This window comes from Meles meles, chromosome 14 (assembly GCF_922984935.1).
Source record: "Meles meles chromosome 14, mMelMel3.1 paternal haplotype, whole genome shotgun sequence".
Classification (NCBI taxonomy): Eukaryota; Metazoa; Chordata; class Mammalia; order Carnivora; family Mustelidae; genus Meles; species Meles meles.
In genome coordinates this window covers 33434981-33579159 of record NC_060079.1, presented here as the reverse complement: position 1 = coordinate 33579159, position 144179 = coordinate 33434981, and the positions used below count along the sequence as shown (strand labels likewise).

Here is a 144179-nt window from a genome sequence, read left to right as displayed (position 1 = left end):
AGCATTGACTACAGATTTAGACAGATTTGTTTCCACTACGAATTTGGAGGAAAACAAGTACTTTCTGAGGCCCAGTTTTCTACTCTTATAAAAATGGAAGCAGTAATAATGCCCACTCCACACCATTACTGTGATAATCAAGTGAGATAATGTTTGTAAAACACCTTGCCAAATAAGTGATGCTGAGGAAATAATCTTTTTGAAAGAGAGAGAATGTGGAGAAATGCAAATTGCTTGAGCTTAATAGTCAAATTGATCAAATCGAAATGCTGCTCTGAATTTTCAATTTAAAATAACTTTGACTATTCAGTCACAATGTACATTGCTCCTCCTCTCCAAAATATCTGCAAAAATGTTGCAAATGACACAACTTGAAATAGTGACTAACACTAAAATTATCAGTTTACCAGAGTCATTGGAATTTGATTAAGGAAAGCAAGAATTTTACTCATGTTTCCATCATAAAAGAAAGCTGGGAAAATACTTCTCCATCTCATACTCCCCCTTTGCTCAACACTCAGAAATCAAGGGTGGGTATCAATTGTAAAGCTGGACAGCTATCCTTCAATCTCTTTGGTATTTTATTGTATTGTGTGTGTCATGTTGTGTTGTGTTGTGTCCCATCACATCCCATATCATTGCCTCATGTCGTATCCTGCATAGTATAATATGGTAGTATATTATTTTGTACAAAGTGGCCAGAATAATAGTCTTGCCTCCACATGTCTTTATACATCATTCTGCTTTTGTCTTTTTGGTCTCCCAGAACTTGACAGAAGGGACAGTAGGAAGACAGAGTGGGGATAGACAGGGTGATGAGAGCATACTGCATTCTGGGAGGAATGGTACCCTTAAGCAAAATTCGGTTGGAACACCTTGTCAGTAGCATTTGGGAATTGTATTTTTTCATAAATCCCAATGTCATAGAACTAGATGATAACTAGCCATGTCTGTCCATAAAAAAGCATGCTAGAAAAATTCTTTCTTGATACCAAATATTGGAATAAGAGCTGTGAATTCCAGTCTCTCTTCCAGATGTACATCAGAAAAGTGAATTATTGGGGCGCCTGGGTGGCTCAGTGGGTTAAAGCCTCTGCCTTCAGCTCAGGTCATGATCCCAGGTCCTGGGATCGAGCCCTGCATCGAGCCCCACATCGGGCTCTCTGCTCAGCAGGGAGCCTGCTTCCTCCTCTCTTTCTGCCTGCTTCTCTGCCTACTTGTGATCTTTGTCTGTCAAATAAATAAATAAAATCTTTAAAAAAAATAAAAGTGAATTATTAAGCAAGTGGATATGAAGCGAGATCAAGGACAGTCTAAAATCTCAATGTTGTGTGTTAATAGAGTCATCCTTTTTAAATTACGAGTAAATGAGAAAAAAATATAATTTATCCCTATAGCATAAAATGCACCTCAAAATCATAGTGAAATCTAGGCATAGGAAATCTATAATACCATTCATAACTTTCACATGATATAATTATATGAGACCATAAGGAAAAAAGAGCAGCAAATCATAATAACAGATCAGGATAATAGTCTATACTACTAGGATGAGATGGGAAGACAGGATAATATGCAAGATAATTCTTCATTGGTAGAATTAAATCATGCATTGGAAGCAATCAAGGAACAGAAATATTACTAAATGAAATCAAAACTAGATACATTGGATATATTTGCAAAGTATTCTCAGAATACAGAGGAAAGGCACAAGAGTTACAATGATGAGAAAGATGTTGATAGAGGGAAGATATGCTGTATTAGATACTACTAAATTAATACCGACTTTGTTAGGCATGGTAATAACATTATAGCTACATGAGAAGATGCCATTATTATCATAAACTATCCCAAAGTACTTATGGTAAAAATACCATGTCTGCAACTTACTTCCAACTGACCAAGCCTATATATGCGCACACAAGTATGTGTATATATACACACATACACATTACCTAACCATCTTGACCTTGATCAATCTTGATCAATCTACTGATCTATTACCAATATGTGAAAGGCTTACAGGTGTTGTCTTATTCTATGCACTTTTTATAGGTTTTATAGTTTTTAAATTAAAATATGGAGGGAAATAATATGGTGTAAAAGCAGCTAATATTTCAGCAAAAATTAAACATGATTTGCATAATGAGAACAAATTTTGAATTATAATTTTTTTTAATTGCACAGATACAGAAGGGTAACCAAACACCTTGTAAATAATGAAACTTGGTTGAGCTCAGATTCTCCTAATGTGGCAATAAAGGCTAGATGATAGTGGAAATATCAACAAATATTTTATGGAAAATATTGCAACACATGATAGCTTCCATAGCCTAGTAAAAATGGTGAAACAAATGAAAGCCATTCACATGTGAAAAATTAAACACTTGTTCTTCTTGTGAAAAAGAGGAATTCAAACCAACTGGGAACGAAATCACAAGAAAGAGAAGGAATGACATAAAACCAAAAACTAGGAATGGTTTTAACTATTACATAAAACATTGTTATAACTGCCCATAAAATGCTGGATGGTATGGTTAAAAGAAATGTTTATAACAAAAATTATAACAAAAACTTAAATCCAAGTTTAGATTCTATTAAGAAAGACTGAAAATCTGAAGGAGAGAGGAAAAGTACATAAAAGTATAGAAGTCAGAAGGTGCCATTTTTCTTTGAGTTTGATAATCAATAAAATATCACTGAAGGGCTGTTATAGTAAATGATTGTGATAATGGTAAATATTGTTAAAATCTGAAAGTGCCTAGTCTCCAAATCAATACAGAGCATAAAAAGCAAAGGAAACACAATCCAAAGACAGAAGAACAAAGAGAAAATGCATGTGTTAAAAAAATGAAGGTGCAAGCCAAGATTATAGCGTGAGGACAAAGCATGACGTTGAAATGTTCTAGTGGAGAAGAGGGATAGATGGAACATGACAGTCTATGTAGCAGGATCCTCACATTCACAGAAGAGCAGCAGGTGACTCACAGCAGAGGAAGAGAAACGAAAAACATCACTGTCTGAATGGGAAGTGGAAACTGACTTTCTGAGACCCAGTACCCTAATGCAAACTGCACTTCTTTGGGTCTTGTTACCTTCATATTTCTCCATCGTTTTTGAAACATAAGTTCATCAGAGCCTAGAAGCTCTATCTTCTCTTATGTATACCAACTTAATAAAAGCTTCTCCTTTTATCTAGTCATTTATCTTCCAGTTCTCAGACGAGATTTCGTTCTTCTCATGCCTGAACATCTGCAAAGAGCAAGCATCAACTTCAAAGGGAGGAGTTTCTCCTGTAAAGGATGGGCAGTTCACTGAGAGTTAAGAGTGTGGCTGCTGGTGATCATTTTAAGCCAAGCTGCTTCCCAATTTCCTCTATTTATATATATTTTAAAAATACTATACCTCATGTTTTAACAAAGATAACACAGAAACAACCACTATCTAAGTAAGGAGAAAAGCATGCATATAGGAATTTTTAGATTTCTTAAAGATAATAATGGACCTGCTAAAAATGTCTGATTATGTTCCCTGTTCAAAATTACCCCATATATGTACCAAATTTTAACTCTCGGAATCAAATTAGACCCTAAAATTTTTGTTTAAAATCCCGTGTTTATCATTATTCACAGCTTGATATTATTCTATCATTAATATAGAATTTAGTGCAAATACATTTGTATTAAGATAAAAGGTTGGGGGGTGCCTGGGTGGCTCAGTCAGTTAAGCATCTACTTTTGGCTCAGGTCATTATCTCAGGGTTCTAGGATCCCTGCCCTGCTCAGTGGGGAGTCAGCTTCTCCTTCTCCCTCTGCCACTTCTGCCCTCACCCTTGTGCACACATGCATATGCTCTCTCTAATAAATAAATAATCTTTAAGAAAAAGATAAAAAAATGGCTTTTTTTGGTCTTATGGTAAATTGTTATTGAAAGTATTACAGATGCTTTTAAAACTATTTTATGATCTGAGGTTGGGACCTTGTAATAACCTAAACAGTCTGCTTCAAAACTTAAATAATACATTTTTCTACGTAAATAAAGATTTTTTTTTAAAGATTTTATTTATTTATTTGACAGACAGAGATCACAAGTAGGCAGAGAGGCAGACAGAGAGAGAGGAGGAAGCAGGCTCCCTGCATAGCAGAGAGCCTGATGTGGGGCTCGATCCCAGGACTCTGGGATCATGACCTGAGCTGAAGGCAGTGGCTTTAACCCACTGATCCACCCAGGCGCCCCGTAAATAAAGATCTTTAAAGTGATTTTATGCTTCATGTAATATGTAAATTGCTACTAAAGATGGAAATTTGCATCATACTCTAAAATTCCTAAGCCACAGGTACTGTATTTTTGAAAAAGAAAATAAAATCCAAATAAAGAATAAATGCACATATCCCCAAAATGATATGAAGCTAGTTGAAAAACCAAAATTCTAAATATTTGGAATCCTAAAGTTGGTCACCAACAATCAGTTCTATTCTGTGTATATGAAAACTCCTCACGATCTGATAATGGTGTCGTTTTTCCAAACTGTATCATCATAGTTTGGCCATAGTCTGATTACCTTGGAAGACCAAGTCAGCGCATACTTTTGCATGAATAATTCATACAACATACGGTAAAATCTCTCAAAATGCAGTCTTCTGCATGTTTGTGCCACTGTTCATCCAAACTCAGACTCTTCTTGAAAATACAGGCATTGTTTTCACTCAAACTTGTATGTGAAATCTGTCTATATAATTGTAACAACTGCAACAACATCATTGTTCAAATGCGTGATCTTGAGATGTACTATTATAGATTAATTCTTTTTTTTTTTTTAATTTTTTTTTTTATTTATTTTTTTTCCCCCTTTTATTAATTTTTTCAGCGTAACAGTATTCATTCTTTTTGCACAACACCCAGTGCTCCATGCAAAACGTGCCCTCCCCATCACCCACCACCTGTTCCCCCAACCTCCCACCCCTGACCCTTCAAAACCCTCAGGTTGTTTTTCAGAGTCCATAGTCTCTTATGGTTCGCCTCCCCTCCCCAATGTCCATAGCCCGCTCCCCCTCTCCCAATCCCACCTCCCCCCAGCAACCCCCAGTTTGTTTTGTGAGATTAAGAGTCATTTATGGTTTGTCTCCCTCCCAATCCCATCTTGTTTCATTTATTCTTCTCCTATCCCCCTACCCCCCCATGCTGCTTCTCCATGTCCTCATATCAGGGAGATCATATGATAGTTGTCTTTCTCCGATTGACTTATTTCACTAAGCATGATACGCTCTAGTTCCATCCACGTCGTCGCAAATGGCAAGATTTCATTTCTTTTGATGGCTGCATAGTATTCCATTGTGTATATATACCACATCTTCTTGATCCATTCATCTGTTGATGGACATCTAGGTTCTTTCCATAGTCTGGCTATTGTAGACATTGCTGCTATAAACATTCGGGTACACGTGCCCCTTCGGATCACTATGTTTGTATCTTTAGGGTAAATACCCAGTAGTGCAATTGCTGGGTCATAGGGTAGTTCTATTTTCAACATTTTGAGGAACCTCCATGCTGTTTTCCAGAGTGGTTGGACCAGCTTGCATTCCCACCAACAGTGGAGGAGGGTTCCCCTTTCTCCACATCCTCTCCAGCATCTGTCATTTCCTGACTTGTTAATTTTAGCCATTCTGACTGGTGTGAGGTGATATCTCATTGTGGTTTTGATTTGTATTTCCCTGATGCCGAGTGACGTGGAGCACTTTTTCATGTGTCTGTTGGCCATCTGGATGTCTTCTTTGCAGAAATGTCTGTTCATGTCCTCTGCCCATTTCTTGATTGGATTGTTTGTTCTTTGGATGTTGAGTTTGTTAAGTTCCTTATAGATTTTGGATACTAGCCCTTTATCTGATATGTCGTTTGCAAATATCTTCTCCCATTCTGTCAGCTGTCTTTTGGTTTTGTTAACTGTTTCCTTTGCTGTGCAAAAGCTTTTGATCTTGATGAAATCCCAATAGTTCATTTTTGCCCTTGCTTCCCTTGCCTTTGCCGTTGCTCCTAGGAAGATGTTGCTGCGGCTGAGGTCGAAGAGGTTGCTGCCTGCGTTCTCCTCAAGGATTTTGATGGATTCCTTTCTCACATTGAGGTCCTTCATCCATTTGGAGTCTATTTTCGTGTGTGGTGTAAGGAAGTGGTCCAATTTCATTTTTCTGCATGTGGCTGTCCAATTTTCCCAGCACCATTTATTGAAGAGGCTGTCTTTTTTCCATTGGACATTCTTTCCTGCTTTGTCGAAGATTAGTTGACCATAGAGTTGAGGGTCGATTTCTGGGCTCTCTATTCTGTTCCACTGGTCTATGTGTCTGTTTTTGTGCCAGTACCATGCTGTCTTGATGATGACAGCTTTGTAATAGAGCTTGAAGTCCGGAATTGTGATGCCACCAACTTTGGCTTTGTTCTTCAATATTCCTTTGGCTATTCGAGGTCTTTTCTGGTTCCATATAAATTTGAGGATTATTTGTTCCATTTCTTTGAAAAAAATGGATGGTATTTTGATAGGGATTGCATTAAATGTGTAGATTGCTTTAGGTAGCATAGACATTTTCACAATATTTATTCTTCCAATCCAGGAGCATGGAACATTTTTCCATTTTTTTGTGTCTTCCTCAATTTCTTTCATGAGTACTTTATAATTTTCTGTGTATAGATTCTTAGTCTCTTTGGTTAGGTTTATTCCTAGGTATCTTATAGTTTTGGGTACAATTGTGAATGGGATTGACTCCTTAATTTCTCTTTCTTCAGTCTTGTTGTTGGTGTACAGAAATGCAACTGATTTCTGTGCATTGATTTTATATCCTGACACTTTACTGAATTCCTGTACAAGTTCTAGCAGTTTTGGAGTGGAGTCTTTTGGGTTTTCCACATATAGTATCATATCATCTGCGAAGAGTGATAGTTTGACTTCTTCTTTACCAATTTGGATGCCTTTAATTTCTTTTTGTTGTCTGATTGCTGAGGCTAGGACTTCTAATAATATGTTGAATAGCAGTGGTGATAATGGACATCCCTGCCGTGTTCCTGACCTTAATGGAAAAGCTTTCAGTTTTTCTCCATTGAGAATGATATTTGCAGTGGGTTTTTCATAGATGGCTTTGATAATATTGAGGTATGTGCCCTCTATCCCTACACTTTGAAGAGTTTTGATCAGGAAGGGATGCTGTACTTTGTCAAATGCTTTTTCAGCATCTATTGAGAGTATCATATGGTTCTTGTTCTTTCTTTTATTAATGTGTTCTATCACATTGATTGATTTGCGGATGTTGAACCAACCCTGCAGCCCTGGAATAAATCCCACTTGATCGTGGTGAATAGATTAATTCTTCTTCAAGATTTTTATTTCAAGACATTTTTCCAGCATATTATTTTATGTGCAGCATTCATTTTTTGGTGCATTTATCTACCCTGCCTATTTTAATTAAATCATCATTGCACTCTGATGTTTTTGCTAATTTCGGATGATGGATCCACCACTGTTTGTTTATAAAGGCTGATTGGAAACAAGGCATTCATTATGTCGTGCCTGATAATTTGTTCACTTCATTATCACAGGGCACTTGCTGTAGTTGCATCTTTGTTATCATCAAGTTTTTATAAATACTGTGTTCTCTCTCAATTGATTTGCACCGGCAGCATAGTCTTTATGCTTGGAGTCACCAAATTCTTGTCATTTCTGCTCTCTTACAAAATGCTTGCCTAATATACAGAAAATTATGTTTTCAAGAAAACCTGCATCTCAGACATTTCTTTAATAGATCTTTGATCCACCGATACGCTATTTGGGTAAATTAACAAATAGGCTGCTATTCCCACAGTGTATTGCCTCCACTACTACAATCAGCTTCCCTAATGAATTGCTTTACATTGGTTGGCTTGTTGAGATCTAGTTATTTTGAAAACCTTCCCCATTCTCTACATCATCACAAATCCCACTGTGGAAAATAAATTCCTACACACGGCTCATGAACATTTAAAAAAGAGAGAAATGTTAATGTTAAAATAGATCTTTGAGTTGACTGTCATTTCAGAAAATGTACTGAAGAGGCAGGTAAAAGAAATAATTGAGCTGTGATTTTCTTCGTTCTCTCTTGCAGTTATACCATTGAAATTGATATCGATTCTTCTCAATGATACACGAGGGAAACAGTCAAAATCTGGAGAGTCTGCATAAGACATTGGAAAGTAATAACTTGCTTTTCCCTTTCAACCGTACACTTAGATCAAAGCTGGGTGTCGGGAAACATCCAGACATCTCCTAAATAAGCATCCTCACAAGAACTCAGGGTCTTTTGCGAGGTTAATGCTGTGTATTCTCAGCGGCGAGGATGGCACTGGAATCCTCGTGTCCATACAGTTATTTCACTTGATTCACATTCATTAGGAATTTGAAAGGTATCTGACTCAAAGACCTTGTCTCATTTTATTTGAGAAGAGGTTACTGCATCAACCAATTCTACACTGTCAAAGATGCATGAACTTGGCAATTCTAAGTTATCAGTCTGGGAGCACTGCAATCAGAATCACCGACATTATTATCCAAAATATTTACAGAGTATCAATTTGTGCAGGCACTTGTGCTGGGCATTGTACAAAATAAATCCCAGATGGTTTAATTTACTGATGATCGTAAGTTACCTAATAACTTCCTTGCTACTCATTAGGATAACTGAGACCCTATGCATACAGAGGGGCTTAAAACGCCAGGAAAAAACAGAAGGACTTATTTTCTACACTTTAGAAACTGCCAAAATTATAACTCCTCTTTTTAAAATTTTAAAAACAATTTAAATATTCCCGACATCCAAACAGGTTCTCATCACTCAAGTGTACAGAGATTAATATTTTGTAATGTTTCCTTCCGTTTGGTATTTTAAGAAGTAAATCAAACTTCACAAGTTAAGTGTCACTCTCATCCTTGGTCTCTCAAATTCTCGTTGGACATAATCATTTATCCACCATTAGTGTGTAAGATTTTCATGCATGCAGTATTTTTATAAATTTACCAAATGTACACCCATCTATAAACAACATAAATACTGTGTTTTAGATTTCTTTTTAACTGGTAGTATATTCTGCATATTATTTTGTTGTCTGTTTCCACCATGATAACTTTAGATCCAGTTCATTCTTTTACATGCTACACTGACTGAGTCACATTTTTATAGCTGACTCCCTTTTGAGGGACAGAGAAGTTGTTTTTACATTTTTGCTGTTAGAAACTATTATTGCAATGCCATTCTTGCATATATTTGGAGGAGTTTTTCTATGGAGAGAGCTAAAAGTGGAACTTTTGAATTTTATATAATACTGACCGCCATATCACCGCACTTCTTTACTCAAGCTCTCTGGATACAAATTCCTGTTTCCTCTTATCATTGTCAAATGTGGTGTTATTAGATTTTTTTTTAACTTTTGCCAATTTGGTGGGTATAAAACAGTATAGATGATTTATTTAATTTTCATTATTCTATTAGTGTGGCTAGACCTTTTATTGACCTTGATGCTTCCTTTCCAGTAAACTGTACTTTCATCTTCATCATCCATTTATTCACTGGGTCGTCATTTTTGTACTGATAGGGGTCCGCCATGTATTCCTTGCACCAGCCTCTTCCCATTTTATACCAAATGCAAATGTTTTCTTCCTGTCTGTTACGCATCCACGTTGTGATATCTTTTGTCATATAGATGATCTCTCCCATGTTATTTTGAAGATATGATTTTAAAAAGCGGGTATCCTTTTCCCCCCAGTGGCCTAAGAATGGTTCAGATTTTTTGTCACGCTTAGTATTGCCACCTGTGTCACACAAACAGTCCCCTTTTATATGTCAGTCCTTTCAGGTTTGCGTTCTGTTCTACTGCCTTATTCTTATCTGCCTAGACCAATATTAATTACTATTAATTAATTACTATGTCTTTATAGAGAAGTGTCCCATCTTACCGTTATTCTTTAATATTGTCTAGAGATTCATATGCAGTCTGTGTTAAGTCAAGCTTATGGTAAATCACGTCTGCACAAGGTATACCTCACACTAACAAAATCTAATGTTATGCCATTAAATTTTAAAATTTTCTCCATAACATTTGCCATATTTTTGTCACATTTTATCTCTACAATTATAGTTTTACCTGTTAGCATCAGAGCAATTTTACCTATATTTTCTAGCTGTTGTTTGTGCATAGGAACACCTGCTTTGGGAATGGTAATTTTGCAGTCGGCAAACTTGCTCAGGCTTTTTACTGGTTTGGATATCTTGTAGATTTTTTTATGTAGACAAGTATATCATCTACAAATAATTTGTGTAAGATCAGATTTATGTTTTTAATGTTTTGGAGAGCCTCCCGGCCCATATGGACATGGTTATTTTACTGTGGGAAGGTTTTCGGCTATGGATTCAGTGGCTTTGGTGGACAGAAATCTATTCAGATATTTTTGTTTCTATTTGATCCAATTTTGCTCAGCAATATATTTCTAAGATATTATCCATTTTTTTCTCAAGTGGTCAAGTTTAACACAAACTTATACTCTTATACAGAGTATTTGGGGAGTTATCTATAATTAGGTCTTCCACTTCCTTCCTTATATTTTGCTTCTTTTCACTCGTCTCTGCATTTTCTTGAACACCTTATCAGATGATGTGTTAATATGATCAGCTTTCCCAAAGATTCTCTTTATTATAACTATATTTTATTTCATTGGTCTTAACACCTTGTTTATCATAGCCCTTTACTGACTTTCCTTGGATTTATTTTGTTGTGCTTTTCATAACGGCTCATCAATTTTCAACTCTCATTTTCTAACTAAACATTTAAGGCTGAAAATCGCCCTCTAAGTGCAGTTTTAACCCTAACTTATGTCTGAATATGCAGTATTTTTCATTTGTATTCAACTCAAAGTATTTTCTGGCTTTCATTGCGATTCCTTATTTTATCCAAAAGCTATTTAGAAGTATGTTCTTAAACTTACCAAACATAAGATTTCTTCCTTTCTTTGCTTTCAATTAATGATCAAAGAACAGTCTTTATGTTTCTTGTTCTTGGCCAATTACCATGTTTCTCATTTCCTAGATCCTAACTAGTTCTCTCTTTGTCCGATATAGTTACTGTTAAGAGCATTGTCTTATATTTTCCTACTATGCTAGGAAACTGAAGAAATTTATTTCTCCTGCTCAATATTTGCCATTAGGATAAAGTCTAAAATGTTTGCCAGGTGCTGCATGGTCTTGCCACAACTTTCCTTCCCAGCTCAACCTCCGCCCTCTGGTTTGAGGTGCACACTGTAAACATTGCATCATTTCCATTTTTAAATCATACCATACTCTTCCCAGCCTCTAAAACTTTATTCCTTAAGTCTCCCCACCACTGTCATCTAGTTAAAGATCTTCATTTAGTGACCTCCAAGAAACTACATCTGAAGAAAGGGCCCTCAGTGGTACCACGTATTTCCTCCAGCATCGTATTTCAACACTGAGTTTTAGTTCACTTCTCTGTGTGTTCCTGCAAGGCTAGGATAAATTCCATCTTGGGCACTGTCGTCCCCCAGGATAAAATCCAATACTTAGGGGTTCTGCATGCACACTCACACACACACTCACACGCACACATATTCACACGCATGCGCACGCACACACACTGAATGAACTGAATTGCAACACTGGAATCAGCCGATAAACATGGGGACGCAGAAATCTAATTTCTCATTTTTTAAATAATTGTTATGTTTTTTGACAAAAAACAAAAGAACCTTTCTTGGAGGAGAAAAAAATCCTTTCTTGAAACGCAGGGTTTTAATTACAGTACAGCTTCTCTGGCATCATCAAGATGATAGCCACCAAATCCGGAAAGACATTTGAAAAGGGGTATTTTCTTCTCTGAAGCGGTACTTCTCCTGAGTACTGATGGATCTCTTTTACATTTTAAAGATTCTCACCTTTGCTGCTCATTAGAAAGAAAAAAAGAATTCTAAGACCAAAAATGTGTTTTCTGCATTATCTTGCAGGACTGAAAACTCTTTGCTGTTGGTAATTTTCTTAAATCTAATGGTCTCTTTTATGTATATATTAAAAATTGACAAACACCTTTCTGTACAGTGTTTCATCTCCATAATAGCCTGAGCCTTGAGAAAGGCTGGGCCCTAACAGTGTGCTATGAGAACACACAAAAAAAGACGACAAGAAATCTCACTGCTGACCTAGTGGGTCAGCTTACTGTACATCATCTTTCTTTTAATTCAGGAACTACTCAGATACTGTTTTCCATGTGTCTTATTTTGTGTCATTCTCAGTAATTTACTGCCATAATTTATAATCACATTAGAGCCCCACAGGTTAATTACAGAATCTTCTGTGTAAAAAATGGATTTCTCTTTCGTTCGGTTCAATAACATAGCCTTTATTTCGCTTAGCATTCTCTGAGTTTTCTACTATAGAACCGGTAAATGGACTGGCCCAGGGTGACCTAACTATAATTTTATAGGCCTATTTCTCAACTCTCCCCTAATTCTTTTCCAAACTGATGAAATTAGTTCTCATATCTTCTGTACTATATTACAGTTTCAGTGACCTTCTGTCATCTTGCTGTTGATGGGGGGGAAAAAAAGCCCAATATTTTGCATTCATAAAAATTTTCTAACCTTTTACATAAAGAACAAAGTTCCACAACACTGAATGGGTGGGAAAAGTGTACATTTTGTAATTGCCCCACTGGACATATACATACATGCATAATCACTGCTTTCCCATAAAGTTATAATTATATTCTTATTAAATGGAAACTGTCTATAAAAATATCTTCTTTATTAGTAGTAGATAAATATATTCTTATAATATTTGAAAATAAGTGCTTTAATGGCAACCCTTCCTTGGGGGAAAAAAAACACATGCTTTACTTAATATACGCACTTCTCATAGAGAGCTAGTTGTTGTAATATAAGTTGTGATAATGTGATTAAGGAATCATTTGCATAATGCAGGCCACTTTTCTTTATATTTTAATACGAACCTGAGATCAATATGGAAATTGAGATCACAAACTAGTATCTCTCAAGGAGTGAAAAAACCGAGTATAACTGAAATGACTTTTGAAAATTTATTTATATTTTATTATAACAACAGGTGATAATGTATTTTTAATCATTATAGCTTTGATGATAGGAAAATTGAGGCCATTACTCTTCCAATAAAGCTAGATGCAAATACTGGATTTGCTTAGTGATATTTAGGCTTTATAACTTTCTTGTACACTATAAAAAATAAAAGCAAATCCCTTTATTGTTAAAATTCTTCCAATGTAAAATAATGTTAATGTGAGCCTGAATCAAGAAATTAATCACTACCAGCCCCTTATTTTTTTTAACTGAATAAAGAAACGAGATTTTTTTTGGAAAGCAACTTTTGCATATTGTACTGGCTGTATGTGTGTTACAAGGCTTAGTGATTGGAAATACCAGCTCTGGAACTGACTGCCTGGGTTTTACATCCAAGCTTTGTTACATATAAGCTATGCAGTATTGGGCATGTTACGTGACCTTCCTCAGCTTCATAGTCACCTGTGAAACAGGGATAATAATAATCTATATCCCACAGAGTTGTTGTGGGTATTAAATGAGTTAAGTACTGAGTACAGTATCTTAGTGATTACCTCTATTACAAATTTTTAAATTGCATTTTTAATGTCATTTCTCACATCAAGAACATTTAACCGCCACTTACTTAATAATGACAGCATTTTAAACAAAATGTCACCACAAATTCTGATAAAATTTGAAATGAGTTCCTTATAATTTTTTTACCTGTTGTTTCTTTCCTACATTTCAACCTTCTTTTTTTAAAAGCAAATGGGTAACTTAATCTCTACTGATGCTACTGCAAAATACAATGTTAATAGAGAAGAGGGAATAAGTTACTATTAAAAATCTAGTTGTTGTGGACATCCTGCAGAATAGTGATGACTCTCCCCAAACCTCCCCTAAATTTGGTTCAGATGTTGACTGCCACACATGTACCAAGAAAGTTTGCAACATGAAACTTTCTGAGAAGAGCAGGGGAGCCTTCCCAAGCAGACCCAAAAATGTCTTGAGAAAGCAGAGAAAGGAGCCTAGGTTGGGGTTGTTGTGATTAGTGGGTGAAGTGAGGTGAGGATTCCCACATTTATTATCTAAACTTCCCACCAGTCTCTAAAGGAGGGAACTCCAGACTTTCTTATCAGTTTTCCTGAATATAGAGCAAAGGGGAAAGGGTGGTAGTAGAGTTTCAAACCCTCAGCAGTGAAATATCAAAAATGGAGTCTATCTATTACATCAATAACCGTAGATCCTAATTTTGCAGGGGGGAAAAAAACAATGAATAAAATTTACTCAATTTAATTCTTATGCTCTAATGTTCACAGATTATGTCCTCTACTGTATTAAAATCCAATCCATTTTTTAAAAATTTAGAACAAAGTTATATATGTGGCTAATGTAAGTTGGATATGTCAGGATTTATGGGATTCTCTGAGGTGTGCCATGTTTCTAACATGCTCTGCCATCTAAATAGGATTGAGAATCATTGAACCACGTAAACTATTAGGCAAATTCCTCCAAATTTATTTACTTAGTCATTTTCTTAAAATTAAAAATAAAACAAAAGTTGAGGAAATGACGAAAAGAGAATGGGGCTCAGTTCAATAAGAGTTGGAGATTTTAAAAAGCATTATCTTCATCGTTTTTCCTGAAATAACAAGTGTTAGGGACCAGTGTGGGCGCACTGAAGCCAGGCTAGAGAATCCTCTTTCTGTATTAAAATATGGGAAGAACCTATACTGGGTTAGAGTTCCACATCTTTATACAGTGGGTAAAATGGCTGGAGAAATCCAAGTGTTCATTCTATTCTGCTCTAGCACGACACAGGTTACAAAGAGATGGAAACTGGCACATTTCAGCATTCCTAGAGACTTTTATTGGTTAACAGGATGTTGCTAGACCATAATGGCAGTGCAGAAGGGGCCAGCCCCACAGACCAGAACACAAGGGAAACTGAAGGTTCTTGGTTTGCAATTTAACAGACATTTATGGAATGGATTCATACAAAATTAAGGCAATATTATAAAGGTTACCTGGTCTTCTATTTATTGGCATAATAGGGAGTTTCTCTAAGAGTTATAAAAAAGTTTGATATAATTCTATTTTGATATTTTAGAAGATTCTGTTTTCCAGCACTTTGCTTTTACTTTTTTTTTTTTTTGAGGAGTGTAGTAATGTAAAATAAAAAAAAAATTATATAGGAATAGTTTGTGAACAAAATTGGAGGCAGGCAAAAAAAAGAAAATTATGACTGATAGTCAAGCCTGAAAAAATTCTTTTCCTCTTTGCCAGTGGTTGGATCCAAGCTATCTGGTTATTCTAAAGGAGTATAATGTTATAATTACTTATGGTATCTATTTTGAATCCAAGAACTGCTAAGAAATGAACTTTATGTGCATGTCCTTCTGTTCTCCATTTGAGCCTGTTATCCTTGATGAACCAGAGGGATCAGACTTGCACTCTTGGAAAAGGAATGTTGGAGGATGCCCGAAGAAAAGGAACAGGAGATGGAATTGTCCTGAAAGCAATTTTGACCAGAGGATAAACCTTGGCATGAAGGAAAAATAAACTGCTGGAGATGCACGAAGAAGTCTATCTCAATTATCATGGAATGCCTATACATATGATTCAATAAATATCAGGGATAAAAGGAAGGAGTCTGGAGGGAAATCCAAAGCAACAGTGTACTTGAATGCAAGGCTTAACTTCTCTACCGTATGTTGGCCCATATGAAAAAGAAGAGTTTGAATAAGATTCTGTCCACATTCTAAAGCCAATATTTGTATTTTTGCTTGTATTTAGGGGATGATCTCACTGCTTATTTAGGGGATGATCACCTCTTTAATGCTATTTGTGCTATCATATCAGCCGGATGCTTCAGCAATATCTAGCATCTTGGAACCAATTCCAGGATTTTGAACTCAAAGACAAGAAGAATACCTAGCAACTAAACTATCTTCTTTCCTCTGATACGCTGTTTCTTTCCTATTGCATTCTGAACTGCATTTGAATTCCTGAATTGCTTCTCTGAAGCCCTGAATAGGTTGGTAGGTGATTAATGAGGTAGAAATATATTGGTTCCACCATCAAGACCATTTAGCACCATAAGGAAAGAAACTGGGGCTTAACAGTGGGGTCAAAAACCCAACATTTACATTTATTTATACTAGAGGAAAAGAGAACTGACTGTTGAGGGAAAAAGAGAAATTGAGTCAAAACAAGAATTCTGGAGAGGGAAGCAATTACCGAGACCCTGTACTTGAGGATGCCAACTTGTCAAGGGATAAAGAAAACCCACTGTGCCAAGTCAAAATGTCTTGCTGAATTTTTCTGAGCTCTGGTATAAAGATATTCTCAGAATTACAGGTGTGCCATAGTGGAAGGGGCTGGACAGAGGAAGATATTCTGGACACAAGGATCAAGTGTATTAATTAAAAGTAAAACAAGGAGATACCATTTGTAAAAGTGGTTTTTAAAAAAATAATACCACAGAATAGCCTGGGGTATAGATGACATAGAAGTTTAGTGTCCTGCTTATAAACTAGCTGCATGACATTTTGCAATAAACATTCAGTGATTTAAAAATGTACTTATTCCTTGAACCAGTAATTCTACTTCTAGGAAATTTTCTTGAGGAAATTATGATGAATAGCAAAAAAGATTTATCTACTAGAATGATCACCACAGCACTATTTATAATAGTGAAAAATTAGATACAACATAAATGCTAAATGATAAGTGATTGGTTCAATAAATTATGACACATAATTATGCACAATTTTGGCATATAATTCATTGCCACATCCATAAAATGGACTACTATGGAACAATTAAAAATCTTACTGGAGGAAATTACTGAATCATATAAAAATATTCCCAATATCAAATGAAATGAGTTATAATACAAAATAACCAGAATTATTTAATTTTTACCTATAAAAGTAATTCTCATACACACTTAAAATAGACACATATAAAATACAATTTTAAGCAATTACTTCTGGAAGGCTGGAGTACAGTTTTTTTCAATTTTTCTTCTCTAGGTGTTAGTGTATTCATATAATGCTACAATAAATATGTGAGTTTTATTAGCACAAAAGATTTTAATGAACATTATTAAAAAGTTACAGAAGAACAATACTGTATGATTCCACTTATATGAGGTATTTAAAACTGTCAGTCTCTTTAAGCAGAAAGGAGACATGGTCACCAAGGTCTGGTGTTGGGGGAGAAGCTGCTGTTCTACAGGTATTATCTTTTACTTATGCAAGACAAGTAAGTGCTCTAGATCTGCTATATAACATTATGCTTAACAATACTGTACACTTAAAATTTTGTTAAGAGTAATCTCATGTTATTTGTTCTTTTTTGTTTTTAAATATTTTTATTTATTTATTTGACAGAGAGAGAGATCACAAGTAGGCAGAGAGGCAGGCAGAGAGAGTAGGGGAAGCAGGGTCCCTGCTGAGCAGAGAGCCCGATGTGGGGCTCAACCCCAGGACCCTGAGATCATGACCTGAGCTAAAGGCAGAGGCTTAACCCACTGAGCCACCCAGGTGCCCTCATGTTACTTTTCCTTTCACATGTACATGTAAAATGTTACAGAGAGGATTTCTGTTTCTAGCAAAGGTATAGTAAGAGGAAACAGACTAATTCCCCTGCCTGCAACAACTACAAGTAAATACAAACAGGAAATACAACATGTAAAACAACAGTTTTCAAGATATGAGATATCAAGTATTAAAAAAACAGGGATTCCCGAGAGAAGGGAAACAAATGACCTGAACCATATGACTGTTCTGGATTGCTACAAGCAGGGAGTGTCTAGGCTATGGTCAGAGAGGCAAACCAGACAGAGCACAGCAGCATCCAGAGTTGAGGTACTGAAAACAAGGCGTCCAGAGTTCATAGGAGGAATACCGGAGAGGACAGAGCTGCAGAAGTCCTGAGATCTTGAGCATTCACAGCAACCCCTCAAAGTGTTCAGCCAAGTACTGCTCAGCCCATTCATGCAAAGACACTGCACAAGCCTGAGAAATAGCCATGCAAAAAGATTAGAGGAAATAATCCCTGGTGCCCACACAGGGAAGGAAAAAGTGCCAGTTCCCACAAGCAGAATAGAAAATGTCTGCTGAATTCATGAGGAATTAGAAAAAGTCCTCAGGAATGTTTTGCCACACTGATAGGGCAAGTTTCAGACAAGACTAAAGTTTATTCTTGTCCCTTCTAATAAAGCTTAAAAGCAAGACCCCAAAGGATCAAACTGCTTTCTAGCAACTTAAATATTTCTCAGAACAAAGCTGAAGAATATTTATAAAAATATGAAAATAGTAATCAACGAGGTAAAATTCACAATGTTAGGCACTTAATCAAACACTGGCAGGCATGCAAATATATAGGAAAAAATAACCAATAATGAAGTGAAAAATAAATTAATCAAATGGGCCCTAAAATGAAACTGATGATAGAATTATAACAATATTCCATGTGCTCAAGAAGCTAGAGAAGAAAATGTAAGCAGAGTCACGGCAAGTATAAATGGCAAGAGGTTAAAAACTACAGTATCTGGTATAAAAGATAATAATAACTTAGTAGGATTAACATCAGCCTAGACATAGCAATACACTCATTAATTTGAGAACACAGAACAAAATTATATAAAATACCAAGAGAACAAAGACTAAAAATAAAAATGAACAGAATATCACCAAGCCATAGGATAAATGCAAGCAACCTAATGTAAGTCTGATCAGGGTCCTCCAAAGAGGGTAGAAAAAAAGAAAAACAAAAATATTTGAAGAAAAAAGCACTTACATATTTTAAATTTGATGAAAAATATAAATCAGTATATGAAAGAAGTTCAACAAACGCCAAACACAAGAAACATGAAGAAAACTATATTAAGGCACATACAAATCAAGCTTATTAAAACCAGTGATAAAGAAAAAATCTTAAAAGCATCCATGGAAAAAAGACACACAACCTACCCTTTATAAAAATGTTAATACTATATTATGAAACTTATAACATGTATCACAGTACAACTTATTACAACAACAGCATAAAGGTCTGGAGGGAAAAAAATGGAAGTATATAGTTGAAAGTTTCTTAGAGTTGAAATGACATAAAATCACTTGTAGATAGACTATGATAAGTTAAAGAAATCACTAAAATTGCATGCACACACATACACACACCCATAAGAGACTCTTAACTTTAGGAAATAAACTGAAGGTTGATGGAGGAGAGGCGGTGTGAGAGGATAGGGTGACAGGGTGATAGGCATTAAGGAGGGCATTTGATGGAATGAGCACTGGGTGTTATATGCAAATGATGAATCACTGAACTCTACCTCCGAAACTAAGAATACACTCTTTGTTAATTAATTTAATTTAAATAAAGTAAATTTTTAAAAAAGCTATAGCTAATCAGGCAAAACCAGTGATTAATGACATCTTAAAGGTACTAGATTAATCTGAAAATAAACAAAAAAGAGGGAAAAGGGAACAAAGAACAGATGGGACAAGTAGAAAACAAATAATACAATAGACTTAAACTCAATCATACCAAAAATCACATGTTCTCACCACACACACACACATAAAGTCAGCTATGTAAGGTCACGGATCTGTTAATTAACTTGATTTTTATAGATATTTAACAATGTATATGTAGCTCAAATCATATTTTATACATTAAGTATAGACAGTCTTTATTTGTTAATTATATCTCAATAAAGCTGGAAAAAATTAAAAATCACATCTACATGCCAATGGTCTGAACACACCAACTGTAAAGCATGAAGTATCAAAATGTATGAAAGGGGAAGATCCAACTATATGCTGCGTTTCTGTTTATAAGAAAACATTTTTTATTTATTTTTTTAAATTTAATTTAATTTTTTTCAGTGTTCCAAAGTTCACTGTTTATGCACCACTCCCAGTGCTCCATGCAATACGTGGCCTCCCTATTACCCACCACCTGGTTCCTCCAACCTCCCACCCCCGCCCCTTCAAAACCCTCAGGTTGTTTTTCAGAGTCCATAGTCTCTTATGGTTCGCCTCCCCTTCCAATTTCCCTCAACTTCCTTCTCCTCTCCATCTCCCAATGTCCTCCACGTCATTTGTTATGCTCCACAAATAAGTGAAACCATATAGATCAAAAGCTTTTGCACAGCAAAGGAAACAGTTAACAAAACCAAAAGACAACTGACAAAATGGGAGAAGATATTTGCAAACGACATATCAGATAAAGGGCTAGTGTCCAAAATCTATAAGGAACTTAGCAAACTCAACACCCAAAGAACAAACAATCCAATCAAGAAATGGGCAGAGGACATGAACAGACATTTCTGCAAAGAAGACATCCAGATGGCCAACAGACACATGAAAAAGTGCTCCACGTCACTCGGCATCAGGGAAATACAAATCAAAACCACAATGAGATATCACCTCACACCAGTCAGAATGGCTAAAATTAACAAGTCAGGAAATGACAGATGCTGGCGAGGATGCGGAGAAAGGGGAACCCTCCTCCACTGTTGGTGGGAACACAAGCTGGTACAACCACTCTGGAAAACAGCATGGAGGTTCCTCAAAATGTTGAAAATAGAACTACCCTATGACCCAGCAATTGCACTACTGGGTATTTACCCTAAAGATACAAACATTTTTTTTTAAAGATTTTATTTATTTATTTGACATAGAGAGGGATCAAAAGTAGTAAGAGAGGCAGGCAGAGAGCTGGAGGGGGAAGCAGAGCCTGCTGAGCAGAGAGCCAGATGCAGGGCTTTATCCCAGGACCCTGAGATCATGACCTGAGTGGAAGGCAGAGGCTTAACCCACTGAGCCACCCAGGCACCCGAAGAAATCATATTTTTAAATATAAAGATAAATAATCTAAAAGTAAAAAGATGCAAAAAAGATATGATATGGTAAAAAAATTTTCTTTAAGTTGGTGGTACTATTTAACAACAGAGAAAGTTGATTTTAGTCAAAAGAATATTAACAAGGCTAAAGAAGTCAATTCTTCTAGACGACATAACCTTCTAAACATTAGTGATCGAATAACAGAGCTTCAAAACACATAAAATAAAAACTGATAAAATTCCAAGGGAAAATAGACAAATCTACTATTATAGTAAGAGATTTAAGTTGGTTTCTTTTTTTTTTTTAAAGATTTAATTTATTTATTTGACAGAGAGAGATCACAAGTAGATAGAGAGGCAGGCAGAGAGAGAGAGAGGGAAGCAGGCTCCCTGCTGAGCAGAGAGCCCGATGCGGGACTCGATCCCAGGACCCTGAGATCATGACCTGAGCCGAAGGCAGCGGCTTAACCCACTGAGCCACCCAGGCACCCCTGGTAAGAGATTTAAATAATATTGTCTCAATAATTAATAGAATAAATAAACAGGAAACCAATAAAGATATAGAAATCTTGAAAGGCTACAGACAATTTGCCCTAATTTACTGACATTAATAAAATACTCTACCCAATAAAACCATACCTTTTTTCAAGAGCACATAGAACATTTACCAAGGTAGAATATATTCAAAGTGATAAACAGATATTAATGAAGTTAAAATGATTTAACTCATATACAAGGCATATTCTCTGATCACAATGAAATTAAATTATTAATCCATAACAGAAAGACAACTTCAAATCCTCACAGATTTGGAAATTATATAACATTTTTAAATTACTATATATTAAAAAAGAAAAAAGTGAGAAAGTATTTTAAATTAAATGAAAATGACAAGAGAATGAATCAGAACTTTAGAGATGCAGCAGGGGTAGACAAATGGCTACAATAACTACAGAGTTATTTACAAAATTATATTAGCAAAGAAGCAGGTCTCAATTCAGAGATCTTATCTTCCATTCAAAAAATAGAAAAAAAAGTAAAGCAAATTAAATCTAACCCAAGCAGAAGAAAGAAAACATAAAAAAACAGAGCCAAAAATCAGTAAAATAGGGAAAAAATGATACCAGTAAAACCCAAAACTGGTTATCTCAGAGAATCAATAAAATTGAGAAAAATCTAGGGGCACCTGGGTGGCTCAGTGGGTTAAGCCGCTGCCTTCGGCTCAGGTCATGATCTCAGGGTCCTGGGATCAAGTCCCGCATGGGGCTCTCTGCTCAGCAGGGAGCCTGCTTCTCTCTCTCTCTCTCTCTCTCTCTCTCTCTCTGCCTGCCTCTCTGCCTACTTGTGATCTCTCTGTCAAATAAATAAATAAAATCTTTAAAAAAAAATTAAGAAAAATCTACTACACTGATCAGTAAAAAAAAAAAGAGAGAAAGCGTACAAATTAGTAATAGGAGAAATAAGAGAGGTGATATGACTACTTAGTCTCCAGATACTAAAAGGATAATCAGGGGTTATATGAACAACTTTAAGACAGTAAATTTCACAATGCTAGTGAAAACAACAAAAGTCTTTGAAAGACAAAAACAATTAAAGCTCAATGAAGAAGAAATAGATTATCTAAGCAGTCCTGCATCTACTTATATTAAATTTATAGTTTAAAACCTTTCCAAGAAGAAAACTCAAGACTAATTTCCCTCATAGATTTAAAAAAAAAAAAAAACTTACCCCAAATTTTCGCTAATTGACTTTTAAAATGTAAAAGGATCATAAGTAAGTGGGGGTTTATTCTAGGAATGCAGAATTATTTAGTATGTTCAAAAAGTACTATTGATTATCAACAAGGATGTAACAAGGAAAGGGTAATATTTTAAAAAAATTGTATTGGAAAAACTGAATATCTGTATAAAAAATAGAGAAAAACAACTCTGGCATCATATCTAAAAATTAACTTAAAATTGCTTATAGACCTAAATGTGAAACCTAAGACTATAAACCTTCAGAAGAAAACTTAGCATAAGATATGATAAGATGCAGTCACATTTCACTAGTAGGTATATAATAAAGTGAATTATACGCTCACTTAAAAACTTATTCATCAATATTCAAAACTTTGTAAGAGTCAAAAAATTGGAAATACCCCAAATTTCCATCAACAGGTGAATGGATACAAACATTGTGGGATGCATGTGTATTCCATATCACAGAAAACAACTCAGCAATAAGAAGGAAGGAACTAATGAAACAAATGATACACATAACAAACATGACAATCTCCCAAATAATTATACTCAACAGGGAGAAAAAGGCAAAACAAAAACAAAAACCCCACACATATTATATTATTCTATTTATATAAAATTCTAGAAACTGCAAACCAATCTGGAGTGATAGTAATCAGGCCAGTGACTACCTGGAGAAGGAATTTAGAAGTGGGATGGATGGATAGCAAAGGGGTACAAGGAAACTTTTGAGTTGGTTCATTCACTACCTTAATTATGGTGACTGTTGCATGGGTGTACACACATGCCAAAACTTTCAAAATGGTATACTTTTCTCTGTGTAAACTATTATATGTTAAATATACTTCAATAAGGCTGTTAAAAATGCCATTGGACACTAATTTCTCTTAAAATAATTGCATTATTCTGACCAGTCCAGAATCTTGTCAAATAGGACGTTTATTGAACACATATTTATTGAAGATTTTCTAAGTGCCAGGTAACAATTTGTTAATCCAAATAGGAAAAACCCCTTGCCTTCAGGTCACTCACAATGTACTATCAAGGTCAAATATAGATGCCTAATATATTGAGGTCAATTCTACAGAATAGGCCTGAAGGAATGGAGAGAGGAGGGAGAAAGGAAACATGGAGCCCGCCAGACAAGGCTTCCATGAAGAGGAGATGCTTGAGTATCATGATCACAGGTCAGGATGAATCTGCTAAAAAGAGAGGAACTATGCAAACCAAGGCACAGAATCATAAGCAAGCATAATGCAGTGAGAAAGTGACAGAGTGAAAGAGAGAGAGAAAGAGAGAGTTGAGAGAAAAGAAAGAGTCTGCAGAGACAGATCAGAAAGGCTTTTGAGGGGGTATAGCTCAGTGGTAGGAGCATTTGACTGCAGAAAGGCTTTTGTGTGCTGGCTAAGGAACTGCAATTCTATCCAGCTGGCTATCAGGAGCTAGTTAAGGATTTTAAGATATATTTGATATATCTATGATATATATATGATGATATATTATGACATTATCATTATATTGATTTTTTATTATCAAATTTGAATTTCAGAAAAATCACTTTGGAAGCAACGTGGAGAGCAGTTAGGAGGAAAATAAGACTAGACACAATTAGATCAGGTGGAGAACACTACTGCAGTCTCCACACGCAGTGGTGCCCGCTTCAACCAGAGAGAGCATGGAAGAGAGTTTGGATTCCATCAACATTGTGGAGGCAGAGTCTATAGCCATTCAGACACTCTTAGTGAAGGAAATGAAGGATGCTTGCTACAACCAGGCACCTGATGTGAGCATTCAGGTGAATGATGATGCCATTCACTTAAGTGAGGACAAATAACAGGTTCAGAAGGAAACGTTGAGTTTGATGCACCTTTGGGATATCTATATGGATGTATTTCAATAAGCAGGATTCTAGATAGATCTTAGAGCCCCTGGAACGCGGCAAAACTGATACATCACATTAGAAACTTTCATTCACTCCTACAGATGATATTCATATTCTATCAAAAGAAATAATAGTTACCATTTGCTGAGCACTTTTTCATACTAGTTACTGAGCTAAGCACCTCACACACATTATGCTATGTAACCCGCACAGAAAATCAATGTTAGTATTTTATACTTGTGCTATGTATGAGAAAAGTGAGGTCTGTCAATGTTATGCAATCTTCCCAGGAACACATTACGCGGCAGCTGGGTTTCAATAATGCAATGCTCTTAATGACTACAGAATGCCAGAACCCTATATTTTAAAGGTGTTCCGAAAAATGCAGAATGCAGCTGTGTCCCTAACTCACCCCATGGATTGCTTCCAAAGAGCCTTGGAGTAAAACTAATCCTAAGAAAAAGCCCCCTTGTCTGCAGAAAATAAAGGGAAACAAAGTAAGGAACAACCATAATATTAATCTAACATCTAAGTGGAGGTCCCCAGGAGGCAATCACTTGCTTCCAAGTTCCCTCATTATTCATGTTTTCCATTTTGTATTTTCAGATATGAATCCTAGACTGACTGGTTTAACATCTAGGTCCAGCTTTCTTTCCTGCGTTGAATTGTGGACTCATGGCAAGTAATGACTTAGCAGTTCAGCACTTTTACAAGAGAACGGACACATGAGCAACAGCCTTCCATCTGTCTCTTAGAGGGTGTATGATCTTAACCAAGTCATTTAATCTGAGAGTCACTGTTCTCATAATTTAACGGGAATAATACATCCAAGCTATCTACTTCAGCAGAATCTCCTTCTAAACTACGTATTAAAATACACTGAAAACTATAAAACACAAGTAGAACTGTTGATGAGTGCTCTAAGCTTTTGTTTGTTTCCTCCTCTATAGTGTCTCAGTGACCTTCTATGTATAGTTTTCAAGGACAAACACCAGACTCAAAATTATCTGGTGCAATTTATTCCCTAATTTTGCTTTTCCTTGAAAAGACTCTGAGAAATTGCCTGTACTTTACAAAACAAAGAAAACACTATTTTCTTTTGCCTACTAAATTGCATAGCTTCCATCTTTCAAAGTATTGTTCACAATCCAGTTATCAGTCTGTCTTCTCAGTTAAGTTTCTTGCATAAAAATGAATTTGATGCACCGCTCCATAAAACAAAAACACTGGTATATTTCTCTATATACTTCATTACTATTTTTGGTAATAAAATGTAATGTTAAGCTATTGAACTCTTATTGAGTTGGTTCACTGGACACTGGTTCATTAACAGCTCCATTTATTAGTGATGTAACTTTCTTTTTTTTTTTTTTTTTTTAAATAATTGGCTTTTCTTTTTTTTTTTTTTTTTTTTAAGATTTTATTTATTTATTTGACAGAGAGAGATCACAAGTAGGCAGAGAGGCAGGCAGAGAGAGAGGAGGAAGCAGGCTCCCCACGGAGCAGAGAGCCCGATGCGGGACTCGATCCCAGGACCCTGAGATCATGACCTGAGCCGAAGGCAGCGGCTTAATCCACTGAGCCACCCAGGCGCCCCAGTGATGTAACTTTCATCCAATGACATCACATCATCACTCCATTCCTTTGTCTGTAAAATGAAGTTAACAGTAACATTTGACTCATAAGGTGCTGAAGACTAAATAAAAGACATAAAAGATCAGGGGAGCCTGGGTGGCTCGGTGGGTTAAGGCCTCTGCCTTCGGCTCAGGTCATGATCCCGGGGTCCTGGGATGAGCCCTGCATCGGGCTCTCTGCTCAGCAGGGACCCTGCTTCCTCCTCTCTCTGCTTGCTTCTCTGCCTACTTGTGATCTCTGTCTGTCAAATAAATAAATAAAATCTTTTAAAAAAAGACATAAAAAATCATTATGACATCTGCCATAAATAAGAGCTCAACAAATAGGTAGTATTGTTCATTAATGTCATTGGTATACACTTTACATATGCATAGCAAAGTGCTAACTCCTCTGTCTTTTTAAATCTCTATTTTTTCTTGCTTCTCATATCTTCCTTATATCCCATAACCTCATTTCATCACTCAGTAATAATGTCTTCTTGTTGCCATGTCTAGTCAGTTAATAAATGAGTTTCCAGTCCCCTCCCCCCAAATATGGGAGCATTCTGTAACCAGATTATTCTTTACATGGAACTCACTAGCAATTACCTTTGGGTATCATACCTCCATTAATATAAGGATATCATGTCCATTTAGCCTTCTCAGCAATTCTGAGATAGCTGAGACTGATCTCTACTTCTTCATATTTTTAACTGATGTCCTTATGTTCCTTCGATCTGCATGACCAGATCATGCTTCCTTACGTTCCTCTAATTTGTTGCAGCAACAACATCCAATGTATATTTTAGAAGTTTCAGTAAATTTTATGGAATTGTGCCCGTGTAATTATACAGCTATATTCCTATAATCTTGTATAATTCAATTTTTTGGACCTCATTTTCTCAAAGTCTAATCTTTGTTTCGATGACGTGGCCTACTTTGACCCCACCGTCTCCCTCAGCCTTGCATGCACACAAATTTTATTCGGTCAATATATCCACACTGGATCTAGTTCTCAGCAGCAGATTCACCTTACCCAGGCTCACAGGAATGAATCTATAAAAACTGAAGTCATAATTTACTAGTTTCCAAGGAAAATATCACTATGACATAGTTCGGGATACTGACATTAACACAATCATCACATTCTCCGGTTGACATTATACGTAGGGAACAGAAAATCAGATGCCATGGAGAAATTATTTTCACAGCTACTGAACAAACATGAAGTTTCATGAGCAGAACACTATCTCGCTCAGCAGACTTCCAGAGACAGCAACGTCCAAAGTTGCCTCAAGCAAAGGATCAAAGTAATAAAAATCAGAGAAATCAGAGTTAAAAAGAACAGAGGAAAACCTTTATAAATAGGACTTAAGTTTCTGACAGTCAGCAGACAAAAGTTTCCTCTTCGATGGTCAGTGTTTTAATGAGCTCAGCTAAAGAATCTTCTCTCTCACATTCTCTCTCTCTTTTCAATCTCCTTTCTTAGTCCCCTACTATAGGGAGACTTAAACTCTTTCTTTAATTGTATTAAAATATTCAATTCAGATTATCATTGTCTCTTTAGGACAATTTGGCTTTTTTTTTTTTTACTCTGACATCTATCTATTGATTTTATTGTTCACGCTCCATAAATGTAATCTTATTCCCTTTTTATAAATTCTTGGAGAAAGTACTATTTAAATTTTGGTAAAGATTCCAAACTCTTAAGAGTTTATGCTGAGAATATTAGACACCTCATAGGAACGTTTTCTTTCATAAGGAAAAAATTACACTGAAAAAATTATGTTCACAACACACACCCACATGAATGTTTTGGCATATAAACAACTCAAAAACTGAATTGTAAAAGGAATCCACTTTGGGCTGGAGACATTTGTCTAAGCACATTCCTGGCCTCTGTCTGGCTTTGACTCATTTTACTCCTAGGGAAGTGGCCTTTCTCGATCTGTAATTTACAAAAGAATAACTATTTAGGCATACTCAGCTCAGCATTATCTTTCCTCCTTTTGGAAGGAAACTTGCCTCCATGTTTAAGTGTTTGGTCTAGCTAACTAGGAGTGTGGTGGTAGGCCTATGCCTAATTCTGATAGGAGAATTTGGTAGGAGAAAGCTGCTTTACTAACAAATTCAGAGTCCTGCCCTCAGAGCCAGCCACAATGAATGTGTTTTTTTACCCTTATTTAATTCTAATTTCTCAACTTACTCCGAAACTGGGTGAGAAATGGTTATACAACTTGCTAGACCATTCCTTGGAAATTCCAGAACCAGTGAAGGCTAAATTATCAGTATTCTTAATCCATAAGCCTATGAACTTCAGGTGACTTAGTGGCAAACTTTGGATCAACAATTTACTATCCAGCCTAGAGAATATTCTAAATTATTTGTTTAAAAATGTTTTCTAGGCCAGTGCACACATTTTTTTAAGTTGGAGCTGTCCAGAGCTCTCCACATGCCACTTTAAGTACTAATATGTTTCTGAGAACACACAGGTCGGAAAGGACGTACTTTCCTTTCCCAAAGACATCCTTAAGCCACACACTTTAATTAATTCTTTGGGGGCAATGTATTGAGGGAAGACTCCTGGGACCATTTTCACTTATACCACCAGCTTTTGTGTGAAAGGTGAGATGTGTTTAGCTCCAAGTCTCAATTACTTCTGCCTTTGTTCTAGTTGCCCACATCAGGTCATGCTGCTGGTAATAAAATCGTTTCTGGACCCTCGTGCAACAGTGAAGATAAAGTATGATAGAATTTTCTTCTTTTTAATGAGAAAGCTTTTCCAAACTTGACAAAACAGTACTGTATGACCACTTGATTTTAGTCTTTATGAAGTAAATTTATTCCCAATCAATTCCCTCTGTTCACAGGTAGATTTAGCTTTTCATTAAGATTTGTTAGGATAGTGATACTCGGTATTTGCCGAGTCTCCCAGTAAGACACTGAATTTATTGGCTACCTTTCCATCTTCTTTCAAAGCTGTTCAGCTTCAGCAAACAAATTTTAAAAAGTCATTTTTTCACTGAGAGAATGGTGTTGGCTCCTTGTTAGAATTCTGATTACACAGTACATCCTTTAAAGTAAATTTCAGAAGTAGATACAGTTGCCAAAATCTCTCATTTAATTTGACTAAGGTATTATTTTAAAAAAATACTAATTCCACCTCCTCAGATCTCTTTAACATTCAGAGAACTACCGTACAACTGGTCAAGTGGTCCAATGAATGCTTTGAGTGGCAACCTCATCAAAAGAATATAATCAGGAAAATCACCGCTGACTCTTCCCCTTCAGAATGTTCTATAAAGCATGGGAAGGATGTGGAAAGTGAATCATATGCCTAGACTTTCTGGATGGCGATGAGGACCCTTGTTCATTGTTGACCTCATCAGGCATGTAATAGCCTATTCAGCTCCCAAAAGTTAAATAAACTATTATTTATTCCCAAAGGCTTAAGCGTCCTTTAAAACCAAATCTTTTCCCACTTAGAATCAAACTACAGAGGATGTGTTTAAGACAATTTTCTCTATACTGCCTTCCACCTATGAAGGCAGCCTGCATGGGGGAAATGTGGTTTGCGCATGCACTGCATTCAACCATCATGTCTCCCGTGAGCTGTGGCATCGTCCAGGTCAGGTTCTTTTAGGGGTTAGGCTATGTGCGTTAAAAACTGGGGCTCAGGAAGTCGCAGACCACAGAGCCTCTACTTCAAAATTCCAGACATCTAACTGCCACCAGTTAAAAATCTCTCCCTATCATCAATTAGTGTAACTTTGGGGTATTAACTGGTCTATAAAAGCACCAAAAAAGTAAGCTATCGTGTGCAATATTGTAGCAACTTTGGACTGACCTTTATAATAGAAGAAGCAGATCATGTGTAATGGTAAGACTTGGAAGTTAAAAAAAAAAAAAAGTGAAGGAAATCTGTAAGGAAGGAGGACAGCATAAACTTCAATTGTGGGACAAGTCTGCAGGAGATAAGCTCTCAAAATGCCTTCCCCTGCAGGGCAGCTCTCCCTGTATATCACCGACGTTGATTCGAAGACAGCTATTTTTTTTTTTTTTTTTTTTTAAACTCGGGTTCTACTTCTTTCAGGCTCTTTGAAATCTTGGAGATAGTGCTGTCAGCAGTAGATGAGATGAAGATTTACAGTTGGTGTCAGCAGCATATTAATGCCTTTGTGGTCTGTCGTGTCTTACGAGTTTCCAGAGTGGTTCCACATAAATTTTGACTTAAGACATATTAGGATGGAGTAGTCTTCGGGGATACTGCAGCTAAGTCCCTGAAGTGAGATGGAGAAGGAGGGCAACAGGCAAAACATAGGGTTCCACAGTATTAATTACAGTCTCTCAGTGGTTAAGATCCAATAGCAGCTTAATCTACCAGAGTGCATGGTCCACAGTGTCACCTAAAGCAAAGTTTCTCATAGCAGCACACTGACATTTTGGAGTAGATCATTCTTCATTGTGTGGGGTTGTCCTGTGCACTGCAGGATTTGTCCAATCATCCCTGACCTCTGCCACTCAATGTCAGGAGCACTCACCTCTCCAGTTATGACAATCAAAAATATCTCAACTGTCCCCTGAGTGGCAAAATCACCTCCATTTGAGAAGCACTGGACTAATGAATGAGTCACTCAGTAGTGCATCCACTGAATTTCCCATCACTTTATCCAAGCAAAAACATATGCCCTCTGTATTTATATCTACATATAGATATGCCTATCTATATCTACATATATCTCTATCTCTAGATGAACTGCTTTAAACTATGTTTTAATGATTAACTTATTTAAAAAGTGTTCTACAGGGTTAAAATAATTCTCAGAGTATAAAAATCCTTTGTTGAATTTTCAGATGCAATTAATAGAGTTAGCCACGAGGTTTGTAAAAGCCTTGCTTATAGGCTCCGATTCAAAGTTTTTTGGAAGGAAGTTTCAGGGGATTTTAAATTATTTTTACAGAGTTACAGAAGAGTAATTAACATACTTACAGGGCAATTTTAAAAGGACTTCTGTGTCCTTCTTTCATTTAAACCTCACAATTGCCCTAAGCATTGTTTTGAATTTGTATAAGAAAGTCTAAGTGACTTGTCTAAGAGCATATAAAAGAATCAAAGCCAGAAATCAAATTCATGTCCTTTGACTTTAAAACCAGGCATCGTCCAGCAGAGTACTTGGCCTTTAGGCTAATGAAAGTTAAGGCAGCCAGCAAAATTTATCAGAGGGAGAGGGGATTAGTATCTCTGAATTCATATGCCAGGTTGGGTTGGTTTGCTGGTTTCTTTTACTTGTGGTAAAAACAAACAAACAAAAACATGTAACATAAAATGTACCATCTTAGCCATTTTTAAGTGCAGAGTACAGTAGACTTAATATATACACATTGTGGTACAAGAGCTCTCCAGGGGTTTTTCATCTTGCAAAACAGGAACTCTCTATCCACTGACTGACAACTCTCCTTAGTCCCCCTCCCCTGCTCCTGGCAACCACAATTCTATTTTCTGTTTCTAAGAGTTTGATGACTTAGATACCTCTTAGAAATGGAATCATAAAGTATTTGTCCATTTGTGACTGGCTTATTTCACTTCATGTAAGGCCCTCAAATTTGCTCCATGATGTAGCAAATGGCAGGATTTCCCTCCTTCTTATGGATGAATAATACCCCACTGTACACATACATATAAACTACATCTATCAATTGATAAACACGTGGAGAGTTTCCACATATTTTAGCTATCATGTTTGCTGCTGCAATGTACATGGGGGTGCAAATAACTCTACAAGATCTGGTTTTCAATTATTTTAGATATATATCCAGAACTGGGACTGCTGAAACATATGGAGATATATATATATATATATATATATATACACACACACACACACACACGTATGTGTATATGTACACATATATACGTGTGTGTGTGTGTGTGTGTATATATATATATATATATATTTTTTTTTTTAGGAAACTCCATACTATTTTCCATAGGAGCTGTATCATTTTACATAAAGCCTACAATTTCTACAACCTAGCCAAAACTTTGTTATTTTCTGATTTTTTGATAGTGGCCATCTATTTTCTGTTTTTTGATAGTGAAGTCATATCTCATTATGGTTTTGATTTGCATTCCCCTGGTGATTAGCGATGCTGAGCATCTTTTCATGTGCTTGTTGGCCATTTCCAGCTCAGGTCCTAATTCCAGGGTCCTGGGATCAAGCCCCAAGTCGGGCTTCCTGCTCCCTGGAGAGCCTGTTTCTCCCTCTTCTTCTGCCTCTTCCCCTTCTTATGCGCTCACGCTCTCTCTCTCATGAATAAATAAAATCTTTAAAAAATATATACTGTAGAGATTAACACAGTATCAGATATATGGCTTGCAAATATTTTCTCCCATTATGTAGCTTGCTTTCCACTCTTTTGATTGTTTCACATGCTGCACAAAGTTTTTAAGTTTGGTATAGTCTCATTTGTCTACTATTTTTGTCTGTGCTTTTGTTGTCATATCTAAGAACTCATTGCCAAATCCAATGTCGTGAAGATTTTTCCTGTTTTCTTCTATGAATTTTGTATGTTTTAGGTTTTACATTTAGGTCTTTATTTCATTTTGAGTTAATTTTTATATATGGTTTAAGATAAAGATCCAACTTCATGCTTTTGCATGTTAATATCCAATTTTCTTAACGCCATCTGTTAAAGGATAATTCTTTCCCCATAGTGTACCCTTGGCCTCCTTCCAAAGGTCATTTGACCATATATATGAAAGTTTATTTCTGGGCTATCTGTTCTGTCTTCAAACCAATACCATACTGTTTAGATTCACTAGCTTTGTAATATGTTTCGAAATCAGCATTGATGTTCTTTCTCAAGATTAGCTATTTTGGGGTCTTTTCAGATTCCATATGAATTTTAGGATTTTTTTTCTATTTCTAAAATAATGTCATTAAGATTTTGATCAGGATTTCACTGAATCTGCAGATCACCTTGAGCAGTATGCACATTTTAATAATGTTAAGCTTTCCAATCCATGGATCTGAGATATATTTTATTTGTATTTTCAATATCTTACAGAAATGCTTGGTAGTTTTCAGTGTGCAAGATTTTTGAATCCCCAGTTAAGCTTATTTCTAAATATTTTACTCCTTTTGGTGCTATTATAAAGTGAATTGTTTTCTTAATTTTTTTGTATTGTTCATTTTTAGTATACAAGAACACAAATGATACTGTGTGTTGATTTTGTATCCTGCAACTTTGCTAAATTTATTAGTTCTAGAAGTGTTTTAGTGGAATCTCTGGGATTTTCTACATAAGTCATATAGCAGAGATAAATTTATTTCTTCTTTTTCAATTTGGATGCCTTTTATTTCTTTTTCTTGCCTGAGTGCTGTGGCCAGGACTTCCAGTACCATGTCGAATAGAGAGAAAAGAGTGTGCATCCTTGCCTTGTTCCTGAGGGTAGAGGGAAAGCTTTCAGTTTTTCACCACTGAGTATAATTAGCTGTGGGCTTCTCACGTATGGCCTTTATTTTCCTGAGGTCATTTTCTTCTACTATTAGTTTCTTCAGTGTTTTATTATGAAATGTGTTGAATGTTGTCAAGGGCTCTTTCTATATTAATTGAAATACAAGGGCACCTGGGTGGCTCAGTCCCCAAGCATCTGCCTTCAGCTCAGGCCATGATCCTGGGGTCCTGGGATGGAGCCACATCACGCTCCCTGCTTGGCGAGCCTGCTCTCCCTCTCCCTCTGCCTACTGCTGCCCTTGCTGTGCTCTCTCTCTCTGTCCAACAAATAAATAAAATCTTAAAAAAAAAAAAAAATACAGGTCCTATGGTTTTTCTCCTTATTCTGTTAATATGGTGTATCACATTGACTGATTTTCATATGTTGAAGTAGTTTGCATTCCAGAGATAAATCCTGTGTGGTTATGATGTATGACCCTCTAAAAGTGCTACTGAGTTCAGTTTGATAGTATTTGTTGAGGATTTTAACATCAATACTCATCAGGGACACTGGTCTGTAGTTTTCTTTCCTTGTAATTGTCCGATTTTGGTAGCAGGGTGATGCTGACCTCACAGAATGAATTTGAAAGTATTCTCTCCTTTTCAATTTTTTGGAAGAGTTGGAAAAAGATTAATGTTAACTCTTCCTTAAATATTTGGTAGAATTCTCCAGTGAAGCCATCCAGTCTTGGATTTTCTTTGTTGGGAGCTTTTTAATTATGGGTTCAATCTTCTTACTCATTATGTATCTGTTCAGATTATTTATTTCTTCTTGATTCAGTCTTGGTAGATTGCCTGTTTCTAAAATTTACTTTTATCCAGGTATTTCAATTTGTTGGCATATAAATAAATGTTCATAGTAGTCTCACGATCCTTTTTATTTCTATGGCACGAATCTTAACGTATTCCCTTGTATTTCTGATTTTATACTTGAATCTTTTTTTTCCCTGAGTCTAGCTAAGGGGTTTGTCAATTTTGTTAGTCTATCAAAAAAAAAAAAAAAAAAAAAAAGAACTCTTAATTTCATTGATTTTTTTCCTACTATTTTTCTACTTTCTATCTCATTTATTTCTGCTCTGCTCTAATGGTTATTATTTTATTCCTTCCGCTAACTTTGGGTTTAGTTTGCCCTTTTCCTAGCTCCTTAAGGAAAGTTAGGTTACTTTCTTATTCTTTTTTTTTTTTTTTAATTTATTTATTTGACAGAGAGAGAAGTCACAAGTAGGCAGAGCAGTAAGCAGAGAGAGAGGGCAAAGCAGGCTCCCTGCTGAGCAAAGAGCCCGATGCGGGGCTCGATCCGAGGACTCTGAGATCATGACCTGAGCCGAAGGCAGAGGCTTTAACCCACTGAGCCACCCAGGCGCCCCATTTTTTAATTCTTTTTTAATGTAGGAACTTACCACTATCAACTTTTCTCTTAATACTCTGGGCTGTAGCATGTAAGTTTTGGTATGCTATATTTTTGCTTTCATCTGTCTCAAGGTATTTTTTTTTTTAACATCCCATGTGATTTTTTTTTTTTCCATTTATTTTTTCAGCGTAACAGTATTCATTCTTTTTGCACAACACCCAGTGCTCCATGCAAAACGTGTCCTCCCCATTACCCACCACCTGTTCCCCCAACCTCCCACCCCTGACCCTTCAAAACCCTCAGGTTGTTTTTCAGAGTCCATAGTCTCTTATGGTTCGCCTCCCCTTCCAAATTTTTTTTTTTTTAATAAACATATAATGTATTTTTATCCCCAGGGGTACAGGTCTGTGAATCGCCAGGTTTACACACTTCACAGCACTCACGATAGCACTTACCCTCCCCAATGTCCATAGCCCCCTCCCCCTCTCCCAATCCCACCTCCCCCCAGCAACCCCCAGTTTGTTTTGTGAGATTAAGAGTCATTTATGGTTTGTCTCCCTCCCAATCCCATCTTGTGATGTGGTATATATACACAATGGAATACTATGCAGCCATCAAAAGAAATGAAATCATGCCATTTGCGACGACATGGATGGAACTAGAGCGTATCATGCTTAGTGAAATAAGTCAATCGGAGAAAGACAACTATCATATGATCTCCCTGATATGAGGACATGGAGAAGCAACATGGCGGGGTAGGGGGATAGGAGAAGAATAAGTGATTTCTTTTTTAACCTATTGCTTGTTCAAGAGTGTGTTTTTTAATTTCCACATATTTGTGAATTTTCCAGTTTTTCTTTAGCTATTTATTTATAGTTTCATTCCACAGAGGTCAGAAAATATACTTGGTATGATGTCAGTCTTCTTAAATTTTCTTGTTTTGTGGCGTAATATGTGATCTACCCAGAGGAATACTCCATATACACTTGAGAAGAATGCATATTTGACTGTTGGACTGGGTGTTCTAACTGTGTGAGGTCTACCAGTTTTTTACTTAAAGTCTCTTGCGTTTAATAGAAGTATGGCCATCCCTACTGTCTTCTGGTTACCATTCACATGAAACCTTATCTTTTCACTTTTGGCTTATGTATGTCCCTGTATCTAAAGTCTTTTGTAAACAATGTAGAGATGTTGCTTACCATTGCTGGATTTGCCGGCAGAGTTTAATCCATTTATATTCAAAGTAAATAATGATAGGGAAGGACTTATTATTGCCATTTGTTTCTGACCTCTGTATGTCTTGCAGTTATTTTGTCCTTATTTTCCTCTCTTACTGCTGTCCTCTCTATGTCCGTGTGTGTGTGTGTGTGTGTGTGTCAGCATGCTTTGATTCAGTCCCATTTTTTTGTATGCATCTTCTATAAGTATATTCTTTATGGTTACCATTAGGGATTTCATGAAACATAGTTACAAATATATATTTCTAACTGATAAAAACTTCACTTCAATCTAATACAAACACGTTATATCTTTACATCTCCACCCACTTTTTGTTATTGACATCACAAATTAAATACTTCACATTTTATAGCAATCTACATAGTTTCATATTTTTATACTTTTATCTTTTATATTCTATATCTGAACTAAAAGTGATTTATACATCATTATTATAGTACTACATGACTTTGTATTTGTCTCTATACTTACTTTTAGCAGAGAACTTCATTATTTTTGTGTTTTTATGTTGCTTTGTAGTGTCCTGTTTGAACTTGAAGGATTCTCTTTGTAATTCTTTTGAGGTAGAGGGGTGATAAACTCTATTAGGTTTTAATATTTGGGAAAGTCCATATTTCTCCTTATATTTGAATACCAGTTTTACTGGATATAGTATTCTCGGTAAACTGTTCTTTTCTTTTAGCACTTTGAATATAATATCCCATTCTCCTCTGGTCTGTAATGCTTTTGCTGAGAAACCCACTGACAATTTTATATGAAAACTCCTTTGTACATGGAGATACTTTCCCTTGCTTTTTTCAAGATTCTCTCTGACTTTTGATAGTGAGATTAAATTATAGTGTTTTTCTGGGGATGGGGCAGTTCTGTAAACTTCTTTATTTGTAATATTTTTTAATAAAATTTTATATATTATGTGTAATTCATGATGATGTGAAATATATACACATAATAAAATGATTGCTACAGTCAAGCTAACTAACATACTATCTCCTGACATAGTTAACTTCGTGTGTATGAGGAAGAACCTGAAAGCTACTCTCTTAGTATATTTTCAGTATCCAATACAGTATTATTAATGATAATCATCATGCTAGTGCTTTAGATTTCTAGTGTTCTTATGCTCCTTTGTATTTCTATTATATCACTTGTAATATCTCCTCTTGCATTTGTTTTTATTCATTTAAGTCATTGTTTTTTTCTTAGTCTAGATAAATGTTTGTCAATTTTTTTAACCCTTTCAAAATGTCAACTCTTAGTTTCACTTATCTTTTCTGCTATTTTGCTAGCCTCTAATTTATTTCTTTTATGGTCTTTATTATTTCTTTCCTTTTTCTACCTTTGGGCTTAATGTATTCTTGTTTTCTAGTTCCCTGAGGTGAAAAGTTAGGTTGCTAATTTGAGATCTTTCTTTTTTCTTACTCTAGGTATTTATCACTACAAAATTCTCTCTTAAACTTGCTTTTGCTGTATCTCATAAGTTTTATATGTTGTTTTTCCATTTTCATTTGTCTTAAGATGTTTTTTGATTTCCTTGTAATTTCTTCTTTGGTCCACTGGATACTTAGGATTCTGTTAATCTCTACTTACGAATTTTCTACAAATTAGTGATTTCTAATTTCATGTCTTTCAAGTCAGACAATAAATTTAATATGATTTCAATTTCTTAAATTTGCAAACATTTATTTTGTGGCCTAATATTCTTTTTTATGGTTTCTATCTCTTTGTTGAACTTCTCATTTTGTTTATGTATTATTTTCCTGATTTTGTTTGGTTGCCTATATGTATTCTCTTGTAGTTCTCTGAGCTTCATTTGCATGATTATTTTGAAATCTTTATCAGGCAGTTCATAGTTCTTCATTTCTTTAGGGCTGCTTACTGGTAGTTCATTTATTTCTTTGATGGAGTCATGTCTCCTTGATTATTTGTGACCATTGTGGCCTTGAGTTGGTGTCTGTATATTGGGTCACGCCAGGAGCCTTGTTCCGTAAGATTCAGCCTGGGGCCAAAGATGTAGCCTGGGGTAGGCTGTCACCAGGGGAATGGTAGCCAACAGAGCAAGTGGTAGCAATGGTAGTAGCAATGGTACCTAGCTGCAATAGTACCTAGCCTAGCAACGGTAGCCAGGTTGCAAGTGCTGGTCTGGATGGTTACTTTTCTTCATTCCACTTTTATTTTCCTCTGATTCAACCATTCTAAATGATTTGTCTTTGAGTTTGCTGATTCTTTCTTCCACTTGATCATGTCTGATATTGTACCTCTCTGGTGAATTTTTAAATTTAGTTCTTCTATTCTTCAACTCCAGAATGTTTACTTCTTTTATACTTCCTATTTTCTGTACTTCCTATATTAGTTTTGTTGGTATGTCCATTTTGCTCATGTACCTTTTTCAGATTTTCTTTAATTGTCTGTGTTCTCTCATAGTACACTGAGATTTCCAAGGTGGTTATTTTGAATTCTTTATCAAGTAATTCACTGATCTTTCTTTCTTTAAGCTCAGTTTCTAGAGATATTTATTTTGCTCCTTTTATTGCGCCACGTTTCTTGTTCTTTGTGTGCCTTGTTACTTATTTACAATGATTTGTGCATTTGAAAAAAATAGCCACCTCTCCCAGTATGGCATCATACTGGGGAACAACTTCACTAATCATCTGGCTGGAGATTCCTGGAGCCCTTCAAGTCATATTTTATAAGGAGTAGGGGGTTGTGTCTTTCAGGGCTTACGTCTCTCTATTTAAGAGATTGCTGTTAACTTTTCAGAAGTTTATAATCTCTTGTTGATTCTAGGATCTGTCCATGGGTTCTAAAGGTTCTCTGGGCTTCAAGGAGCCAGTGAGCTCTCTTTTATCCTCTCTGACCCTCAAGTATCCAAAGTATGTCAGCTCCATCAGCACTCTAAGTCAAGTGAAACAGAAACCAATTCTTCAAGAAGTCCCCTAAAAGCTGAACTTTGGACATACACATTCCAGTCTTCTCTTTCCCTCCTGAGGTAGAAGCCACACACTGGGCAATTTTTCCTAAACCCCTTGAACCGTACTAGCTTCTGTCTGAAGTGGTTGGAGGTACTCTGGTGCTGCAACAAGCCAATGAGCTCTTTTGTTTTTATCTGCCCTATGTATCCAAAGTATACTGGTTCCCTGTCAATGTTCTCAGTCAGGTGAGCAGAAACCCGTCCCTTGTGCAACCCCTCAAAAGCCAGAATGCTGGATAATGTTACAATCTTCTCTTTCCCTCTCAAGGAAGAAGCTGTAAGTTGGGTTTTTTTCTCCTGACTGCAGTAAGCTGTGCCAGCTTGGGGTAAGTGTTGATGTAGTTAAATAAAAATGGTTTTTCTGATCAGTTTCAATGCAACTGTTCTTGTCTTTGAGCCTGCTTGAAGTACTGAGATTTCTTAGCTAGTTTCTGGAATTCTAATAAGAGCTTTTTTGGACCATATATTGTTGTCAAGTCAATATCTCCATGGGGGAATGACATCTGGGGCTTCCTTTTCCTCCATCTTGCAGATGTTACTCCCCAGGCTTGCTGGTTTTTCAAAAGAGTATATTGTTTTATTTAAAAGAATAACTTAATTTTTAATTTTTTTGTCTTAAAAGATGGATGTGATTTCACATGGTATATACTCCCTGGTCTCAGAGCATATAATTCTGTTTCTTTTACCTTTTATCCAGAAGGAAATTAGATCAACTCTTTTTCAGATATAAAGATATGATTGATCAACAGAAATTTCATTTAATGGACTCACCTCACCTAGAATAGAACAAATGTGGAAATAAAAAGAGGATTAAAGTCCTATTCTAAATAATTACAGAAGGCTCCAGTTACTATGAATTCAATCAAAATCCACTTTAGCTTTTGTGTACCCTAAGAGAACAGGAAAAAGAGGACTTGCTCTGTGACTTACTGTGTGATCTTACACAAGTTATTTCACCTTTCCTAATCTCCATTTCCTCATCTATAAAATGAAGATGATGACAGCATCTGACTCAAAAGTTTACTGTGGAGATTAACTATGCTAATGACCAGGAAGTAATAAATGTTTAAAAATACTCTCTATAACTATTAACTATTCTAGGTAAACATTATTAACTTCATTACCAGATTCCCCCACTTATGCCACCATGATGGGAATAATTTCTACCAGAACAATTCTCCTCCTTTCTACTAACCTGCATGATCATGTGTGTCCTAACTCAGGCTTAGGCTAATTACCACATTTACTCAAATGACTCTCCAGGTAATTCTGCTCACTATAACCTTTACCTCTGAAAAATTTTCTGTTTGTTTCAGTATTAAAATATGTCTTATTCCAAATCCAAAAGTACGAGTAACACTCTATCTCTTTTCATATCCGTTTAAATTGTCTTTGCTAGCATTGTTAAAAAAAATCTTGTTTTTTCCTAAATAAACAAACTAAATGAAAAGAAATGGATTCTGAATTATATAGCCTCTGTATATAAGCCATAAGCAAGTAAAGCAGGGAAGTTGGCTATCATTAAGTTAACTTAATCAATGAAGACAGTGAAACCGGATCATATTCAAAAGAGCATTTTCTCTCAAGCTGAATAATCTAGCCTATTTAAATTGATTAAATTATCTGGAGATCTTGCCTATTCTTCCTTTTTGTGCCAGGCAGAAGCAAATACATTGAGTTTCTTGGAAAAATATTGTATTTGTTATATTACATAACATGTATTATCTTACCACTGAATAAAAAATTGCCCCTGAATTTAGCAGCTTTAAATGACAAATATTTATCTCACAGTTTCCGTTGGTCAGGAGTTCAGGCACAGCTTAGCTGGGTCCTCTCCCAAAGGATATTTTACAAGGCTACAATCCAGGTGTCGACTGAGCTGCAGTCATCTCAAAGTCTGGATGGGTGGTAGGATACATTCTTGACTTCCCTGATGAGACCTGATGTCAGCAGGTCTCAACTCTTCACTAGCTGCTGACCAGAGATGCCAACTCCTTGCCATGCCAACTTCTCCATAGGGAAGCTCAGAATGCAGCAGCTGGCTTCCCTTTTGAGCCAGCAAAAGAAGAACAGAGGGTGCTTCCGCTGGAAACCAAAGACGTTTTGCAACTTCTTGGAAGTGACATCCCATTGCTTTTGCCACATGGTTTTCACTGGAAAAAAGTCAAAAGATCCACACCAGGGTAGGGAAGTACCCAAGGGTGTTTATACCAGGAGGCAAGATCACTGGGGACCTTTTAGGAGGCTCTCACACATAGATCAATAGGAAATGAGCAGGAAAGAACAACTGAAAATACTGGGTAAGTAAGGTAAATTAGGTTCTTTGCTTTCTGGATCTTTTACTCCAAATGCCGGTCAGATAGTAAGAGAATATAAATTGTTTTCAAGTGAAGAGTTTCCACGGCCTTTTATGATGCCAAGTTTAGAAGTGCAGGATTTTAAGAGGGATTCTTCAAGAGGAATAGCTCAGCACCAGCCAAGGCTAATGAGCGAACACCATGATACTATTTCTAGAAGTGTCACCTTTCTGGTGATCTTTTTCTTTAAAATCCCCCTGGAGGTCTGCATTTATGTCCTTTGACTAGGAAATGTGCAGTAGCTCACTGCAGAAAGATGGAGTCCCGCAGGAGGAAAACTTCTACAAGATATTATTTATTCTCTTCCTCCCTACTTATTCTAAAAGGAAGGGAAATTGAAATAGAGGAAGCTTTTGAACACAGCATGAATGCAGAGCTTGTAACTGTCGTGTTACTTTTAGTTTAAACTTAAGCCTCTCTTATTCTTCCAGTAGACCCTTTGAAACTGCTGCTGTCAATGCAGAGGAGACCACGTTATTTCAAAGTGACTACTTTTCAAGCAAACACTGCATCTAAGTTAATTAAAATGCCTACGTTGTTTTCCTTCTTGAGCCTTAACAGCTTTGAGGAAAAAGCAGACAATTCAACTGCCAGGGGGGAAAAAAGTAAAGTCAAACAAATTGACAAAAAAATCATGGGCTGAATGTAATCATCACCACATCTGTCAAACTGTACATTTCTTTTACTGGGCCATTGTTTTCAACTTGCTCCTTCTTATAGCATGCTGATGACCAACTGTCCTATTTACCTCTGGGTCTTAATGACCATGTCATTATCAACTACAATGCTTTGGGGCTCACTTCCCTTCTATGAGGCCACAGGGTGGCTGCTGCAAGCTTTGTTGGGTCTGGAAGTGAGATGAGTGAGCCCTACCAGTCTAGCCCCATGCACAGGCAGAGCAGAGGGTCACATGCTGTGATAGAAGCAAAGCAACCTATTAAAGTATTTAAATTCATAGTGTTTAAAGTGTTAAATTCCTATATTCAGGGTTCCTCCTTGCTGTCTGCTGGTCTCCTACTTTGGAAACACTATAGAGAGAGATTAACTCATGTAGATATAAGTAATTTGATGTGAATTCACTAACCAAGTTGCTTTTCTTTGGCATTGTGAAGACAAGAAATCAAAAGATCACAGACCAATTTATAAAGACAGTACCTTCAATCCTAGTTCTCTCATCCTCTCCCTTTACCTCCCCTCAGGACAACCAGTAAGAATCTATTTGACATGATAACCTAGTAACACAGCAATCGGGTGGTTCAAGCCTCTGGCAGAAACTGAACTATTCTCACTTGTGATGATTTGTCCTATGTGTCAACCTGGGTAGGCTACAGTAGTCAGTTACTTAATCAAACACTAATCTAGGTATTTTGCTGATGTAATTAACATCTGCATCAATTGCCTGTACATAAAGGACATAAGACTCTATCCGCCAGGTGGGCCTCATCCAGTCGGTGGAAAAGGTACAAAAGCAAAAACTAACATCTCCCAGAAAAGAAATTTCTGCCTCAAGATTGCAACACAGGGCATCTGGGTGGCTCAGTCGGTTAAGCAGCTGCCTTCAGCTCAGGTCATGTATCCAGGGTCCTGGGATCAAGTCCCGCGTCGGGCTCCTTGTTCTGTGGAGAACCTGCTTCTCCCTCCCTCTGCCTGCCACTCTATTTGCGCTATCTTAGTCAAATAAATAAATAAAATCTTAAAAAAAAAAAGATTGCAGCACAAAGGCAGGAGATTTTATGTATGTGTGTATGTGTGTGTGTGTGTATGTATATATATATATATATACATATATTTGGAAGTCATCTTAGAAATCTTTCTTCTTTTTCATTCCCTTGTCCAATCCAATCAGCTCTACTTCATGTATATTTCTGAAATGAGGGTAAGAGGAAAGTATAAAGATACAAAAGAGTTTGAGTCTATAAGATTTGGTCACCAATCAAATGTGTTACATGAGGGAAGAGGAACACAGGATGACTCCTGAGTTCTTCTATTAGATAACTGAGTTTGCAGCAAAGACTGTGATTAAGACAAAAATACAGAGGAAATACGTTTTTTCAGAGAAGATGGGTTTAATTCCGAAATTCTGATTTTGAGATATCTGTGAGACTGCCAGGAGAAAATGTACAAGACTTGCTAGGCTGAGGAGCTTCGCATCAGAGCACTCTTGGTCAGGAGTAGAGAGATATGAGAGCCTTTCAGCCTACACACACTCACCCAGGAAATTCAAGAGGCAAAAAATGGTGATGGGATGCTAGGAAACAAGGAAACATGGTGACAAGATGATCAAAAAACATAAAAAAAATCAAGATGTTCAGATGGCCTAGAAAGTACTTCATTTTCTACTTTTCTTCCTTCCCACAGAAAGGCCCAATGCCAAAGAGAAGAAACAGATAAAGATTTTAGAAGTGCCCAATAGTATCAAAAACTAGGAAGTTAATTGGTGACCTGACCAAGAGCAATTTCAACAAAACAGAAGCCAGAAGGCAGCAGCCTGAGCAATCGATGAGATGTGGGAAGCCCTGAAGGGAAGAAAAGAAATGGAATGGTAGCTGGAAGATAATGAATGCAGAAATAAGAATGCATTTTTTAACTATGCCAGAGTCTAAAGCATTCAAATTAAGGGGTATTTTTGTGTTGTTTGTTTTAACTAAGGGAGAGTCACTCTAGAATATATTTGCATGCTGAAGAAAAAGAAGAAACAGAACAGGTGTTCTTAATTTGAGAAATGCCTGGATGGTCTGAAGAGACTCCATAAATCCCCGAAATTATAGACAAACACTGTGTATATACTATTCTCTGCAAGTTAGTTTTTCTGTGGACCCAGCTTTCAAGGTCTCTTGAAAACACACACGTTTAAAAAAATTGGTTAAACGAGCAGATGAATCAAACAATCATGGGGAGCTCTGACCCCAAAAATGGTTAAAAGAATCCTTAGAGATAAAATCAAGAGAAAAATTAAGAAGTAATTTTATATTAAGTAAAATAATATTTACATTAAAAAACAGAAGGTTTGAAAGACCCCAAAGTGTACTTCACTGGATATGGCAGACAATTCCCAGCCATGAGATGTCTAAGCTACAAGGGGATGTGGCCAAAGCAAATCTGGTGTTCTGGTTTATTTCTCAGTGCCTAAAGTACCAGACAAATTATACATGCCTTGAAGACAGTCTCTTATTTTTTAACAAACAGAACTTTATTATCGATTTTTAACCTTTTCTCTCTCTTTTTACATATGACTTTGTATCCCAACCAAAAGTCTTTTGTTAAATAAACATTAAATTTTCTTGCTCCGGGAATGGTTTGAGAGAGGGTAGTCCCTCTTAGCTCAGTGTTAGGTCTCAGTCTCTGAGAAGGTCATGAACAGAGGAGATGAGCTGCACTTACTTTGCAAGAAATGCTCACAAGTATTTCTTTTAAGGAGAGTCTGGAGAAACAGCTGAGGAGATACTCAAATGGGAGGTGCTCCATCTTGGAAGGTTAACATCAAAGCAGGTGCTACACCAAACAAACCACAAATACTTAAACTGTAAAATGAAAGGAAAGAAAAAAAATACATTCTAAATCTGTATTAAAAGCAATGCCATGTAGCTGTATAAAACTCTAGTGAGGGTTGCGGAATGAATCTTTAATGGTATCATTTATGCTTGTCCCAACGCACTATGTTCACAATGAGAACTGCCTACAAATCTTGATGTACCATTTTATTGCACAGAAAACTGCCCACCATCTCACAGAACAGCAATTGTAAATTAGAAATATATTCTGTTTGGTTTGAGCCAACAACACATTTGAAAATTATTAAGTTACATAAAAGCACACAAAAGCATTTCTGAGACGGTTGTGGCTTTTCTTCTGGTGTTGGGATTCCAAGAAGAGGAGTCCAGGCTGCTTCATCAGTAGTGTGGCTCTACCTGAGTGTTGCCCCTCACCTCCTCGGAATCCAGCTGGTAATGATCCCTACATTCCCCCAGCCCCACCCTGGAGCCTAGCAGAGATTACTCAATGACCATGAATTTTCTGAATCCTGAGAAAAAGTAACTTACACCGCATGAGGTGTCTCCCATGATACTTGGTTACATTTTGAGTAAATGAGACCTTATTATAAGTATTAAATATATTTCATGGCAATTTCAAATACTGGAAACTGCTGAATCCAAGTTTTCAAGACTAAAAAAAATATATATTGTATAAAAACTCACTATATTTTAGGTGGTTTTTTTTTTTTTTTTAATCCTGTTTTATCAAAGTGTTAAAGGCCTTGGGCTTTTTAAAAAAAATTAGTAAAACAAGAGATTCCTCTTTCCCTAGCTCCATTTTGCTGGGACTGCTGTTTAGGCCCAAATTAAATACTGATAATAATTTTAAAGAATGAATTTAACTTTCATTTAGTCTTTGAATATTCTTTGGGTTAATATTGTTTCATGTCAAAATCAAATGCCAAATTTAGAAATCCAATTTCCAGATTTATGTTGATCATATGACCTAGGTTTCCAAACGACAGAGAGCACTACGTAGACAGGAATGATAATTATATTTTGCTTTTACAAAGTTAAATCTAGAGTCTATATGAAAGATATATCTAGATCTAAATAGACTGAAGCCCTCACATTCCATAGAAAATAGTTTCAAATACACAGAAAGTTCAAGAGAACAGAAAAATTCTTCGCAATGAAGAGAATGATTTAAAGGTACGACTGGACATAGAAAGATTAAATTTTAACAGATATTTACAGTGCTCTGGAAGAATTCTGTGTATACATAGCCTGTACTAACTGGAGAGCTAGTGAAGAAATGATATAGTAAACATAAGCTGACTGTTAACAAAAATATATGTATACTAATAATTTTTTATTCTATGTAGGCAAAATAGGTATCCACGCTAATTGCAAATAATACAGCCAAAATATGCCTGGTTATTAAAGTTACCATACTGAAACAAAGAATTATTCATCAAATAACATCTTAGGGGGAAATTGCTTATAATCATCGAATGGAACATATCTGAGTATTATACAATACAGCATAGGTAACATTAAAACATTCTTAAAGTCTTGAGAACTCTTAAGATTTCCACTACCAGAAATCTAGTGAAGATATTTGAACAAAATTACAGATATGTTTCAGATATCACACTAAGTAATGGCTGACAAAGCAGGTTTTATTTGTTTGTAACAGATTACAAACACTCTTGTCCTATTATACTGATTCCTCTTTTGAAGGGTAATCCGTCTTCAAAATACAGGATTTTTGACTACCAAACATTTACTCATCATTGTCTATTCTTTCAGAATTACTATGGTCACTCAGTTTCTTACGCAGAAGGACAAAGAATATTTATTTTTGAGCAATTTTATTGTAAGTTGAGAAATTATTTCAGAATGGAAAAGACAGGAAATCTCTTTTCCAGGGATTGAAAAACGGGAAGAAAAAATGGAAAACCAACTGAAAAAGGTTATAAGATGGTGTTAGCCGACAAACAAAATTCCTATTACTTTAAGTGAATGTGTTTTTAAAACACCCAAATCTTTAAAAGTTACATACTTTATTTAGAATAAAAATTCTGGAATAGACAGACTTGATTTTTTTCTACAAATAAAACCCCATTTAGCATTATTTTAAGAAAAATTATGGAATTTCTTTCTCCTGCTTCTACTTGGCAAAAATGTCTCATATATCCAAATGAATTGTTGAATTAGATAATCTACTTCCCGAAGGTTTCAATTAGCTTTAATACACAAAATAATCAAAGGATCATTGATTTTCTGATAATGTTGAAAAAGAATCATCTTTTAGAATAAAAAGTTAAAATAAATTCCTGCTTTACAATGTAGTACATGCCTTCTGTAATAGACAACCTCTAACATGACCTCATTGATTCTTCCATGCTCTGGAAGAGCACCCTTTTCCTTTGTATGTAGACTGCACCTAGTGACTCCCTTCTAATACACAGAATACAGCAAAAGTAATAGGAGACATTTCTGACATTAGATTTCAGAAGGGCTGTGACTTCTGTCTTGTCTGCTCCCCCAACCCCAGCCCCCTCTTGCTGTCTTGCTCTGAGGCAAGCCAGCTGCCATGGAATCACCTTATGGAGAGGCCCACATGGCAAGGAACTGGCCAACAGCTAGTGATGACCTGAGGCTTGTCAGTAACCATTGAGTGAACATGGCAGCGGATCTTTCCCCAAATGGGCCTTGAGATGACTACAGCCTGGTCATCACCTATCAGAGAACCTGAACCATAGACACCTACATGCCCCTAGATTCTTGACCCATAGAAACCTTGACATAATAAACCCTTGTCACAGGGGCATCTGGGTGGCTCAGTCATTAAGTGTCTGCCTAAGGCTCAGGTCATGATCCCAGTGTCCCGGAATCGAGTGCCATATCAGGCTCCCTGCTCAATGGGAAGCGTGCTTCTCCCTCTCCCACTCCTCCTGCTTGTGTTCCCTCTCTTGCTGTGTCTCTCTGTGTCAAATAAATAAATAAAATATATTTTTCTAAATTTATATAAAAAAATAAACCTTTGTTATTTTAAGCCACTAAGTTTTGGGGTCATTTGTTATGCAGCAATACGTACCTAATACATCATCTAAATCCGAACCCAATTCGGACTCATCATACCTAGGAAGTTTTGGTATCTGGAAGAAATTCTATTCCTCAGTGGAAACATTCCTACAAAATATTTGTGTACCAATGGTACCAGGATGAACTCATAATCAAAGATATTCTTAAGAAAAAAATATGCAAAGGGGTCATCTTTTTTTTTTTTACAAATTATTTTGACAATTGTTAACATAATTTTGTAATAATTTTATTTTTACCTTTTTTTAACCACTCAGACCTTTTTCATAATTAAGTGATATTTTAAGATTACATGGAGAGTTTGAAGGAGAAATGATACTGATGTCTTAAATCAACGAGAAATAAATTTCTAGAAAATATAAAGAAATTCATGTCATCCAAATCATCCACTATTGATTCCCTTGTTGGAATCTCCTCCCTCAAAAGATGTTTTCACATAGCTCCAAATCAGGCCTCTTCATCAATTTTTCCTCCTCTCTATTAGAGATTTAATAGGAAATGAAAAAGGAGAACAATCAGATCAGGGGGATAACAGGGCTGCCAGACCTAACAGTCAAAGGGCTCCATAGTCTCAGTACCACATACCACCCCTGAGCTTGCTATGTTACAGGTGCCTCCAATGATAGTTTTTACATATTCAGTTATCTTTCTTTTTTTTTTTATTTAGTTATTTATTTTTTCAGCATAACAGTATTTATTGTTTTTAGTTATCTTTCTTACACAAGTTTTTGGTTAAAATATTCCCATTGTAAATAAGCAACGGCAGATGTGTCTTAATTCATATGTCAAGTATCAATTATTCGTATCATCTGTGTTAAGAAGTCTGGAGGTCAGCAACAAAGAAAGTTGAGATCTTATTACCAACCATGGCCATTTTCCTGGGAGGGGACGATGGGCCTGAGTAACGCATTGTCATCTGTTAACTCTACTGTGTGCTGACCACCCTAAAATTTTATAATGATTCAAGTGAAGGAAATTCTCCAGTCTTGTTTGATGATGTTTGGATGCCAAGTACAGGGAATAGTTATAATTAATTTTTAATGGCTGAAGTTACTTCGACCTTTTCTTGTCCAAATGGATGCATTTTTTTTTTTACCTTCATCGAGTATATCTAATCATCTAACCCAGATACAAAAAGAAAAAAAGTGTGTTACACTAAGAAAGGACTTCATTCATGAATCACTAATGAGAGGTCTAAGTGGGAGGGAAAAGACTTGAAACTTAAAATGTAGGCAGGTAACTATCGCAGGATGAACCAAAGTCATCCTGTGTCAAGATAATAACTCTTTCCATCTTCACCTTGCTGTGCTTTTAATATAAGTTTAACATGAAAACCTCCAGACATAAAATAAAGTAAAAAGGGCAGTGGGCACTTTGAAATTTCCAATATCTAACTGAAAAATCTTTGTCCTAATTAGCCATCTGCTATTATATTGCAGAGATTCATAGGATATAATAATGACCCTTACATCTTTTTACTCCTTATACTCTAGTATCGTATTGTCCCATTAGAGGGAGAGAGGCTGTTTAAGGGCTCTTAACAGCCAGTTATGCTCCATCTGGAGAAGCAGCTATTAATTCTAATGCCTTTTGTATTAACACATCAAATCAAAGGAATCTGATAGATTGGAACTAATGGATCCTGCACCCCCTGCTTCCCTAGAATATGTCAATATACCCTGCATTTCCAAAATACTCTTCAAAAGCCTTTTTTAAAATTCATACTGAATATAGGAAGAAGTTTAAGAAAAGTTTCTCAAAGTACACAATGTTCACAAAATTCACAGAATCCCCTCATTTTAAACTTCAAGTTAATTAAATATCTGCTACCGCAGGGCCCAATTTTACTTTCTTCCAATATTGCAAATCTCATAAAACTCCATTTCACTACGATTTCCTGGATTATTCATTTATTTACTCATTTACTTTCTTTTTAGCTGAAGACTTTATGTTGACTCATAGTCTCAGTGTCTCTTCAGAGATTCAGAGTAACACGGGTATTTTATAAGGAAGTTTTGGAAGTCTTTCATAATGTTTGCAAGGCAACACTAATGAGAGACACAACACCATAATCCTCAAAAATACTATTCCAGCCCCACCTCCAATCTCAAAGTTCTGAAGCTTTAGACCCACCCATCACCACCCATGACAGGAAGTGGAACATACCATTCCATGGTGATCTTCAGTCAGCAACCTCAGAGCCCAAGCACACTTTCTTCCTTCTTAAAAGAGAGGAGGGCTTTTTTCTTCACTTTTATGCAACTGGATGGAGGTACTGATTAAGGTCAAACTCTCAAAAGTCCAAAGAAGATATTCTAAAAAAAGTAAAAATAATACTCAGAGACAAGGAAATGTGAAGATTATACATGTGCTGGATCTTTCTCGTGAGATGTATCTCTGGGTGAGACAGACATTTATATGATAAAAAGAGCACTTAAAGTTCATGCAAACCCATTAGTTATAGACTTATTCAAGATATAAAAAAATTCCTCATTTTATGAAAGACATAAAATCTTAAGTCCCTTTAGGTATTTGTTTATAGATTATTAAGAACTCATATAGTGAGAAACTCAATGTTGAAGTGTTTCAAATTACTTTTTTTTTTAAAGATTTTATTCATTTATTGAGAGGGAGAGAGAGCACTAGGGGTGGGAGGGGCAGAGGGAGAAGCAGAGTCCTTACTGAGCAGGGTGCCCAATGCAGGGCTCGAACCCAGGACCCCAGGATCATGACCAAAGCTGAAGGCAGATATTCAACCCACTGAGGCACACAGGTGCCCTCAAATTACTCTTGATTAAGTATCAGGTATTATAAGGAATGAAACTGATCAACTTTAAACACTACATCTGAAACTAATGATGTACTGTATGTTGGCTAATTGAACTTAAAATTTATAATAATACCATTTACATGTCCATTTTCAGTTTTTAACTTACTAGGCAATTACAAACCTACTTGATCAAAATGTTGAATACTCCCTTGCTTACCTTCCATCGCCATTGTCCTTCATCACCATGACAATCATCTCCTCTTGGATGTATGTATGTATGGATGGATGGATAGACGGATGGACAGCTGGATGGATAGGCAAGTAGGTAGATGACAGATAGACAGATAGACATACAGACAGATAGATATACAGACAGGCAGGCAGATCTTTCTCCATAAATCTTTTCTTCATTTCTATACCACCAACCTAGTCCAAGCTCCATCACCTCCCACTGACCTCCTTCAGGACAGACCTTCTACTTCCTCCACAACACCCTTTCCACCCTCATCTCATACCATGCCCACACTTTTCTGGCTCTCCATGCTCCATCCATACCTTCCTCCCTGCATTTCCACCAATTCCTCATGGTTACTCCCAATACTAAGCCTTTAAAATCCTCTTCCCATTCACTATCTTTCATGCTTTTTTCCAGTTCCTTTTCTCATTTAGTACCAATTCATTCTTTAACTCACCAATCCCCAGAAATGTTTGATTGTACCCACATCAGTAAAATTTTTGCAGTTGCAGTCTAATAAAAAACTATGCACTCATACACAAAAATACACTCAATAACACACACATATTATATATAATTATAAGCATGCTATGTATGTGACAAAAATACATGAAAATAGAAAATTTAAAGGATGGTCTAAGGATGAAATTAAATAATTATATTTTGTAGTACTTACTAAAGACTAAGAAACTTTCTTCTCCACTAAAAAAATCGCTTTAATAATATTTTTATGAGAAATGCAATTAAATATGCAATGATTGAAAGTTTGCTGCTTCCAAATTCTGCATGTGTGTATATATATATATCTGTATATATACACACATATATATGGTTATTTTACATATATAATATATATACAAACAGTTATTATAGCTGAAAAAAGATACCTCACAAATGCATATAGACAGTAGAATTCAATAATTGTCCCTGGAGTCAGAGGGACCAGATTAACCTGGCTTAACCACGCTATAATGGTATGATCTTCAGGAGGGTTACAAACTTCTCTGTACCACAGTTTCCTTACCTGAGAAAAGACAGTAATTATATCATCCCGCAAGAGTTTTAGTTTTTTGTTTTTTGGTTTTTTTTTTAAGATTTTATTTATTTACTTGACAGAAAGAGATCACAAGCAGGCAGAGAGGTAGGCAGGCCCCCTGCTGAGCAGAGAGCCCGATGCGGGACTCGATCCCAGGACCCTGAGATCATGACTTGAGCCGAAGGCAGCGGCTTAACCCACTGAGCCACCCAGGTGCCCCATCCTGCAAGAGTTTTGATGACTAAATGAGTGAACATGTAAGTCACTACAGAATAGAACTTGGCTCAGAGGAAGTTTTTTATTAACACCAGCTAACACTGCTGTGTTTACAAACTCAGAGAGAGGCCATAGCACTTTGCATCCTTATGGTTTCACTCAATTATCACAGAACACAAATATTTTAAATGTGATGCCAGCTCTGTGCCCTTGCCCTATAATCATTCTTATAAATTTCAGCCAAGCTGCCACTAATATAAACATTTATACCTCCATAATTTGTTGGTAAAATGTTTTCATTAAAGTATAAGTCCAGTACCTCTTTTTCTTTAGCCAAGTGGCTCACAAAAATAATTACTTTTATATTTCATTATTAAAACAAAATCTTGCAAATACCATAAGCTTGGGTACGTTAGAAACATCTGTTCCTTCAACCAACTGCACAGCAAACCTCCCACACTGTGAATTTGTTCTAATACTTGTTTCTTCAAATATTAAACAGTATTTTCTTTGTGCCAGTATTTACTGCCAAAGGAATGTATTTTAGCTTGTACCTCACTGTTCTCTACTGTTCTCAGCCGTTTTTATTATCCATGAAAACCAAGTGGCATTTTGAATTCTGTTAATAAACAGGAAATCTCAGAGGTTTTTAAACAAGCGTCTTTATGCTTAGTGAAGACACAGAGTACTGCATTATGTATCACAAAACGTTAAGCGTAATTGAAAACATTATAGAACTCTGTCCTCCTGCTTTGGTTTCTTAGGCTTCCTAGTATCACCAGCTCATTTCCCTAGGCATTCTGTGCACTAAGTGGATCATAATTGCTTTACTTCAGTACGAGTCGTAGGGAGAGCTCACACAAGGAATGGGAGAGTCAGCTCTGCCATTTTCTTGTGTACACTCCTTGCACTACCATTAGTGCGTTCCTCACTTGTGATCTCCATATGGTCACTATTTTTTCAAGCAATCTGTTCATTTTGTGAGGATTAATGTGGTTTACAATGTATTCTGACACCCTATGACCTGTGCAAAAGTAGACTGTGATATATCTCAATGTACCCTGAACCAGCAGAAGAGTGAGCACATCATGGGCAGCCTCTTGGTAGAGAATTTACCACCCCCCCAACATGGCTCAGGGCTGACACAGAGATCAAGTTACAGTGCCCACATGTGTGCACATATTATTAAACAATGGTCAAAGTTGTTTCCGTTCTAATTTGCGGACAAATACACGTACGTAACTTCTATTACTGTCTTGGTGCTCCACCAATGGAATGCTTTGTATGTCGGTCTCCAGGGTAAGACATCTCTTTGTTTTTTTTTGGTGGGGTGGGGGTGGCTGGGTTTTGTTTTGTTTTGTTGTTGTTTTTCCTCTGCTGCCATTCTGATTTTTATTTGATTTATTTGAGTAGAGTTGATACTCATCACCTCTACTTCAGAGGCCCCTTCATGATCTCTTTTCTCAATAATCACTTCTTCGGAAGTGCATACCAGGGCCACGAGTGACTAAGGAGAAGTGATGTCTCTATCTATTGACTCTCTATAGCAATGCATCTTTTCAAGGAGTCATCACGTTGCTTGTATACTCTTAACAGAAACAAAGCCAACAGGAAGATTAGGTAGACTGGTCTAGTAGTCTACCTTACTCCACATGGTAGAGAGGGGGAAAAAAAATGAACTGGTTTTAATATGTCATTCTGACCACTCAGGAGTACAAATACTCCCTGTTTTTGATCCAGTGGCAGCATACATTCTTTATTTGTATTTCATTTTTTAATTGGCTTTGATGTTTTCCAAATTATATCCCTTGGCTTCATTTTGAGTCTCCTATTCTAAAATGCACAAGTTTCCCTCCAACTGAATTGGAAGATGTCCAGAAAACTGGGTTTGAAAAGAGATGGCCGCAGAATATAAAACCTGGAAATAAAATTTAAAAACAATTCAGTAAAGAAAACAAATTACAGAAATAGTTTCCATTTGTGAATCCCTCAAAGAGAAGTAACATATATATAAATGTAAGTTTGGCTAAGTAGTGATTAAGGTTGATAGACATGAGACTATCTACAAATGTTGTAAGGCATGTGCATTAAAGAATGAGAATATTTTCCAAGTAGAATTCAAAACATGAAGTTAAGTACTAAAATGCATGCTTGTGGAAATACTTTTGAGAGTAGAGACTTTTAGAATAAGAAATAAAGTTTCCTCAAGGGGAAGGATAAAAAAATAATAATCACCTGTGGCTCCTAATTACATGGGAAAAAACATTCTGGAGGGTGTGTGGTAAAGAAAACTTCTGAAACCTCAAGACAAGCTATTGGATTGGCTGAATTACTTGATTTTTCCACATCTGATTTTTTCCAATTCAATCAATTTCCTACCAGCTTTTCTACTTTGCCATCTGTTTCTACAGCAAAACTCAACGCATGTCTGTGGAGGATGAGGTTTGTTTCTTTTCTATCTAAGTTTTAGTGACTCATGTCTAGGCTAAATTCCAGGTTGAATGGATCATCAAAATCCAGCATCGCACCCACATGTTTTCTAAAATTCGGGCAGAGCATGTTGACTTTCTTAATACATTATGTTTGAGCCACAGAAATAGATTTACTATGCTAAAAAGCATCCAAATAGCACACGCAGTAGTGCTTCTTAAGTAAGACAGTTAACAAGTATTCCAATACTGTTCATCTCTTCCAAGGACCAAATTCTTCGCTGTTCTTAATGCATTTGTAAACTCTGTTTATTCTAAATCTGATTGTTCTCATGCAAATGAATCTGACATACACCGTGTAGGATAATCTGGCACATGTTGACATGTGCGGATAAACAACCTGCACACATTTACCATTCTGATTACGTTATGGATGATGCTGAGTTCAAATCTGTATAAGAATTCTTTATGATATCACAATAAATTTCCCTACAACATCAATCCTTTCATTCTTCCTGTGGATAAAGAATGCATCTGTCCTTTAGCTTTGGAAGAAAATAAATAAAAACACTGTTTATAAATAAAGACCAAAAGCCTACGTCAATATAATAATCCCTAACAACCGGGGCAAAAATAATATGAGGCTCAACTGAGAAAGAGCATGAGAAATGGTTGGTATACACAAGTTACTCAACAAATCTTAGTTGTTATTGTCATGAGATTTAAAACAACTGTATAAAACTCTCATTTTTGGTTTTTAAAGGAATACATGAGGCAATGAAATGCTGTTCTTTTGCACACTAAAATCATGACTCATTCAGGAAAAAAGAAAATCCATTTCAAGGCTAACAGTAACCAAATTGCATATTCTGATATATAATATAAAGACTTAGACAGAAGTGTGCAGAAGAAGTGACAGGTTTGCCCTGAGGTGCAGAAAAAGATCCTTTGGGTGTCAATTCACTGTTTACTGAATTCCCACTCAAGTGCTGAGCAAGTTATTTACTTGGTGTCCTGAGTTGAGATCTGAGAATCCACAGGTACAAAAGAAGTTTTGCTACAAGAGAAAAACACTCCTACAAGCCATCCCACAAAAATATGAGCTTAGCTGATTACTATTAAAATCTGCATACCTTCAGGTACTGAATTTGTTTCACTTTGAATTATGGGCATATGATTAAACAGTTGTTGATTTCCAGAAATGCAATCTGAAATTTTTAATGTAAATTGGTGCTCTTTAATAGATTATAAACTTCTTAAGGGCAGGGATTATTTCCTTGACCTTCTTTGTTAAATACAAATGGTTTATGAACTTATAGATTTTGTTCTTCATAACTGTAATGATAATGTTCAAAATAAGACATGTGGGGGAAAACATGATTGGATATCATTTTACAGCCTTAATTTCTTTAAAGATTTTATTGATTTATTTGACAGAGAGACAGGGAGAGAGCACAAGCAGGGAAAATGGCAGGCAAAGGGAGATAGAGAACCATGCTTCCCTGCTGAGCAGGGAGTCCAAAGAAGGGCTCCATCCCTATTTCTAGGATAACGACCTGAACTGAAGGCAGATGCTCAACTGAGTCACCCAGGCACCCCTATTTTTTATTTTTATCCATTCTTATCAAGATGTAATACTTCATTAGGTTTCAATTTTTCATTCCCCTAATAACTAGCAATGTAGACAGTATTTCCATATTTTCTTTTTGCTATCTGTAATCCCTTCTTCCTGAAGTGGCCATTAAAATCCTTTGCCCATTTTTATTGGACTCTTTTCTTAGTATTGGGTTTTGAGGGTTATCTATATTTTTAGATACAAGTCATTTATTAGATAAACAAATGATTTTCAAATACTTTGCCAAGGCCTACTGTCGTCTTTCAGTTCTTTAAGCACTGTCTTTTAAAAAGAAGAACATTAATTTTGATGAGATCTGATTTATCAATTTATTCCTTACTCTATCATGTTTTGAGGGGTTGTATCTAAGAAAATTTACTTAGGGGACACCTGGGTGATTCAGTCAGTTGGCACCCAACTCTGGATTTCTACTCAGGTCATGATCTTAGGGTTGTGAGATTAAGCCCCACATCAAGCTCTGTGTTGATCATGGAGACTGCTTAGGATTCTCTCACTCCCTCTCCTGCCCCTGACTCGCATTCTGTCTCCTTCTCTTTCTAAAAACAAATAAAATTAACTTAAAAAGAATAGATACCTTACTTAACCCAAGGTTACAAAATTTTCTCCTGTTTCTCCTAAAAATATTATCATTTGGGAAATTACACTTAGGCCTGCAACCATTTTTGATTTATTTTTACATACAGTGTAAGTTATGTGGAGAGGTTAATTTGTCGCATATAAATGTTCAATTTTTCTAGCTCCATTTGTTGAAAAAAAATTTCTCTCTATTGAATTGCCTTTTAACTATTGTCAGAAATCAATGACCATATATATGTGGCTGTGTTTTGGGACTCTCCATTTTGTTGTGTCAATCTATTTGTCTCTGTTGACATGAATACCAGACTTATTGAATACGATAGCCTTACAGTAGGTCATAAAATCATGTACCATTTATTAATCCCACTGTTTTGTTCCTTCTCAATATTATTTTGGTTATTCTATGCATTCAAATATGAATTTTAGAAATAGTTTGTCAAATTCTAACCAAAAACTCAGCTGAGATTTTGGTAGGATTGTGTTGAATCTATAAATCAACTGGAGAATACTGATATCTTAACAGCATAGAAGATTTTGACCAACAAATACAATAATCTCTCCATATATTCAATTATTCTTTAATTTTTCTCAACAGTATTTTCTAGGTTCCAGGGTACAGATCACTCACATATTCAAATTTTTCCCATTTTTTTTTCTACTTCATAAATGGGACTCTTAAAAAATTCAGGTCATTTCTTGCTTATATATAGATACATACTTATTTTGACATACACTTCATGTATACTGAGAACTTGCAAAACTCATTCAATAGTCCTAACAGCATTTTTATAGATTCTGTTGGATTTTCTATATAGATAATAGGTCACAGAGAAATAAAGAGTAGTTTACTTCTTTTTACTTCTTCCTTTCCATTCCAGATGCCTTTTATTTCCTTTTCTAGAACTTTAAGTACAATAATAGTAAAAGTGATGAGTGAACAACCATGTTTTTTCTAATTTTAAGGGGAAATTATTCACTCTTTCAATAGTAAGTATTATTTTAGTTGTCTATTTTTATAGCTATCCTTTATCAGATTTCTCTACTCTTAATTTACTCCACATTATATCACAAATGGGTGTTGAATTTTGATTAATGGTATTTCTGCAACTACTGAGATAATCATGGTTTCTTCTCTTTTCCTGTTAACATGATGAATTGTTTTCTTGTTAAAAAGTTAATCGAACCTCAAATCCAAAGAGAGTCCAGAAATAGATATACACGTATATAGAACAATTGATTGCACCAAGACAATTCATTTAGTAAAGCATGATCTTTTAAATAAATAAGGATGGAACAAATGTATATCTATATTCCACATGGAAAAAATCCTTGACCCTTACCTCATGCCATACATAAAAATCAACCCAAAATAGTAATAGGCCTAAATGTAAATGGTAAAGCCATTCATCTTTTTGAAGAATACATAGGAAAAAAGTTTTCATGACCTTGACATTTCTTAGATACACAACAAAGAGTGTGAACCACTTAAAAATATATTTGAGACTTTATAATTTAAAATGTAGCTCTTTCAAAGACATTGTTAAGGTAATTCATAGGTGGACCATAGATTGGAAAAATAAATTATACATATTTAAAAAGGCTTGTATTCAGGATAAATTAAAACTTTACAACACAATCATGTGAGAAAAATTACTAATTAAAAATATGGGGAAAATCTGAACAGATTTCAGGAAAAAAAAATATGCAAGTAGACTACATTAAACTACATTAAAAGACATCCAACATCACTAGTCATCAAGGAAATGGAAATTAAAGCCACACTGAGATTTCACAAGATCCAAATTGATCTATAGTTTTAATGTCCATAATTAAAACAGCAGGGGTTTTTTCAGTAGAAAGTGATGCACTAATTCTAAAATTTATATGTAAATACAAATGATCTAGATAATCAACATCTTTTGAAAAGACAAAGTGAGAAGATTTATAACACCTGATTAAGACCTACTGTGAAGCTACAATAACCAAATCCGTAAGACTGGAATAATAATAAACAGAGATTAGTAGAAAATAGAATCCAAAAGCAGACTCACATATCTCTGATCAATTAATTTTTTTAAAAGATTTTTTATTTATTTGTCAGAGAAAGAGAGCACAAGCAGGCAGAGTAGGAGGCAGAGGAAGAGGGAAAAGCAGGCTCCCTGCTGAGCAAGGAGCCAGATGCAGACCTGATCCCAGGACTCTGGGATCATGACCCAAACCAAAGGCAGCCGCTTAAACAACTGAGCCATCCAGGCGTCCCAAGATCAATAAATTTTCAACAAAAGTACAAAGGCAATTCAATGGATAAAAAATATTCTTTTGGGGGGCACTCGGGTGGTTCAGTTGGTTAAGCCTCTGCCTTCGGGTCAGGTCGTGATCCCAGGGTCCTGGGATAGAGCTACATTGGGCTCTCTGTTCAGCAGGGGGCCTGCTTCTCCCCCCCCCCCCCCCGCCTGCCTCTCTGTTTACTTATGATCTTTGTCTGTCAAATAAATAAATAAAATCTCTAAAAAAATTTTTTTTAAAAATTGTGCTAGAAAAAATGGATATCCATGTGGGGAAAGAAATGAACCTTGATTAAAGTGTATAGCTTTTATCATTTCCAAAACTTAATTCAAAATGATTCAAACAAATAAATAAACAAAAAGTAGAGCATACCTATAAATGCAGAGAACAAACTGATGGTTGCCAGAGGGGTGGGGAGTGAAGGGATGAGCAAAATGTGTCAAGGGGGAGTGGGAGGTACAGGCTTCCAGTTATGGAATGAAAAAAGTCATGAGAATAAAAGGCACGGCATAGGGCACAATGATACTGTAATAGCATTATAGGATGACAGATGGGAGCTACAGTTGTGGTGAGCATAACTGATAAAGAAATTGAATCATACCACATTGTATACCTGAAACTAATATAATACTGTGTGTCAACTATTCTCAAAATTTTAAGAATCACAAAACCATTCTAAAAATAAAGCCTAAAATTATCAAAGTTTTATAGAAAAACGTGAGAGAAAATCTTCATAACCTTAGGTTTAGCAAAGATTATTTAGGTAAGACACCAAAAGCATAAGCCATTAAAATAATAAGTGATAGGTTGAATTTCATAAAAATTTTTAAAAATTAAGGTCATTAAATGAAAAGATAAATGGAGAACAAAAAAGGCATTTCTTTTGTTTTCTGCTTTTACACATTTTATTTCTTGTCTAGAATTCTATTTAAATTCAATTAGCCAACATAGAGTGTATCATTAGTTTTTTGATGTAGTGTTCAATGATTCATTAGTTGCTTATAACACCCAGTGCTCATCACATCACATGTCCTCCCTGCTGCCCATCACCCAAAAGATTTGTACTGAAAAATATATATGTATATGAAAAGAGGTGGCATGCATTATAGTGTGTGTATGTGTGCACATTTGTCTGTGTATGCGGACAAACTATAACAAAACACAGGGATAACAACTATCTAACTTTGCTTGTTCTAAGCTGTTGCCTGATCCCTATTTACTCAAAGTTACTCCTTGAACCAAACCATTGATACCACCTTGAAGCTTATTAGAAACAGTGTGTTACACCCCAGCCTATAGCAACCAAATTAAGATCTGTATTTTTAATGATTGAACTGCACATTAATATTTGAGAAATCCTGGAATCCTTTTCCAAGCTGGAGTCTTCCTATGCTGCTCAAATCATGTCCTGGGATCGTTCATCTGTTTCACAAGGTGTCAAGATCCCTGAAATCTTTACTCCCCAACTAAAGAATCTTATCCATGAATATTTTTAATTCTAAGAAAAGTTATTGTACTTCACTGAATCCTTGCCTAGTTGTGGGTATTATCAGGAATCTGTAGCTCTCTTTCTTACTTTTAAACCATGACAATAGTGGAAATCTATCCAAATCGGACTTATCCTTTAGATGCCATTATAACCTTATGATTGTCCTTTCCCCTAATCAGAAAGGACTCACTTTGTTACCTGCCTGCCTGCCTGCCCTCACTTAAGCTGTTTGTCCTTCGAAGCTATAGTTTTCACATGTATAATCTGCAATGAATAATTACTGGTCACACCTTAAATACTTCCTTTAGTAGCCCTCAAGTTTTACAAACAAGATTTTACCCATTTACTTGACAGACAGAGATCACATGTAGACAGAGAGAGGAGGAAGCTGGCTCCCTGCTGAGCAGAGAGCCAGATGCAGGGCTGATCCCAGGACTCTTCAACTCACTGAGCCACCCAGGCACCCCTACAAACTAATTTTTGCAACTAATCTCATTCTGTTCTGGTCCCTGAAAACACAATCTGATAATCACTTAGAGGTATCATAAACATGATTTGATACAAAATTTTTGCAATGTGACTCATCCCATGTATATAGTACTTTGGTTTTCATTTAGCTACATTTTAAAAAAAGAAAACATACATCCTAAATGAAAAGATATAAAGATGTTTTGTCAAATGCTATCTGCATGTTATGTAACTGGAAGATAAAGATTAAAGGAATTGTTCTTTTTTCCATTCCTTTAAAACCATGAGAGGTTAAAGGTAGAAAGAGTTGAGAAAAGAACAAAATCAGAAATAATATACATTTAACTCTGGTTAAAATTAAACTTAAAAGTAGATGAGTATCATCTTAGTTGGTTAAACTTAGTTTAGTCGGTTAAACGCCCCAATCTTGATTTTGGCCCAGGTCATGATCTCAGGGTCCCGGAATTGAGCCCCACGTGGGGCTCTGTGCTCAGTGGGGAGTCTCCTTATGATTCTCTCTTTCCTTCCCCCTCTGCCCCTCCTCCTGCTCTCTCTCTTTCTCTCTTTCAAAAAGAAGAAAAAAAAGTGGATGAGACTATTGATACCTGTTCTCCTCCACACACATGAAAACATAATACAGTATATAATATCTACATGAAAGCAAAGCTGTACTGTAAAAGTTCACTTGGGATTGATAAACCAATAACTAATTAAAGATCATTTACCCATACCTAGGTATAAAATTACATGAGATTTACATTGGAATTGCCAACATGTCACAGGTAGATAGGTTTTTTTTTTCATTCCAGATCATCTAAGGTCCTTATTCTGTATATTTTCTCTACACCTTACTAATTTTGAAAGTGAAAATATTAACCATGCATATTTTTCAAAATGATCCCCAACTTGCAACACTGACATTACAACTATTCATTTTAATATTTCTCAAATTAGATGCTAGCTATATAGAATTTTATGTGCTTTTGCAGGGGTTATCAAGTCCCACAGAAAAACTGGTTACTTAAATTTAACTCATCACCCCAAGATTTTTTTTTCCTATTTCAGGTCAACATTTGACATGGCTCAAATATAATGAGCTCGTATGGCGAAGCCTGCATTTCAATGACTATATTTCTCATTTAAAACAAGAGCTTTTCTGCCAAAGCCTGTATTTAAGATGAACAGATTTCTCATTTGAAGCAACAGTAGGATATAAAGTTTGCTGAAATAATAAAACCAAGTTTCTAAGTGAAAAACAAATAATTAAGAAGTAGTGAGAAATGCTTCACAAATAGAAATGTAATAAAGACACATCATTGGCTCACTTCTGGTTTCTTAGAAATATCATCTCCTGACCTTTTCTCTACTTGATTTTCTGAAGTTCTTTCTAACTACATTTTGCATTGATACAATTCAGTTCCCTTTTAACCCATTGGTGCCATTCCTGCTTTTGTACCTACTCTTAGCCTTCCTCGTCGTCTACAGATTTCTGTAACAGCTATGAATAAGCAGGGCTTGGAAAACAAGAGAAAAGAGATTAATTGGTTAGGCAACAAGGTTTTGCTTTCACTTCTCTGTTACTCATAAAGGATTTAGCTGATTTTATCATTTTCCCCTACACTATAAACCATAAAAACAAAGCCTTAAATCTACAAACTTAGCCAGAGAAACGACGACTTGGCCAGTCTTGGCAATGCAAGGTTAACTGGCATCTCAGAGCTTCAGTTTTCATGAGAAAGACCTTGGCACCGAATCTTTCAGGACAAAAGAAAAAAAAGTTTCCTCAGGATGTGAACTAAAAGAGAGAGCATACCAAGCTCCTGGACTGGATAGAGAAAAGTTCCAATCTTCTTTCTAGTGTTAGTTCACAGCCAGATCACTCCCTAGGCTTTCATATGCTGGGAGAGAATTTTAAAGAGTCCCTTGCATTTCTGCACATTTTGCAAGTAGATGCATTGAGAAGTTCTGTACTGGGCAATCTTTTCAAGGACCTTTTTATAGAGAATAGGCAGAGGAAACTGGGAACTGACTTTCGGTAGAAGAGAAGGTCGATTTGTTTGCTCGCCAGTGTAATAAAGACAGTATCTCCTTCTGGGACAAGGGCTAAATGGATTTGCTTATGGCTCATTATAAAAGACTGGATTCTCCTAAATTTGGGGTTCCTCATGGAGACACAAACATACTATCTCAATGGTATTCATCTATATCATCCTGCGTTCCCCTATGGAAATTGAGAGCACGAGGAACTGGCAGAAACATGAGGATTATGCAGCTTGTTGCATCGTGACTAATCAAGTCCTGTCTCTGGCTCAGGAGTCTCATGTTCTCTGCCAACATCTCAGAATCTGTGGTAAACTAACTTGTTAACTTGTAAGCAGGGTAGAATCTCAGACCCTTCCCATTTCCATATTCCAAGTCATTCCTGAACATTCAATGCAGCTACCTTCCTCAAACTCTCTGGTATTTCAAATTGTGTCAGGTGCTGACACAAATGTTTGGGCCAAAACGTGCATTTATTCTTTAGTCGTTCATATTAATCCACATAAAGGGCACCAATGAAACACTTTTTTTTTTAAGATTTTATTTATTTATTTGACAGAGAGAAATCACAACAAGGCAGAGAGGCAGGCAGAGAGAGAGAGAGAGAGAAGCAGGCTCCCTGCTGAGCAGAGAGCCCGATGTGGGACTCGATCCCAGGACCCTGAGATCATGACTTGAGCCGAAGGCAGCGGCTTAACCCACTGAGCCACCCAGGCGCCCCCCAACGAAACACTTTTAAGGACAAGAAAACGTTGAGACAGTTGCAGTATCTTATGGCAGATGTGTTTTATATAGTAGACTCTTCTGGTTTCTGTGGAAAGACTGGCCCACCAGCACAGGAGTCTTGAACTGGTATAGAAAAGTAATCAGAGAGTCCCACCAGGAAACGTACCTGAGTGGGATTTATCACAGTTGTTAATGAACTCTTCCCATTTACAAATAGGCCAGAAGGAAGGCAAAGAGGTAACAGGCCACCAGGCTGATCCTCAGCTGGTACGCAGACGTACGCATGTCCCAGTCGCATATGACTGTATCAGTTACATTCCAAGTACCAATGGGTTATGGCAGACATCTCCTCTGACCAGTCATACATCCACATTTGCTTTTGTCTCTACCACCATGGTACATTTTTTTCTCGACCTAGGTAGAATAGTCAGGATAGGGCATATGTAATGTTGAGACTGCTTAGAATATTTTATCCAAACAAACTCTCTCACAGTGTACAGAGAACAGGGATGTATTTAAAAAGTGGCCAAAGACCCTGCCTAGAAAGGGTAACCAAGGATAAGCAGAAGGGTTTCTGTTAAAGACGTTATTACTTATCACAAGCTTGCAGTTGTCTATAGCAGACTCAAAATAATTAAAAGCAGCAAAGTTATACTAGTATCAGAAGGAATGGGTAGATGTATGGGAAAACGTAAGAATAAGACACTAGGGGACTGCAAGAAAATATTTATTTTCCTTCTCTGTTCCAAACTAATCAATTATTTCTAGTATTCATTGACTCAAAGAACAAAATGATCGTAAGCATGGAAATAACAACTAAAAGGTACAAGCTATGAGACAGACAAAGACAAATGACATTCACATTCTTTGAGAAATTTCGGTGTTTCACAAAGACCAAACTCAAAGAGCTAACAAGGGACAAGACACAGAAGTTTTAACTCTCTTTTCTGATTCAAAAGCCACTTCAGTCTGACCAGTTTTAGTCCAAATATCCACAGAATTGTGAGGATTTCAAGAGTGACAGGCTAAATGCTCAGCACAAAGTCAGACACAAAACAAATCACTACATGTTATTATTGTCGGTAATTTAAATAAATTAGAAAAATGTCAGCAGGATTCAAGAGTCAGATTTTGTTTTATCACAGGAATTCTAGGCTCATTAATTCAATGAACAGTTTTCAAATGCTTACTCCCATTCAGACATGGAACCATTGTGTTCTGGTTGAACAAAACCAAGTCTCTACTGTCAGGGAGCTTACAATTTAGTTGGAGATAGGCAACTGCCCTGGCCATTTTGAAACCATATTTTAAGGGAAGTTTTGATGAGGTCAGTACAGTGTTGCAGAAGGACGTAAAAGACACACTTTCCTAATACAGGGGATTTTAGGATCAAGACATTTTCCCCAGCAGTTTTATTTTGGTTAGGCACACTTACTGAGAAGAGTTGGTTCCTACATGGTCCAGCTTGTCCCACAGAAGTACCTGCCTTCCTCAAATACTTCCTCAGATACGTTACTTCTATAGACTTAATACCTGGGAGCAATATCCAGAGAAATCAGCAACATCAGTGTGTATCTGAAGTCCTATTATCTGACACCACAGAAGTCAGAGGGAACTTCTGTAGCTGGCGTAGTATTTCTTTATGCTACTCTCCAGCAATGAACCAACTGTTCTATTTTCCTCCTTGAGTCTGTCAAAGGCCAGGAATGAAAGGCCAAGCTATACTATTATTTCTAAATTATTATCTGTATATTCAAAATGAACTACAAAAGAATAATTTTAAGGAATGTATTCCCTTTACAAACTGAAGTAAAGCAACTTTTGACTTCAAAAACTTCCTCTTTTAGCACTAAGAACACATGTTTTAAGTAAGATAGTTTAAGCTACTTACTATGCTCTGAAGGCACATTTCAAATTCCCTTGAGCTTTTCTGCATGTAATACCTGCATATAGTTTGGAGCCAGCCCACATAGAACAAACTCCCCAGAGACCCATGAATTTGAAGAGAATGCTAATTATCATGGGGAAGAAAAGACTCTAAAGCTACCTCTCGTCCTCTCTGATTCTGTACAATCTTCCCTATAAGAGAGATTTGAAAATGAGCGCTTCTCTGTACTTTGTCCACTTCCTGAACTGGAGTAACTGCCAGAGTTTGCTGAGGATTGAAATAGCAAGAAATGGAGAAAGGATAAGCAGACTGTTACACTTTTTATTACTATAAAAGCCACTGTGGGAAGCCCCATCCCTCATCCCGGCAGTGTACAACTACAAGTTCAGGAAATAAAAGCACACAGGGAGACTAAAGCTGAGCCTCGCCTCTGTGGACACCCAATGCCAGCCCCACCCTTCCACAAACAAGTCAATCCCCAAGTTTGCACATACATCACCGTCCTGGGGCTACAGCCAATGTTGACTTTGCTTCTGCGGATACCCGAAACTTCTACCGACAAAGAGACAGCCAAAGAAAGTGGGTCTACAGATATTCAAATTGTTATCAGGAAGTGACCTGACCATTTTAGAAATAATCTTCTTACAACTCTAGAAGAGCAATGAATGAAGGTTTATAGGAGAAGAAAAGCTAGACACCCAGATAATGCTCTCTGTATTTCTTATATCTGACTTTCCCCTTCTTAAAAAAAAAGAAAGAAAATTGAGATTTGTTATATCTACTTATAGGCAGTAAAAATTATAAACGTCTGCTCATTTGGCCTAGTATCTCAGAGTAAAGCATTTGCTCTTGCGAACACGAGGAGAGGTTGAGGGGAAGTCTCTGCTTTGGACAGGGGAGATGAATTGTGCCCAAATCAGTGCATACAAGTCACTTCCAATGATTTACGTTCCTGAATGTCTGGCTCTTCAAAACAGGTGAGTAGATTTACCTTCGAGGTTTATACCACAGAATTCCTGAAGGGAAATGGGACATTGGAAATGAAACCTGATTAATTCTGATGTGAGAGGCATTCTATGCAATGGAAATTAAATTTGGAGCCTTGGGGATTGCTAGTTTCTTTAGCTCTTGAATAAAATTGGAAGTTGCAGAAGCTTTTGTGAAGTACAGTCTTTAACTTCGCAGGAAAAAGGTTAAACACTTTGTTTCTTCTTTTTTTTTTCTTAAACAGTTATTCCTTTAATAATCTTAGACTTTTCACAGGAATTTTCTTGAAAAGCTTTCATTTCCTTGATAGGTATGGAAATGTGCTCTTTAAAAAAGTAAAATGCTCTCTGTGTACTTGTCTAGAGAAGAAAAACATACCCTTTCAGGGGAGAACAGGATGGGCTCTCTGCATAAAGAAAAGAAACTAGCATTCATGAGAAGATATGCCCTAGATACTCATATTAACACTGTGTCCTAGATACTCATGCTGAATGTCCTAGATACTCATATTAACATTATGTCCTAGGCACATATATCAACCTTGATAACCTCAAGAATTTAGTATAGATAAGGTATATATTGATGCAGAATATACCAGCATGCTAATTTCAAAGGATCATGCTTTAGAATTCATCCGGTTGTCATTATTATTTTCATGATCGCTATCATTAGTTGTAGTAGGAGTGGTAGTCATGGTGGCAGTATTTGGCTATCTATGGTGTTTCAACCCTGTAGGATAGGCACGTTATATAAATCACTTCTAATCTTAACAGTGGCCCTGATATATTATTATTATCATGTTATAGATGGGGATACAGAGTCTAAGCAAGGGTCTGAGATCTTCTTGAAAAGCTCAACTTGAGGAATCATGCTTTACAAAGAGACAAAGTCATGAGGGAGGGCAGTTGGCCAGAATGGGAATAAGACTATCTCTCCCAAAATGGTACAGCAGTTTTAGGCCTATAAATGTTAAGTCTGTAAACTTAAGTATGCAGGCAGTGGAATTGTATTTTTCCAAAACTAAGCCAAATTTCTACTAAAAATATAGAGGAATACTCTCTTCCACTGGTGCCAGATGGTTAATCTCTGTCTATGAAGGAGAGCTTCAGCTACAATTTGGGGAAGAGGCTTCTGCGGTAAGAAAGCCTAAGAGGGTGGGGAAGTGCCCATGCCCTGGAAGTTCACCCGTTTGTGTTGGTATTCATTAAGACATGCCTATTCCTTCCAGTCTTTGACTACAGGGCCACATGAGCATAGCTTTAACAAACTGGGCTGGGCAGCCAGGTCTGCTGGCTTCCTGGGCCATGTCCATTCTGCTGCTGAGTGAACGTGAATCATCCCTTTTTTGTCCTTCACATGATGCATATATTTAAGGTCAGCGTCCAGAGATTCCCCACAGGACATTGCTTCCAAGTTCCACAGTGGAAATGATCCCAGATTCTCAAGTTCTCAGGGCAACGTGGTTAAGGAAAACCAGCAGCATCATGGGTAAGCTGCTGGCCTGGCCTCATCCTCCGTGAACCTGATACAGGTGCAAAACACCATCTGATAATAGAAACAGTCCTCCTCCCCGAGACCCCACAAATAAAGTTAAAAAAAAAAATCTCGGTTCTGGCTAGAACTGGTACAGAATTGAATGAGAATAAGAACGCAGGTATAATGCTTCATACTGACTTGCTCTAGGAAATGAGGAAAGGACATAAAGAGCCTTTGAGGAATACTTTGTAGAATATTCTAGCAAGTGCCAGCTTTGAGGTGAGTGTCAAGACCAATTCCTGCACCTCCAACTATCTAGCTGGTCTGCCTATGAAAAGTTTCTCAATTTACCTCTTGATGGTGCAGTGTCCTCATTACAAAGCAGCATGAGGACAGCTTCATTACAAGGGTTTTGTGAAGATTTAGTATGAACCAAACCTAAAGCTGTTACAGAGCTCTCATAGGTCAGGCACTGTTGGCAGGGCTTTGTGCCTAGTAACTCAAGTAATCCTCACCCAACTACAGGAATAGATGTTATTATTATCCCCACTTTATAGTAACCACAGGCCAGAGATATCAAGGAATTTATCTCACGTCACGTGACGATGAAGAAGCAGAGTCTAGATTTTTCTCTCAGGGAGCTCTGTACTAGAGCCCGTCTTGCTAGCCTCTCTACCATGCTGCCCTTCCACTGTGACCAGAAGTGTGTTGCCGTGTAACGAATCATCCAAATCAGGATCCTTCAGAGTAAAACTGGCACTAAAATAATGACAGTAGGACAAGTTGTGTAAACAGAGATTTTCCTGGGGATACTAGAACATGGGAGCATGTTAATCATGTGGCCCTCAGCACTTCACATAAAGGGCCTTACTCTCCAAAACAGAGAACAGAGTACTTAAATATGACCTAGAGCAGGAGTCACGTTTCCATATATTCCACTGAAGCCAAAACATGGCAAAGTTTTCATCCACAGAGTGGCAAAAACAAAATTAAGCAATATCTTTGCGGGAACTATGTCTCACCACAGTATCAAATTTCTCTTCTATTCCAACTGGCAGTCACCTCCCCCGATTCCATTCTCTCTTGCTGTCAGTATAGGCAGAGGCTGTCTCAGCATCTTTGCAAATCACACCACTAATCTCCCTATGGAGAAATCAATCCAGGTCCTCACTTGAAACTGAAAGCAATTGGTTAGGCTCCTCTGCCAAAGGCTTTCCCATTGAAGGCTCTCCTTCATTTCTCCCTGAAGCATGACTCATCTTCCACCTGGGAAGCTCCCTCTCTCAGCAATCAGAAGTCTATGGCAGGTGGGACAAGGAAAGCTGCCTAGGGAGAGGCTGAGTGGTTCTTCTTGGTCCTCACTGCTGAACTGCTATTTTTCCAGGCACAGTTCACATTTATTTAAGCTATCTTGCAACACTGATGACTCACAGTCTGTCTGGCATTCAAAATAAATCAACCAACATCAATCAATGCATACGTATTGAACACCTATTTTAAGCGCATGGGGAGCCCAACCTTCACTCTTACATAGCCAATTATTCCCCATTGTGCTGATGAAGGGGTTACTTTTCTTCCTAGGCCTGTTGCTCTGTCCTTGCCCGCACTGACCTTCACTTGGGTTGTCTTGACATCCTGCCCAGATCAACAAGGGCACTTCAAATTTTGATCCACGCTTACTGGATGTTGGCCATTCTGCCATATCTTGATGCAAATAGAAAATGAAATGAAAATTTTCCTTACTGATTCTCAGTACCTCCCAGTAACTATTCACCATCCTGAGTCCAAGAATAAAGGGTCTGACATAATGCAATGGATTCAACATAGGTATATTAGTTATCTCTTGCTACAAAACAAAGTACTCTAAAACATAATAGCTTAATATTAAAAAAACATTTGATATATCATGTACTATGAATTAAGAATCTGGGAGTAGCTTTGTTGAATGGTCCTGGTTCAGAATCTTTCATGAGGTTGCAATGATGATGTCAGTCAGCGTTTCTATCTTCTAAAGGTCTGGTGGGCTGGAAGGTCAACTTCCAAGATGTCTCACATGTCTGTTGGCTGGAGGCCTCAGTTCCTTATCACATGAACATCTTTATACGTGGTACTTGTTTCCCTTAGAGAAAGTGATCTAAGAGAGGAAATAAAAAAGCTATAGTGCCTTTTATCACCTTGCCACACACTGTCTCTTCTACCATATTCCATTCATTAGAAGAAGTCACTAAGCTCAAGGGAGAGCGGAAATAGGCTCCATCTTTTGGAGGGAAGAATGTCAAAGACTTGTGACTGTCAGGATCACCTCAGTAAGTATATTAGTCAGGGTTCTCCAGAAAAACAGACCCAGTATGACATCTATCTATCTATCTACCTACCTACCTAATATAAGGAATTGGCTCACAGAGGCTGGCAAGTTCAAAATTAGAAAAGCCAATGTCCCAGTTCTGGTCCCAAGATCAGAAGGTGCTGTGGAACCAGGAAGAGCTGATGTCCCAGTTCGAAGACCATCAGGCAGAATTTTCATTTACTCAGAGGCGGGTCAGCCTTTTATTCCATTCAGGCCTTCAATTGATGGGCTCACCTACCTTATGGTAGACAATCTCTTTTACTCAAGTCTACTGATTTAAATGTCATCCAAAAAAAAAATCCTCACAGAAACAGAAGAATAGAGTCTGATCAACTATCTGGGAACCCTGTGGCCCAGTCCACTTGACTGGGCCATCATAGCTGGCATTCAAAACTATCCATAATAATGACATATTTGTTTTATTACTCCAGAATTTCTTCAATTGACTGACCCATTCTCTGGAAATCAAGGACTCTTGTTTCAATACAATATTGTAATTTGCAAACCACTTTTTCAAAGCTTCAGTAATTTTAAATTTCATATCCCTGATGAAAAATTAAGGTCCAGAGAGGTTAAGTAACTTGTTCAAGAACTCACGGCTAATTAGAAAAAATCAAAAATCAAAGGAGAGGTTCTATGAGTCTAGATCTATGGAATTTTCCTTCACACAGCTTTTTCTGCAACTGCATATTCCCTTAATATTTGTGCAAACTAGATCAGTGTTTTTTTGTTTTTGTTTTTTACAATGTTTTAGTGATCAATTCCTTTTGTAAATGAAGTTTCCTAAAGAATTAAATGTCTTAAAGGAGAAGACTGGATCTGTTGAGGTCGAAGACAAGCAAGGCTGGAGCAGATGGAGCTCTGTCTGCTCTGTCTCTCCTTCCCTCCCCTTGTGGGCCTTCAGGCATCACCGAGGATCTGTGGGACCTGGTTTGAAATCCACTGGCCTAGATCAGATTGGCCTCTGTCCTGAGAATGAGACTTTGTGGGAGAAACCGAAAGCTTGAGATAGGAAGGATGACTGCGTTGTCACTGTTATTTCACCTTCAGGCAGATGGGCATCTAGCTCTAGTGTTCCAGTGTTTCCGTGAGGAAAAGCTCGAGTTCACGTTTGTAAGGTAGGGTATTAGATTGTGATTTATCTCGAGCCACTTATCCTCCCACCTTTAAATTTGTTCAGAGTTATACTGTTTCCGAAGTTAGATTCTCCTCAGTCTCCTCAGTTTTCTGTGTTGTAAAAAGAGAATTATCAAAAAAAAAAAAAAAAAAAAAAAAGGATGCCAGAGCAAAAAGGTTTGAAAAGGCACTTGGCAAAGTGAATTGGAACATAATTTAGAATGTCTGACTACATTACTTTTTATAATTAGAACATTTCATGATTATAAATGGTTGATTATAAAACCTCAGCCAACCTGTCAGCCAGATACCTTCAGAAGCTCAAAAAAGAGTACTTTTTAATCCTGAAAAAAGCCTCACCTCCACAATAAAGATAAGATTATATTCCCGTGTCCCAAGAGAGGAAAGAAAAAAAGAAAGAAAGAAAAAAACCAGTGGTCACTGAAGAGTCAAGCTAGATGTATACCCTCAGCTCCTACTGAATATTGCAAATATGGAGGGCACTCTGCACTAGCTCTAACTTCTTCCAGCTCAGACGCACTGAATTACAGCAAGTCCCTGCAAGTCTCCTGATGCACAAGTCCCCATAACTGCAGGACAACATTTCAATTCCTGACCCAGAAGATGAGACCCACCAAGATAAACCATAGTTTTATGTATTTGCATACTTCCATTAAAATACCTTTGACAAATATTAGTCGAGACTTAACAGGTCCCATGCTAGTTGAGAGGATATAAACAAACAAAAAAAGGCGCAACACTAAGAAGCTCTCAACTTTAAGAGGCTGGGCTGACAAGTACACAGGTAACATACACCATGACACTGCAAACATAAGACACGATACAAGGTTATGGGGCAAGTATGATAAAGTTGGAGACTTCCACATGTAACAATCTTGTGCTAGGTGTTGAAAAAGCACACTGATTTTTAAATTTTTTTTTAAGAAATAGAAAAGATAGCCAAGTGTAGGGCAGGGCAGTGGGGTGACAGATGCAGGGAGGAAGAGTGAGTTCCAAGGACAGGGAGTAGCCTATCTAGAGCTTTGTAGAGAGACTGCCAGAGGTTTTCATCCCCAGCAGCTTCTAGGGCAGTTTCAGAGCATCTGTAGGAGAGGAGACTCTAGCTTCCTGCTCTGTGGCCGCAGCACAAGGCTAGCACTCGCCAAGGCACTGGAAGTCCCCGCTCCCGCCCCTGCACACTGGCCACTGAACGCCTAGCCTTCAGCCCCAGAAGGAGTACTTCCCAATTTTGAATCACCACCTACTTTTTCCTTTTGCTATTTTTATCCCCCCAATATATATTTTCTGCAGTTTTAGTGAGATATAATTCACAGGGAACATTGTTTTAGTCCAAAACACACAACCGAATTTAATATAGGTTTATACCATGAAATGATCATCACAGTAAGTTTAGTTAACAACAATCACCTCATACAGTTACAAAAATGTTTTTCTTGTGATGAGAACTTTTAAAGATTTGGTCTTTCGGCCTTCTGAAAACTTATAATACAGTATCACCAACTATAGTCACTATGCTGTACATTACATCTCCAGAACTTGTCTTCTTATTGGAAGTTTGTATCTTTTGACCACCTTCACCCATTTTACCTTCTTCCCTCCCCCACCTCTTACAACCACCAATCTGTTCTCTGTATCTATGACTTTGGTTCATTCAGATACCACGGAGAAGTGAGATCATAACTGCATTTGTATTTTTCTGTTTATTTCCTCCAATATAACATCTTCAAGGTCCCATCCTCCAAAAAATAAGAAGAAAGAAAATTAGACACCATTTTGGATTTGGATATTATGAATGGCAAAGTACACCCTATTTTCTGTCAAAAAATATAAAGTCCCAATGGAAAGGTTTTATACATTCCACTATAAATTTCCTTAATCTCTAGGTTAACTTCGGTTGTATTTTCACATAGCCATTGGAGGTGAAATCAGAGTTATCTGCAAACAGTTTTCATCTCCAATGAGGCCATAAAGTTTAAAATGTACAGAAAATCATGTATTGACTATACAGCATTGAGGCTATTAGAGCCAAAGTGAATAGACTACGCTTTTCTGCGAGGGGACAATTTTGTCAGTAAGCTCTGGCAAGCAAAGATCAGACAGGGGAATTAGAGGGACAGTTTGATTTCTTAGGGAGATCAATGAATATGACAGGTTAATAGATGGCACACAGCTGGTGTCAGGTTCAGAAGAAGTGATGACAAGGGACAAAGGAGAGGACAAGACAAGCATTTATAGAACCAGAGTCCAGTTCTGTCTGGAAAATCAGAATGCCCTGGGGGAGACAGGAGTTAGCAGTTATCTTCCCTGAGATAAGCAGAGCAATCAAAACATCTTAAATATTCAGAGGGACTCCTAGGAATCCAGCTACTTTCTCCTCAAGGCCACAGAGACTTCTCCAAACAGTAGTCAATGCAGTGAAAATGTCAGTCATGGTTTTTAGATGAGTCTCCCCTGTGTGACGTGCTCTCCTCGGGAAAACAGGAAGGTGTTCCCCCCTGGCGAAGGTCAGAAGCAGGGAAATATTTTTCTCTGTGGCCATTACCCACTTATGGGGGGCAGTGTAACTGAGCAGGAAGAAAATAATCTTAGAAATCAAATATACCTGACCTGAAATTCAGTCTCTACCATTCAAGTAATTCAGTATTGATTAACCTCAATTCCCTTTGCCTTAAATTAAGACTAAATATCTCCAGCCAATGATTATTGAAGGCTTTAAACAAGACAATGGTGATGATAATGCAAATGATAAAAGCAAACATTTGTGTACACCTTACTAGCAGACACCATTCTGAGTGCTATACATGTCAAGTCAGATACATATTTAAGATACAAAATGCTAATAAGGTGCCTGTATAATACCTTGCACATTAGGAGTGCCTAATAAATGGCAGCTATCTAGCTGATGGAAGTTGGTGGCCACTTCCCCTTGAGTTCCAACCATTAAGGCCACAGGTACATTAAACTGGATATGTCTTCTCAGGCTCATGCTTATGGGACTTACAAGCAACAGCAGTTCTTATCTAAGGACAGTGTGATCTAAGCAGAATTAGACTACCTGCAAAAAAGCAAAACCTCTTTATTGATATTATGCTCAATATACTATACAGTCTCGGTCATGTGATGGAAAAAATATGAGTACCATCAGGAGGGTTTTGTGAGGCATGGTGAATATTGAAGTCGGTGGTAAAAATTTTTAAAAACCAGTAGTACAAACTTTTGGAAGTGCTGATTAGAAATAAGAGTGCATTTGCAAATATCTTCTCCCATAAAGAACTTCTCAAACTCAACACCCAAAAAAAACAGATAATCAAGTCAAAAAATGGGCAGAAGACGTGAGCAGACACTCTTCCAAAGAAGTCATACAGATGACTAACAGACACATGAAAAAGTGTTGTCATCATCATCCATCAGGGAGATTCAAATCAAAATCACATTGAGACACCACCTTACACTAGTCAGAATGGCAAAAATTGACAAGAAAAAACGAATGTTGGAGAGGATGTGGAAAATGGGGAACCCTCTTACACTGTTGGTGGGAATGGAAGTTGGTGCAGCCATTTTGGAAAACAGTGTGGAGGTTCCTCAAAAAGAGTGACTCTATGACCCTGCAATTGCACTACTGGGCAGTTACCTCAAAGATACAGATGTAGTGACAAGAAGGGCCATATGCACCCCAATGTTCATTGCAGCAATGTCCACAATAGCTAAAATGTGGAAAAGAGCCTAGATGCCCTTTAACAAATGAATGGATAAAGAAGATGTGGTCCATATATACAATGGAATATTATTCAGCCATCAGAAAGGATGAATATCCAACTTTTGCATCAACATGGATGGGGTTAGAGAAGATTATGCTAAGTGAAATAAGTCAGAGAAAGTCAATTATCATATTGTTTCACTTATTTGTGGAACATAAGGAAAAACACGGAGGACATTAGGAGAAGGAAGGGAAAAAAGTAAAGGGGGGGAGAAATCAGAGTGGGAGATGAACCATGAGAGACTATGAACTCCAGGAAACAAACTGAGGGTTTTAGAAGGGAGGGGAATGTTTTTAAATGACCTTTAACAGGCCTAATAGGAAGATGAACAAAAAATCAGAATTAAAGAACTATACCATGATAATGTGAAAACAACCCTCAGTAACTGATTAACTGTCTTAAGAGCAGCAAGGCAAAAGAGGACTCTAGAACAGGGCATTGGGTATAGGTAATAAACATGCCACTTCATCACGTGCAGAAAGAAAACTCTGTAATGGGCACAATCTACATAATGCGTACTTCTGCAAAAATAACATTGCAAATGAGAACTAGTAAAACTCGTATGAATGTATTGCATGAATATCTCACTAGATAAGGAACTGTGTATTACTCAAAGAGAATTTCACCCGACTGCTTGAAGGTCAGCAGGCAGGGCTTTGGGAGGGGCAGTGGACCCTGGTCTAAGGAATGCAGTATAAAATGGTGTAGGAGGAGGGCTCCATGCAATCCCCAGCCATCACACAGTCTTGTCTGGGACCGTGTACTTGTACCTACACTAACATCTCAGCTAGGGTGCCAAGGGCTAGGCAGAAAGGCTCCCCATGGGTGTCAGCTACCCTGGCAACAGAAATGCTTTTCTAAGACTGCTCTCCAATCGTTAAGAACACTTTCACTGTACAACAAACCTGTGGTTTGCTTCGCTCTGCTCTCAGCACCCTGGTTAGTAGAGCTGTGAAGCTGCAGCACATCTCTCGTACAGTGGGTCCACTGCCAGCCCAAATGATTCTCACCTTGTGCTTTCTAGGTTGCCTGGTCCAAAACTACCCGGAGTGATACAGGTGTCTACATCCACCTGCCCACTTTACAAGGAAAAATTGCATCCCACCATTTTGTGTGTGTGTTTTAATAATAAAGTGTCTCCTATTTTTCTAATACATTTGCCATGAATCACTTTAAATAGCAAATATTTTCTCTAGATCCTTTTCATGTAGGTAGCAATAACTTTATATTAAATATGATTTAATATTATTCACATTTTGAATAAAGAGAACAGAGAAGGACTAACTGACCTTTAGCTAGTTATACCTCATAAGTCTAGCTGGGAATCAAAATTCCCCTATAATTCCTTTCACCTTTCCATGTGAGATGTTTATTGAGCAGTTACTATGTGCTCACATTGCCAAACATTAAATGATTGAAACAATTAAAATCCACCCCATTTCCCAAATCTCTATAAACAGCAAATGAAAATATGTGGGAGCTGTAAGAAAATGATTAAGTGATAAATGTTACTTTCTGATCATAAATCAAACAACACCTTTATTGACCATATATCATATGCGACAACATAGTATATTTATCAGAAGGCAACCTAATGCAATTTATCTGTCTCACAACTCTACACACACACACATATACACATGGACTTAGAAATCAAAGAATCAGAGATTTAAACTCTGGCTTTGTCAATGTACTAGCAGCAAACTTGAACAATGTATTTAATTTCCCTTAGCTTTAATTTCCTTGTTTAGGAAATGAGGATCAGGGGTTCCTGGGTTAATCCTCTGCCTTTGGCTCAGTTCATGATCTCAAGGTCCCGGGATCAAGCCCTGCGTCAGGCTCTCTGCTCAGCGGGGAGCCTGCTTCCCCCGTCTCTCTGCCTGCTTCTTTGCCTAATTGTGATTTCTCTCTCTCTGTCAAATAAATAAATAAAATCTTTAAAAAATAAAAAAATAAAATGAGGATTGTAATACCACAAAGTATTATGTATTTATATATAAGGTTATATATATGTATGTGTATATATATATACTATATATATGAATGAGATAAGATAGCAGTCCACAACAATTGCTCAGGAAATACATGCTCCTTTCCCCATGTGCAAAATTCTGTCCTGATAGCAAGGTTATGGTGTGTCCACTGAAGAGAATTATGAAGACTTCATAATATGCTATATTTTTACCCTCAAGGAACTTCCATTTCAGTAGAGCATGAAAGACGGCCATTCATGAAAAGTTAACTCATAATATTTTAGTATACAGTATACAGAGGCTGATGGTGAGATGCCCACCATATTTAAAGGCAGATTCTATATCTGAAATTAGACAAGTAAAACTGTACCCCTAATGGTTGAGCTGGGCCATATGTTGAGGGGGTTCAATACTAATGAGCATCAGCAACTGCAAACCCAAGGCACATGAGGAAAACCCCCATCCAAACAGCAAGGCCTGACAGGACTGGGGGTTGTGGCGAGAGAGGTGTTTAGGACACTCCAAAAGGAGTTGAACTCACGTTCTGGTCAGTCAACTCAACAACTATAGCAATTGACCTAACTCCCTTTGTTCTGATACCAGGCTCACTAAATAGCCTTTTGATTGTAACTTGACTTCCTAGGTAGGCTTTCATTCTGGGGAAAGGATTTACTGACCTATGGACAACATGCTTTCCTTTCTGTTTGGAAGTTCTGTTTTCATTTTACACTTCACACTGTAAACTAGCAAATACCATAAGTTGCCATAAGTTTCAACCACCAGAATCATTTCCCTTGGGACTGGACATCTCTGGGCACAAAGACAAAACTGAATGAGGCTCTGGACTACCAAACCATGACAAGATCCTGGATCACTTAAGGTGGCATCTCCAGTCTTAGTAAATACTAATCAGCATGGTTTATGTTCCAGATTGGTGCTTTAAAATTAAAATCCATAAGAAAATAGCACTAGGAAGAAACACTCATTTCATGTTTTATCTATCTATCTATATGTATGTATATATATCTATATATAGATATCCAGGCATAGATAGATAGATAGGTAGGATAGATCTCTGGCCACAAGCCTGTATCTTCCAACTATAAACCAAGAACAGTTATGTGACATACAAACCCAATACAGAGGTTTAAATAAACAAGTCTTTAAATAGCAAGGAAAAATTAACACATACTAATTCTGTTGTGTGACACCTTGATCAATCAGCTGGTGTACTGTTTTGCTTTTATCTATTGATATTTTATCCTGACATTAGTCAAGAGCTGAAGTATCTTGAAGGCAGGAATTAGATTATTTTCTTTATGTTAGTTTCACTTCCCTAGCCCTGAACATACACTTGAGTATTGATATGTCTTTTAACATATTATAAATGTGATGTATGAAATACCTTATAGATTAAAACATTTTTCATGTTTACTCAGAAAAAAATATGCAATGAATCAAACAAGTATCCAGGAATGTAAGTAGTGGTCAACCAGTCTGTTTACTGCAATATTAAAATCTCTCTCTCTCTCCCTATCTCTTCCTCCACCTACCTTCTCTCTCTCTCTTCTTCCCTTCCTGCCTTCCTCCCTCACTCTCATTCTCCATCTCTTTTTCTCCCTTAAAAGCTAGGATCCACCCGATCTTGAACATAGCACTTTTTTATGTACAAACAACTTGTAGAGAAACTGAAGAGAGTAAGTTTTCTTAAGACTAACAGTGAAGAATCATGGACGGGCTGGAATATCGACCACGAAAGATTTTAATTACACTGATATCGATTGGGATAATAGCAATTTAATTATAGAAAAGAATAAAAGTTCTGTCCTCAAGAATAAAAGTTCTGTTTTTTGTTCCTTTGAGTTTCTTTGCATTGTCTTTATGGAGAAAAGTGGGGGTTTGGGGGGGGGTTATTTATTTTATTTATTTTTTCTCCTAGATCTTTCCTTAAAAATTCAGCCAAGTATGATAAATCAGATTGAAGTTGGGGAGCATCTCAAATCTAGTTATCAACTTATTATTTGATTTGAAATGCTCAAGAGAGTATGCCACTTATAAAGAGAAAGAACGCAAGCATTTCTGACTTTGGGAAAGAAGACTTTGAAAGAATGCAAAGTGCCCTGAGGAATGTTGATTGGAATTCTATAAGGTATGAGAAATTTACTGCACATAAGTAAGGAATTGAGCATTTAGGAAATAATTGGAAAGGCTGGCATTGAAATTCAACTGAGACAAGTAGTAATCACAGCACTGAATTTAGAATGAAAGAGTTGAATGTGAAATAAAATACGAGAACACTCACTAAAAGACCATTAACGGCAGTGCTTCAGTTGAGGGGGTCTTAAAAAATTTTTCTTGTCCATGATACAGTTTATCTTGAAACATCGTGTACTTCAAATCTGCAAGGAGGTGAATACTTCATTATGTTGTAGTATTATAGAATGTAAATATATAGTCTTTGATTAGACACTACTTTAAGTGAAACCTATTTACCCAAGAGAAATCGATGTAGAACACCTGGATCTTTGAAAAGAATGGACTAGTCTAAAAAACTTCTCATAACTACAAGTAACAACCTTTATGACGAGAATTTTTAAAAACTGGTCATCATTGGATGGAATTGAAATTTGCTTCAATTATGGATTTGAGGGGTTTTTAAAGATTTTTTTAAAGGTTTATTTATTTATTTTAGAGAGAGAAGGGCACAGAGGGGCAAAGGGAGAGGGAGAATAGATGTAAACTCCCCACTGACTGTGAAGCCCAACACAAGGGCTGGATCCCAGGAACCTGAGATCATGACCTGAGTCGAAATCAAGAGTTGGATTGCTTCACTGACTGAGCCGCACAGGCATCCCATGGATTTGGTTGTAATGGCACTTGTTAGAATAGGTTTGACCCCAAGTGAGATAATATATGTATATATATAATATATATACACACACATATATATAATATATATACATATATATATAGTTACAGTTATGTAGTTATTAACTATATTAAATTGTAAGTGTATATATATAGTTATCCTAGAAATATAAATACAGGAGCGCCTGGGTGGCTCAGGGGGTTGAAGCCTCTGCCTTCGGCTCAGGTCGTGATCCCGGGGTCCTGGGATCAAGCCCTGCATCAGGCTCTCTGCTCACTGGGGAGCCTGCTTTCCCCTCTTTCTCTCTGTGCCTGCCTCTCCACCTACTTGTGATCTCTGCCAAGTAAATAAATAAAATCTTAAAAGAAAAAAAAAAAGAAATACAAATTATGCAGGACATGACAACTCATGAGGGAGAACATAAAATACTTTAAATGTATTAGGACTCGGAAACTTCCTTCCCCTTTTAGCCCTTTCTAACTTTCAAACCTCACAGTATTTTGTTCTTTTATTTTGGTTTCTATTCCTTCTTTATTCCTTAAGTCATTTTAAGCATGTGTGTTTTATAACGTCCTTCAGATTTTTTACCCAAGTTCTTCATAGGTCACTTCTGGATCTCCACAGTGGATTACTTCTCCTATGGTTTATAACTTTCACTAGGGGCTGTTTTAACTCTAGGAGTTCTGTACAGCCTGGGTTGTAGAAAAATTCCGACAGAGGAGTGATACATTTGCTTCTTGAGGGAGAGCCATGGGTTTTACCAGAGTGGGACTAATTTTTTTTCCCCTCAAGATTTATTTATTTACTTTAGAGCACAGTGGGGAGGGGCAGAGAGGAAGGACGAAAGAGAATCTTAAGCAGACTCCCTGGTCGAGCATGGAGCCTGAGGCGGAGGCCAGACTCAATTTCATGACCCTGAGATCACAACCTCAGCCAAAACCAAGAGTCTGACGCTCAACTGACAGCACCACCCAGTCACCCCAAGGGACTAGACTAATTTTTATAATAAATTTCCTGGCTTGGGGAATTCCACATCATGTCAAAATATCCACACATGGCACCACTGGTGGCTTTGTTAGCTCATGGGAAACTTTGTCCCACCCCCCGAGCTTCAAGGAGAGTACACGGAACCTCAGTGAGCAGGCAGCACTTTCAGGAACCAGCCTTATGCAAGAGGCTTAATTCAAGCTCCACATCTTACACAAGCCAAGGCTCCTACCTCCCATCCCCATATGGTTGTTAGAAACTCAGCCCCTGAGCTCCTATAACCAGGAGTGTTAGGTCCCAGTTTGCTCTGACATCAGCTGGGATGCTTACTGCTCTAGCTTTAATCACTGGTGTGGGCATTTGGGTTTTCCTTTTCTTTTTTTCCAAGCTCAGTGTTTACATATCTAAATTCTGTGTATATTCCATTTTGTTCATATGCATTTAGATTTTTATTGCTACTAGGAAGAGGGCTATGTTAAATGAGTCTTCTGTGTTGCTAAAATCAGAAGTCTCCTGATAACGGGGAGAACAGATTTTTCATAAAAAAGCTGTCAAGAAGGAAAGAAAAACTCCCCAAGATTTTATTCAAAGTTGTCATGGCATATGTATTTAAAGCCCTTCAAAATTATAAGAAAATGTGAGTTTGAGAAAATCTTATCTAAAAAGACTTATTTAGGTCTAGTACCAGCTATACACACAACATGTTTTTCTTCTACCAAAAAAAGTAAAGACATCGGTGCTGTGGAAACATAAAAATATGAATTGTTGGTGTAATTTAGTTCAATCCAAGATCTGGACTAAAATGGGAGACTTTCATCGCTCTTACCAAGTGCCTATTATAAATCCTGTAACCCAAGAGAGGCCAGGATGCCAAAATGAAATGAGGTGGGATGGTGGCAGGAAAGGATTACAAGGTACTAGATTAGAGTCTGGACCTTTTTTAATAGAAGCTTTTAGGGAGTACACAGCGGCAACCAACCACCACCAAATATGTCAGTGAAGCATCCCACAATGCCAGAACCACACAGAGGCAGTGGTGGCAGCAAATCAAAGTGCCAAGCAGGCAAAGAAAAGCCGGAGTCTGACACCGGGCATGAGTGACAGAGCAGTGAGCAAGGTACCAGAAAGGCATCCAGGAGGCAAATCTGTTCTGACAGCATACTTGGGATGGGAAACAATTTCTGAAGTTCTAATCCGGCCTTTGGCTCCATCCAATGCTTAGGATGAGAAGCGCCCGGTCCTCGGGCATAACCATAATTTACTTCAACAATGCTGGTTCTACTGCCATCACAAGATCACCCCCAAAGTGCAGGCACCCAAAATACACATCAGCAGGATTTCCGTCAGATACAGCACAGAAAAGCCCCTTTTCTATTACTGACCAAGAGAGGACCAGACTTCTGTCCAACAAGCTTTTCATTATAATTAAATACATCACTTCCAGTAATCACACATATGTGTGTAACCCCCACTGAACGTGCAAATAAATGAACATATATCTATATCAAAGCTTAAAGCTAGAAGAAACCTTATGGAGCATATTTTCAAATACCTGAATTTACAGAGAAGGAAATTCAGGGCCACAACTTGATGTGGCTGGGTCAGCTCTATTCCGCTAGCTGGCAGCAAGGCAAATATGGCAGAACATATGCTAGGATTGAGTTTCCTGACTCTCCAGTCAGTAGTCTTCCCAGCAGGGCAACACTGAATATATAATTTCTGTAGACTGGTGAAGAGGGTTGAATTCATCGTAATTCTCATAATCCTCAGCTATTGGTATACTGTCACCTTAGTCCATATAATACCTTTAACTGATACTCTTTTAATTTTTTAAAAGATGTTTTCTCCTTATTCTCCATTTCCTATCCTCAACACAGGAATTCATTCAAATGTGACCAATATGTGATCTTGAATATGTACATTTTCTTTGCTCATTCATCGCACACGTGCTTCAGTGTGCATGAATGTGGTTTTAAGTTCCCTAAACGGTATGGACACAGTTCGAGTTCTTACTCCTCTTCCTAAAATCTACCTTTTAGGAACAGACCATTGTGCTGTATGTACTTCCAATTCATTGTTTCTAACCATTGCCTACTGTTAGTTAGTAAATGTCCACCACATTTTAGTTATCCACTACCACTGATAATAGAATTTAAGATCTTGGAGCTGTTGAATAATTTCCTATTAATGCCTTTTTTTCCCCCTCTGAAATTCAAATGATCACTACAATCTACAGCCAGAGTCTATCATCCAATAGGGCAGGTTTCCTTACACTGTAAAAGTCCTTACAACATATAAGGTCTTATGAGCCTCCTGTTTAAAACTTATGGAATCTTTTGCTCAATGTGCTATTTCTTAAATATACCACTAATAGTTACTAACAAGAATCCGGGATATGAACACATCATATCTAAATGGTGTGGGATATAAATTCTCTTGAAGATTAGAAATATGCTTTGCGTTAAGTTTATTTGTGTCAATTAGCACTAAAATTTATTGGTTCGGCATAGAAAAAAAGCTTTAAAATGTATGGGCACTTTATTTGCCAATTAAAATGCTAAAAACATAAGTCAATTAATGACTTTAGTCACAAATAAATAATGAGAAAGTATTCACAGACAATGTGTGGGAGCAAATACTCAAAACAAACAACAAACTATTAGTGATTCAGTACCCCAAAGACTAAATATTGCTGAATATTACCAGACCCCCAACATTAAAAGAAAAAAGTTTGTTTCTCTTAGTTAGGATACTTACTCAAATCTTATTATGTATTCTGTCCAATAATGAACAATGCATTATTTTCTTATCCTTTTAAACTGGAACACAGACAAGGAATGAGAGGACATCAGGCATGCAAGAGATTGAGAAGGAAGAAGATTGAGGACAAGCAGCACAGAGCATGGAAGACTAAGAATTATGTCATCCATATTTAAGAGCTACATTAAAATTCTGCATGAACCCCAAGCACTGACTATCAGGAAAGCTGTGAGTTCTAAACAGAACCCCTTGTTTAACTGATGTATGACTTTAGGTTAGTCATCCAACCTCCTAAGAATATCCTGATCCTCTAACAAAGAGAGAAGGGACATGTCCCACTTGACATAACATGCTGTGATCATACAACTCAGTGATACTAAAGCACTTAGGGTAAAAATGAACTTCATTATTTGACTATTCATGCAGAATGACTCATAACTGAAGCTGATGTGCTGACCACCAAGAAGGAAATATGAGTAATATAGAAACTAGTGCTTTGAGTGTTTGAGAATTTTCCTTTGTAGTTAAATTGCTTTTTATTGAAGTTGATGTGTCATGACTTAAGACTCATTTAGGGTAGGGGAGTATTTAAAGACATAAGAAAATTATTTAACAAGATTATTAGGCTAATACACTCTAAGCTGCCAATCCAGAAATGTTCCTGGCTACTCTTGGAATGTAGGGTTCTGTGTGCCTAATCACAGAAGGGGGAAATATTCATGGAGCACCTGGGTGGCTCAGCTGGTCTAACTCTAGGTAACAACTCCAGTCATGATCTCAGGGTCTCAGATGGAGCCCCACATGGGACTCTGCACTCGGCTTGGTGCCCTCCTTCTCCCTCCCTCTCTGTCCCTTCCCCTGCTCATGCTCTCTCTCTCTCTATCAAATAAATAAATAAAATCTTCAAAATCAAGAAGTGGGAAATATTCCACTGAAATGACAGAGCAAGCTTGAAGCTGTCTACACAAAAAGAGTATCTCTATGCCACCGACCCTTCAAAACATACATACACACACATTACAAGCGCACACACACACGAATTAGGGGTAAGAAATCAAGTTCCAAAAAACAGCTTAAAAGCACGAATGGGAAAATGCTGGTAATAAAAATGATGTGAGAAAAGATGAGAGGCTTGGAGGACAGATCTAGGAGATAAAGTGTACATTACAATGAATTTTAAAAGAGAAGCAAGAAGCAATGAACATGTAAATAGTACAAAAAACAAAACGACCAGTAAAATAAAGAACTGGATTTTCAAGTTGAAAAGACTTATTCCTTGAAGAATTCAAGATAGAATACTCCTTTCTAGATCTATCTTGGCAAAACATTTGAATTATAAGGCTTTTTAAAAAAGCCAATAACTATAAAAATAGGAAAAACCAAACTTACCTACAAAAAATTAAGTGGTAGGCCATAAGAAGTAAGAGGAGAAGAAAGTATACAAATTCTCTACCTTACACTGTGTATGTAAAATAGCCATTTGGACGATTAAAATTAGAAAAACCCAAATTCAGAAAAGTTTTTCACTTAAAGGTAATAATAAATCAGTATAAAGAAGTTGCATGGCTTCCAAACCATTAACGACAAAACAAGGAAGAAAAAGTCATCAGAGAAAAATGAAAGTATAAAAGTAAAAAAGTGAGAGAAATGGCACAAAAAGTATTAGAACGGCATCAGATTACTCCCCTACAATACTGGTACCTAGAAAAAAGAGTAGAATACCAGATGTGAATTAAGAAGACAGCAATTCAAATTTCCTCCACCAAGATATGATTCATCTGTTAGAATGAATGCATTCAACAGTAGATGAATGGATGGTTGGATGGATGGACAGAAAGACAGAAGATGGATAACTATTCGATTATTAATATGGGGTATATTCATGTAGGGATGCTGCGGTAGGGAGAGGGAATGGGAAAGAAAAAGAAAGATGGAATCTTCTTAAAATGCACATACACAGGGCACCTGGGTGGTTCAGTGGGTTAAAGCCTCTGCCTTTGGCTCAGGTCATGATCCCAGGGTCCTGGGATCGAGTCCCACATCAGGCTCCATTCTCAGCAGGGAGCCTGCTTCCCCCGCACCTCTCTCTGCCTGCCTTTCTGCCTACTTGTGATCTCTGTCTGTCAAATAAACAAATAAAATCTTAAAATATATATATATAGTCTCTTATGGCTCGCCTCCCCTTCCAAATTTTTTTTTTTTTAATAAACATATAATGTATTTTTATCCCCAGGGGTACAGGTCTATGGACTCTGAAAAACAACCTGAGGGTTTTGAAGGGTCAGGGGTGGGAGGCTGGGGGAACAGGTGGTGTGGGTAATGGGGAGGGCACGTTTTGCATGGAGCACTGGGTGTTGTGCAAAAACAATGAATACTGTTACGCTGAAAAAATAAATAAAATGGGAAAAAAAATATATATATATTCAAAAAAATGCACATACACAATTTTACTTCTGTATTAAGACAAATGGTATTTGTGGGAATATGTATAAATTAACATGTAGAATCCTCAATAAAAAGATACTTTTCTAGAAAACAATTTCTAAAACTGTCTCAAGAAATAGAAAATGTGAATAGATCTACAACCAAGAAGTTGGAAGAAAAAAGTTATAAAAATTCCTGAAAACATACCAAAGATTAGCACAGCATCCTTGTAATAGATACAAAAAATACTGAATAAACAGAAGAAATATATATAAATAAGAATTTTTCAAATTAAAAACTTCAGCTCATCGAAAAGCACTGTTAAGAAAACAAGCAAGTGGGGCGCCTGGGTGGCTCAGCGGGTTAAAGCCTCTGCCTTCAGCTCAGGTCATGATCCCAGGGTCCTGGGATCGAGCCCCGCATCGGGCTCTCTGCTTGGCTGGGAGCCTGCTTCCTCCTCTCTCTCTCTCTGCCTGCCTCTCTGCCTACTTGTAATCTCTATCTGTCAAATAAATAAATCTTTAAAAAAAAAAAAAAAAGAAAACAAGCAAGCAAATAAACAAACAAAAGCCACAGAAAGAGTAACACAGACAACTGTGAAAGGACTTAATAATAATAAAATACAAATAAAGGGGCAAAGGCTTAAAAAGACACTTCACAAAAGAGGATAAATGACAACAGGCATATGAAAGGCAATGGGCACCATTCTTCATCAGAGAAATGCAAATTATAACCACAATGAGATTTCACTTCACACCCACTCGAATGACAAAAAGACTGATAATACCAAGGGTTGGTGATGATAAGTAAGAACTGTCTTTCTTACTCATTGCTCATGGAAATACACAATGGTACAATCACCTTGGAAAATGAGTTGGTTGTTTCTTACCAAGCCTCGGTTATGGGCCAGTAACCATACTTCTGATGTATTTAAAAAAGAAATGATAGTGTATTTCTATAAAAATGGATAAACACAGAGGCACCTGGGTGGCTCAGTCAGTTAAGCATCTGCCTTTGGCTCAGGCCATGGTCTCAGGGTCCTGGGATCCAGTCCCACATCGGGCTCCCTCTCCTCCTCACCCCAGCTTATGCTCGCTCTTGCTTTCTTTCTCTCTCACTCTCTCTCTGAAGTAAATAAATAATATCTTTAAAAAAAAATGGATGAACACAAACTTACACAAAAACTTTGCTCATGAGGGACAAAAAAAAAAAAAAAAAAAAACAAAGAAATAGTCCAAATGTCTATTAACTCCTACATAAAGAATAACATATCAATGTAATAGAATATTCCTCAGTAATTAAAAGAGATGATTACTAATATAAACAACAACATGGATGAAGTAAAGAAGCACTGTATTTAGTGAAAAAAGTTAGAGACAAAAGACAGCATACTGAATAATTTCATTCATAGGAAGTTCAAGAATGGGCTGGAAAGTGACATGAGGGAATTCTTTAGGGTAACCGAAATGTTCTACTGGGGTGGTAGCTGTAAGAATGCATTCATGTGTCTAAATCCATCAAATATTATGCATGTAAGATCCGAACATTTTCTTCTATTTAAATTATACTTCAGTAAAACTTAGTTTAGGAAAGATCACATATAAAAAAACAAAGAAGCAAAACTGGCATATTATATTGATGCAGAAAACTTAAAGAACATTCGATGGTTAAGAAAATACAACTGAATCTCTAAGAGTTGAAGTGATAAAATTAACAATGGTTTTAGCTATCATTTATTAAGTGTCTTCTGTATACCAATTGCTGACCTATGCCCTTTCCAACATGATCCTTTTTAATCCCCATAAAGACAATGACACTACTGGTTCTTTTCCCCATTCTGTCCTACCAAAATTCTGTTTTTGTGCAAGTTCCCTGCCCTTCCCACAGAGCCATGTGCTTCAGGTGATCGTGACTCCTCCCTTGCCTCCCCTGGGTGGCCCAAGGTCTATCTGACTCTCCCTGACAATGACTGATTCAGGAATGGGCAAGTGATCAATTCTGACCAATAAGATATGAAAGAAAATCCAGTGAGATGCTTCTGGGAAAGCATCTTCCCTGTGAAGCAAGCCATATAAAATTATTATCTTTCTTCTTCTGCTTGACATTGTCATGCCTGGGTGCAATGGTTAGAATTGCTGCAGCCATCGTGTCATCTTGAAGCCCTTGTGTAGTTATTTGCACATAAAAACAGCCCAAGTGACAGTTATAAATAGTCGCCTTCACAAATGAAGAAACTGATCCTCAGAGGTTTGATAACTTGCCTGAGGGGACACAGTAACGGAGTGGTAATAATAGGATATGTCTAGTTCTACCTCAGTCTGAAATTAATGCTCTCCAGTACTCCTTATTGTCTCTACTCAAGTTGACGTTAGTGCTAACATAAACTCTACATGTTCATAAAGCTTTACAAATCCTAGTCTACTGCTTATTTTACTACATTGGGAGGGGGCAGATATTATTACTGCATTCGGGTAAGAGTAGGATTAACTTGCAACTGCTTTTCTTGTCTTTTCTGTACGGACCATCTCTTCAGGCTCTTCTCTGTATGATCAGCAAGATTCAGGTCAAATGCCACCCCTAGAAAATCTTTCTTGACCTGTGCTGACTGTATTACACTTTCTCTCTTTTTTCTTCCTTGCCTCAAACACATGTCTGCCCCTGTGAGCTGCTGTTTTAGTCCTCTTCTATTCCAGCACAAAGCATCGTACCTGGTGTATCACAGATGATTAATGCTAATGGAGAAGTCGTCCTTACAGTCCTTAGCACATGAACTTCAATATTTAATATGTATTTATAACAGCTTTATAATGTTTACTGTTGAAGGACTGCAAATCTAGCCTCTTCAAAAAAGTTGCAAGTTCGAAATGAGACCCTGGAATAGACGATCTCTGGCCCATGCTGTCTTCAAGAGTCTATTTCTGTGTTTCTATTCAAGAACGAGGATGTAAATTGTCTTTTATGATGTCTACCAAGGTACTTGGCACAGGCAACATTTGCCAATCACTTGAATATTTGAAAGAAAAAGTAATGTTCATGTTGTCACATCTTGACATTTCTAATGCTTTCAAAAAGTCATTCTGTAGTGATGGAAACTATGAAAGGAAAATGAGGAGGACAATTTGTCCAATTTGGTTCACTGCATCAGTGGGAAGCAGACATGAAAGAATATATGCACCTGGGTGGCTCAGTCGGCAAGCCCCTGACTCTTGATTTTAGCTCAGGTCATGATGTCAGGGTCATGATGTCAGGATCTTGAGATTGAAGCCCCGCATCAGGCTCTGTGCTGAGCCCAGAATCGCTTGAGATTTTCTCTCTCTCTCTCTCCCTCTGCTCCTTTCCCCACTCTCTCTCTCTCAAAAAAATAAGTAAATCTTTAAAAGAAAAAGAATATATGTATTAAAATACAAATCCATAATCTCCCAAAAGATAGAAATATTAGAAGCATTAAAAAAATATTAAAAGCAGTATTATAAGCATAAGTTTGAATAAAGAACACAGACAATTTAGGTGGAACATTTGAAAGTGATAACATCTTTTCCGGATCCCCCAAGCTCCAGAAAATAAATAAACAGAGGTGGTATGGGTTAGGAGATGTCAAAAACCATGTCTCACTGGCCAGGTATCTATTTGGTAAATAAACCTTATGGAAACACAGACCCACACCATTGCTGATATACTGTCCATGGCTGCAGCGACAGAGTTGAGCTATGGTGACAGAGACCATACTGCCATGGGCGGTAATACTTATTATCTAGCCCTTTAAAAGAAGGCTGCAGAGTCCCCAGGCTAAACTACATATGATTATGTCACATTATTACCGGGGCGTTCCACCACAGTTAAGACACATTCTAGAAGATGTGGGAGAATTATGTTTGACGCGATTAGGATTAATCGAGAATTTTCGATAGCTTCAAGGGAATGATTCTAAGAGTGTAGAGAGAACAGGCAAAGCCTAAGCATTTACTGAATTACCCCAAATGGAAATTTATCTTTAAAATGCCAAGCAGCCTGTTTTTCTTCATTAGAAAACAGTCTCGGCTACATGTACAGTATGGATTCATCACAGCAGCAACATTCTAATTGCAGGCTGTGAAGAGTTCTAATTGAAATAAGATTAATGAAGAGCCATGCCAGCCTCCTACAATATCACAATCTGTAGGAACACTTAGCTTCTGTGAGTCATTTTCCTCCCCAAAATAACTCAGATTAAACAGCAACTTCCAAACTAATGGCAACATTTCCGTCCAGATTTCTTTTTATGTCTTGCATCATGTTCCAGGATACAGCACACGGAGCAGGACTCATCTTCTGCCATCAGCTAATGTTGTTAAATGTCAGGCATTTAATAAAGTTAAAGGGCAAAAAAGTTTTAAAGAATTTATTCTGCCTAGCAATCAGCCCTTGAGAAGACTCAGGAAAACTCATCGTTTTATTGACTGGAGCAGAATGAGAAATTTTCTCATCAGGTTCTGAAAACATCACCTAATGCCCGCAGAAACTCGAAAGCCCTATGAACGATGTTCTGATAGGTGTACACTTGCATACTTGTGTGTGTACGTATGTATGTATGCATTTAGGAACACTCATGAAATATAATAGTGAATGTACTCTTGTGTACCCCAAATATAGAGTTTCCCTAACAGCAAAGTGGGTTAAATTCAGGTGTTCGAGAGCCTAACAATTCCTAACAAGAGCTGCTGGTATGTTCTAGTTGCCCAAACATCGGCCAAAGGGTGGGAAACGGCAGAGCCCTACGAACCTCAAACTGGGAGGAAGGGTTCTCACTGTGATTTCTCCCGTGTCCTTCAGAGAGGGAATCTCCTCAATGTTCCTACTCTGTTCTACCACTGGACTGGGAGATGAAAAGATGAGGTTTATCTCCTTTTATTGCCTCAATTTCCTCTTTACGTATATTGTGATGGGGAAGGAAATGGTAGAAACTGAGGGGAAAAATAACAATTTCAAAATGCCATCTTAGAGTGTAAAAAATCAAACTTGCTAAGGAAAGAGGGTAAGAGTGTTGGCAAAGTCAAGTTCCCTACCCTAAATGAGTTCCATTCTAAGAGAGACATTAGAGCACTTTAGTATAAGTATGTATAGTTAAATTTTAAAACATTTTGGGCGTCCTCCTTGTTTTCAGTACACACCAAAGACTGATGTCTCCATTAGCTCTCTTAAAATAGAAATTCTGTAAGGAGCAGACTTATTTTAATGAAGTATGTATACGGAGCAAAACAGCAGTGACTGACTCCCTTTCACTCTAGTAGCAAATTCAGGGAAAAAAAAAAAAAACATATATATATATATATATATATATATATATATATATATATATATATATGGAACAATTTTTAAAGCCTCTGGAGCAAGATGCCACAAGCCTGAGAAATTGTTTCCTCTGATCTCTTGAGTTTTAATGACTAGCTAGCAGCATTCAATTACAAACTGGTCATTAACAAGAAATCTAATTGCTATTAGCAGACAGGTAAACAACTCATATCGGCATCTCAACGTGCACAGAGGACCATTTTAGTGTCAAGTGAAATGAAGGTTTTCCTTATGACAAAATAAATAACATCACCGTATTTATAAAATGACATTGCCTCGTCTCTTCATATGTATAGTAGTAAACAAATAGCTATAAACAATAGTAGTAAACTAGATGATACCTTATTTTTCACATTTTTTAGTTAACAGTGCAAACAAAGCTGCCAAACAAGGTACAAATCCTATTCTCTAAGAAGTAAACTCCTACCATCATCTAGGGTTTCAAAAACTTAAGCTGCCAAAGGTGATCAGAAGAGTTTACCTACGAATATCTCCTGCTATTTAAAATATAAATATACATATATACTAAATTGCATTGTCAAATGTATTTAAATGTTATATAACTTTATTAAACCAGAAAAAAGGGAAGTTCTAAAAAATGAATGGAGTGGGGCACCTGGGTGGCTCAGTGGGTTAAATAAAGCCTCTGCCTTCAGCTCAGGTCATGATCCCAGGGTCCTGGGATTGAGCCCCGCATCAGGATCCCTGTGGGGTGGGAGTTTGGTTCTCCCTCTCCCTCTACCTGTTGCTCCCACTACTTGTGCTCGCTGTCAAATAAATAAATAAAATCTTAAAAAAAAAAAAAAAGAAAATGAATGGAGAAAGGGTAAGTTTAAGATAACAAAAGATTCTGTGTTTTGATTTCAACATGGCTTCCAAAGAAGGTTAAGAACCTTCTATGAAAAGATCCAGATTGGTTATTTTGCCTGGAGTGCCAAAGTTACTCTTGGTCCATACAGACTCACCCAGAGTGATTTTGCATTACATTACAGCTTATCAGTTAGGGCTTAAAAACACACAACACCCTGTCAGAATCATCAAACACCATACTGAATCTTTCCCTTTCTAGGTAGAAGAATTAACAAGTGTTAGTTTCAACGTACAAAGAAAATCAAACCCTAAAATTCATCAGGAACCCTAGTCAAACAAAAAAAGAGGCCTAGTATTATAAGCACGTTCTTTATCAACATATTAATCCCATATCATTGAAGACCAGGCGGCAGGATAGAAGACATACTTGAAAGTTCACTGACAATTTAAGACTCCTACAGCATTTTTCTGTAATTGAGTCTTAGTGAGAAATTAAATCTTAGTGCGGGAAAAGATAAGCATTAAATTCTATTATCAATGTCATGATCAGATTTGAAAAAAACTAATTTTTACTGGGAATTAGTTTTTAAACAATAGACTTCTAAGTATTAAAGAGGAAGAAATCATAAAGTCATGCAGTGCCAAAGCCATCTCAAATGTGTTCCTAATAACAGCCCTCAATACTCTATACCTTTAGCCCAGAGGGAGGAGTGGGCTGACCAGATGATACTCACTCTAAAAAGTCCGCAGATTACCCCCCACCCCACGACCCCCAGACACACAAGTTCCTTCTTTCAGCATCTAACAGCCCCATGGTGAAGAAAATACGTAATAATCAAGTTCTTTCTTGTCTCTAGTCTAAATCCTTGCCACTTTGCAAATCCATTTTCTCTTGTTTCTCTTTGGAAACAGAGAACAGCTGGTTGTCATCTTCCAAATACTGTAACAATCCCTTATATACTTGAAGATAGTAATTAAGTCATCCTCTCAGCCTTCTCTTTTGAGAAACTCAAATTCCTTTTTAACACAAATTATCAAGGGGTGCCTGGGTGGCTCAGTGGGTTAAGCCGCTGCCTTCGGCTCAGGTCATGATCTCAGGGTCCTGGGATCGAGTCCCACATCGGGCTCTCTGCTCGGCAGGGAGCCTGCTTCCCTCTCTCTCTGCCTACCTGTGATCTCTCTCTCTCGCTGTCAAATAAATAAATAAAAATCTTTAAAAAAAAAAAAATTGCCACCGCTTTGGACATGAAAATTATTATTGCATCGACATTCTCTGTAAACCCCACTTTGTTTCTGGAACTGCTCCTTCTCCAAAAGCAAAAGCAGAAGCATGCTGCCTTGATGAGTTTGAGTTCCGCCGGCTGTCTTCATCCTTCTTACAACATAACGTCACAGGTGAACTTGGGTTCTCCATTAACCTCCCACGAACACTTTGCACTTCTCAGGTAAACTCCTGTGACTTACCTCCCAGTCACCTTTCACTCCCTGCCTCCACCCCCTCACATTCTAAAACAAGAGCCGTCATGAAGAGCAGCATCTTCAGCCTCCCTGACAAGAGTGCAGCTCCAAATACTACAGAGGCTGCTTGAACCCAATGCTCCATCTCAACTGCGTCAATTTTCTCCATAGGGTGTCGGTATGCTAATAAGATTCCAAAACAAACAAAACTTTCTTTTTAACCATACCCTTATTTTAAAAAGCTGGCACTCATTACACAGAGACATGAAAGAAAGAGAACAGATTTACTGACAGCATAATTTGAGGCAAATTATTTAATCTAACATTTTCATAATCTGTAAAATGGGAATAATAACCTATGGGGTTGTGTTAGAGGATGAGTGAAGTAGTCTTGTACCCACCACACTGCCTGACAAATTCCTTTCTCTGGCACTTGTGTGGCATTTTCATCCTTCTGTGTAGTGTTTTTTTATGGCAACATGAGGGAGTTCATGAAATCAGTTCTCCTGGGGCACATATTTGCATTTAAAGAGGGCCTTCTGGGGGCACCGGGTGGCTCAGTGGGTTAAAGCCTCTGCCTTCGGCTCAGGTCATGATCCCAGGGTCCTGGGATCGAGCCCCGCATGGGGCTCTCTGCTCTGTGGGGAGCCTACTTCCTTCTTCCTCTCCCTCTCTGCCTGCCTCTCTGCCTACTTGTGATCTCTGTCTGTCAAATAAATTAAAAAAAAAATTAAAAAATAAAATAAAGAGGGCCTTCTGGAGTTTTAATTAAAAAAAAGAAAAAAGTGACTCTAATGATAAGCATTCTAAGTAACAAGTCAGACTTGTAAGGACAGTGTTTTAAAACAGCAATAACCCCAAGTAAGGCAAGCCAACTCACAGATGTGATTTCATCTCCCACATGAGGCAGAAAGATGTTTATTTAAAGGCAAATATCCTCAATCTCAATGATCCCAAGTTGCTTATAATAAGATTTTCTCTGAAATATCAAACCATATATTTTACCTTGGGTTATTTCACTGGTAAGAGGATAACCCTGATTTTGGAAAGCTGTGACATGCCAATTTATCCACAATATGGATCTAGGAGATTAAGGTACCAACCTTTTACTTCATTTTGCTTTGAATAAAGTAAGACAATTACTCTGCTTGGGGATAGAGTATTTCAAGTGTGAAAAGATGAAAATGTTTTTATTTGTCTTATATGACTACAATTAAACTGTTTATAGTCCCTTTCTCTCTCCCTCTCCCACCCCAACTTTCTCTTTATAAACAGCCTGAAAATAAGTTAGAGAGGTCGAATAAAGATCTACCCTCCATAAGTATCTTAATTAATGATCATATGAAAAGAGTTTGACTATCTACTTACCTGGAGTTAATGGATAACTTTTTAAGTTTCATAATATCATGATTTACCTGTTTCCTAGTGCCCACAGATAAGGACTGATGGTCTGTCCAGTATTAATTTCACTTAAATCTGCAGGTTGTAGAGGAGAGGTGGGAGCAAAAGTGTCTCACGTAGGAAACAGTTCTTTCTGTTAGGAAAAAAAGAGCAAAATTAATTTTCTAAGCAGTCACACTAAATGGCTCAATCAGCTCCTCGACAAAACACTTCCTTACCTGACATAAGCCTCTTAAATGTCAACCAATAAAAGTCAACACCTACCTGGGAAGTTTATCTTTCTGTGTTTGGAGGAAATTTACCTGACTATTTATATACTCAGAAACGTGGATGCCTGGGTAAGTATGCGTGTGTGTGTGTGTGTGTGTGTAAGTTTGTGTGTGTGTAAGGTTTGTGAGCAGGTGGCATATGGAGGGATCATACACATATAAAGTTTCTTCCGCTCTTCCCTAAATGGCAGTATAAACCTGCTACTTGTGACTCATTTCATAAGGTGATTACTTCTCACTCACAGACATTTCTGATTTTGACCCAAAAAATATGCCAATATACCTGTTTTTAATTTTAATTAAAAAATATGCCAATATACCAAGAACAAGTTGTGTTTTATTCATGAGGTGTTCTATCCCAAATGGCCACTGTGGACCATCAACCAAACCAGCCAACTTCTGCAACAAATGAACACTGAATGTACCAAACCCTTGCTGTGAATGAGTGACCTAGGAGCACTTTCCCTAAGGATTTCAGCAGCATTTTACCATTCTCATTGTTAACTCTTCCTACACTCTAAAAAAAATTTTTAGAAAGAGAATTTATCATTTGAGTAAAGTTTAATCAATGTTCGATAGAATCCTGCATCTGCAAGGACTGTGAGATTTTCCTCAAGGAGAGTGTGAGTGCCTTACGTACATCACCAGAACTGTGTGGGGGAGACAAACAGTAGAGATGGCTAGACAGAGAAAGTTTAGGACTGCAGAAGGTCCACCCCTTGAGCCTGCAAAATCAAGTAAAGAACAGCAGCAGGTTTTGTAACTTCCACGCCAAAGCTCTTCTAGGTAGCAACTGGACCATTTATTTTGTCTGGTCATCTGTCTCATTAATATTGTTTGAAGGCTCTATTCTGCTTGCCTTCCCTCTGCCATTCAACCCCTCCTCTGTCTGGTTTGCACTATTTATTGATTTTTAAATATTACATATAATTTAGTTATGATTCCAAAGGTTACAGTAGCAAGACAAATTGTCTCCAAGACTTCCAATGTGAGCCTCTATGATTTATTTTTTAAATTAATTTTTGAACAGCCTCACTCAGTCAGTGTGCCCTTTCTTTCTTGTCTTCTACTCTCCAGGTTTTGCTTTCCTCAGTAAGATTTTTTTCCTTTTGTTCATATGACTCCTCGATTTCTACTTTTTAATTCCACCATTTTTCTTTGCTAAACATAGACAATGGACTATTAGTAAAGCACTGGTGTTGTATCTCAACTGAATCTCTCGGTACATGTACCTATTTCTTTTTTTAATCATATTAATTTAGTCACTATCAGTACATCATTAGTTTTGGATGTAGTGTTCCATGATTCATTGTTTGCATGTAAAACCCAGTACTCCCTACAATATGTGCCATCCTTAATACCCATCATCAGTTTCACCCATCCCTCCCACCCCCCTCCCCTCCAACACCCTCAGTTTGTTTCCTGGAGTCCACAGTCTCTCATGGTTCATCTCCCACTCCAATACCCCCAACTCTACATTTTTCCCTTCCTTCTTCTAGTGTCCTCCCTGCCATTTCTTATGTTCCACAAATAACTGAAACCATATGATAACTGACTTTCTCTGCTTGACTTATTTCACTTAGCACAATCTCCTCCAGTCCCATCCATGTTGATGCAAAAATTGGATATTCATCCTTTCTGATGGCTGAGTAATATTCCATTGTGCATATGGACCACATCTTCCTTATCCATTTGTCTGTCAAAGGGCATCTCAGGTCTTTCCACAGTTTCACTATTGTGGACAATGCTGCTATGAGCATTGGGATGCATATGGCCCTTCTTTTCACTACATCTGTATCTTTGGGGTAAATGCCCAGTAGTGAAATTGCAGGGTCATAGGGTATCTCTATTTTTAGTTTTTGTAAGAACCTCCACACTGTTTTCCAAAGTGACTGCACCACCTTGCATTCCCATCAACAGTGTAAGAGGATTCCCCGTTCTCCACAACTTCTCCAACACTTGTTGTTTCTTGCCTTGTCAATTTTTGCCATTCTAACTGGTGTAAGGTGGTATCTCAATGTGGTTTTGATTTGAATTTCCCTGATGGCTAATGATGAACATTTTTCATATGTCTGTTAGCCATTTGTATGTCTTCTTTGGAGAAGTCTCTGTTCATGTCTTCTGCCCATTTTTTGAGTTGATTATTTGTTCTTTGGGTATTGAGTTTGAGAAGTTCTTTATAGATCTTGAGTATCAGCCCACTGTCTGTAGTGTATATTGCAAATATCTTCTCCCATTCTGTGTTGCCTCTTTGTTTTGTTGACTGTTTCCTTTTCTGCGCAGAAACTTTTATCTTGACAAAGTCCCAAAAGTTCATTATCACTTTTGTTTCCCTGGCCTTTGGAAATGTGTCTTGAAAGAAGTTGCTGTGGCTAATGTCGAAGACGTTACTACCTATGTTCTCCTCTAGGATTTTGATGGATTCCTGTCTCACACTGTGTTCTTTCATCCATTTTGAGTTTATCTTCACGTACAGTGTAAGAGAATGGTCGAGCTTCATTCTGTATATAGTTATCCAATTTTCCCAGCACCATTTATTGAAGAGACCGTCTTTTTTCCATTGGATTTTTTTTCCTGCTTTGTTGAAGACTGGTTGACCATAGAGCTGAGAGTCCATATCTGGGCTCTCTATTCTGTTCCACTGATCTATGTGTTTGCTTTTGTGCCAGTACCATGCTTTCTTGGTGATCACAGCTTTGTAATATAGCTTGAAATCAGGCAACATGATGCCCCCAGCTTTGTTTTTCTTTTTCAACATTTCCTTGGCAATTCGGAGTCTTTTCTGGTTCCATATAAATTTTAGTTTTGTTCCAGCACTTTGAAAAATGCTGTTGTTATTTTGATCAGGATGGCATTGAAATATAGATTGTTATGGGCAGCAAAGACATTTTAATAATGTTTATTCTTCCAATCCATGAGCATGGAATGTTTTTCCATCTTTTTGTGTCTCTTCAATTTCTTTCATGAGTGTTTTGTAGTTCCTGGGGTATAGATCTTTTACCTCTTTGGTTAAGTTTATTTCAAGGTATCTTACAGTTTTCGGTGCTACTATAAATGGAATTGGTTCGCTAATTTCTCTTTCTTCAGCACATTTTTTGCATATAAGAAAGCAACTGATTTCTATGCATTGATTTTGTATCCTGCCACATTACTGAATTGCGGTATGAGTTCTGGTAATTTGGGGGTGGAGTCTTTTGGGGTCTCCACATAAAGTATCTTGTCATCTGTGAAGAGAGAGAGTTTGACTTCTTCTCTGCCAATCTGAATACCTTTTATGTCTTTTTGTTGTGTGATTGCTATTGCTAGGACTTCTAGTACTATGTTGAACAAGAGTGGTGAGAGTGGGTATCCCTGTCGTGTCCCTGATCTTAAGGGAAAGGCTCTAAGCCTTTCCCCGTTGAAAATGACATACCTATTTCATTCCTACTTTCCCTCATTCCACAAACCATAAAACATACCTGAGCTATACTGGCCAGTATACTGAGTATAGTGAGGCAAATCACAAGTTTACTTATCAAGAAAGTTCATGAATAATTTCTATCCATACACATCAGCTACAGTCCACACAGCACTACTCCCTGCATCCTAGGGCAGTCTCCCCTTAACATCCATAAAAATATTATAAAAACATCCTTCCCAATATTCTCCCCAAGAGAAAAGGAAAGAGATGGAAGATAGGAAAGAATAAGTCACTGTATTCCAGGGTTAGTAGTGGAGCAAAATGGCCATATCAGACATAGGCTAGTGAAGAGGAGAAATCATGAAGTCAATAATCAAGTGCTCATTGCTTGTTGAAGGAAAATTATTAACATAGGCCATGTGCCCAGCTGAAGGGCAAGGGATGTATAAAATGGTGAGTTCCTTAAACAGAGAGTTCACATGCCCAGAGGTCAAAAGAACAAGTCTAAGAAGAAGTTCACAGATTTAGTCAGCAATTTGCTCGGGAAATTATTGGTATATAGGCAAAGGTATATGGGAATAATCTTCCTAAGCAAGCAAAGGACAGAGAAGAGAAGGGTCAAGAAGAAAGTTCAGTCAGAAATAGGTAAAAGTGGACAAATATGGGAAACTTTAATGGACACATGTTCCTAAGAAGGAGAAGAAAATTAAAAATCCAGGACATTTTAGCAATATAATGATCATACACAGGTTATACATATGTAATACATGTATACATAAACATATGTGTTTATATGTGGAAAAACACAATACAGAAATTTCTCATATCACTGAATATACAATGTGAATTACTATTTCACTAAATTTTGTGGAAATTTATACATTCAGGCTATAAGTGAACATGATCAGATTCATGGCTTGATGGAATGGTGGACTACTTTTTTTTTTTTTTTTTAAGATTTTATTTATTTATTTGACAGAGAGAGATCACAAGTAGGCAGAGAGGCAGGCAGAGAGAGGAGGAAACAGGCTCCCTGCAGAGCAGAGAGCCCGATGCGGGGCTCGATCCCAGGACCCTGAGATCACAACCTGAGCCAAAGGCAGCAGCTTAATCCACTGAGCCACCCAGGCGCCCCTGGAATGGTGGACTACTAATATTGAATTGCTTTTCAATTTTTCTTATATTCAGATAATTTTGCCAAAAAAAAAAAAAAAAACAAACAAACCATGAATACATAAGTAAAAGAGGTAAATTAGTGCATATCACCTAATCCAGCATGACCTTGTTATAATGTACAGGCAAAGATCTCATTCCATGAAGCATATGTCCAATTTGGTATAGTTCTTTCAAATCCACAATTCTATTTTTTTCTAAGCAACATTTTTCACAATGAGATTTAATTTCTGCGAGAGTTAAATCAACCAAAATGCTAAACTTGGAAAGGAATGGTGTACAATTACAAAAATAAAGGGATAATTAGGTATAATATTCTAGAATACTTAGAACTGTTTACTTCTTGCAGGCAGTGGTTTTTCCAAATAAAAGATCAGGGTGAATTAATTGTTGTAAAATAAATACACAATCAAGCAAATAACATTTTATAATTCTGAAACAAGCATATAATAGAAACTGTTTCAAAGATGCCTTATCCAAAGGAACTGGCAACTGGAAGTAGATTTGTGAATTAGCAAACGTGATGATCTGGCAGTCAACATCTCCGGTTCCCCGTGTTTGAATGCATGCTATAGAATGAATGAAAAGCACACAGGAAATTAAATATATGCAGTGTATGAAAAATTAAGCAGGTGGAGGGATGGAGAAGGGGAATGAGGGAACTAGTCAAGAGGGGAACAGGAGAGCAGAGAAACAGGAGAAGGAAGAAGAGAGGGAAATGAAAAATATTTGACTATTCAGAAAATCTGTTTATCTTCTTTGTCCAACATCTTCTATTGATCACCATCAGTGCTGGCAAATAGCTTGAAGCTGTGATCCTGAATTGATATCTAATTAAAATCCAGTTCTATTTTAATAATATGGTAAACACATCACAATTCTGGCTGTAAATAACATCAGCAGATGAAGGATAAAAGAAGAATCAAAACTAAGTGCTAGGAAGTTTACAAAGAAGGCAAAGAGCGAATCATGCAAAGAAAAACAATAATTAAACTCTGCTTCAATTTATTGTTATTGTGGCTTATTATTAAGATTCTGCTCTAGTCCGAAGTTATTTTCTTTCTGTCTTATTTGTCTTGCCAAGGAGAAAAATAAATACAAACTGCACTTTATTCTTCTTATCCATGAAATCGGAGCCAAAGACTGCCCTTGACAACTCATCCCCAACTCTCAATGGGCTGGATTATTGTCTTGATCATCACCTTTTACTTCCTCTAGGCAAAGTTCCTTCCCAAAATTCTTACCCTTGGACACACTAAAATACCAGGAGTAATGGGAATTATAGGTGTTTATCTAGGGAAAGATTTGTTTTTGAGATAGATTCCACTAGTCAACCCAGCCAACTTCTTTGGAAGCCACTTAGATTTCCAAGCAACCTAATGGATTCTACTTCAGAGGTATGCTGTGTTCCCCTGGGAGCCATTGCCATGCAGTTATGTTCATATTTATGTATTTGTATGCATGCCCATGTATAAAATGAGAAAATGTTTATGACGGGTTTTTTTTTATAATTTGAAAAGTATTTTCCAAATTCAAAGTAATTTTTTAATTACAATGATTAGCTAATGTTATAAATCTTTGTGCTTCACCCAGCAAGTGGGCTAAGTTATGATACCTTGGTGGCCTGGAATGGTTACAACTATTAAAAACAAAAACAAAAAACAACTTTAGTCTCTCCAATCAAGGAAGTGCCTTAATTTGTTTGAGCTACTTTAACAAAAATATCATATACCAGCTGGCTTAAACATTTCTTTCTCACACTCGTGGAGGCTGAGAAGATAAAGAGGAAGGTACTGGCAGATTCAGGCAGATCCCACGTGTAGTGGGGCCCCACTTGCTAGAGGGCTATCTTTTCACTGTGTACTCACATGGTGGAAGGAGCATTAGATCTCTCACAGGCCACTAATAAGACCACTAATCCAATTCATGAAGACTACAGCCTCACCAGCTGACAACCTCGCAAAGGCCCTACATCCCAACACCATCACATCAGGAATTAGGATTCAACATACGAATTTGGGGAGACACAAACATCCAGTCCATGACACAAAACTTACTAAAGGTCATTTCTTTTTTCTTTTCCCCAAATTAGAAGTTCTGATCTCATAAAATAGAATCTTCCCATCTATCCATGGCACTTCAGTTCTAGAGTGAGAAAATAGTCAGCAAATGGAAATACCAAATGGATAGCCTCTTAAAGAATCAGGGTTGGAAAGGCAGGGAGCATGCCTCCTAATCAAGTAAATAAAGGAGTTGAAATGTAAGCTTCTTGAGAGAGCACAGCCAAAGCCATCTTTCCCTACATGCTCCCTTCACCTAAGACTTCCATCAGGCAGAGCAAAGACTTCATAGGAGGCTCCCCTGTGCTTGCAAAGAGGGCAAGGAAAACAGCCATCCCTTCCATCCTCAAGTCGCTTCCCCTTCCAGAAATACAGGGTCTAGTGGACTTGCGGGTAGCATTTTTCTGTTCCAAAGCAAATCTCAGAAACCTAACATTGCCCCCAGACGATTTAGAGGGTAAGAGGAATCACCTACATCATTTGCATACCTACATCATTTGCATACCTCACAGAGATTAGCAAGCACCTGCATAGGCAGGAGCAAGAGGAAAGGCTCACTGTGCTTATTCTATTCCTGAAGTAGCCAAAAATTCTCAAAAGAGTATCAAAGGGGCCAACAGACAGGATTTTCTTTTCCCCAAGACTAGCAGAAGGAAAGTAAAGCCCAAGCGTCCAACTCCTCAGCAGTGAGGCACACTCTAATTATTTGAGTGGAAAGAGATATACCAATGCCAAAAACATAAAACACACAGAACAAATCCAAAGATTTGAGAAAAGGATGTGATTTGGCTAAGATATTATTTCTGTCTTTCTCTACTTCCAACCCACTTTAATTCAAGCAGCTCACATCTGGTGTTTTATGTGAAGTCAAGAGGAAAACCTCACTGAACCTAAGCTGAGCAGCTCCAGGCTGGGAACTAGGCCCACACACTCAGAGAGATGGAGAAAATCACAGAGCACACCCACCTGCCAACCTCCAGCTTTCAGAGCCCAGGATTTGTACAAGTACCTCCATTTCAGTTAGGGGGATGGGAGGACGAAGAGGTAAAATAGCTAAGATATAGATAACCAGAAGTAAAATTCACAATGAACCCATTATATCAAAAGGCAATGACCTCCCCACTCTCCTCTGATATCTTACTCATCTATAAAAAGCAAATAAGGATGCTTTCTATATTCTTTTATAACATCCTTTACTTTTAAACTCAAAGTTATTGATTTGTAAAAATAATAATAATAATAATGTTTTAAGTCATAAAACTTGCAAGGTCTTGATTACAAAGTTAGAGTGAGGTATTTTACAACTACATAACTTTCCAGGTCAAAACAAAATAAAACCACAGAGAAGCTCGGCCCACAGCACGCATCACATATGTTGTGTTAAAATGAGTTCTGATGGACCGTATTATCAGCCTGATCTCACTCTCATGGTGGAACTGAGTAACCCCACCAGAAACATACTCATTTCTTCTGAAGCTCATTCAAACAGTGAGAGTAATATCTCACTTACAGAGCTATTGTGAACAGTGGGATCAGGGATATTTCTGGTACTAGCACAATGCTGGCACATAACAGGTGCTAGACAAATAACAGTGTCCTTTTCTTTCCTTTAGCACCATGGGGCTCCTCTAATGCTCAGAGCTGTCAGGCTAATAAAATAACTGAGGAAAAAAAAAAAGACTATATCCCCAATCACATTATAAAAATCCGGGTGCATAATTTGAGAAACTGAATCCGTACATGGTCATCACTCAGGAACTAAAAGGAGAATTTCTCCCCTGGGAAATCTCACCTTGACTAACCATACTCAGAAGACATCCTGCCACCATCTTCTATTTCTCTGTCCAAGTTTTCTTCCCATTTACAAATAAATATTTCAAGGCAATTTCTCAGAAACCCCCTAATTCTGATCTGATTAGATAGGCACCATAAATTTGTAAGGACTCCTGTAGTAACTCCTAGTTTAGCCTGGCTTCTTGTTGAGATCCTTCTGTGACTTAGCTCTCATTAGTTTGTTCAATTCTCAGGGATCAGTCAGAGCTTCAGTTCTTATTGCCTCTACTCTCTTTAGAGGAGCAATGAGATATGTCAGATTGCTATTTTCCCAAATTTAAAAAAAAAAAATACCACGGAATTTTTCCTTTTTTTGGAGCATCCGTGTCGTACACACATCTGGTCGGTCAGGGAAACATCTCATACTTTGCACATAGTGTTCTTGTATAAACGGGGGGTCATCTGTTCTCATTTCCTCCCACAAGTATGGACAGTGTGTGCAGCTGTTGCCAACAATGGACAGAGGATTCTGTGGTCAGGAGAATAAGAAAGGCATTGCCTGGGAGAGGAGAAAATCCGGATCAAGCTTCAAGCATGAGAAGGAAGGGCGAAGTGGCAGCTGAACAAATTCCGGTGTGTATATCAGACACACTAGGGGTAAGGACCTCGCAGCAACTGTGCTGCCTGCTGAGGGAGCTGCAGAGAGCGATGAGGCACAAAGGGTTAACACAGGAAGCTTCAAATGCATAATGCATTGGTCAGTTACTTCACACAAGTATGTCCAAGGGCCAAGGCTATGAATTGCGGTATTTATGAAAAAGCAAGCTACCAGTTAAACATATCTCCCTAAACATGCCATCAATGGCTGGACAATCTGCAAATCTACAGATCGAAATACAGACATGCATGACTTCCATTAATCACCACATCAGTCTTAGAAGCTGCATCTTTACTTTCTACTTTTGGTTTCCACTGAAAGCTTCAGTCTTTAGGAGTTTCCAATCCTTAGGGTCTGAAAATTATTTTCTTCTTTGAAAAACAGTGGCAGCACGAAAATACCTCCACTTGAGCAATTGTCTTTCATTCTATTTACTAATGACAGAAAAGCAACCAGGTATTACTGAAAATATGACCATGACCCTAACTAAATTAAAAAAGCATCAATTCAACAATACAGAGCATACCCTGTGGCTACAAATGTGTACATCTTTCTTCACACCTCCATTAGTTTGGACATGAACTTCAGCCCTTTAAAAATGTCAGTACTACATAGGTTGCAGAGGTAGTCAAATTCTTAACCCGGATTCGTTAATATGATTGTAGTCATTGAATTGCTTTGAATTCACATCCAAGGGCACTATGTACTAACACATTTTCCAAGAATAGAGACAGAAACTGAGATGACATGCAGACAGAGATAGAAATTGGAGACAGATACTATTCAAACAAATGCAATACAAATTTCGTGTTATCTCACATAATTATCACAGTAAAGGACTTTTTAAAAAGATCATGAATATCCCATTAATGAAATATCTTTGATACTCCCCTAAAGAAAATATTCCTTAAATTGCTTTTATTTGCCTTAGAATCTATAAAGTGTATATTGCTAATTCTATTCTAGACTTGATCTTTGTTTGGCGTTACCTTTCGAAAACAAAATTGCTAAAGGGCTTGACTGTCAAGCCCTGAGATCAAGTGTAAACTCTCAAAGCCTGAAAGAGCAGACACAGATTTTCATTCTATTCATGGATATAAAAATCGCAAAGTACCAAACATGGCCTTGCGCAAGTGCTAACTGCTCAGACCAGAAACGGGGGGAACATCTGAATGAGCTACAAAGAAAAGAAGAGAATAACATGTCAACTCAGAAGGAAAAAAAGAAACTAAATACTTCGAAAAGATGTATAGCAAGTTTAGAAATCAAAACTAAAATGTTCAAGAAGGCAGATTTCTCCCGTCATTTTTAACACTTCCTTGTTCTGACATGCCTACCAGGCTATAAAAGCTATCTTACTGTATTTAAACTTTTCAAGCACCAGACGCTTGAGGTGATTGTTTAAAAATGAAACGAACGTTAAACAAAACTTTTCTAAACACTGAAAAGAGATTTGAGTTCAATTTACAATAGCACTTAATTCATCCCTGCTGATTTTTCCATTCATGTTAGTGAGGTTAATTTGTGTCTCATATTATTTCACTCTTTTTACACACTACGTTCACAATGAAATAAAAATAAATCCAATCTCACCTTTGAAGAGCGATAATTATGTTTCTGTCGCTCACATGAAAGATCTTAGGAACTCCCTTACACCTTAGGTTTCTTGAGTTTATAGGTCTTTCACCTTCGTAACAGAAACATAATAACCATACTTCACAGGTGAGGCATTCTGCACCTGCAACTGGGAAAACGGAATTCCGGTTCCACCTGGCAAGACACCCTCCACTGGATGTTGGAAGAATGAGCTCTTAACCTCCAAGATACTGATTCCTCAGGGAGATATTCGTTTCCCCATAGAGCAGTTTGGGGATTAAGAAACCCAAGAATCTACTGAGCATGGAAAACACGTACGTACACACATGCAAGTAAATATGTTTCTATGCCTATATACTCACATGCATGTATATATAACATACTTCATATATTGTAATTTATATATATGTATGTACATAAATACACAGATGTGCATTTACGTGTGTGTGTTTCAATTGTTGTGCTATAAAAACTGATTGTATATGGTCTCCCGCTGGGCTATACATAACTACTATAATTTCTTTCTCCATGAGAGTTCTCCAAAGAGTTGAAGATAGCTATCTTAATATGCTTATAATGGATCATGTAACTTTATAATTATTTCATGGGGATACCTAAGTCATCTCTTATTATGTTCGTTTATCATTTCAAGTGAAACACAACTGTCACTCACCATTTGAACTTGTTTTCACACTTTTTCCCCCGAATCCACTTGACAGAATCTGGAGAGAGGAACAGATCTATCTTACTGGTAACACAGAAAACCCAAAGAATGAACTCTGGCATCATATTCATTATTCATTAATATTCATCATATTCATTAATATGAATATCTAAGAAACAGTTCTAATTTTTTACTTATTTGTCCATATATTAATTACTCATATCTCCACACTTCAGTGCCATAATCTTAGAAATTAGGATAAAAAATAGTTTCCTTAAAGATTACATGAAATTATTTACATATTACAACTAGCAAACTGGCACATAATGGCAGAAAATTGTTCATTACTCTATTATTTCTTTAGACAAGGATGACCCCGTCCTATCCCAAAGTTTTCCTGAAATTAGACTTCCAGTTATATTTTAAAAATGATAAACAAGTCCCTTGTTATGTCCAAGATATGCATTCTGTGACATGAGACAAGTCTAAAACTTGTCTTTATGATATGGAAGGGTCTAGCAAGTCATTTCTATACACTAAGGCATAATAAGCCTGGAAATATTTTCAACTCTCATTCTAGGTAAAATTCATTGTAGAAAATATGGTGATTCCTTATCAAACACAACATGTGTCCCTCCCCCAGATCCCTTTGCTTGGGGCCATGTAATTATTTCTTGCCAATGGTAAATAACCAGATAGGCCATTTCTGTTCCAAAAGTTTTAAGAGTGGCTGGGTTCTCCAAACTTTCTCTTCCCCAGGCCTTGAATAGTAAGTACGTTATATTGAAATAATAGAATCATGGGATGAAAACAGTCTAGATTTCTTAATTATAGTCAGAAATTTCCAGACCATTCTCAATTATTGAAAGAATAAATAGACAAAAAATCATTAAGTATAAAGAATGCTTGAAAAATGCTATCAATCAACTTGACCTAATAACTCCACCTAACCACAGGAGAATATACATTCCTGTAATACACATGGGATATTTACTAAACTGGACCAAGAAGTCAAAGTAATTTGAAACATGTGTAAATCATGTATGTCCTTTATAAAAACTGCATTAAATTAGAAATCAGTAGCAAATCAGTATGCTTTAAATTTAAATTTTAAATCCTTAAAATTTAGAAACTAGATAATTATCTAAAACCAATGAGTAAAAAATGAAATGACAAAGTATTTCCAACTTAAGTCAAATGAAAACATAACATATCAAAACTTGGGTATGTAGCCAAAGTACTACTAAATGCCAATAACATTTATTTAATAACACTGAATAACTACATTACAACAGAAGGAAGGTCTCAAGTCAATGACCTTTTCACCTTAAAAAACTAAAGAGAACAAATTAAAACAAAATAAGTAAACAAGCAGTAAAGATCAGAGAAGAAACAGATGAAATACAAAACAGAAAAACCCTTTTTTGAGGAGAACCATAAAATTGATATATATCTAAACATAATGGCCAGAAATGAAAGATAGAAGGTATAAATTACCCATGTGAAAAGTGAAAGAAGTAGCAATGCTATATATTCTAAAAGCATTTCAAGAAAACTATGTGATGCCTGGGTGGCTCAGTTGGTTAAGCATCTGACTCTTGATCTCAGCTCAGGTCTTGATCTCACGGTTGTGAGTTCAAGCTCCATGTTGGACTCCTTGCCCAACTTAAGTAAATAAATAAATAAATAAAGCAATGTTACACTGCATATGAAATATAAAAACAACTTCAAGGACACAAAGTACCAAAGCTAACTAAAAGAGAAAGAGAAAACCTGAATAGTCCTATATCATTTTTTAAAGATTGAATTTGAAGTTAAAAGGTCCTACAGAAAACTCCATGCCCAGATAGCCTCCCTAGTGAATTCTAGTTAACCGTTATGAAATAATAGTAATACAATTTTATTCAAATTTCTAGAAAAGTAAAGGAAGAGGGAACAATTCCCAATTCATTCTACGAGGCTAGAATATTCTGGTACCCAAATTGGACAAAGATGTTAAAAGAAAACTACAGAACTATAATTTTCATGCATATAAATGCAAAAATTATTTTAAAACTTTAGGAAATCTAATCAACAATATATAGAAAATGTAGCACATCATAACCAAGTGGAGTTTATCCCAGGAATAGAAAAGAATCAATGTAACTGACCACATAAAATTAAAAATGAAAAAGAATACAATCAAATACAAAAAAAATTGAAAAAATCCAATAGGCATGCCTAATCAAAACTTCTTAGCAAACTAGAAACAGTAGGGGACAGAGGAATTCCCACAAAAATACAACGAGCAGCATACTTAGTGATGAAAGTATGAATAATTTCCCTCTCAGAACTTTAATAAGCCAAGAATGTTCACTAGGCCACTGCTATTCAACACTGTACTGAAGATTCTAGCCAGTACAAGGAAGCAGTAAAAGAAATTTTTAAAAATCCATATTGGAAAGGAAGAAGTAAAGTGTTCTTTTTTTATTTCATACTTGTAATCTTTATTTTGTTCCATACTGGTAATCTTTCAAAAGAAATTTAAGAATAGATAGGACAGAGGAAAATATTCTTTATTTAAAGACAACATGACCAGGTTTGCCTGGGTGGCTCAATCAGTTAAGTGTCCCACTCTTGATTTTGGCTCAGGTCATGATCTCAGGATTGTGAGATGGAGCCTTGCAATGGGCTACACCCTGGGCATAGAGCCTGCTTGGGACTCTCTCTCTCTCTCTCTCTGCCCATGCCATCCCCCCTTGCTCCTCCCCTCCCGCTCATATGCATATGGGCGCACTCTCTTTCTCTCTCCCTCTCTTTCTCAAATAAACAAACAAACAAATAAATAAATAAATATAAAGACAACATGACCATCTATGGAAAAAATTATATGGACTCTATCACAAAGGTACTAGAACTAATAAATTAGTCTAGCAAGATCATAGACTACAAGATCAAAATACAGAAATAAATCGCATTTCTATATTCTAGGAACAACCAGAAGTTGCAGTTACTTTTAAAAAACAAATTTACAATAGTGAGCATTATCAAATTTATAGTTATAAATCTGACAAAAGATATATAAAATCTATACACTAAAAACTGCAAAACATTCCTTTGAGAAATTTAAGACTGCCTTTATAAATCCAGAGATAAACCATGTTCACGGATCAGAGGATTCACTACAGTTATGATTATCATTTTTTGTCAGTTGATCTATAGATTTTATGTAATTTCAGTCAAAACTGAGCAGACTTTTCTGTAGAAATTGACAAGCTGATTCTAAAATTCACATGGAATGATAAAGGACTAAAACAGCCAAAACATCTTTAAAGGAGAATAACAAAATTCTGTGAAAGAGCAGATTTTCAAAGGCAATTCACAAAGGCAATTCAGTTAAGAAAGGACAGTCTTTTCAACAAATGGTACTGGAACAATTGGATAGTCTTAGGTATTAGAAAAAAAAAAAAGAAAGAAAAGAAAAGAAAAAGAAAAAAAAAAAAAAAAAAGCTTTGATCCAGACAAAAATTGACCCTCAAAATGCATCACATACCTTACTGTAAAACCTAAAGCTATAAAATTTTCTACAGGAAATCTTTGAGATCTTTGATTAAGCCAAGTTTTCTTTCAATACCAAAAGCACAATCCATAAAGTTAAATGACAAAATCAATCATTTGATTTTCATTAAATTAAGAAATCCCTCTCTTTGAAAGCACTGTTAAAAAAAAACACAGACTAGGAGAAAATATTGCAAACACATACATAAGGAAGGCCTAGTATTCTCAAACTCAGTAACAAAAACAATCTTACAAGAAAAATTAGCGCAAAAGATTTGAATAGATACTTCATAAGGTGAATATACAGATAATAAATAAGTACATGAAAAAAGTCCCTGACATCAGGGCAGTGCCAAGTCATACTGGAGTCTGAAGCAAAAGGAAAAATCAGTACGTTAATACAGTCATTATTTAAGATTTTGATACTTTGCTCATTGTGGGTATTTTGTTGTATTTTTAAATTTTTTTAATATTGCACTGAGGTATTATTTATCTCTACCCCCTTCAAATTCTGCAGCCAGTGTCTCACTCTTATCATAGTATTTATTCTGTTTCATATCATTAGCAACTAGATAAAAGGAAATCAAAATCCTAATTAAACACATCTAAGTATTTATTAGAATATCTATGATTAAATCAAGATTGATCATTCCTAGAGCTGCTGAAGATATGGAATGACTGGAACACTCATACACTGGAGATGCATTGTAAAATAGTGCAACCTTGGGGTGTCTGGGTGGCTCAGTGGGTTAAAGCCTCTGCCTTAGGCTCAGGTCATGATCCCAGAGTCCTGAAATCAAGCCCGGCATCGGGCTTTCTGCTCGGCAGTGAGCCCGCTTCCCTTCCTGCCTCTCTGCCTACTTGTGATCTCTCTTTGTCAAATAAATAAATAAAATCTTTAAAAATAAATAAATAAAGTAAAATAGTGCAACCACTCTGAAACGCAATTCAGCAGTTTCTTTAAAAATTAAACATACTACCATCATGTGACCAAATCATTCCACTTGTAGATATTTATGCAAGAGAAATGAAAACATATTTCCAGAGAAAGACTTTCACACAACTATTAATGGCTTTGTTCATGACAGCCAAAAACTAGAAACAACCCAAACATCCATCAGCAGGTAAATAAATTAACAAGCTACAGTGTATCTATAAACGGAATACTAATCAGCAATAAAAAGGAATAAACTATGCATACTTGCAAAAAAGCACAGATGAATCTCAAAATAATTATGATCTGTGAAAGAAACCAGGAAAAAAAAGTACCTACAATATGATTCCATCTGTGTAAATTTTAGAAAATGCCAGGTGATTTATAGCAATAGAAAGCAAACAGAGCAGGCAGGGGGAGTTGCAGGGAGAGGTGGCATGGTGGAATTACAAGGGGACACAAAGAAATTTTGAGTGGGAATAATGTAAGCACTATCTTGCTTGTGGTGATGGTTTTATAAGTCAGTGCATCTGCCAAGACCTATGGATTTGGACATTTAAAATTTGTACAATTTATTGCAGGTCAATTACACCTCAATAAAGCTGTTTAAGAAACTCGGCAGGAAGCCTGCTTCCCTCTCGCTCTCTCTGCCTGCCTCTCTGCCTACTTGTGATCTCTCTCTGTCAAATAAATAAATAAGAAATCTTAAAAAAAAAATTAAAAAAAAAAAGAAACATATGGTTGTAAAAGAAAGAAGTCATGTCTTCCTCCATTGCTTGACAGATATCATTTAGAAATGCCAAGGGAAAGGCAGAAGAATTCAAGGTTTGTCTCTAGGGAGTATAAATAGAGTTCAAAGTAAAGGAGAAGAGACTGCTACTTTTCATTCGAAGCCTCAGAACTATTTATTTCAGAACTATCCACACACAGTGCATTGTTATTGCTAAAAATTAAAATAAGTATTAAAAAAGGAATATGCAGGAGCACCTGGGTGGCTCAGTCGGTTCAGCATCTGCTTTTGGCTCAGGTCATGATCCCAGAATCCTGGGATCAAGCCCCACGTCAGATTTTCTGCTCAGTGGGGAGTCTGCTTCTCCCTCTGTCCTTCACCCCACTCATGCTCTCTCTCTCTCTCACTCTCAAATAAAGTCTTTAAAAAATAATAATAATAATAACAATAATAAATTAAATAAAAGGGGAAAATGCATGAGGAATTCTGAGGTATGACAAAGGTGAAAAGTGATGGGAATGTCCACAGTAATATTCATAAATACCAGACAGCAGTGTGGAAATGAAGTTAAATTACATTATTTTACTCTCAGGGGCTCTGGGTTTTGCTTCTGTTGTTTAGCTGGAATTCTCTAGATAGTAAAGGAATATTATCCTTTTTTTCCTCCTAGAAATAGTATTTCCTGAAATACTAAGAACTACCGCCATCCCCTAAAGAATTTAAAATATATTGTTGGAAACATCATATTTTTATGCCTCCTGGGAGTCTCCCAAATATAAGAAATACTTAATCACTTTACGTTGTTAGATCACACAGTATTCATACATACTAAGAAGGAAGAAGAAGCCTCACTGTGTGGACAAAATGATGTCATGTTATAACCACTAAATAAGCCTCGTTTACAATGGTCATCAGTGATGACTTCTAAAGTGTGGCTTGTCACGGTCATATACTTGAGAGCTATGTAATTATTGGTAACTCATTTTGCTTCTTTGAGCCTTACTCCCTCAAATACAAAATTGGAGAAGTTAGACTAGTTCCCCAAGCCTCTTGGCATTAGATATATTTAGTTCTATGACATGATGACTAAATGTCATATTTTATTGAACCTAAAATGTCACTGATTTTAAGATACATTATTATTCAGTTCAAGAAAAACATTGCCAATTAAACTCTTTTCCTGTCCTGTAGGATTTTTATTTTAAATTCACTGAAAAGGGCCTTTTAAAACTTAAGGAGACATAGCTTTTTCTTTTCTCATTGCATTCTTGTTCATACACAAAAAGGGAAAGCATAAATGAAATAAATTGGTTTAGGTACTTGCAAAAGTTCTTTGTGTGCAGAAATTGGCTCTTCTGAACCAGTTCTTTGCTCAGACAAGAGTGTGGAATGCAGCAGTTCTTAAAACAGTGCTCCCCTATTGTCTCCAGGATTTCTTTCTAAACTACTTGTACTCATTCTTCAAGATTTCATATTGGCTCTTTCTTGGAAAGGCTTCAAACTAACAACCCCATACTCCCTCTTCAATCAGTCCTTCAATGATATGTTGACTGACATACCGATGGGCTGCACTTTTCCAGTTTGCCACTAAATTCACCCAGGTACAGGCAATGACGGCCATGCAAAACTGCCCTGTGCACCATCAGCTAGAAGATACTCTTGATTTCAAAGGAGTTAAAATGTGGAAGGAGAAACACACATTCATCTTAGAATGAACAAAATTCAATCACAGCAATGATGAGTTCTCAAAGTACATAAATTACTAACCTGGTACTTTATAAAAGCTAAACTATTTAAATTAACAAGTGCTCCGGACATACACCCATGGACAGACTCTGTGTCTCTCCATGTGTCCGTGTGCCTCTTGCCCTCTCTCCGTTTCCAGCATACATGCATGTACAAACACACACAAGCATGCATGAGAGGGCACCTGAAATACACCAGAAAGACGCTTACCATCACTAGACCCCTTCCTCAATGTGGACAGTTCATTTCATTTGAGCATGGATGATTGTGATTATACACTGACTCCTTCAACTGTGATCATGCTCTGTGCAAGAAAAATTGAAGACAATCATATACACCGTCATCTTAATCTTACAATAATTCCTGGTGTGGAAGCCTCATAGGTAGAAGAAGGTGTTAACACTTAAATACACAATTTATAGTTGTCTCATCATAGTGATACCATGCATTCTCTCAAGAAGATACCGCTAATGGAAACATTTTCTCTTGATTTCTGCTTCCCAGTGGTCTCCCTTTTGCCTGGTCAACTGGATTTAGTCATAAGTCGTTGCTTGGTTGGGTGCTGGTTCTTCTCGGGAGGCAAAAAGGCTTGTTTCCTCTAAGATTCAGAAAAGCAAAGCACTGCCAGGTCATTTGCAATATTATCAGTGTGCAGGGGGCAGTGGGAGGCTGTAAATAGTAATAAATATACATGGGTCCTCATCACTTTTACTGAAAATGAATAGGCAGGAAAAAAAACCCCAACTGATCAGTAAGAAAATATGTATTTACTTTTGCTTGCTCAAGCTTGGGAATGAGTGCAGAAGCAGGCTAGCTCTGGGACCAATTTCTCTTTGCCCTTGCTGCCCTGCAAATGACATTCTTACCAGACCATTAAGAAAACTGTTATAACTTCTAGTGAGACCACCTGCTAGGTCTCAGTGCTGGGACGATTACATCTATCGGAAATAATGACCCATAACTAGAATAAAACACATTAATAACATCACATTTACCCAGGATAATGCATTTCACCATTTTATATTGCAGAGACCAAGTTAATCAGTAAAAGCATTACCAAAAAACGAGAGCAACTAACAGGCACAGAGCAGATAATGAATATAAAAGCAAAATGTTCAGACTACTTTTTTTTTTAACTTCTAGAAGTGAGAAGATATGTAATGGGCAGTAATGGATGGAGCACTAGTTTTGGAATGGGTAATCTTTCCTTCTGTTTGTAGGCTCATATGCTAAAGGAAGGAAGATCTGGAAGTGCCTTCCTCTGGACATAAGAGAAAACAGGAGGTTGTGAGGTTTAATAGAAAGAGCTCTGGATTAAGAGTTGGATGACCACAGGTCTTACTCCAGCTGTGCATTAATGAGCTGTGTGACCTTGGGCAATTCACTTCACCTCTCTGAGCCTCAATTTCTTATCTGTAAAATGAACAGCTTAGATGAGGTGATCTCTGAAATCCCCTCCAATTCTCATATGTTGTGATTCGAAGCAGAATGTCAGCCTGACATGGGAGTGCTGTGAAGTGTAATAAAAATGCCTATAAAACTTTGGAGTCCCAAGATCCTTAGAAGTGCAGGTAGAAAGGATCAGATTGCGGTGGCATTTAGGAGATGACCTTGACATAATGGACTGAAGCCCCACTAAAAACTTTAGAGAAGTCTTGCATCAGGACTGGAGTAAGGAAAGTCTGTGGTTCTCCAAGTATTTGTTTTCTTTGATAAATGCTTGATTGATTGATTGAATGGTTGATTGTAACTTATTTCAGGAATTGTAATATCTATAATAACAGGAAAAAGCTAGTCCTAAATAAGATGGATCATACAAGCGAAATAACCCCCAACTATTAAGATATATAACACACCTGAGAGTTCAACCGTGCAATTCATTGTTCTTAGAGGTTAAGAGAAGACGAGACCAGGAAATTATTTAAACGTCTTAAGGTTTTAAATCTCTCTCATAATGTTCTGCTTTGTTTCTATGACTGAGCACTTTCCTTCAAGAAAACACATTTCCTAACTCAACACAACAGCATTTTTGCAGAGGCATAAAGTGACCAGGAACAATGGCAAGAAGATGTGTATGATGGAACACAGAACTCCAAAAGCCTTGGGACCAAGGCCTAGTATGTGTCTTGTCTCCTTCATCTTGGTTGGCAGACGCTCCATTCCTTTGACTGTTGTCAGTATTTCAGAGGAAAAAAAAGAGCCAGTGACCTTTTCATTTTAATCAAGACTCAGAGTGTCAAGTTGATTTTAGGGAAAAGGCAGAAGTGGGTACAGGACGTGCTGGCATTTTGCATGCAGAACCCCAGTGACACCTACATGCCAAACCCTCTGGGACACAAAAACTCTAATCTTGCCACATAACGCGGTTCCATTTTAGCCTCACATTATTACTTGGATTGAATTTTAAATTAGTCTACTTACAGAACAAATTACTAAAAGTTTAATTTCCCTTTTCCAACAAATCCCACTGCAAGCACAAGGCACAAGCAGCCAAGAGAGTTCTATATTTTGACCAAATGCAAGTGAAATAAAATACCCAAATCAACTAATTCTCCCTCAAAATAAATGTGTAACCCACTTATACGAATAATCTTTGGTCGAGCCAGATTTTAGACAAACATAATCAGAAATGGTCCTTAAGTCAAGCATCCACCTTGTTACCCTAATAAAATACAGATGACAAAGGAAAGGCTGATAGCTTCTTGTAATGAAGGCAAAAGTGATGGGAAAAAGATGTAAAAATTAATGATATCTGGCTGACATTATTTAAATAGACAATGGCTCTATCAATAAAAAGAACCCCTAACAAATGTGTTTCATGGCAGAAATATATTAACCACTTTTCATCATCTGGAACCTTCATAAATCAATAAGAGATAATATTTACTCTGTCCTACTGGGGTGGCTTTTTGTATTTCTAATAGAATTCATTTAATTCTCGTTGCCATAGTTACAACAGAGTTGTAGAATAAGTTTTGTTTCATCATAATTGCTGCATGTTAGTATATAAACAGTTGAACTGTACCTTCCACCAGCAGCACTCATTTCTGAATAAAAAAAATCCCTTATCGTAAAGTAATTGAACTCGAATTCAAAATATACCATTGAGCCCTTGCTCTCCTCAGAGAGTTGGCAATACTTCTCAAACTTTTTTTTTTTTTAGCATAGTTATCTCTGAAAAGCACATGAATAGTACAAAAAGAATTCAGAGGAAGATTAAAAATATTTAAAGTGATACAGTGGTTTACAGAATTTAAAATAACTTGTTCTTGGTTTGTACCATAAGTTATAAGGAAAAATTTGACCTTCAGGCTATTGGCCTAGCTTTTTTACCAAATACCTGTCAATTCATATAGATATTACATTTGAAATGTATTATTTCCCAGCCAATTTATCCACTGAAAAAAATATTAAGCCAGAGGAATTATCATTAAGCCTAATACATTTTTAGCACTAATTTCAATGGCCACAAAGTAAGAGAAAAGGAAAAGATGTATCTTCTTGTTACATCTTTATGGTGCATCTATCCAGAAAATATAAAATCAAAAAAGGAAGACCTGGATTCCCACAACTTGGGAAAAAGTCTATTTAGAAATCATAAGGAATAATATTAGTGCCGTAAGAAAACAGAAATCCAACAATCTATATGCCATAGCAATTACAATGTCAGTTCAGTTAAAGACACAACCCTTTAAATTTTGAAAAACAAAATATCTTTGGTTCCCACTAAATCTTTTTTTTTTTAATAGATTTTATTTATTTATTTGACAGACAGATCACAAGTAGGCAGAGAGGCAGGCACAGAGGGAGAGGGGGAAGCAGGCTCCCTGAAGAGCAGAGAGCCAGATGCGGGGCTCGATCCCAGGACCCTGAGAAAATGACCTGAGCCAAAGGCAGAGGCTTCAACCCACTGAGCCAGCCAGGCACCCCACCACTAAATCTTTTTAAATATGTTTTTGTCTAGCAATGCTCTGCAATACTGCCTGTGAAATCTGAAAGGAGAACATGTCATGAGAATACGGGAGGACAAAAAACCTCAACCAAAACTTCCCCATAAGGAAATGTAAGACAAATAGTTGTAAGCATGTTATTGAAAGATGCACAATTTTTAAGTAACTGAGGATATCTCAAGTTATTCCAGAAAGGAAAAGTAAAAACATGCATTTTTGCTTATTCACTTATACTTTAGTATTTAGTTTAGTTATTTATTATTTATTTAGGGGCTTCCATTTAATATACCTCATTTGAAACTCATTTTATTCTATATTTATAGTAGTTACTGTTTTAAGGGGGAACGATTTCCTTCTATATATTAGATTCAATCATGACTATTTTCATGATGTTTTATTAAAATATGATTTTGAACATGAGGAAGAAGTGTTAATAATTCTAAAGATACAAAGATAAATAAAATGGATCTTGACCAAAAGAAGGTAAACTAGGATTAGTCTACCACAAGAACTTAGTAGAAGAATGGGGAGAGGCGTTGAGGTATACGAGGTAGTTATATAATATGGGCTGTGTCTGAAAGAGATGAAGAGCAGAGGCAGTCAACACACGGAGACCTGCACTTCCCAGGACTAGCAAAGGCTTCTAGAAGACAGAGGCATTTGAGTTGAGTATCCTATAACGGTAGTGAGGGATAGTCTGATATTCTGAAAGAAGGAAAAAAAAAAATCCAGCAAAAATTAAAATGATGACCAGGACAGGATATGTGACAGTTCTTCCTAGAACCCTGACCAATTTTTAATAAATACTGGTATAAGCATATACAAATTATGAGTGGGGGCACCTGGGTGGCTTGTCAGTTGAACATTCCACTCTTGGTTTTGGCCAGGATCTTGATCTCCGGGTTCTGGGATCAAGCCTGCATGGGGCTCCAGGCTCAGCAGGGAGTCTGCTTCTCCCCTTCTGCCTCCCTCTCTGCCCCACCCCTGCAGGCATGCACATGCATGCTCTAATAAACAAATCTTTTATAAAAAATTATTATAAGTGCAAGTTATTAGAAGTACATGCTGCAGTCTTCACAGCAACAGTTGTGAAAAATTTAAGTCAGTTTTGTAAATTGAGGGCAGAAGCTATTTCCGGCAAGCAGAAAGAGCCTAAGAAGACATGCCACGCTGTTTGAACGAAGCCAGGCAGCAGCTGGCGGGGTGAGGAACGGGCTTTGCAGACAACCTGTTTGGGTGCAAAATACCTGCTCGAACACTTAACTAATGGAGCAACTGGAAAAGTTACTTAACTTCTGCATGACTGTCTCCTTATCTAAAGCAGGAATATCAGTACTGCCTACTTCCTAGGTTGTCATGAGGATTAAAGAATTAATACATATACAGCACTTAACCTAACACCTGGCAAATATAAGCACCGGATGTGTTAGCTCTTATTTTTTGTGATGTGGAGCACGGCTGAAAATACTTTTAATTCCAATATAGATTTTTTTTTCTTTTCTCTAAATAATCTGAGGCTGCTCCAGATCATCCAAGATTTTCAGTAATTGCGGGGGGGGGGGGGCGGGAACTAAAGTAAACGAAACTTGCCAATTAAAGATAACTTCCCATTTAAAAGTCTCCTCCAAGTTTCCTTTTCCTCATTGCTTCAGTTCTAGAATCCAGCTGCACTTTTTAATCATATGCAGATTTCTTTAAAATACTAATGCCGGGATCCCACCTCCAGAGATTCTAATTTAATTCGGCTTGGCCAAAAGGAGTTTTAAAAGCTTCCCAGGTGATTCCAATGTGCAGCCAAGGTTGAGAACCACTAATCCAATGGGTAAATCATCTGCCAATTTGAAATTCAAAACCCCTGTTAGGAGCTGGTTCGTCACCCCTCGGGGAATTTTCTCCTGCTCACGTCTTTCCCTCTACACCGGTACAGGGGGACACCGTGACTCCCCACGGTGAGTCTCTGGCTTGGGCTCTGCGAGTCCCCACCTATCATGGAGTTGGTCTACTTTTGTTCCTGGGAGGCCGGCACTGCTGGCACGGAAGCGTGGACCTGGAATGACCCCTTCCTGGCCGTCAGCCCATGTACCACTTCATCTCACCTGGCCTTCGTGGGCACCTTGCGCGGTGTACAGCGAAACACAAAGCCTCACACACGTACCTCAGGTAGCGTCTTCCTGAGCTCCATAGGCTCCGCCTCCGGACACGAAGGCTGTCTATTGGTCACATGCTCTTAACACCGCCCTAAACCACTGACTCCACCCCCAACGCCAGGCCCGCGGGAACTCCCAGGTCTCTTGCAAACTCTCTGCAGGCCCCAGGCTCTGGGTCCTTATGCCTCTGCTGTTTTTATCCCACTCGTCCTGGACCTCCTTTCCTCAGGTCACATCTTCAACCCTTCCTATGCTGTATGAATCCTATGCTCTAGTGCTCCGAGTCTCCTCGGTTGGGCTCTGGACATGGAAAGGGAAGATTTTTGTAATTCTGCAAAATCTACCTTTCAGGAAAGCCCTAACATATTGTCTCACAGTGGACCCCCAAAACTTCATTTTTAGTCAAAATTTGGCTAGGCAAGCTGTTTCTCTGTGTTTCTGCCCTAACTGTCCTGCCTATATCCTTCCCAAGGCAATGGATATACCCCGGGAAATCAGAGGAGAGACCCATCCAAGGAAGTATAAAAAAGAAAAACACATTAACTTATTTCAAACTATACCATTTCCATAGTATCTGTAACTGAAAACAATCCAAACTGGAATCTTCCATTCACACTTAAGTATAGCTTTTGGCCCCGTGGACAATAGACACCCCGTGGACAATAGACAATAGACAATAGGCCCCGCCCTCCTCATACAAACAATTCTTTCCCTCTGTCCCTCACATTCCGCATCCTAGTGTGTGTGTGTATTGGCGTGTGTGTGTGTTTGTGTGTGATTCTTGTTTTGCTCCCTAGATGCTTTACATTTCTAAGTCACAACATGCCAATATGTGCTAAGAATTGAAGACTAGGACTCATGCTGTGACTATCTAACCGCCACCACAGCTAAGAATACAGTGAACACAGTAAGAACAGAAAACTGTTTTCTTGACTATTCACAATCTATCTTGATATCCTAAGTTTTGAGATTTGGCTTTCCTTTCCCTTTGGCCTCCTTCAGCCCTTCATGGAAAATAAATGCACTAAAGTTCTGGCTTCTCTCCCATTAATATTGAATCGATCCCCAGAGATTCAAATTTCACACAGTGTGCTTCCGCCATCCAAGCCCTGGTGGAATTAACTTCGCCCCACACCTTTGAGAGAATCCCCACTCCCGATGCACACCCCACCCCATCAACTCTGCTCCAGAATGCTCTAGGTATGACTGACTTGTCACTTTGCTCCCCTGCTAAAAATACTTAGGCAAAGGAAGATTTCCACTTAAGAAAAGCTAGAAAATTGAGAAGAGGATAAAGAAACGCAAGCATCCAATAATTATCAATGTTACCACTCTGGTATATTTCCCTCCAGTAGAGTATAAATTATAAACAAATACATATTTGCTTTATTCTCTCTCTCTCTCTTTTGAGACAGAGTACAGGGGAGGGGGCTGAGCAGAGGGGGAATCTTAAGCAAGCTCTACATCCAGCATGGAACCTAGGCAGGGTTCAATCTCAGGACCTGAGATCATGACCAGAGCCGAAGTCAAGAGCTGGATGCTTAATCGACTAAGGCACCCAGGCACCTCATTTTAGAATTTATTATGAAGATTTACTCTCATGTTATTTGTCTTTCAAAATGTTTGTCTCCACTATTTTTACTCATAAATAAAACTATGATTAAAATAACAGCAATACTATAAACAAAAAATATTACTAGAGTGTATAATTGCCATGTACTAGGTAAGGCTTTAAAGTGCACTGTGCCATAGATCTTCCCAGAAACTTGCCATCATTTCCATTTTACAGGTGAAAAACTGTTAGAATGATTAAATAATTTGTCCAATGACATCACAAATATAAAAAACTGGATTGTGCACTAAAATTTAGTTTTCTGACACTCTACTTCATACATGTTTTTCTATTTCCATGGAGGAAAACAGACATTCCCAGAAGTAGAATCCAAAATTTAAACCATTTTAAATTAACTCTTTCATGCTTTCCCTCCATATCTAAGTGGCTTTCCAGAAAGGCTTTTTAAAATATTTACCAACCTGGAATGCCTGGGTGGCTCAGTTGGTTAAGCGTCTGACTTTGGCTCAGGTCAGGATCCAGGACTCCTGGGATTGAGTCCTGGGATCTAGCCCTGCATCAGGCTGCCTGCTTGGTTGGGAGTCTGCTTCTCCCTCTGCCTCTGCTGCTCCCCATCCTGATGCTCTCTCTCTTTCACTCACCCTCTCTCAAATAAATAAATAAACTAACTCAAAAACAATTACCAACCTATAAATAGCATATGAAAATAGCTGTTTAACTGCACCTTTCTCAAACTGTTATCAATCCAAAGGGGAGAAATTGTAACTCACTGGGTTTGACCATGTTCTCACATATACTGCCCATTTGCATTTCTTTTCTGAATTGTCCTTTATTGACTCTTGTCCATTTTTTCTGAGATATTTTCATTGTGGATTCTTTTAAAGTATTGAACGTATTAGAGCTTATAATGTGTTGTCTGTCTTTGCATAATCCAAGTATTTTTCCCAGGTTGCCAAATTTGCTTTACATTTGGAATTACAGAAGAGTCTAGATTTTGTTTTTTAATGTTTGGTTTTCTGGTGTCCATCTTTTCTTTCATGTTTCTTCAGTGACTATGCTTACAAAAGTCCTTTCCAGTCACAAGTGGATAAACATCTGACAGCTTCATACCCCACTGTTCTGTGCGCCTCATTAAGGGAAGGCCATTGTTGTGTGCAGTACATTCACTCTTCACTGGGATGGTCTGTGTGGAATCCTAGTCCTGCCCCATCCACTGAGTGACCCTTTCTAAGATGTCCCCATGTCTTAAGTGGTTATGACACCTATCTTGAAAAGCTGCCATGAATATTAAATAATATACTGAAAACACAGCACGGCACTCAATTAATAGTTATTACTTAATTTACATGAAAGTAATTTTTGGTTTACATATTACTTAGATAATTTACTTCTTGCCCCAAATATCTGATTAGTTTTCCCAGCATTAGATATTGAAAAAAATCTTTCCTTCTGTGGCGTCTGTTGCTATGTAGCTGCTAACTCTCTATGCTTGAGTTGGACGTGGAAATAGGAGACCCTGTTATAAAGTGATTTATGGGGGCACCTGGGTGGCTCAGTCATTAAGCGTCTGCCTTCACCTCAGGTCATGATGCCAGCCAGGGTCCTGGGATTGAGCCCCGCACAGCGCTCCCTGCTTGGTGGGAAACCTGCTTCTCCCCCTCTCACTCCTCCCTTCTTGCGTTCCCTCCCTTGCTGTCTCTATCAAATACATAAATAAAATCTTTAAGAAAAACAATAAAGTGATTTATGTGCCTGCATTCTCAATCACTCTAGGCTCCATTACGCACTACCCTTCGGAAATGAGAGCTGGAGCTTTTCTGCCTCGTACTTCACATAGAACCCCCTGGCAACCCTGTCTAAGGGAAGGGTTGGTGGAGTCAAGGGCCAGCCACAAACCCTGTCTATTGGCACCCCCACACTGAAATATACCTCTCTTCATCCTGACACACACACACCGATGGCAGAACCGACCCGAACAAGCGGGCATACAGGGGACTCACATGCAAGTCTGCAGAGACAGCAGTCCCCACCCATTCTGCCCACAACACTGGCAGAGAAAACGCATACAACTTTTCCTCCTTGGTATTCTGATGAAGCGCCAGAGGAACAAAGGTTAGACAGTAGATCTAAGGAAGATCATTATTCTCTTCAGCACTGCTTCTCCCACACTGTTTATTCTCTTCTTATCCTAAGGATATCTTGAATAATTTGCCCCAAATAGGGGGGAGGCTCCCTGACATGATCCTTTCAAGTTGTCAAATTCTCTCTCCATGAAACCTAACTTGTAGATTTTTAAAACTTTTTCCCTCCAGCTATTTAATTTAGCTCTTGCCCAATAAGAAAAGGAAATCTTTAATAAATAACAAACAACTATACATAGATTTTTCACATTTGCTTTCAAGTTTAAGAGAAAATAACTTTACAGTGATATAAGCACCTGTCTTCAGACGAAGACTTGAGTCGATGTAAGCCTTCACGATTATAGCAATCATGGATTGTGGTTGAATTAGGTTAGGTAACGTCTAACACTCCCTGCTTCCATTTCTGTTCACCAATGATTACCATAAATTTTTTATTCTCTCTCTGAATTCTGCTGCCAGTTCCTCTGCCCTGGCCTCTGATTTAACCTGCCACTGTGAAGTTTGCCTTGGTTCATTAATTCCTATGTAGGTTTCTGACTTGCCTCCAATTCACGGAGAGGATTTGTGGTTCTGTAAGGCTCCTGGGAGCACCTACTCAGAGAGGGTTGTTAGCTGTGCAGAGTCACCCCCTGCTCTGAGCTGCCTAATCCCACAAGCAGGGCTGACTTTGGTTTCCTTTTGGATCTCAAGGCCACGCACTGCACAAGACCCAAGACCTTAAAGCTGAGTAAGAAACTGAACCCCTCGGAAATGAAGGGAAGCCTTTAAGCCTTTTTGCCTCATTTTCCAGCTCTTCTCTTTGGGGTAGAGAGAGCTATAACAAAGACCCTTCATCCCTCTGCTAGTAGGGTTTCTCAACTAATATTAAAGCTGTCGCAAATACGCCAGCTCCTCAAGCAATCCTATTTCTGAACCAGTCGTTTGTGGCCACACTTTCACGTTAGTTGGACAGGCCTCTCCTCACGGCCAGTACAGCTCCGTTCTTCGTTCACTCTCAGATCCCACTCGCCAAAAGTCAAGGTTGTCTCTAAAAAGTCACACAGGTTTCTCTTATTTTACTTGCCTCTCACATGATCTACTCTTTTGACAAGAAAACTAGCTGAATATTTGAAGCATATATGAAAGGGAAAAACTGTAAGGGCACCTGGGTGGCTCAGTCAGTTAAGAGTCTGCCTTCAGCTCAGGTCATGATCCCAGGGTCCTGGGATCAAGGCCCACATCAGGCTCCCTGCTCCACAGGGACTGCTTCTCCCTCTCCCTCTGCCTGCTGGTGCTTTCTGTCAAATAAACAAATAAAATCTTAAAACAAAACAAAACAAAACCTGTAACCAAACAACAGAAATATTCCATCATCTCCTCCTCCTCATCGTCATCATTTCTAACAATTATATAGTGCCTACTATGTGCCAAGCACTAATATATCTGCTTTACACCTACTAATTTATTTAATCCTTGCAACAACCTAATAAGGAGGGTGATAGTATTATCCTCATTTTACAGACAAGGAATCTGAGGCAGAGAGAGAACAGACACTTGTGCAAGGTCAAAGAGACAGTAACTTGCCAAGGCAGCTTCCAACTTGGCTCTAGCTGCCCTACCCTTAACCCTTCCACCAGGCTGCCTTCCCACCATGACAATTCCCCAGTGGCTTCTGGAAAACACTGTCATCTCATATAACCAAACAGCTTGTCTTCTGGGTTTGCAGTTCACTCCTTATGTACCATTACGGATTCACTCCTGAAGAGACAGTCACTTAAAAATTTCAACACAGCAGAGATGGCTTAAAAGCAGGCAAGTATAAAAAATGAGCTCAAAATTTCCACAACAAAATAGCTGTTTTGCCACATGTATATCCAATACCTAAACTACAGCAAAACCTTTTAAGTAATAACATGGGGAGCATTGCCCCCCATTTTCTGAATGAAGAAGCTAAAAGTTAGAGAAGTCAAATATCTTAACTATCGCCATCCAGGTACAACCTGAGCTATTTGCCTATAGCATGCATGTTCTTTCCACTTTAATTACACTCTTCATTAAAGATATTCTAATGAATTGTATGATACCCATAACATACTCTAATAAATTACTCTGAAACTTAAATCTAGGAGACTAAAGTTTAATTCTAAGAGAAATACTTTTCAACTATCAACATCCAGCATTAACCACCAGTGGCAAAAAACAGATCCACCATTTCCATGCGCTCTTTATTAAATTCAGATGACCCGCTTGACATTCAAATTAAAGAACTGACCGAATATCAGGGAGATCATATGATAGTTGTCTTTCTCCGATTGACTTATTTCACTAAGCATGATACGCTCTAGTTCCATCCACATCGTCGCAAATGGCAAGATTTCATTTCTTTTGATGGCTGCATAGTATTCCATTGTGTATATATACCACATCTTCTTGATCCATTCATCTGTTGATGGACATCTAGGTTCTTTCCATAGTCTGGCTATTGTAGACATTGCTGCTATAAACATTCGGGTACACGTGCCCCTTCGGATCACTATGTTTGTATCTTTAGGGTAAATACCCAGTAGTGCAATTGCTGGGTCATAGGGTAGTTCTATTTTCAACATTTTGAGGAACCTCCATGCTGTTTTCCAGAGTGGTTGCACCAGCTTGCATTCCCACCAACAGTGGAGGAGGGTTCCCCTTTCTCCACATCCTCTCCAGCATCTGTCACTTCCTGACTTGTTCATTTTAGCCATTCTGACTGGAGAAGCAACATGGGGGGGTAGGAGATAGGAGAAGAATCAATGAAACAAGATGGGATTGGGAGGGAGACAAACCATAAATGACTCTTAATCTCACAAAACAAACTGGGGGTTGCTGCGGGGAGGTGGGATTGGGGGAGGGGGAGCGGGCTATGGACATTGGGGAGGGGAAGCGAACCATAAGAGACTATGGACTCTGAAAAACAACCTGAGGGTTTTGAAGGGTCAGGGGTGGGAGGTTGGGGCAACCTGAGGGTTTTGAAGGGTCAGGGGTGGGAGGTTGGGGGAACAGGTGGTGGGTAATGGAGAGGGCACGTTTTGCATGGAGCACTGGGTGTTGTGCAAAAAGAATGAATACTGTTACGCTGAAAAAATAAATAAAATGAGAAAAAAAAAAAAAAAAAAAAAAAAAAAAAAAAAGAACTGACCGAAGGTGGATGTATGGACTGGAAAGACCCTACAGACATTACACAGAGATGCCTTGTTGTGTGTAATTCACAGACAAACTCATAAGGTTTTTTTAGACGCCACAAAGAATTGAAATTATTTCCTTTGATTCCTACACTCAGCCCATTGAATGACAGAACACCCAAACTGACTTGTCTGCTAGGTGACAGCTAATCAGTTTACCCAATACTCATTTGCTCATTTGCAAAGAGTAAAGTTTCACTATTCCCACTCTGTTGAGACACTGTGGTGTGAAGTACTGAAAAGTTTAAAAAAAAAAAAATAACAGTCAACTAAATTCAAGTCCAAGTTGTGTCATTTACTAATAGTGCAAATATGGGAAAAAAAAAATCTTAACTCTCTGCAAGTTTCAGTTAATTCATGTAGAAAATGGTAAGATATTATTATTTATTCATTTAGATTTGGGAACACCAATTATCACCCTATCTTCCACCTGAGTTTAGAACCAATGAAAAAATTGACATAAGGTCCAATCCCTACTATATTTCTTAATATATGGATAAAACTGATTGAGGACCATGACTTCAGTTGGGCTCCCTAAATTGCTCCAAAAATGTACATAATTATTCCTCCACTCAAAGTAGAGTAGGATAAACCTTAACAACTGGGATTTAGTCCACAGCTACTGAAATGGAAGATCACACCTGTGTCTTGAACACCTGTGAGCTGCATAAGAGGGACCCAGAAGCCACAGAGCCCAGCAAGATCAGTTCTTTCTACAGAATTTATCAATAAGATAAATCAGTCTTATCAGTGAGGAGACAGTGAGGATGCCAGGAGTGACTTTTCAGGACATGCAGGAAAGATGGTGGAGTAGGAGGACCATGAGCTCACCTCCTCCCAAGGATACAACTAGATAACACACACATCAGTGTAATAATTCAGAAAATAACCTGAAGACCAGAAGAACAGTCTTCATAGCAATATGTTGGAGAGGAGGCCATACTGAAGAGGGTATGAAGGACAGAGACACAATCAGAAGTTAATCAGACCCATGAGACAATCCACAGGATGGAGGGACACCATGAACGTCAAAAGGGGAGAGAAGGGCAGGGATCATTGGGAGACTTATGCAGGAACAAAGGAGCTGGCAGGCACCATTCTGCTCCCCCACACCCCAGCCTAGATCCACAGACACCTGCAGGAACCAGTGGATAGCTCCAAACTTGCTACTTAACTCCTCATAGCACAACCTATCCTCATGTTCTCTTACAGACATGTCTTTCCAGCCAGGTCTTGGCTCCAGGTCTCCTTGCACAGCAGATCCATGCAAACCTAGCTAACACCAGGCATACCACCAGACATGCTTCTGCAGATCCACCCCCATTCAATCTCATCAGCCCCAGCCCCTGTGACTGCAGGTCCCCTCCCACAACAGACCAATACAAACCTTGCCAACACTTCATGTCCTGCCCTAACAGTCTCCTGCGGACCTGCCCTCTCCAATATGCTCTTGGTCAGAACCCATCCAAAGTGGCACTTCAAGACTGACAGTGTGCAAGCAGCCCTGATAAAGGCCAACACACACCAAAGCAACTCCTGCCCCATGGAAAAGGGAAGATAACACCACACACACCAGTCTGTGGCCCAAGAAGTGTGCTGGGGGCAGACATCTGGTCTGACTGCAGGCCCCATCCACAACCAAAGCTCCTCACAGGACAACACAGATAAAGTGCCCTGCAGTTTGGTGCTAGTACATCTCTGGAAAATGCCTTATCTGATTCAACTCAATCCCAAGGCCCAGATGGCCCACTAACAACATAGGGACCAAATCTTGCCCATGACAGACAAAGAGAGCACCATTGCAGATGACCAGACTGAAGGCAAACATGGCTCAGCCACAACAGTAGGGCACACAAGGCACACACAGGAGGCACCCCTGAAATCTAAGATTCTGTTGAACAAGGGCATTGGACTACAGGGCACTGCATCTTCAGAAGGCCACTACTTTCAAGAGCAAGAGACATAGCTGACTTTCTTAGCACACAGAAACAGACCCAGCAAGTTAAAAATGCGGAGACAGAAGACTACATCCCATATGAAAGCACAAGATAAAGTCACAGCAAGAGACCTAAATGAAACAGACATAAGTAAAATGCCCAGTGGAGAAGATAAAGTAATATTCACGAAGATATTCACTAGACTTGAAGAAAGAGCAAAGGACCTCAGTAAAACTCTTAACAATGAGATTAAAAAATCATTAAAAAGAACTAACTGGAGATGAAGAACTCAACGGCCAAGGTAAAAAATAAACTAGATGGCATTAATAATAGACTAGAGAAAGCAGAAGAAAGGATCACCAGCCTAGAAGGCAGAGTATGGAAAGTGACTAAGCTGAATAGAGGAAAGAAAAATAATAATAAAAATGAAAATGGACTTGGGAAACTCAGCAACACCATCAAGCAAACACTCACTTTATAGGGATCCCAAAAGGAGAAGGGAGAGAAAAGGGGGTAGAAAATTTATTTAAATAAATAAATTTATTTTAAGAAAAAAAGCTACAAAATTCCTAAATCCGGTTAAGGAAAGAGAAATCCAGATCGAGAAGGCACAGAGAGCTCCCAACAAAATCAATCCTACAAGGTCCACACCAAGAAACCCAGTAATTAAAATGGCAAAAAGTAATCATAAAGACAGAATTTTTAAAGCAGCAAGAGAAAAGAAAATTTACATACAAGGGAAACTTCATAATGCTATCAGTGGATTTTTCAGGAGAAACTTTATAGGCTTGAAGAGAGTGCTCATGATACATTCAAAGTGCTGAAGGGAAAACACCTGCAGCCAATACTCTATACATCAAGTCTATCATTCAGAATAGAAGGAGAGATAAAGGATTTTCCAGACAAACAGAAATTAAAGGATTTCATCACCATTTATTCAGCCCTACAAGAAATGTTAAAGGGAACTCTTTGAATTGATAGGAAAGGCCATAAGCTAAAGGAAGAAAAGTAGAAAGCACAAATGCAGTAAAAATAAGTATATGTGTAAAAATTAGTCAAGGGAGTCACAAAATAAAAGGATGTAATTCATTATACCATATATCTAAAATGTGGGAAAGAGAGAAGTAAAGAATATAAGGTTTAAACTTAAGCAACCATCAACTTAATATAGACTGTTATATGCGGAAGATGTTATATACAAACCTAATGGTAACCACAAATCAAAAACCAGTAACAGAAATACAAAAAATCAAGAGAAAGGAATCCAAGTATATCACTAAAGAGAGCCAATAAAACATGCAAGAAGAGAACAAGAGAAGAAAGGCACAGAAGAACTACATAAACAATCATAAAACAAGTAACAAAATGGCAATAAATAACATCTATCAATAATTATTTGAATGTAAATGGACTAAATGCTCCAATAAAAAGACACAGAGTATTTTTATCCCCAGGGGTACAGGTCTGTGAATCGCCAGGTTTACACACTTCACAGCACTCATGATAGCACTTACCCTCCCCAATGTCCATAGCCCCCTCCCTCTCTCCCAATCCCACCTCCCCCCAGCAACCCCCAGTTTGTTTTGTGAGATTAAGAGTCATTTATGGTTTGTCTCCCTCCCAATCCCATCTTGTTTCATTTATTCTTCTCCTATCCCCCTAACCCCCCATGTTGCTTCTCCATGTCCTCTTATCAGGGAGATCATATGATAGTTGTCTTTTCCGATTGACTTATTTCACTAAGCATGATATGCTCTAGTTCCATCCACGTCGTCGCAAATGGCATGATTTCATTTCTTTTGATGGCTGCATAGTATTCCATTGTGTATATATACCACATCTTCTTTATCCATTCATCTGTTGATGGACATCTAGGTTCTTTCCATAGTTTGGCTATTGTAGACATTGCTGCTATAAACATTCGGGTACACGTGCCCCTTCGGATCACTATACATTATATTATATGTTTATTAAAAAAAAAAATTTGGAAGGGGAGGCGAACCATAAGAGACTATGGACTCTGAAAAACAACCTGAGGGTTTTGAAGGGTCAGGGGTGGGAGGTTGGGGGAACAGGTGGTGGGTATGGGGAGGGCACGTTTTGCATGGAGCACTGGATGTTGTGCAAAAAGAATGAATACTGTTACGCTGAAAAAATAAATAAAATGGGAAAAAAAAAATGACACAGAGTGACAGGATGGATGAAAAAGCAAGACCCATCTATATGCTCTCTATGAGAGACTCATTTGAGACCTAAAGACACATGCAAACTGAAAGTGAAGGGATGGAAAAGTATCTATCATGCATAAAAATGTGGGGGAAAAAAAATGAGGTAGCAAAGCTGTAGTAATCAAAACAGTATGTTACTACTGGTATAAAAGCAAACACATAGATCAACAGAACAGAATAGACAGCCCAGAAATAAACCCACAACTATACGGCCAGTTAATCTTCAACAAAGGAGTTGAGACCATGCAGCAGGAAAACTGAAGCCAGGTGAAACATGGCTGTTGAAAAACAATGGTGAAATCCCAAAGGAAAAGAGAGGATCCTTCATTTTTATTACTCCACATCTCTGATTGAGGCCTGGACCATAAATATTTATAACAGATATAATACAGCTCAGTCAAAGAAGAAAAATATGAAGTGAAATCAGAGTTAACCAGTTAAGAAGCAGGGTTTTCATTTCATATCTAGATTTTTTTTAATGCCCCCCAAAAACAAAAGAAACAACACTGATTGGAGAAAAAAATAATGTAAAATCCAGAATATTCAAACTTGACATTCACATTTTCTAGGATATGACCCAAAATTACCGGTATTTTAAGAGTCAAGACAATGTAGAACATTCTCAACAGAAAACAAAATCAACCTAGTTTGAGTCTTAAATGAACAAGATGCTGGAATTATGAAGCAATAAATTAATTATTAATATGACAGATTACTATCATGCATTATTATCCAAAATAAAACCAAACAAAATAAGCTTGCAATAAACAGAAAAAAATATAAAGTCCCAGTAAAGAAATAGAAAGCATAAAGAAGAGTCAAATGAAGAGTCATAAAGAAGAGTCAAATGTAAAAAATACAATGTATGAAATTTTTTAAAAATCACAAGATGGACTTAACAATCATATGAATATGACAGAAAAGAGAGTAAATGAATGAGAGAGAATAAATGGACATCAATAGGAATTATCCTTAGGGACTTCCTAGATAACATCAAATTGTCAAACTTACGTTTACCTGGAATCCAAGAAAAGACAAAAATATTTAAAAAAATAATAGCTTAAAATTTCCCAAATTTGAAAAAGATAAAACATACCTCATACAAAATATGTAAAGACCACCAAGCAAGGGCGCCTGGGTGGCTCAGTCTGTTAAGCATCTGCCATTGACTCCAGTCATGATCTCAGGGTCCTAGGATCAAGCCCCACATCAGGCTCCCTGCTCAGCTTCTCCATTTCCCTCTGTCCCTCCACCTGCTTGTGAACTATCATGCGCACGCGCTCTCTCTCTCTCTCTCTCTCTGACTAATAAATAAATAAAATCTTTAAAAAAAGAAAAAAGATCACCAAGCAGAACAAAAATGGAGAAGCCCATGTCAGAGCCTATGTCAAATGTTGAAAACTAATGACAAAGTGCAAATCATCAGCAAGAAAAAATGATATCACATAAAGGAAAACAACAATCTAATTAGCAGTTGACTTCTCATGAACACCATGGAGGCCAAAAGAAATTGGAACAACATCTTAAAAGAGCTGAAGCAATCTGTCAACCAAAAATTCTCCAATCAGTAAAAATATTCTTCAAAAATGAGAGAAAAATAAAGACATATTTACAAAATAAAACTAAAATAATTTGTTGTCAACATAAATGTGCTTAAAATAACTGCTGAAGGAAGTTCTTTAATGTGTTAATTTCATAACAAATTACCAACTTTTAGTGGATTAAACAATAAAAGCTTATTATTTTACAATTCTATAGGTCAGAAATCCGTGATGGATTTAATAGAGGTAAAATCAGGGTGTCAGGATGTATTCCTTTCTGGAGGCTTTAGGGGAGTTCATGCCTCCTTGCCCATTTAGGGTGTTGGCAGAATTTAGTTCCTTACATTTTCAGGACTGAGGCCCCATTTCCTTGTTGGCTATCAGCTATGTGTTGTTCTTAGCTTTTAGAGGTCACCCTCACCCTTTGTCTCATGAACCTCTTTCTCCATCTCCCAGGAAATGGCAGGTCAAGTCACTTTTTACATCTTTTCTCCTCCGTCTTCCATTTCATTTCTATGACCCAAAAGAAAAAGGTTCTCTTTTTTTAAGGACTCATGTGATTAGCTCTAGTCTACTCATATAATCAAAGATAAAGTCGTCTTCTCAAACACATCTGTAAAGTATCTTTTGTCATATTAGTTGACATATGCACAGGGAATGAGCATTTTTAGGGGCTATAATTCTGCTTCCTACATAAGAGTATCCTAAAACATGAGGGAAAGAATATGTATCTATAAGGTAGAAAAATATTAAATATTTCATAGAAAGTGATAGCACCATTTGCAGTGATATATGAAGTTAATGATATACATAGTAATACCCAGGACAACCATCTCAAAAATTGTGGAGAAATATAAAAGTACAAGATATCAAAATTTATGAGATGCAGTTAAGTAGTGTTTAGAGGGACATTTATACCTGTATGCCTAAGTTAGAAATAAAAATCTAAAAATTATCTGAGTTTTCATCTTAAAAAAATAGACAAAGAGAAAAATGAATCTAAATTAAGTAGAAGGGAGAAAATAATAAATAGCACAATAAAAAGGAAAATAGGAATATACAAAAATTTATGTAACCAAAAACTAGTTACTTCAAACATATGTAAAAGGAATAAGCATCTATATGCACTAATCATGAAAAAAGAAGAGAGAAACACAACAAAATATCAACATTGAAAGATGGTATATCACTACAGATCTTGCATACATTGAAAGCGTAATAATGGGGGCACCTGGGTGGCTCAGAATTGGTTTAGTCTCTGCCTTCAGCTCAGGTCATGATCTCAGGGTCCTGGGATTGAGCCGGGCATAGGCATCAGGATCTCTGCTCAGCAGGGAGCCTGCTTCGCCCCCTCCCCCGCCTGCCTCTCTGCCTATTTGTAATCTTTCTCTCAAATAAATAAATAAAATCTTTAAAAAAATAAAATAAATTTTAAAAAGAAAGGATAATAATGGGATTTTATGAACTTAATATGCTAATACATTTAATAACCTAAATGAATTGAATAAACTTCTTATAATACAGAAAGTACAAAATTCAACCCAAGAAGAAAGCAGAAAACTTGAATACACTATATCAATTAAAGAACTGAACTTGTAATTTAAATACCTTCCCACAAAGAAAACTTCAAGCCCAAATAGCTCCACTGATGAATTATATCACACATTAAGAAAAACTAATACCAATTCTATGCAGAAATAGTACAGAAAGGAATACTTCCAAATCTTTTTATATGTTCAAAATCACTCAGATACCAAAATAAAAACATCACAAGAATAGAGAACCATAAATCAAGTTCCATAATGAGCATGAGTGCAAAAATTCTAACAAAATTTAACAAATATAATCCAATGATACTAAAAAATATGTAACACAGCATGGTCAAGTGTTAAGAATGGTAGATACAATGACGATCAATGTAGCTCACCACATAAATATCATAAATATAAATATAAATATCACAGAAAAACTATATGATCTTTTCAATAGGTGTAGAAAATGCAGTTGACAAGAGTTATGATAAAACTTCAAAAACTTCAAAAACTAGGAATAGGAGACATGTTTCTAAACTGAAGACATCTATGAAAACCTGCAGCTAACCTCACTCTCAATTACAAAAGGCTCGATCATTTTTTAGCCAAGATCGGGACAAAGTAAGCATATCTGTTCTCCTACTTCTCTTCAGTATTGCAATGGAAAGCCTAGTCAGTTCAATAAGACAGGAAAAAGTAATGAAAACATAAATATTGGAAGGAACAAAGTGAACTGTATGTATAGAAGATGTAGTTGTGTTCATAGAAAACCCTAAGGAATCTACCAAACACAAACACACACACACACACACACACACACACACACACCACAAAAAACCTACTAGAACAAACAAGTGAATTAAGTCTTAGGACATAAGGTGGTTAATATGCCAACATCAACTCAAGTTTTATGTACTAGAAATGAGCAATTAGAAATTAAACATTAAGAAATTAACTCTATTTCAACAGTAAAAAATTACTTAGGAATAAATGGAACAAAATGTACAAGAACTGAACACTGAAAACTACAAAACATTGCAGGCGAAAATGAAAGAAGACCTAAGTAAACTTCAATATACCATCATTATTAATTAATGATTAAGATTAATCATGATTAATGATTAATGATTAAGAAGGCGCATAACAGCAAGACGGCAATGCTCCACAAACTGGATCCACAGGTCTCATTTAATCTCAGTAATATCCTAAAGAGACTTTGCTGAAGAAACTGACAAACTAATTTTTAAAATTATATGACCAGGGAAAATCACCTAGAATAGGCAAAAATAGTCATGAAATCAAGAATAAGTTTGGAGAACTCACACTACCCCCTTTCAAGACTCACAGCGAACCTACCGTAATCATGAGGGTGGGGCACTGGCATAAGTAGAAAGTCCAAAATAAACCCACACAATTATGGTCAACTGACTTGCAACAAAGGTGCCAAGATAATCAAATGAGTAAAAGATATTCTGTTCTATAAATGACTCTGGAACAACTAGGTTGCTGTAGGGAAAAAAACATAAACCTCAATCGTTACATATGAATGTTAACCCCCAAAGGATAACAGACCTAAACATAAGCGGGAAGACTATTAACTTCTAGAAGAAAACATAAAAGAAAATCTTTGTGATCTTGGGCTACGCAAAGATTTCTTACACAGGACACAGAAACCAAAAACTATTAAAATAATGATAGATGGAACTTCAGAAAAATTAAAAATTTTTGCTCTTTGAAAAATAGGTAAAGATCCTATAACTAACAGGTAAATAAGAAATCAGAATTCTCCTTTAAATATGTCTGGCTCTAAAACCCAAAGCCTTTTCCATTACTCTGTGCAGCCTCTTGTACCTCCCTTGGATAAGGTAGTTTGGTTGGAAACACAGAGTAAAACAGCATCTGTATCTAAAGAAGCCTAAGAAGATTTTTAACACACCAGATCAAAGGTCTACACTAGCAACCACCATGAGTATTAAATACTAATACTAAGGACTAAGCACTAAGTGGAAACTACCCCCAAAGCAGATGACGTTTCCTCCACAAACTCCATAGGTAACTGGTAAAATACATGATCTTATAAGTGAGGAAGGCACCCAGAATAGAAGAGCACTGACCAGGGACCTGGAGCCCTAGTCTCAACTCCTCCTTGACCTTAAATTTTTGGTCCTTAGATTCCCTCTCCTTAAAGGTTGTGTTAGAAGGACAATCCTTCAAGCCCCATTTAGATTTTTAACATTAGCAAGTAAAAGATTCTCCAGTCCTTCAGTCAATAACTTCCATTGCCAAGTTCCAACCGGGTGTAGGTACTGAGGGGGTGAGAGGTGGTTAGAACAAACAGAAGCTGAGCCCCAGACCTAAGTCAGGACCATCATGACTGCACTCCCCCTTGGCAGATGAGCAGCACGGACCCTGCTGGGACACCGTCTGTCACAGCTGTGTGGAGTCAGAGGAAAAGCGGTGGGAAATGTTCACCTGTTTCAGTGGGTCATTTTTCACCAGCTGCAGATGGCTCTGTGGAAAACAAACAAACAAGAAAGGCAGGGGGGTTTCAGTGACTGGCAAATTATCCTCAAGATCCTGAGAGGAATGAGCCCTCTGTCTATGCTAGGAGCAAGGCCTGTGGATCCACTTCAGAGAAAAGTCCAGCATCTTCTCTGCTTTCCAACAATCTCCGTCCAAACTTTCACAGGCCTGTGGTGCTTAGTACTGCACAGTCCCTCACGTCCTAGGTGCTCCATGCACAGTGATAAGTGAGGCAGCACTGTGCCTCAGACCAGCCCACCTTCCAGAAGTCCCTATATAGCAGCAGTGAGTATCAGGCCCACAGTGGACGCTTGACCAGTACTTATCAAAATAGCTTGCATGGAAAAGCCATTCCCCTCAACACAGTATTTTCTGAAAATTAGGACCTGTTCATCTAAAAGTCTAAATCTGACTCAGTCTGATTGTCTCTGTTGTTCCAAGACCTCTTCCATTGTCCCCAATTCCCGGTTCAATTCTGAACGAACTGACATTCACCTCGCCTACTGCCAGCACAGCTGGGGTAATGAGAAGTAAAAAAATTAACCGCAACAGGGCCAGAGTGTGATCCTTAAGTGGTGAAATTTGTTTGTGGCATCCAAAATGTTTCTCTTCAGTTTCAGCCATGAAGACCAGTAGCGGCTGCTTTCTCTCACCTCACAGCAAAAACGTGCTTTCACGAAAGGCTCTGGGGGCCCTCATGGTGGCATATCGTAAGTGCGTCAGTGTGATGAGATTCTGAGGAAATTACTATCCTAAGGCATAACTCTAACGGTTTCATGACAAGCTGAGCCACCTGTACCAACAACTGAGCAATCGGAGGTTTCAGGGAGAAGGCCTGAATGGTCTATCATAAGGGAAACATTGCCTAAAAGTAAAATAGGCCCTGACTCTCCTGGACTCTCTTCCACCGCCCTCGACCTTTCACTATCCACACGTCCCACTGCGTGTGTCACCACTCTGGATGCTCAGATGTGAACTGGATGGTTAATGACCTAAAAAGAGCCACTGCCAAGGAATGCCTCACCATCTGGGAAGAAGCAAGCAGAAGGGGCCCTGCAGTACACCTATGCATCCAAAGAGTTAACGCGTTTCCAAAGCCTTCTTTCCCCTTGGGAGGATATTCCTAACTTTGAAGTTGAAAAGAAAAAAAGGGGAAAAAAAAATCGAGGTGTGCCTGCAGAGGAATGCAGAGAGAATGGAGAATGGTGGCTGCTTTTAGGGGATACTGAACTCCAGACCTTAAATGACTTAAATGCAATCCCCATGTGCAGCTGTTAAACCAAAGCAGCTCACCCCAGGGAAGAGATGAGAAATTTTGAGGACGATTGAACACTGAGAATTCTCATCGCAGCTTAGCAAAAAGTGACTTAGCACATGTGTTTCAGTAATTATGAAGCATGTGCTCTCTGGCTCTGTAAAGGCACAGTCCCGGGCGCAACAACTCTGGTGCAGGCAAAAAAGGCGATCAGACGAGGCAGCCGGGGAACCTCTTTAGCCTTTGCAATCTACGGATGCTCCGGGCAACTTGTCTTGAGGGAATGGTGTCTATGCTGTGCGTGCACACCGACACTATTCATTGCTTTTTAAGACTGGGTGTGCAGAGCTCATCAGGGGAAGAAGAGGGAGGTAGAATGCTTATTAAGTAGCTACCGTGGATGCAGCACCTACTGGGGACCTGGAATTTTACATACATTCCTTTAAAACAGAAAAGAAAGAAGAAACTTTTACTGTGAAATTCCACATTACTAAAGAAAGGTAGAGACAAAGAAAATTTCTCTAAACTCGGCACAGGCCATAAAATAAAAAGACTGCCAAGACCTCAGGAGGCCACTGCATACTCCCGCCTCCGAATGCACACCCCCCACTTAAAGTTGGGCTCCACTTTGGGCAATGCCTGTTTCACTTTGTAGGTTTCCCATATAAGCATGCACTTCAAAACACCATAGCTGCATGTGCTTGTTTCTAAACTACATATAAATGGAATAGTGCAGCACGGAACCTTCTGTATCTGGCTTCTTCCACTCAATACGAAGTTATGCTTATGATGATCATGTTTTTGTCTGTGACTACAGTTTGTTGGTTTCACTGCTATCATATTACAATCTAGGACTATATCGCAATTTATTTATCCATTCTATTCCTGATAGGCTTTGGATTAGAACTACTATGAATAATCTGCTATGACCATTCTTATGCATTTTTTTTGAGGCACATGGTATGAATTTCTGGACGCCATATCCCTAGTGGTAGAATCAAGGGTCATCATAAGTTATATCTTCAACCTAGCGAATAAGAAAAACCTGTTCTTCAAATGATACACCAATCCCCATCAACAGTGCTAGACAGTTCCTGGTGCTTTATATCCTTAAGGCACTTGGTATTCCCAGTCTTTTTCATTTAAGCCATGCAAGCAGATGAACTATGTCAAATTTTCATTTTCCTGATTACTAATGAAGTTGACATCTTTTAAGATGTGTGCTAGGTATTACGATGTCCAATTTCTGAAATGCCTATTTGAGCCTCTTGCCCATTTTTATAATTCCTTATTAATATCTATGACACTGCATTGTAAATATGATTACAAATAAGTTCTTGCCCTCTTTAAGTTGCCTTTTAACTCCCTTAATGGTTTCCTCCAAAGACCTGAAGTAGTCAGACTTATCAATCTTTTCCCATATGGTTACTCTGTTTAAAAACCATTACTGGGCGCCTGGGTGGCTCAGTGGTTTAAGCCTCTGCCTTCAGCTCAGGTCATGATCTCAGGGTACTGGGATCGAGCCCTGCATCGGGTTCTCTGCTCAGTGGGGATCCTGCTTTCTCCTCTCTCTCTCTCTGCCTGCCTCTCTGCCTACTTGAAATCTCTGTCTGTCAAATAAATAAATAAAATCTTTAAAAAAAAAATATTGGCTTATATTCAGCAAACTTGTAAACTTTCAATAGAGTCTTAGATCCTCTGAAAATATAAGCGCATCACCTGTGAATAATAGCATTACCATTTTTTCTCTTTGCAATCATGATTTCATTTATCTTTTTCTTGCTTTACCGCATTGGCTAGGAAGCCTGGCACAATGTCAAACAGAACTGTTGGTAATGCCACCCTTATCTTATTTCCAGGAGATTTTTTAATTCAAAGGAAATTTTTTAAACATTTCACCATTAAGTACAAGGTTTACTGCTGGATATTTTTAGGTCTACTTTTTAGATTAAGAATTTACTCTCTTCCCAGCTGGCTTTTTCTCATAAAATGCATGACTTTTACCAAACCCTTTTCCTATCTTTTGAAATAATCATACAAATTTTCTTTTATATTCTCTTAATGAGGTATCATTTACATACTCTTACTAATCTCAGTTTTACATGTAGCAGGAACCTCAGTTTAGGCAAAGACAATATAAACCACTAAAATTCAGACAAGCTAGCTGGAGAAGTGAAGTGGGCTTTTCAGGAACCCGCTGCATGAGAAATATCCCAGCAGAGAAGCCATGAAAGGAAAGAGACTAGATGATTACAAAGCTCCAATGGTAGAAATCAAGGTAACTGTACCTCTACTCTGGCAGTCTATTGTTCAAATTTTGTCTTTCAACCAATCCTACAGAGTGTATTTGGGGTTTAAAGAAAAAGAGGGAAGAGAATAAAACAGAATTTCACTTCTTGTATGGGCCATTAGCAAAGAGTAATGCAAAAAGAGAAAATCATTCCATGTTTTGGGCTTCAGAGGACATGGTGCAGCTTTGGTACTTCAAGACTCCTAGAAGCCAGCAGCAATGGAGTAGTGTGCAGCTGTGACTCTGAGAGCGATGCCTAAGGACTAAGTTGGTGGGGCAACAGTCATGGGTGTACCTCTTCACTTAGCAGCAACCAAGAGAAGTGTTATGGGGGCACCTGGTAGCTCAGTCAGTTAGGCATCTGACTCTCTTGATTTTGGCTCAGGTCATAATCTCACCGTGATGGGATCAAGCCCCTTGTCGGACTCTGTGCTCAGCAGGGAGTCTGCTTCTCTCTCTCCCTCTCCCTCTACTCCTACCCCCCTGCTCACACACTCTCTAAAATAAACAAATCTTAAAATAAATTAAGTTTTATGCAGTGAATGGTATCCTCCAAAAGATGTTGAAGTTCCAACCTCAAGTACCTGAGAATATCAACTTGTTTAGAAATAGAGATCTTTGCTGAAGCTTCCATTAATATAAGGTCATTAGAGTGGACCCTAATCCATTATGACCGTGTCCTTATTTAAAAAGAGAAATAACAGCACACAGGGAGAATATCATGTAAAGACTGGAGTTATGCTGCCACAAACCAAGGAAGTATCAGAAGCTAAGAAAGAAATCTTTTTTTTTTAAAGATTTTATTTATTTATTTATTTATTTATTTATTTGACAGCAAGAGAGATCACAAGTAGGCAGAGAGGCAGGCAGAGAGAGAAAGAGAGGGAAGCAGGCTCCCCGCCAAGCAGAGAGCCCGATGTGGGACTCGATCCCAGGACCCTGAGATCATGACCTGAGCTGAAGGCAGCAGCTTAACCCACTGAGCCACCCAGGCGCCCCCAGAAGCTAAGAAAGAAATCTTAAACAGATTCTTCCCTACCACCTTTGGCCCAGCTAAGACCTTAATCTCAACATGCAGGCTCCAGAATTATGAGATAATACATTTCTGTTGGTTAAGCCACTTAATTTGTGGTCCTTTGCTACGGCAGCCCTAGCAAGCTAGGACAGGAAGTAGCAGATATTGTCATCAGACAAGGTGATAACCAAAAGAAACCGTTCTATAAGAGAGAGGACAGACAACAACAGATGTCATATGCCAACTGATAGAAGTGTTCAAAAGCACATGAGACATTCCCTGAAACTTCCAGAAAGAACTAAGGAGGACTCTGCAGGGTGTTAAAAGTTCCAGTTCAGCAACAGAAAAGAGAACCAGTGGAATAGATTAAGCCTCTCAATATAGTCAATTTGAAACCCCAGAGTAGAGCTGACTCGTGTTTGCTGGTAGAAACAACGAAACAATGGTAGAAACATGAAAATTTAGATTGAATAATGTGAATGCCGCCAGATTATGTATTCTGTACATGGTCTGCCACCAGTGTTGGTGGCATTGAGCTTGAGCTGTCTTCACTCTGCCATGCTGTCTTTGTCATTCTTTTTAACACCCCCCTTTCACTTTCATGGTTCCCAGGCTGAACTAGCTGCACAGAAATTTGCATGCAACTTATAACAGGATTGAGTAGGAGCCTACACAGTCAAGGTCATGTACAAGGACAAATCCAGTAGTCATTACTAGCCTTGGGCATTTCTGAAAGCTGAAAACAAGCAGTTTGGAATCAGGAATCATTCAATCAATAATTATCCCTCATCTGTCTTATCTAATGCACTGTGCTTGACCTGCAAAAAGGAAACTCACCAAAAAATTTGGGTGGGAAATCCCACCAAAAAATGTCACATTCATTCATTCATTCATCCACCCATTCATTCTGTTTTTCCTTGAGTACCAACTGCATTCCATATTCTGTGGAAGAAGCCTACCTTATCTTCTGTGGAGTAGAACATTCTAATAGGAAATCAGAATCACAGAATTACGAAGGTTTATAACTGATAGAGAAGACAGTTGAAGCCATTTATTAAATGAGTGAAAAAGCAAAACCACAGAGAAGTAAAATAATTCAATTTCCACAGAGAGTTGTAGAAAACAGGTCTCCTAATTCTCAGACCTACAGAAAACTCTGAGGGAAAAGAGTAGGGTCAAGATAGGGGAACTTGTGTGCTCATATATTTAAATCCAACTGTTTCTGAGATCTTTTTTTTTTTTCCTCCTCCTTTCCAAAGCTACCTGGAAGCAAAATTAGGAAGTAGGCAACTGACCAAGGTACAAAGTTTGCTTCTTTTCTCTGTCTCCAAAGACTTTGCATCTTTTACTATCTGTATTTTCCTTCCCCAGGTGCCTATTCTAGCAATGCCTGAGACACCAGGGAAACTCAATCCAACTCTTCTAAGATATACATTGATTTTGTTAACTCTCAGAAAAAACCTTGCCTTCTCAGGTTCACTCGCCATGTCACCACAGCAGCTGTGGCATGAAAGAACCATAGCTCCAGACGGTGATGCACCTTTCTCAGATCAGATACGGTATTTCTGGCAAATGAGATCTGCACGGTCACTTTAGCCTCATTAAAGCTAGCGCTGTACCTTTCCCATACCTTTCTCAAAAACCTTTGAATGGTTACAATTTAATGATTTTAGAAGATTCACTTTGACCTATTTCTCTCTTCTTTTTCAAAAAATGAGGACAACACTATTTTCTTCCAAGACACTACTGGTACTTTGGGGGGTTTCTTCAAACTAAGAATTGGGAGAGTTCAATGCACAAAGGTGGAAGGAGCATGGGATTCAGAGACGGAATATGTGATGCATTTCCAGGCTCCCAGGCACACCCCCACCTCTGCCTCAAGGCTGTTAAACTGAGCTATAAATATACAGCTTTGGGAAGTCTAAGTCAAGTTTGGCTTCTCTTCATGACAAACTGCCACTTCCACAATCCACTCCATAGAGCAACTGTCTCTTTGATGTTTGTACCTTCCTCTACCTGCCAAATATGCGTGGGATTTTTTAATATGGGGGTTTCAAAAAACACAAAACAGTCCTTTTTTAAATTCTTGTGTTAGAGTGTGACAACCCACTGCCTACAGTCTCATAAGTTTGGACCCTATGTCACAGGCAATCAAAGACCAAAAACAAACAAACAAATAAATAAATAAATAGTAAATAAGTAAATAAATAAAACCACCCAACCCAGATGCTTAGATAGGCTTTTTTAGCTCTGGGCTAAGAATCAATGTTGGAAAGCACTGCAACATGGCTCATCTTGCTGTGCAAGAACCCAATCAGGGCTCCACCTACAGCAGAGTTAAATTCACAGAATGCTTATCTCTCAGAGTGTTCAATTGGGAGCGCTCAAATTTTGATGCATTTTAGTCGGGTACTAATTAGCAACTAGCTGACTGCTAAATGGACTGTCACCTCTCCTTTTAACAGTTTACTGAAAATTAGTCCCTCAATATTACATGAACACTGGGGAAATGGGTTTGGGAGGGCTGGAGCTAAAGACGGGATTTCATTTGGTGCATTTATGTGAGAAATTCAGTGAGCTGCTGATATTTAAGGACCTCAGTAAATGCAAAAAAGGGGA

General features: G+C 37.6%; 1 long non-coding RNA gene across 1 annotated transcript; it reads right to left on the bottom strand.

Moving 5' to 3' along the window:
* Positions 1–44821: 44821 nt before the first annotated feature.
* LOC123925126 lies at positions 44822–95832 on the bottom strand. Its single transcript, XR_006814916.1, has 3 exons — positions 95709–95832; positions 50351–50499; positions 44822–45124 (listed from the first exon to the last, which is right to left on the bottom strand). It is a non-coding gene; the product is annotated as an uncharacterized LOC123925126 (long non-coding RNA).
* Positions 95833–144179: the final 48347 nt, after the last annotated feature.